Source organism: Perna viridis, chromosome 10 (assembly GCF_037379345.1).
Source record: "Perna viridis isolate PV_CMFRI_1.1 ecotype Kerala chromosome 10, ASM3737934v1, whole genome shotgun sequence".
In the NCBI taxonomy this organism is placed as follows: domain Eukaryota; kingdom Metazoa; phylum Mollusca; class Bivalvia; order Mytilida; family Mytilidae; genus Perna; species Perna viridis.
In genome coordinates, this window is record NC_142454.1 from 39269053 (window position 1) to 39401489 (window position 132437).

Sequence of the window (132437 nt, forward strand, 5' to 3'; positions counted from 1 at the left end):
GTACATAAACATCAGCATGAGAGTTAGTCCATAAATTATTATTGCATCAAAATTATTCGATTTGGCATGGCTTCAATACTTCGCTGCGACAATCGTTGGAATTGTTTAGACGCTTTTGAAGATAATTCTGATTTTATTTATTTATTGTATTTGAGGTATTTGTCTGATGTCTAAAGTGTCTTTTCGAATCTGAAAACACTTTAATTCATGACTTAACTAGATTTACCTATTATATAAAAAAACGCGAAGCAAAATTTATATTCAGGAATGCGGTAAGGAAAATATATAAATGGCGCATTTGTCTTTATGCCTGACCTGTTGTTTAGGTTTTGTTACAAAAAAAGTCAGTTATTCCTTTGATTTTGGTTTGCCAACAGTATCGTCTGTGTATCTTTTAACAAAGTATGATTTCACTTAAAGTGCATCCAATGTGTTTTATCTCAAACTTACATATTTCGTAATGCATATTTATAGTCCAGCATACGATAACAATTGATAATAATTGATTGAATTTCCGACAAACCAGTTATAGAAAAAATAATAGGTTCTAAATTGGTTAAAAATGAAATCTGGGTAATCTTCAAAGAGTTTTTGAAATGCACGTTTTTCGTCAGTAGGGTTAGAAAGATTTCCAGTTTTCGTCTTTTAAATGAGTTACACATGTACAAAAATGAAAAAGTACAACAATTGTTTTGTTCTATCGACTTTAATCCATTTCACCAGTGATTGTTAGTTAAAGCTTCCGTCTTTGCATTACAAACAGGCAATAATGAAAAAAATATATATATATTATTCGCGAACACATGTACATAGTATTCCATCTTTTCTCTATCTTTAGACGGAATGTTACGAGTGGAATACACATAGAGGGGCAAATATCCTTAAGTAGCACTCCAGCTACGGATCATGCAAAATTTGATTCATTGGTAAAAAGGGTATTTTTCTTTTGATATTTTGTTTGACATGTCTTAGTAAACAGAAATTAACATGTGATTTTCCATATAACCCATGCTCTTAGGAGATAAACATTATATAGAATGCACTGTAGATTTCAAAATTAAGGGAGATAACTGACGCTCACATACAATATAATCTACTGGATTTTCAATGTTTATTATCCCTAAGAGCAGACAGATTTGAATGAATAATTAAACATTTCATAGTATAGACTCATAAAACAACTTAATTACAAAAATAAAAATATGTAGCCTTTTTTTGGGATGTATCACATTTTTCAGATTTTGCATGATTCTTAAAAAGACAAATATCCTTAATACCTGAATCAATACGTAATAACAATAAGAAGCCTGTAGGGTAATGAATGTCATGTTGTTTGTTTGTAGTTTTACTTTTCATTTGTCCTTCGATTGACGTTTTATGGAATATTAGTACACAGGCAAATATTTTTCACATGAAATTAACATGATTTTCATGTGAAATTCACTAAACACGAATTTCATGCGAACATTTCGTGTGAATTTCACATGAAGGCTCCATTCGCCCGAATTTCACGTGAATTCTGTCACTTAGTTTATTTTCTCAATTCTGGTGAAAACCATGTGAAATTTGTGTGAAAATAATTTTTCCTGTGTACCCATTTATCGTGGTTTGCATGACAGTGAAGGAGCGTTAGCGACGTTCTATATATTTGAATTCTCTGACACATGAATATTATCATAATTCCTATCGGAAGTGATGTAAAACGGAAATGACGCATGACATTAGGAGGGGATTTTTTACGCTAATGTTCAGTGTCATATTCCAGTTGGTCAAGGTATCACCATAACAAGCACAATAAGCTTCGTGCCTGATGGACAAAGCTTAAAATCACATTAAGTAAATTCTACGAAAAATTAGCTAAGAATTTCGTTGATTTCCGATTCTTCAGAGTTACATTACTCAGATCAACGCAAAAAGGGTAATGGGCGTTTTGAATGCTTAAAAGCAAGTGTGTACTACATTTGCTAATTCAATATCTTCTGTGTATTTCTTTTATGCAAAGATAAGTATTTCAACTCACCCTTACGTAAACATGATACTACAGAAGTAATTAAAAATGTAGTAAAATTTCAACTATTGTACGAAAACAATATGTTCGTTCTTACAATCAAAAGAGGTAGACTTTGAAACAATTGGCAAACAGTACAATGACGGTTTTGATCTATGCAATGTTTAAGATATCATTCTTTAGCCTCAGCAATATTAAATATCAAATCTTCCTCTCTCTGCCTGAACACAATACTATAAGAGCGACATGAAGAATTCTTAGTGTATCAAATTTTGTTCATCCGACATTTAATGTAAAAACAGATCCGTTGTGAACAGTAAATGCATATAGAAACAAATTAAAGTTTGACAATATTCGAATTCATTTATTATCAGAAATATTGTATAACTTTTTCTGTTGTAGTTGGTGAGTTCAGATTTGGTTGATGTCGTTTCGTGGTACAGTTGCGCAATTAAAGAGATTAAAAGTGAAAGAAGCTGTTCTTGAATAGGGATGCATTTGTTTATTTTGTACGATCGAACGATTTGATTCATTCATGGAAGAGATATATCAAAGTACACGTAAAAGAAGGAAAGAGAATATTAAAGGCTCTGGGATTACTTTAAGTAAAAGGTACGTTCTTTGTTTAATTTACTGGTTTTATTTTATACAATGTGTAGAATTTTCAGGGCTAAATGTCTTTTTTTTTTTCAAATTTATTTGCGATACTTGAATCGATGATTTCAAGGTTTGTTGAAGATTTATGAGAAAGGCTCTACAAATAATCAAAACATTCCTTATCATTTAATTTCTAACGGACTCAAAACTGACTCGTATTGGTAACGCTATTTTGATTTTCTGAATTGTGGAATACAGACCAATCGATTTTAAAATTGCCACGGTAACAAGCTAGGTGATCCAAAAAAAGTATGGTTCGCTCAGAAGGAACCACCCGACCAGGAGCTTGTTGCATACCAAATTAAAACATTTACTTAGAGAGTTAAAATAAATTACTACAAAGAGGATTAACACACTTGTACAATGCAAGACTACCATAAACTTTTTTTTATTAAATTTGGTAATGTTATAAAAATTGTTATTATTATTGTGTTACTGGGACAAGCTTCGCCATTTCAGAGAGTTGGTAAACATTGATCCAATACATGAGTTCGTTAATTTGGACAATACTGTGAAAAAAAACTTTTGTTCGTGGGGTACCAACTTTCGTGGTTTTCGTGGGTGTGCCAAACCCACGAAATTTGGTTCCCAACGAAAAAGTTTTTCATAGACGTGTATAGTGAAAACCTCAAAACCACGAATTCAGGAATCTACGAACTTGTGTTTCTTCCCTAATCCACGAGAATTAAAGTACTTTCACAGTATGACGCATAGGTTGTGAACTGCGACTGTTAGACTATTGCAAGTTAGATATATTGCTAATATTTGCTGAAAATCAGAAATAAAAAATGTTATACATTTTAAAAAGACTTACTTTTTTTGCATTAAGACTCTTAAAAATGGCGCCATATGGATTTTGTAAAGTTTCTAATTATACAATTGACGATAAATCTTAGAAGCATTTTTTTTTTAAATTATTGTTATAGATGTGTCGTAAAAGTTCTTGTCGAATAATAATACCACTTTGAAAGACTCCATAACGAAAGCACTCTTTTGTATGTAATAGTACATGGCATTTAGTTTTTTTTTTTGCCCTCAGTTAAAATGGTGATTAGGTTATTTGTATTGACCAACAAATTGCCAAAACGAGGCACATTTATTGTTTAATATTGTTTTATTGTGATAAACTGCTATACATTAAAAAGTGTTGGTTTTTTTTTTTTTTGTTCCTGTGTATTTCCATTTTTAACTATTGCCAACAAAGAAAGTATACGCTTAATTCGTATATATTTACAACGTGTCCGAAATAAGCATTGACATTACATACTTAAAGCAATGACAATTTAATACCTTTTAACAACTGAGAGAATTCCTACCTTTGTGACTATATTCAAGTGGGTTAAAAAGTGGTTTAATATACGTATCAAAGTGCCGATGTATTCTGTATTTGGTCTACATTCTTTAAATAGAATAAATTTTCTTTTCTATGATTAAATAAGGATTGGGATCGGGGAATTTTGATAGATAAGGGTTCCAAATATAGACGAAGGCTTCTGTCGAGAAATGAAATTGGTAAATGTTAAAATGGGTATGGATCTGTTACATGGGAAATTGGAAGGAAGGTGTGTGGAAAATGATAACGAAGACAACGAAGGGTAAATTTTAAAATGGATTATAAGTATAAGTACAGACAAGTGTTTCTCTTCCTTCTTTTTACATAATGAATATAAAATAATTAACATCACATACCTCCTCATTTTTATAATTGTATTCCTTGTTTGTAATTCAGTGTCCTGATTACGGATGGCTGAAAACATGCAAGCCTTAGTAATGTGTAAATAGATCATACAAAGTAAAAGCAAATTAATAGAAATTGGTATTCTTTAATCAAAAATGATTTTGTGCTTGGTTACTGCTCTTTGTTGGAAAAGGATTTTGATGAGATACGGAAATAGTGTCGTTTACATATCTCCGATTCTAGGTTGTTAATCAATATCATAAATATGTATGTGGAATTCTTGTAATTTGAATTTCGGTAGTCCATTTAAATTTGTGTAATATTTAGTCTAACAATTGTCATTCCCATTTAAAATATAGGAATCGGTGATAAGCATTTTTTCATTCAAAATTATTTCGTGATTTCAACGTTCATTCTTACTGTCGATAGTTCTGTTTTATCGGACATGTATCATTTAACAATCTTGTAAATTGTCACATGACGAGTGCTAACGTATTTAAAACTTGTCACGTGATGGATGCTTATTTGTTTGCATCTTGTCACGTGACGGATGATTTTTAGTTTCAACGCATTAATTATCTACAATTCTAGTTATTATTGTAACTACAAATATTTCTCTAGGAATTATTTTAATGCTGTAGTTAGTGTCTACTGATAACGCTTTATGATACAACATCTTTATGTACCCCAAATCTCTCCAACAGCAACATGGAAACTTTCAGTGAAAACAAAAGGGCATTATAGCACACCTAAGTAATAACAGATTATATACGTTTTTTTTATACTTGATATATATACATCATGGCGTAAGTATATCGTTATTTTTGCAAGTGCCAAATTTCGCACTATGGTCTATGGATTTTCAGCTATATTCAGGCGATAAAAGTCAGAGGATAAAGGTCAAGTAAATGTCGCTGTTTGTCATTGATGTGATTTACCCTCACAGAACATGTCATCACTGCACGGTGTTTCAATGCTACTAGTTTTTCCTCAAAGAATCAAGGTTCAGTTAACTCTGTCCACACGATGCAATCAATAAACGTTACAGCGTTTTATCTACAGCTAAACAACCTTCAACATAGGAGACATTTTAGAAACAAAACACAATCACTTGTGAAATTTTTTTATGAAGTGATAGCAATAAATTAAAGTATTATAACGTAGTTTACTTTACCTAACATGGCTTATACACCGTATGAACTGATAAGTATCTCTGCATGCATAGTTGTATGGTTGCAATATTTACTTTTTCAATTAAATGTCACATTTATAATATCACTTGTGTAATAAATGCAGTTTGGTACACTTCAACGTTAGTTTTATCATAGTCACATTAAAGCTGTAGTTTATCTTTGATATCAATATGCTTTTTTATATTAATATGAATGTTGGCACATTCTTTGGCCGGTCAGTCGTTAAAATTTGAACAGCTGTCTACTATAAGATTTTTAGCGTTCATAAACAGGAAAAACAAATGCTATTACGAAAGATTGTCTCACGAATTTGAAACAAGTCGGGTGATATTGAACATATCTAAATTGGGATCATTCTTAACTGAAGAAATCGTAAACCTGTCCAAACGAATCGCAAGTCCGTGATTGTTTTGTATTGCCATTTCGGAGTTGTGTAAGCATTACATCTCATAAGTGCTCTGGATGCTACTATGTGAATCTTACAGTTATTTTGTTGCATAGTAATAAACATTGCATATATCTTTTATTTCTTAAAATGTTCTGTCAATAAAAAGTCGTAAGTCTGTATATTCAAGGTAGAAATTCGATTACTTGACATCTACAAACTGATTTAAGGACAATTATCAAGTTCGTCAAATCCTCAAACTCTAGTTTGGTTGATTCTTTCTTTCAACCCACTAAAGCAGGCGGATGTAATTCATTTCTTTTTTTTTTTCTTATTCCGTAAACCTTATACTATCATTTGCATGGTAATAGTAAAACGCTCATTCACTTGTGGTTATATAATTTATCTTTTTTAATTTGTTAAACTTTCTTTGCTCAAATGTTTGGGAGAAATGTTTCCTTTTTTACAGCTGAACGTGCCTGAGGTTTTATTACGAGTGATTCAATTCAAAATGACGAAGAAATTACGAATTATTGATAATGTTTGTGGTTGTTCCACAATCAGTTCAGTGACTTGCATTTTTATTACTTCTTCCTTGTCTGAGGACGTATAAACGAAACCATAATTAGACTGAAATGTGTACAGGGATGTGTTGTTAAAGCTGATGAAGGATATGTCGTGAAGGCTGATGAAGGATGTTTTGTTAAGGCTGATGAAGGATATTTCGTGAAGGCTGATGAAGAATGTTTTGTTAAGGCTGATGCAGGATATTTCGTGAAGGCAGATGAAGGATGTTTGGTGAAGCCTGTTGTTGTTTGTTTGTTTGATTACAGGTATTGTGCTTTATTGGGTTAGAACTGATGTGGGTTTGTGGTGGTTCAGTTTAGTCTGGTGCTGTTCATTCAGTAATGGCAGTTGCGTTCTCTTCGGTTAGGCGTTAGGTGTGTTTAGTGAAGACTGGTGTTTTTTTAATCAGTAATTGCAGTTGCGGTCTCTTCGGTTTAGCGTTCGGTGTGTTTAGTGAAGATGGGTGTTTTTTAATCAGTAATGGCAGTTGCGTTCTCTTCGGTTAGGGGTTCGGTGTGTTCGGCGAAGACTGGTGTTTTTTAATCAGTAATGGCAGTTGCGGTCTCTTCGGTTAGGGATTCGATGTGATCGGTGATGACTGGTGTTTTTTAATCAGTAATGGCAGTTGCGGTCTCTCCGGTTAGGCGTTCAGTGAGACTAGTAGAGACAAGTGTTATTTATTCTGTAATGGCAGTTGCGCTCTATTCGGTTAGGCGTTCGGTGTGTTCAGTGAAGACTGATGTTGTTTATTTAGTATTGGCATGTGTGCTGTCGTCGACTTTGACTGGTGTGTAAAGACTATTATGCTATGTTTACCAAAGAATGATGTGTTTAATTGCAATTAATCTATATGTTGACAAAAGCTTTTGTGGTGTTATCAATCAATTAAAAGTTATTATTTTGTGTTGAATGGAGTTTAAATTTCGACATTCTTTTTAAATTTGTGTAATATTCAGTCCAACGGTTGTAATTGACATTTACAATATAGAATCAAGGACTGAAGTCTTCAAAGTTGCTAATCATCAAATACTCTCGGTGACTGATTTTGGCTTTCTTTCAGCATCCGAAATGGCACAAATACAATATGCTTTAAAATCGGGTGACTTCCGCTAAAATTTCTTTCGTAACCGTGATGACCCGAATGTTTGTAATTACCCGGAACCAGATTAAACAACTGGCAATGGCTATAAAGAGATATCGGGGTTCTGATAATATATATATGAACTATATATAGTCAATTGTAACGAGAACCTGTGTTTAAATCGGAAACTGGGCAATATCACATAAATAAATTCAATGCTAACCGATCATTTCATCTTTTAATGCTAACTTCCCGTTTTCATACAAGCATAAGAACACACATAGACATGTGTATGATATTTTAAGAGAGGTACATTGTAGCGATCGTTGGGTCACTTATTGTATTGACTAGGGAGACAGATTAGGAACCAGATTAAACAACTGGCAATGAATATTCATAGATATCGGGGGTCTTCTAATGAATATATATATATGACCTATATAGTCTTGTAACGAGCCTCTGTGCCTGAATCGGAAACTGGGTGATGTTCAATGTTAACCGATCATTTCATGTAAACTTTCCGTTCTCATACAAGCAAAAAACACACGCAGAACACACGTGTTCGATATTTAAGAGGTACATTTTTATCTTGTATGAAACTAGTACTGAAATTATGAGTGCAAGAAGTCGGTAACAATATTAGCGTCTTGAAAAGGTGATAAGCATTTTTCATTCAAAATGATTGCGTGATTTCAACGTTAATTTTTACGATTTACTGTTCTGTTTTATCGGGCGTGAACCATTGAACAACCGTAGAAATTGCTACATGACGGGCGCTTGGTTGTTTGAATCTTGTTACATGATGGGTGCTTGCTTGTTTGCATTCTGTCACGTTACGGGTGATTTTCAGTTTCAACGCGGTAATTATCTACAACTCACGTTGTTATTATATCTACAAATACTTCTCTGGTAATTACTTTAATGCTTTTGTTAGTGTCTACCGATAAAGCTTTATGGTTAAACATCTCTATGTTTCCCACATCTCTACAGCAGTAACATGGGAACTTTCAATGAAACAAAAGGGCATTATTGCACACCTTAGCAATAACAGATTATATTTTTTTGAGAAACATACCGTAATGCATGACGTAAGTATACCGTATAAGGTATAGCAGGTGATTTTAGTAAGTGCAAATTTAACGATATATTTTTAGCGGTTTCTCTGCTTGGCCTTTGTTTTCTGACTTTTTAACTATTTTTTAAAGTAAAAGGTCAGTGGACAAACGCCAAGCTAATGTCGCTGTTTGTTATTGATTTGATTTACCTTCAAAGAGCATGTCATCAAGATAAAGACGTTCGTCAAAGACTTGCGTATGGTATTTAAATTTGATGTGGCGTGATTCGTGTTTTTGCCTGTTGCTTACAGTAAAGGTTCTATATAAAGCGAGGCAAATTGGTACTCGGTAAATGGGTCTGTCCAGTACGTATGGGTTGTTTTGACGTGTTTGGTTTACTCAGTACGACTGATTGGTTCTCAGTTAAGCCTTGGATATTCAGTAAGGCGGCTGATTAATGGTTGTTTCAGGTTTGTATGCATTTGGCAACCGCTGGATGACAGTTGAAACTAATTGATATATTGTTTCCGTTAAATAGTTACAAAGAAAACCGTCTGCTGCACGTAATATATATACCGGCCAATTTCTGCTATTTACGAAAGGAAAGGAATGACACATATGCTTTATTCAATTTAATGTGATATTCAATTAATTACAGTTATTTCGTTTCTGGTATAGGGAATGTAAGTCTTGTTCTAGTTTCATTTTCTTTACCGGAATTTATGACGTAGGACGTATTGAAAACCGAACACCGATCTACATTTTATTGTTTACTTACGGGTACTCGAAACGCTGTATAGCAACGTAAAATCGTCTATTTTATGTGTTTTCTTAATATCTTTATCATGTAGAAAAAGGTATCCGTCATTTATTATCAGCATTTTTTAAACAAAAAGATGTTTTGCCCTCAACACTCAACTAAGTGCTCTTCAAATGACAAATCTCCATGCTTTTGAATGGTAGACAAAGACCCATTCTCGAGAAATCACGTGGTCACATGACGAGACTTACATACCATATACAAAAATCTACAAATAGAAGTCATTAAGTTGAAGATTTGATTTACAAAAAAATGAAACATTATAACGGCTGAAATACATATCAAATTCAATGCAGCTGCAGTTGTTACAAAGACTGAAGACTGTAAAATGCGCTTCAGCTATCATAGTCATGAACACTACAACGATGTCAAACATCTTTTTATTGAGGCAATTACGAAAAAAATAGACACGAATATTTTGTAGCTTTTCTTGTTAAGCAAAATAGCTGAACAACATTCCTTTTACTAATGTTTTCTGTGTACAAATTACTAAATATTTGACCGATTTAGAAGGCAATGTTCGCTTCGTTCAAAACACCACATTTCATCGTGTTATTTATGGATGTTTTGTTAAATATCATTTAATCCTCTAGATGGTCTTTTCAGCATGACCATACAGGTGTATTATCTTTACCATATTGTGGTTACTAACTACTTTGTTATCTCATCATCTCACATCGAATGTATAAAATGTACTTTTAAGGATCCAAGCTGTGAATTACGGAGGCTTACGGGGACATGTAAAATAATAATGATGAGAAGAAACGGTGCACAAACAATGAGTCCCCGAACTTCGTATGGGCGACATAAGAATTGTTAGCTTAGCATGACGAATTGTTAGTTAATTAATTTAGATTTGTGATACTATTATGACAAGCGACAATTATGATCAATTTCATTGTTTTTACGCATTGGTATTTAAGAATAGGTGGAAGAACCATGCTTTTTATCTTGAGATGTTCACATCAGTGCAATTAAAACATCGATAATAGATGATCACATCAGTGTAATTAAAATATCGATAGTAGATGTTCACATAAGTGTAATTAAAACATCGGTAATAGATGTTCACATCAGTGTAATTAAAATATCGATAGTAGATGTTCACATAAGTGTAATTAAAACATCGGTAATAGATGTTCACATCAGTGTAATTAAAATATCGATAGTAGATGTTCACATAAGTGTAATTAAAACATCGGTAATAGATGTTCACATCAGTGTAATTAAAAAGCAAGAGAAGTTGCATTATAATTTTGAGACTACAAATATAGATAAGTGTATTAAGTCTATTGATCAAGGAAACATAATGAGAATGAATATGGTGATTATGTCAAACAAACAACATCAGCGGGATTAAAACGTCATCTTGCTTTTAACAACTATCCTAATTAGATAATAACAAATGAATTATCATAAAATTGTATTTTATAAATATAAAAAAATCAAGTTTAATACTGTAACATTTATGATATAGTAATTTTGATAAACGTTTAAAAGGGTTTCCTCTGCGATGATTCATTTTTTCTTTATTTGGGAAGCAAAATTATAAAAAAAAACAGGCGAATTATTTTCGCCAAAATTTTAATGTTATTTCTCCTTATGAGTACATATGATATATTCAGTGATAAGTAAATTAGTAGTAATTAAAACAAGAAAATAAAATCACTTTTTTTACAACAAAAATGCAAAATAAACACTAAACGAAACTCTTACCCAATACCTATTTTTGTATACCTTATCCTTTCCTATTGAAACTTCATAACAGTCAAGGTCTCTTTAAATTGTATTAGTTTGTGTCAATGCTCTCCTGTGAGCGTCTGAGCATTGTCATGTTCCTGATGTCGCACAAGCGACAATTAACTGTACATTATATTGGTTTTTTGTCATTTGATTTCATTTTAATACATTGTAATGGAACAATTATGCAACAATGGCAAATTGTTGAACTTTTAAAAAACCTTTTTAACAAAAAAGAAAGATTCTCATGGTATTGTGTTCGAATGAAATTTCACCGATGTCATTCAACGATATCAAATGTAACGAAGTCGTTTTTTTTTTTGTCTTTTTTTTTTTTTTTTTTTGTATCTGGAAATTATAAAGGTATATGACTATAACATTGAAATATTGTATCATAATGTATGCTTCATTTACAAATTGTGATTGTTTGCCAAATAAATGTAATAACCCAACTTATTTGTCTCAAAACATATTTTAAACATAAGTGCGTTGTGTCACATGTATAAAAGTCACATCGGAAATGCTAACACACTGAAATGGTTAATGTGCGATAATATGCTACAGAGTGGGGAATTATTGATATGTTCCCAAATGATATATTTAAAGTGCAAAAATGAAAATTAATATTTTGCTACATATGAGCATATACAAATTTCATAAAATTGCTAGGGGAATAGTTGTATCAGTTTCAATTAAAAAAAACATTCCTGATGTAACAAATCGCAAAATGTGTCTTCCGCGAAAATATACAAACTTTTCTCATGGATCGGATCGCAAAATTGGACGTCTTCGAAAATTGCCTTCTGTATGGTAATGCATCGTCTTGAGCTTTATCTTTATGTTTTGACAAAGGGCACGAAATTATTACTTTTTTCATATTCCGCTGTATTTCATTACTGGTTTTCCATGGTTTTTTTTATCTTGAACGACAGCTTCTAGTTTGAGATGGTTTTGCAATGATCTCTTCTTGTTAAATATCGATACAACTATACTTGTCACGACCTTTAACCAATGAAATTAAACGTTGCATCATATGTTGTCAGCTATAAAGTATCTAGAACACATTTGGTGTTTACAGAAAGAGCGGGCTTTTAACTCGTTCGTAATCAAATAATTTAAAATTTTAAACTCACTTTAGTATCATCTATACGTCGATTTGTTAACGTCATGCGAAAAGGTATTTCTTGTTCCTTAACTGATTTTAGATAATATTTATCAATGACATGTCTATGGAGGATGGGTCAAATCGTCTTCCTGTTCACAAACTAATTCTACACTTATTTAAGAAAAAAAAATTCTACAGCGCATTAACGCCTTGATTTAAAAAAAAAAAGATTTTAGAGCAATAATTTATTGTAAAGTAACAGCACTTCCGTTCAGTTAAAACAAACCGCTAATTTATTGTTTATCAGAATGTATATACATATTATACAAACAACTCGAAGTGGTTAGGAACTCCCAATATTTTGCTTTTTTTTTTTTTGGACGGGCGTTTTCAATTCAATAAAGAGAAGTTACGCTAAGAGTACAAGGAGGTTATGTATAAAAAAAACAGCATTCATAAAAATCAAACGAAGGATAGTCGGCATTACGACTAGCAAAACATTATTAACTAGTATATAATATGCGCAAAGTGTGCAAATGTCATTTGGTATCTTCAAACATATCTACAGAAACATGGTATTTGAATTTGTTCAGTTTTTGTGATATATAACTTTAACAATGGAGTGTCTATACTCGAACATATGTTAATGTGAAATACCACATGTTTGCAATTTAGCAATTGTTTAAATATTTTTTTTTTTTTTTTTTTTACTTTAATTTATATCTATTTTACTAACTTTTACTTGTGGTTTAGGAGTGTACCTGTTAATAAGGAAGACTCAAAGAAGAATGGGGAAATCAAGTTTTGAGACTAGTTTTGAAAATTACGATTGTGCACGTCATATTGTTATCTAGTGAAAACTGACGTTACAAATTCCCGTACATAATCTAACATATCAACGAAATTGAAAATGTAAAGTACCAAAAACAATTAAGTAGCACTCAAGCTAAGAATCATGCAAAATGTGATTCATGGGTAAAAAGCCTACATATTTTTATTTTTGATATTTTATTTGAAATACCATAGTAAACAGAAATAAATATGTGTTTTTTTCTTATAACCCGTGCTCACAGAAGATAAAAATTCTATAGAATGCACTGTAGAATTCAAAATTAAGGGAGATAACTCTGTAAATGACACTCAAGTACAATAGAATCTACTGGATTTTCAATGTTGATTATCTCCTAAGAGCAGACAGATTTGAATGAATAAGTACACATTTCATAGAATAGACCCATAAAACAATTTAATTACAAAAATAAAAATATGTATCCTTTTTTGGGGTGTTTCACATTTTTCAGATTTTGCATGATTCTTACAAAGACAGCTACTTAAGTCCACATAACATTCAGACACTGTCAATGGTAAAGTGATTCGTGGTGTAGGAAAGCCCACAAAAAAAATGATGTTTTTATTTTTTAGTCAATATATATGCTATATTTTCACATAGCGATAAATATTTCTGCATTCAGATCTGCACTTTTGAGAAAATCATACATTTATTTCTCAATAAAATAACCAAATTCAAACAAAATCAAGAACAATAACTCTTGCAAAATGCCAATTTCATGTACAATCTATATGATTTTTGTCTCAAGATTGCAACAGCCATATGAAAATCTAAGGCCTGTTATGTGATCAGTAACTGTTTCTGAATAAGAAATAAAACTGAATTCGGTAGGTTTTTTGACATGCACGAATCACCTCCTGTCTGATTTTCATAAAGACTATTACTCAACAGATAAAGATTTTTTCCTAAGAATAAAAAAAAGTGTATCTGTCTCTTAAATTAGATTAGGAAAGATATTGTTTTTTATCTTAAATAAATGTAACATTCAGTATTCTTCCCGTAACATTCAGTTAGATTTTCTTTATAGTGATATATCTTTTTTTGTTTGGTTTCATGAAGTACGTATGGCACATACACACTATAATTCGACTCCACATGCAAAATGGAGCGTACATAGTGAAAGGGGTGTTTGTCCATACTTCCGTTATAAAGAGGGGTACCATCCACATACCCGGAACCTGCTCCTGCATCAGTCACAAACTTTAACATAGTCTTTATAACATATTGGAAATGTGCACTTTTATTTTAATATTGATCTGAGAGTTTTTGAGACCGCGGCCTGTGAATGTAGTAAAGGAAATGACGCTTACTACCGGTGAACCTGGTCCATGCGCCCAGTTAGGAGTGGAGTCCAGGTTGCCCATTTAATCTTGATAGTTAGTACGAATTATTTTGGTTATTTTAGGTTTTTTTTTTTTTGGTTTTGTTTTCTTTTTTGTGTGTGTCTGTTTTCCATGTCTATTCTTTATCGGATTCCCTGAAATATATTCCTTTGATTTTCGCTCGAAATCCTAGTTCGTGTAGGGCTTACTTGGTTTCAATTAGTGAAATGGTGTATGGATTAAGGAGGTAGACCTAGAGTAAGGGACATAACTCTTGAAATCAGTGATATGTTTGTATCATATTTAATTATACCAAAGCCTCTCAAGCTTTCATTTGAAGCAGAATAAAATCAATCCAAGTTGATTTGATGTTTACATAAGATTGATGTAAAATGCTGAATACAAACGTTCCAATGATTTTAAGATTTTTTGTGTCCCTTACCTTAGGTCTACCTCCTTAAATCACTAATTTAATAGTCTTTCAAATTTACGGAATACAATGCATTTTAGCAAGTTTCTTTAGCAAAGAAAACGTCAACGCAAGACAACCTGGTCTCATCGGGGAAAGGAGGAATAGTATTTTTTTTTATTTTAACTTAAACTATTTTCATGTCTGTAAGCACCTAAATGGTTTGAATAAGTTATTACAAAGTATTCAAGTACTTAAAAAAGTCCCAATAAATCAAACATTTGAATTTGAAGTCTACTGCTGTCCATTCCTCAAATCGGACAGTAAACCAGTCAGTCTGTCGGTTGGTTAGTTACAGTGTACATCTCTTTGCTTAAAATTGAAAAAAAAACGAGGTCAAAGTCGAGAATGTGACAAAGGACCATAAAAGTTCATCTTTGTGGTTGTCTTTTATGCGACAGAATAAAAGTAAGTGCACATTTACAATTCCAATATGTGTTTTCTAGGGTTCAATGACTTATGTTTAGGTAAAGCTGGCGATTTTATCTAGTATAATCCCCCACTTGCTAAGTGATATGGGTGTCCTTCCTTCCTTCGTACTTCATTCCGCTACACAGGAGGGTACCAGTTTCTTATATGTTACTCTATCTACCCCACTGAATGGACTTTGGTGAGATATACACAGAATCTTTATAACATATTCCAGTTGTGCACTTCTTATTTTGGATTTTGGTCTAAATCAATTAGGACGTCAAAGGTGAATGTTATCAAATGGGTGGTATGGGTATCAAGTTGGTGAGTATCGTTGACATTTTTCCCATTTTTTTCTTTATATCATTTGTTAGTAAATATTCTAACCACAAGTTTAAAGAAATGGATAGTTTAGCTTGCGTAAACATACAAACGATAACCGGAAGTCGGTCTCTTTGAAGGGAATAGGAATGGAAAACATTTAAGTTAACGATCGTGACTAAGGGAGCGACCATTTGATTTTTATTAAGAATGCGGCTAGGACTTAATTTGAAATAGTAAAAAAAACAGGACGATGATGTATTATTAAACCAAACAAGAATGAACAATTGGGTAAATAAAAAGGCAGGATGAAAGTTGCAGAAAAAATAAGGATCAGGTTCCCCCCAACAGAAATCAAATAGTTGCGCCTTAACTCTTACTTCCAACAAATGAATGTTGATCAGGAAGAATTCAAAACAAAACATTTTTCTTCTTATCTTTTTTCGTAAAAAATGTATACATGTACTAAAATGTTACATGGAAAAAGCATGAGTTAACCAATTGAAACTTTGGTTACTGTGGAGAGCCAACGATGATTTGTACGTTTATCATTGTAAATTGATTGGGTGATTTTTATATTACGTCACACTACGGTAATTTCATTAGCTAACATAAAGTACTATGCCTTAGGGTACACGAAGTTCATTTTTGTACCTCGTAAACTTTTCAGTTATAAACAGAACACACTACATGCACTAAAGCTAAAATGGTATCTTTCCTTTGTTGGACTTTGGAATGAATGTGTGGGATCGTCCATAGTACGTGCCGAAAGAAACGTTCCAAACATCAAATTCGTCATTCCGAGACTGAACAACTTGAAAACCAATTATACATTATGTAAATGCAAATTAAAGTCGTTCTCTGTTTTTGTGTAAAGGCTGAAAAATTACGTGTAAGGGCGTCTTTTGAATAATATTTGACCATCAATATTGTGTAGCAAAAGACTGCAGTACATGTCAATTACATTCTGCTAGTTTCTGTAGGTAAAATGCACTTAAAATGGATTCATATAACAATAAAAGTAGTCAATGACTTTTTAAAATTATTCAGCAGAAAGAGTTAGCAATGATCTGCTAAGATTATCTGATTTAACCTGAAAGCTGCATTTGACAATGAATTGTATAAAAGCAAAGTTAGAAGTATAAAAGTAAAGTTAGAACTGATAACTGCATTTTAAAGCCTTAACGTCTCAGGATAAAGTATTCAATGGCTATATTTATTCATGAAGTATGTTCCCACTCCAAGAGGCACATCAAAGTTAAAAGGTAAAGATACGTATTTAACATATATTAGTGGAAAAGAGGATTTGTGTCATTATGCCGTTAACTTGTGCATATGGGCTTTGTGCACGGCAAACACATTGTCATTTTATTGTACAGTTATATAGTGTCTGTTTACAACGAATTGTATTGGTAAATGTTATAGCCTTTGATGAATGCTAATATACAGTACTTGTATGACGTAAAATTCCCATTCTATGGGGATGGGGGTGTGGTGGTGGGAATGGTATATGGTTATATCATTCAAGAACTGTATGGACAAGAAAATGAATACTTTACATTTTAAGTCCTAGAATATAGGAGTGTTTTATTTTAGGATTAAAAAAAACCATTAACAGACAGAAAAGTCTTATTTATTGAATATATATCTGATTAAATCATTTTGCCTCATGTCACGATTTATGTTTTTATATGCAGCGAAACCTGCCTAATCCGAACCTCTGTAAGACTGTAGATTAATTTATTTTCTTTACACATGTGGTCGATTTACCCAGGTTCAGCATACATATAAATTGATACAAAGGGACTTCGAGTGTCTGGTTTAGACAAGTTTTCGATTTATTGAGTGTTTGGTTTAGACAGGTTTCACATTTTCTCTTAATTTGTAAAACCAAATCGTATATATCACTATTTAAAGCGTATGTCACTATTCAAACGTATATGTCACTATTTAAAGCGTATGTCACTATTCAAAGCGTATATGTCACTATTTAAATCGTATGTGTCACCATTCACTTTGGAAGTAATATACTTCCTAAATATATAGTTAAATGATCATCTTTTGGGAAATTTAAGATGTATGAAGAGATATAAATGGTGCCTACTCGTGACTGTGTTAACTTTTACAACTTTCGACTATGCAAACACTTGTAGACATGCATATACATCTTAATATACAGTACTTAAACATGACATGTTTGACGTGAAGAAAGGCTTGTCCTTCAAAAACAAATCCAGTAACTGAGCACTCGAAATCCTAGCCGATTATTCCGCCAGAGTGGTTGTCTATTACTTTAAAAGTAGTGCCTTATATTAATAGTATCAAATGACTCAATAAATGAAATGCATTGTTTTGGCATTAAATTATTCTCTTTGTCTTGATTGAATAAGTTGTCAGAAAACGATGAACAGTTCAATTAAACAATATTTTGATAATATTTCAAACATATTTAAAATAACACTGATCATTTGTTTCAGAAATTGCTGATTATATTTTTAAATTTCAAATATAATTCAACGATTTAATGTTTCTTTTTCTTTTTTTTTTTGTATTTTTATTACTTTTTTTTTATCAAAATCAAAATTATTTTATTTTATTCTCAAATTACATCGGTTATCATAATAAAATACCGTACCTATTTGATTGGTGAACTCGTACCTTTGTGTGGTTAAACTTTATCTTCTTGGCATTTCTCATTTTCGGTTTTTTATAATTGTAAATACTCTTTAAAAGTCGTTTTCGTGGTTTGGTTTCCATCAATCCATGTTTAAAAATAACAACCTTTGGTCTTAGACACAATGAATTGTTATACGCGTACTTCAATGATAAGAAATCATAATTTTATGATTGAGAACAAAAGTTATGGTATCTTTATATCATAAATATTTAAAGTTTATCAGACCCTTTGATATGTGTAATTCTCTACTGCATATAAGACTTTGTTTTGATAAGTACAATAAGCAATTCACAGCTTGTGTTTACCCTAAATCATTAGTTTTTATCTTGTAACATGAGTTGAGAATTGCTGCTTAATTTTCATTGTAGTCACAAGTACAAGTTAAGTAAAATGGAAAATTTAGACATTTTTACAATGAAAGAGAACGTTTCATCAACATGTACATGTAGCTTGGATAATGAATACGTATACTCGGAATGCAGTGAATATGAAATAAAAATAACTTTTTTATCTGAATTTAATACATAATTGATCAGCGAAATTTGGCCTTATGTTCTATGTTGCCGTTGCATTTCAACATCCACGCCCACATTGTGCTTCAAGAAAGGATTGGAAATTTGTTTTTAACTGAGTATCAGAGTATGAGAAGGAAAAGAAACTCCTTTCAATAACTCTTTGTAGAAAGTTTTCAATGTAGATCAATTTTCGAATATCTGCTAGGATAGTGACTGGGTTCACTCATTGTCTCTTTAAGTGAACAAGTTTTTTTTTATTATAATATTGACGTGTGAAAATAAATTTTTTGGTACAAATTTTCATTTTTTCAATTCATAAATAAACACCATGATAATTGGCACAATAAGTAACTTTAAGTACCATTCTGTCACGACAAGAAACGGTTAGCAATAAAGGATGTTCTATATGCTCTGTCAAATAATAACAAAAATTTCAAACAGTTGTGAAAGCTTGAGTAGAATGACTGGTCGGTGTGAATTTTAGATACAAGCATTGAATGTTTGCAGTATTTGACTTCGTATTATCCATGAGTATTGGTTTCTGTGTATTTTCAATTATGTTGTTGTATTCTGAATTATTATCTGTCTGGATGGCTTTATAATATTTAGTGCCGTAAGTTTTAATGTACATCATGATCAATTATCATCGGTTTGGCAAAATGGACTCGTGTATCAATCATAAACTTTTGAAGTAATTCATAACACAACTCGGTTCAGCTGCAAGACAAAATAATCAATGTAACAATTTGTCTAACTTGATATTTGAGTATAACATGACATCGTATAAATTCCCCGTTGATGAAACAAGATGGATGACTCAATTTACGGTTCATTTACAAGACAAACTAATAATAATTTATACACTGTAGAAACTATCTTATCTGAACACTGAGGTTCATTTTAGTTTATTGTATGAGTTTCACTTTTACAACTAGTTGCACAAAGGGTTTGTACATATGCAAGTCTCGTTCTGGTTTCAGTTTCTCTTCCGGAATTTCCGATGTAGAACGTATCGAAGACCGATCTTCATTTTATTGTTTACCTCCGGGAAGTCGAAACGCTGCATCACAATGCACAATCTTCTATTTTATGCTTTTCTTCACATTTTTTATCCTGTAGAACTAGATATTTGTCATTTATTATCTGTATTTTTACCCCAAAAAATATTTTGCATTAACATTGAACTCAGAACTATGCTAATAATGAATCTCCATGCAGTTGAACGGAACATGAGAACCCATTCTCATGAAACCACACCGTCACGTGACGAAACTTACATATGCTATAACACAGTCTCATTTCAATTGGAATAAATGACAGAGCATGATCCGTGTGAGGCACCGAGCATTTAATTAGCGAGGGTGATTGTTTGAAAAAAAAAATGTTCCACATTTTGGAGAAATAAATATTTTTACACCCCCTCCTCCCTTCGGATAAAAATTGTCTTGGCCTACCTTGATACGAAGATTAAATTATAAGGAATGACCGGACTGTTCTATTTTTTCGGTCTATGGGGAAATAACCTTAATCACATGGTGCACACTAAATAACCTGCATAGCAGTTATTTTCAAGTGTGCAAAACGGCATTTAGGTTATTTGAAATAGACCGAAAAAATCCAACAATCTTTCCTATCAATTTAATCTTAGTATTAAAATTGTAGGAATAAATGCGCAAAAAGGGATGATGACGTCACAGTCGCATTACAATATTTGGTCTATAAGATGATGGACAAACATTTTTATCCAATCAGAAAGTGTGTTACATCTGATATTAAATTTCGATAGACTTCTATAGTGAAGTGCATATTTTTAGGATTTTTAGGATTTTAACAAAAATATGTAAATTGATTCAATAAAATTTTCACTTATGTAGCATTTCTAAGGACATGTGAACAAATAATTTCCCGCAAAGAAAATAGGGTGAGTCCACGAAGATCGGACAGAAAAATGTGGAACATTTTTATGTTATTATGTTAGATTTTCTTTTAAAAAAATGTGTCATCTTATAGTGCGATGTTTGCTCTATTTTATAAGTCATTGTTCATATCTTTTGACATAACATTTGTTTGTATAGAGGCAAAAAGAAAATGCACTATATTTTTATAGCATCTATGTTTTGACGTACACCCGCTCAGGGATATGCAATGCAATACTAGTTCCTATTATCATTTTTACACTCCGTCGCACGAATGTGTGATACACTTCGAAAGGTCGCCTGACTTTCTGTTCGTCTGCTCCCCTATGGTTTCCAGATGAAAACTTGATAAAAGGGGTATAGCAATGAAACTTTTTGCCTGTGGCGGTATACATTTGTAGATGTTTTACCAATCTTACCTGTATTCCGATGCTCGATCTGAATTTTTAAAAATTATCATATTTAACAATCCATTTTGAAAGCCTATAATAATTAAATACTTGTAATAACATGAAGTATAATCCACGGTACATTTACGATAAAGGGGGCTGGTGGTATTTTATTCAGAGGGGAATAAACTAATGCAGTGGCGGATTAAGGGGAGGGTTCTGGGGATGCAGTGGTGGATTCAGGGTATGCAGGGGGTTGGAACCCTTCCTTATTTGAAATTTTTCATGTGTACAATTTAATTACAAAAATGGTAAATAATGTCCTGGCACCTCCTTTTCAAAGTGTCTGAATCCGCCCCGGGTTATGACCTCGGCCTCCTACCCCACCCCACCCCCTTTTGTGGTGTAAGATTTTGTTATTAAAAATTCATGCACAAGTTTTGGCAAATATTAGCAAATGGTAGCCTTGAACCCCGCTTTTCAAAATCTCTGTCCCCTGCTCTGAATTGGAAGCAAATTTGCGTTAAAACATTACATCGTATTGTGTGTTGCACTAAAATAATGCATAGACACGCTCTATGAACTTGAAACGAATGTTGGACAAATATGTTACTTTTCATTTGTTACTGTAACAACTGAATCATAGACGCGACACTTTAATATCGTTTCACGTATTGAATTTTATGTGATCACAAATTGCAAAAAAAATAAATTGATTGCCGAAAGGGTTACGGGAAGTTACATGACCCGTTAATCTTCGGAATAAAAGGGTAAAAATAAATGCCGTGTATCTATGATTAAATGGAATTTGGTGAGCAGATGCTAATGTTGGACAAACATTAAGTTTAATAATTTAAAATCCTTTATTTTGGTGTCAGGCATAAGTGTTAAAGATGCATAATTTTATAGATTTATTACAGTTATTTAAACATTAGTTTGTCTAAGTACTCTGAAAATACCACCCTCCAAAGTTCTAACGTCGGTTGAAAGGTCGTGAAATTTGAACCGCAAAAATAAATTTGTGGTTGCACTTGAATTTTAAAATAAATTAAATCTTTAATGCACCTACAGGATGTTGAAGTATAACGGATTTGTTTAATGTGCCGGCAATGTTAGATATATTGAACCATTTGGTTCCTTTTATCGCTGAGGTTATTTCTAATTTTGATGCGATATATTTTATAAGCCGACACTTGAGTTTCTGGATCCCCCTTTGTTAACTGACATAATTGTGGACGACAATTGTACATACATGTACATGTAACTACAAATATTCCTATCATCCAAATTTCAAGGAAGTATATATAGGGGTAAGTGCCCATTTTAAATGAAAACCACCCTTATGCCTTATAGATCGCTACATGGGCCCTCAGCAAGAGACTAACAAAAGGCACTTGAAATTCACAAAAAGTCTCCCACAGAGGTTAATATGGAAACATTTGCATGCACTATTACCAGGTCAACAAACAACTTTTGATTTTTACAAGGTTTCTCGGATGCCTGCCAATGCAAGATATTAAATTATAATAAGTTCCTAGCTACATCGCAAGCCCGTTCACAATATTTTCCAAAGGAGTGCAAAATTAGTAGTGACACCTGAATCAAAACGACGATTTAATAGTACTAGTTAGTTTATAAAGGAGGTGGGATTAATTTGACTATTTGCACCATCAGGATCAAGGAAAAAAGGGAAGATTGTCCGTATCGTTAAATTGAGTTATAATTTCATTGAATGCATTGAAAAATAACATTCTAACTCTGTCAAAAACCTATCTTTTAACATTCTATTGAAAAATTTCTGAGCAAATCCAATGACGCAGAGATCAACTAATGGTCTTCCCAAATAGAGAAAGCATCGTTGAGTGAAATTATATTGCCAGATCGGTGGGATTTTGACATGAATGTCTCTTTTTTTTTCATTTAGCCCAGTTCTTACCAAAACTTACACTTAACTCTTTTATTATTGAACTGATAAATTGAAAGACTTAAAAACGCAAACGAGGTTTTTTTTTCTATTTAGACAAACATTTCTCCAAATATAATTAAAATCCCTTAAGGGGGTAGACCTAGGGCAAGGGACATAACTCTTGAAATCAGTGATATGTTTGTATCATATTCAATTTCACCATAGCATATCAAGCTTTTGTTTGAAACAGAATGAAATCTGTCCAAGTTACTTTGATGCTTATATGAGATTGATGTAAAATGCTGAATACATAAACGTTCCAATGATTTGTAAGAGTTGTGTCCCTTACCCCAGGTCTACATCCTTAAACGACGTTTTGGGCATTTGGACGGACGAATACAGATAAATGCAATACCTCAACATAATCGTCAGAAAGGTGGAAGTTGTACAATAGCTAGCATATTTCAAACAGGAAGAAAAATATCACGTTTTAACTTTCACTAAAAAATGAAGAAAAAATATCATCATTGAAGTGATATGTATAATAGAATATGCTGTTGTAATACTGGTAATGAATTTTAAATACCATTCGATCCTTTAACGCATATATGCTACTATCTCGGCCTTGAAATAAATTGAATTTTACTAACCCTACACCAGACGGATTGGTAGTATTTGAATTTAAAGGTCTTCAAAAGCTACCACTTTTCTTTTTATACTGCTGATTTTTAACTTTCAAGTTTTCATTACTTGCTCGATTTCATGTTAATAATTATCTAAATGATTTTTTTTACCAAGGAGGATGATTTTCATTTACCGTCCTAAACTCCACAAGAATCCATACAAACAACGTTTCATAGCTGGATCTGCAAAATGTACCACTAAATATATTTTAAAACTTTTAACTTCTATACTCACAACTGTCAAAGAAGGTCTGCAGTCCTACCACACCACTTGTTACTCCCGTAGTGGTATTGATTCAATGTGGATCCTGAAAAATTCGAAAGATCTTTTGGAGACAATCAGTTCAAGACTAGTATCTGAATATAATAGCATTAAAACCTATGATTTTTCAACACTGTATACCTCTATTCCCCATACTCGGTTAAAATCCCGACTTAAAAACATTATACGTCGTTGTTTTTCCAAAAAAGATGGTACATCTAGATACAAATGTATAGTTCTTGGTAGAGATTCCTCATACTTTGTAAGAAATAATTCAAAATCATCTTCCAAATATACAGAGGAAGATGTTTACAAAATGCTGGAATTTGTTATCGACAACATATTTGTCCAGTGTGGTGGACGTGTTTTTCAACAAATGGTCGGCATTCCAATGGGAACAAATTGTGCTCCTTTACTTGCTGACCTATTCCTTCACTCTTATGAGGCTGACTCTTTAGCTGATCTGATCCAAAAGAAAGAATATCGTTTGGCTAGATCCTTTAATCTCAGTTTCCGCTATAAAGATGACGTATTATCTTTAAACAATCCTAATTTCAGGGATTTGATACATCGCATCTACCCCAAAGAACTTGAGATGAAGGATACTACAGACACTGTGAAGTCAGCCTCATATCTTAACCTATTCTTAGAAACCGATGGTAAAGGAAAACTATTGACCAAACTTAATGACAAACGTGATGACTTTTCATTCAGGATTTTGTATCGCGCTAGAACTCTAACAAATAGGCTTCTGGAACAGGGTTATGTTGCTACAAGATTGACGTAATCACTACAGAAGTTTCATGGTCGTCATCATGAACTCGTGGATCGTTATGGTGTATCCATCTGCACCATGAAAACATTTATTCAACGGGTCATAGCTTTCCTTTCCTCGTTTGTCTACCTCGGACTTGACTTTTTATGAGCAACTCGGCGGGTGTTTCTAGAAAAGCAGAGGACGCTTACCCTACCGGTGCACCTGGTCCATGCTCCTATTTTTTAGTGGAATCCGAGTTGCTCGTTTGCTTTTGTTACTTTGTATGTATGATTTTAGTTACTTTATGTTCTTGGTTGTGTATGTCTGTTTTCCATGCCTTGTCTTTGTCCCTGGATTACATTCTTATGATTACCGCTATAACCTTGGTTCCCTTGATTACTCTTTCATGGTTATATTGAAGCATATTCGGAAAATAAAATCAAGACTGGATAACGGGAAGAAAACTGTTGTGCCACAAATTTATGCGTGTGTTTTTTTTTTTTCAAGTAAGAAACATTTTTACTGACAGGATATATAAATAAATGGGCAGATTCATCTTGACTGACACCCCCTTCCTCCCCTCCATTCTTTTGTTCTAGAAAATAAATACAGTCATGTACTGAACAAGACGTCGACAAACCATTGCAAATAATTCCGTTTGGTTGAGTATTTGCACTGAAACGGGGAAAATATTTGTTAGTTCTGGAATAAAAATGAAGATGAAATTTAAACTGTGGACTAATAAAAAAAAATATTTTAAACATTTTTTCTGCTCCTGTCCCTGTAGTCAAGATACAGGTGAAAAGGGGGGTCCAATGGGTTCCATATAAACGGGGGCTATTATTTTGTCTTTTTTGTGGAACTTTTGCACGAAATTAACCAATTTTCCAAATGAAGGAGGTGTGGTTTCGGGGTCGAGCTACATTCTTTCCCCTGATCTACCACTGGTGTGTTACATCATTGTATGAAACAAATGAGAACTAAAGAGCCACTCATTTAAGTACCAGTCCATATAAATTTCAGGCATGGTGAAGAAAAACCCATTGAACAAACAATACTTTTTCAATCAACATGTGCTATATTTTTACGAAACAGTTGGTTTTTTTTCATATTTAGATCAATACTTCTTAGAAAAATCATACATTTATCTCTCATTAAAATCAACCAAATCGAACAAAATCAAGAACGATAACTCTTAAGTGCTAATTTCATGTACAATTTATTTAAATTTTATCTTAAAAGCTCAACACCCAAATGATTGATTGATTTTATTGATTGTTGGGGTTTAACGCTCGCGCTCTAGCACACACATGAAAACTATGACTGATTATGTAGTCTGTAACTGATTCTGAATAAGAAATAAAAGTGAACTTGATGGGTTTTTGATATGCATGAATCGCCTCCTGTTACAAATTGTTACTTAAACTACGTTTACATTTATCGAAATATCAGTAGTATGCCATTTTTTAACAGCGTTTGAATAACATCGGTACATTATTATTGACTCGTTGAACAATTTGAATTATTTGTTAAATACCAAATTTAACGTCACATGGCCTTTCAAATCTTACAAAGATGCAGTTTTGATTTCACTGCGAAGATTACATTTACGTACGGAATTCTCTATAGCATGTACATTGGTTATTCTGCGAAAACAACCACGCATTCGTCGTTAATGCTCATCAAATCAACTTTTAGTAAAGCATGTATAAAATGTAAAAAATGGTTTATTTATCATCGCAACATATATTATCACAACTAATTATTATGAATACCAACTGTCAAAATGTGCATTCTTCAGGATTAATTAGTTCTCATTAGCATGTCTTCTCTTTCATCATGCTCATTTAAGAACATAAGCATGTTAATTTCAAACCAGTTTGAACCTTATGGAAATATGTTAACCGTTACACTACTTTGTAAATTAACTTCTGAAAGTTACCAGTAGGTATAGCCTTTGAGGAAAAGGTGAGGCAAATTACATTGAACTTTGAACTTTTATATTCAATCAAATGTGATATCATGGAATACTGAGCATATTCAATATACCGAAAGCCACAGTGGTTTTTGTGTACATGTATTTTTTTCTTGTACCAGTCTAAGCTCCTAATAGCATCTTAACGCTGCAGACTGCCGTTTAGTAACTTGCAAAGTTCTGAAACAGCTTCTTACCTTCGAAATCCACTCTAGACGCTGCAGCCAGCACTTTCCAAGTGGAGAAAAAGTGAACAATGCATGGTTTGAATAATGTTCGGGGATTTCATAAGGCTTGTCTGCAACGATGAGTACATGTATGAGAGGAGAAGTCGAAGGACAGCGGCTGTATTGAGCTTGATTTATATTTATATTTACTTGAAAGAGTTTTGCATTGTCGGATAAAAAGTGAATGGTTTAATGCAACGTTATCCGATTGCTAAACAAGTTTTGTTTACGGTTAACTTACCGAACTGATTGGCAAACTGTAGGCAAGTTTAGAGGATAGTCTATATGACAAATGGCAATATCATGTCAAAAGCAGAAAGTTGGAAACAACAAGGATATGAGTACTGTCCGAGAATTTCGAACAACCAGTCGCTGTATGGAGCTTGGTTTCAGCGGCCTCTCCAGAAATGCTGATCGTTGTAAAAAGCAATATCAGTACGTACCATTCCAAATGTTACCATTGCTTGGTACGTGTACAATGTGCGGAACCTTTAAAATTATGGAACCGAGGTAAACGATTGTTGCCTAAAAATATAATAATTGTTCTTTTGCATTGCCTTTGTTGTGTGATGTACACATAGAGACTTTCGTAAGAATTCTCCTTACTCGTTATTGTTTCTACTCCGTTGATATCTCCAATATTAGTTCGTATTTAGATCATATCAATAGCTACTTTTGAATGCAATTTATAACACTACAGGTTACTAAAATTACACTTATAAGATTATAAATATTTATAAACTGAATGCCCTTTCAAAAGACTAACATTCAAACATTGTGATTATTTGTAGATATTATCCATATGCTTGCTCAGTACGTCGTAATGTGTTTGTTGTAAAATACCTCCCATATGCTTTGGCTTAATTTACCTGCAGGATTTAGATAAAAACCTGTTTCTTTTAATACATTTTGGCATGGTTGTTGACAAAGAAAAGGGGCACTTGTTTGTATTCATCCTCATACCTCAGACGAGTTAGGTACCAGACTGAATTAATATCAGGTATATAAGTACATTTAACTATATTCCACAATGGGAAATCTGAATTTTATTCCGGTATTATATAGCCTACAGGACAAAAAAACTGGTTCAAAATAAACATACTCTTATAACAAAACGTTTGTTGGTCTTCCTAGAAGATCAAAATCGACGCAAATTTTCTATTTGTAGAATGTAAGAGCATTGTTTTGCTTACGGAATCGATTACCTACTTAGACAATCAACGATTTCCCGCGTGAATTTCTTCCTTGCTCTTCATTTAGTGACCTGCCATTTTACCCCAAATAATCTTTATCGGAAGTGGGATGAATTACAGATTCATGAATTATTTTCCAATTTTGAATATTTCTATATACCACCCAAACTTCTTTACATCGTACTTATTTTTCATTTGAAGAGGAACATGTGGTGGATACAGGAGGGTGCTTTGACTGACCAAGATGGGACGCACACCGTTACGTTTCACTGATTTTCAACCATTTTTTTACAAAAAAAAAAAAAACGGTATGGCGCACGCTGGTCATGTCAGGTGTACTGGGCCTGGATCTGCCTTTGAAAACTAAGTTCAATTCCAGATTAGAATTGTATTCGTTAGGACTATGGAATGGTCTTCTATACTTTAAGGTATGAAATGTTAAAATGTAGAACGTTTAATCACACATTTCTTTTTTATGTTTGAGTAAAATGAAATGAGACATTACAATAACTTGTTTCAGCACTTACTGCCTATTTCGTCCATAAATGAATTAGTTACGTATGTATCTGCTCTTTTCAACACTGTCAAACGGTCGAAGTGAAATAAAAAATCTGGTATATATTGTAATCTTCTATACTAAAATCGGGGGGGGGCATCTACTAGTTTATGCAGCTTTGTGATACTCTTTTGCGTATCAATTGAACTTAATGTGGGCGCGTGAATGGGCATTTATCTTCAAAATTAAAACTTATAACCCAAACGTTTCATTTTGATTTTATATTTAAACTTTCTACAATATTTTTCATTGCATGACTTTTATGCAGGCTGCTGCTTTAGACTTAACCGCATATGTTACTTATTCACACCAGGTGAATTTGTTCTAAAATTAGAACATTGTTATATAATTACCAAAGCTAAACAGGTATCATGCATATTTTAATACAAAGTTGCTTAATAGAGGCCATATGCTCAATGTGTCGGTTTCAAAGGAATTTCATTACAGAGCGTAAAATAGCTGCTTACAATGATAATTGAACAACTTTTATTGCAAGCAACTTGAAATCAGAGCTACTCTGAGGTTGCTCCAACTAAGCTAAGTGAGTGGATCTTTAAATGCGTAAGGTGTCACCTGACAACTATATGTGATGTCATGTTTTGTTTTGATTTTACTTGATTTTGTTTTGGTTTTTTTTTGTTTTGTTTGTTTTGTTTTTTGTTTTGTTTTGTTTTTTCATTTCTTTTTTTTTCTTTTTTTCTTTTTCTTTTATTTTGTTTAATATATTCAGGAATTGAACTAACAGTCACCACATTGATATTTGTAAAGCCGAAAAAATACTCAGCTAAAAAAGATAGTTAAATAGGTTAATACGTTACATGTAACTCTTGCAGTTTTATTGTATAACCTTTTCGGAAGAAATGGACTTACTTTATAGCGATATTTGTTAAATTTGTTTCTCATTCGACATCGTTTGACTCTGTACATGAGTACTTTGGTTACTGTGAAATCCTGTCACTTCGCAATTTAACTGTAACGATGACATGCAGATTTATTGTGTATCAGTTACAATATCCATTTCAACTTTAATACATTAACAAAAATAAACAAGTACCTGTACACATTTTTAAGAAAAGCAGATGTAACTCAAGAAGTCAGTATCGCCCACCACAGGATACAGTAATTTCAAAATGCCGGTTCTAAGCTATGGTTTGTCATTTCCTGTCCAAAAAGTTCACGAAATTAACAAACTTTTCAAACAAAAGGGACAAGAATCCACTCTTGCGGAAATAGACACACTATTTGAGTTTATGATAGCGTTCATCGCACTTCTGAACAGATCAATTAAAAAATGTATCAAGTAAATAGCTGGTTTGTTTTAAATTATATACGTATATCAAATTTGACATTTCTACAAATGGCTTTAATTTTGGACACGACAAGTCAGGTTCCGATTGCAGAGGATTAAACAACGCCGGTGTTTGTTGTTTAAATTGAACAACAATCTTACATCCCAATTAACACGTGAAATGTGTAACTCTCCGAGATCACGTGATCCGCTACAAATATTAACAGAAAATCAGAAAAGCTCTGATAATGGTAATTTCCCAAGGATACGAGTTACATATAACTAGGTTGACATAGGTCAGATCTTTTATTCAGTTTACAAGAAATTGGTTTGTACAACTATGAAACTCCAGTTAGGCTAGAGCCAGGTCTTTTGTGTGAAAGTAATTCACATGTTTTATGTCCACCGCTGTAACAGATTTTCATGAACAAGTTTAACTGGTGTCTTAATTGTTGTCAAGCTTGTACAGCAACCTTAATGTTTCAACTTTTCCGTAATAACTCTAATGACAACCTTGTATACATTGTCAAATCGAACAATTTAGAGGATATCCTATTAAGTCCAAACGTGATGATAGAAGGGCGGACAAGGTGACGTTCATATTCATGGAGTCCTAGAACGTTCGTTCACACATAAGAGAAATTGTGGTCGCTTTTCGTTGCTATGAATGTATTTATACATACATGCAAACTAACTGTTTCAGACAAATAGACCCTTTTGCGCCAAAGTTGAGGGAGTCGATGAGCATGCGTAGAGCATGCTCAATATACACTTTCGCGAGGAAAATTCTTTTGTTTGAAATTCATGTGAAGTAAAATCTATGTGAATCATAACCGTTTTTTTTTTTTAATTTTTGATGCTTGATTTGATCTTAACGCGTGCGGTGCCAATCTTGTCTCGCTACGCAGTTTGTTTTATATGTTTTGATCTTTTTCGTCGTCTCTTGACAAGTTTTTATCTTATAATTGTCAACATTTAAAAATTACATGTTTATAGGGGTTTAAAGGTGCAGTTAATGAAAGGAAAATTGACCATAAGGAATTGAAAGATATTGTATGTATTGTTTGTTTGATTGATTGTTGCCATCGTTTCTTGTTGTTATGATGTATAAATGATGTTGATAAAGATGTTCGTGGTTTTGATTTTGTATTGGTGTTAAGCTTTCGTCTGTTTTTTTTTTTTTTTTTTTGGTTTTGTTTTGTTTTGTTTTGTTTTTGTTTTTTTTTTTGTTGTTTTTTTGGATTGAGAAATTTTATATTCTTTAAGATTCAGAGGTGTAGATAGAGGTCAATAATGATTGGAAGAACTCCAGACATTTAACAAATTTAATCGACTAGAATTGGATGGAAAACAAAGATATATGTGACATATTTATCTTTACAGGTAACCCATCTTAATTAGTTTGATTAAAAAGAAATTATTTGTGAACTGTAAATCATCCGAACTAAATTGATACCTGTAAGTTTTAATGGAAAAATTAATCATTGCAAAAACAATTAAACGAAGCATTCGTTTAACACTTTTCATTTCTGACTACCTCTAAATATAAGTAACACTATTGTCCAAAGTTGTTTGGATATATGTAGTGAAACCAGCCTAAACCAAACCCTGAATAATCAGAAAACCTGTCTAAACCAAACCCTGAATATTTGTATCAGTTAAAATGTATTTAAACCTTAGTGAACGATACACCTATCTAAACTGACCAAATGCAAAAGTCTTAAGACAGGTTTAAATGTATGAGAATTTAAGTACATATTCAAATAAGAATCAGGTTGTGTTTGACTTTTTTATTGCTGGCATTTGAAAACATTTAAGGAGGTAGACCTAGGGTAAGACACATTACTCTTGAAATCAGTGATATGTTTGTATCATTTTCGATTTCAATAAAGCCTTTTCAAGCTTTCCTTTGAATCAGCATGAAATCCGTCCATGTTACTTTGATGCTTATATGAGATTGATGTAAAAAGGTGAATACAAACGTTCCAATGATTTGTAAGAGTCACTTACTCTAGGTCTACCTCCTTAAGGTATTGCTTGAAAAAGCGAACTGCAGAACGATAATTTTGGACTGTTTCAATGGAAAATAACAATAACAATGAAAATTTCGCATTCCGTTTCCTTATGTTAAGAAAAAATTTGTTGTGAATTTTCCTTGTGTGACGAAGAAAAAATACAGCGTTTTATCGTGCATTTTAGATGTACAGATGCTATTTTCATGTAAAATTGTCCTTTCTGCATCCAGATCTGTATGTGAAATAACCATATATTCATCTCTCACTATAATCAACTTGCTCAAACAAAATCAAGAACAATAACTCTTGCAAAGTGCCATTTTACATTTTTTTCATCTCGAAGGTGCAACTGTTTTTTTGCAACCAAATGACTAACTAAGGCTGATTATGATAAGGCTGATAAAATGTGTAGCCTTTTTGTTTGGGGTGTATCACATATCACAGAATTAACAGATTCTTACAAAGACTACTACTTAAAATCTGAAAAAAAACAGCGACTTTCCATTTAGTATGAAATGTCAAATTAGACGAACGTAATCACAGGTCTTAAAAAGTAGCATGATCAAAATCACCAAAAACTAAGCTGCTTCTCGGCAGTCATTAGTGATCATATGCCTTCTTAATATTACACATTGTGTCAGGCTATAATTGTATAGAATAACAATTTAAAAACTTATAAAACATGATAAATATGAGCCATGTCCTAAAAAGTGCAAGAGCAACGGACATAAATGTCTAATTTCTGAATACTCAAGCTATAGTTCAACCATAATATAATATGATGATATGTCTAAGGGAGATGATGTTTATAACTGATAAGAACAATCATTGCAAAGTTCAGGCATTTTGATAAAATACACTTTCACTTTTTGTTGTTGCTGTCTCTATTGTAGAATAATGGGGTGGAGTGGGGGGTGGGGGGGCTACCGAAGCGTCAATATTGGGACAAATCAATTGTATCAGTTTTTGAACGTGAGGACAGGGAACAAAGTCATGTCAATCTACATACTCAATGTGGCGAACAAAATAAAATACATTTACATATAAAATCTGAAAAGAAAGAAAACATGTCAAGACATTACACAAAAAAAAACTAAATCACTAGAGATATAAGCTCTCACAAACAACCGCGAATAGCATCAGGTGCTCGGAAAAGGTAAGAAAACGACGGAAATTTAGGTTTAAACTACATGTAGGTTTTATTGCGCCGAACCTCCCGCTTCCATTACGGTTATTTTATTTCCGGTATATTACAATACAAACAAGCAGCATAAAATATCCACCGACCAAAACCGACAAAATTAGTAGTCAAAACCGTACGGGATAATACATGAATAATAAATACATACATGTAAGTAAAAATAATAGAAACTTAATAAAGTCAAAATACAAGTTCCACAAAGAAGACACCAAGTTCAAAGTTAGTCTTGAACTTAGTGGAGAAGACACGTCAAGTTCAAGATGAAAATTTCATTATCACCTTAAATTTATATTTTTCAGTTTTTTCAACGTTTAAATAATTTAAGAACTTCGCTGTCTAAGAATCAGGGAAAATGTGTATAATGTGTGGCACATGAAGGAAGAAAACGCAGAGATTTATTGCATTAAGCAAGTATTTATTATCGATAACCCAAGAAATAATCATTTAAGTGTTTGTAAAATTTGCCTTTTTAAGATATTGATAGTTCAAATTTAGTTGAAATGCACTATGGAAAAATGGCGGGAAAATTTTCCCGCGCTTTTTACTTATATATGCAGTTAAAAAATCTATGTCACAGACGCTTCAAGATAAATTTAAACAACTTTTCAGTTGTTTTCTAGATGTATTAAATATACTTGAGGAAAAAAACAAATTGAGAAATATGCTGTGTCACCCATTGCCTGATTCTTACACAGAGTGGTACTTAAACATTTAGATCAATATATTGTTTATATAAATAACCATTTATGAATTGATTTCCCAGTTCGCATCATTCAATATCCCAATCCCCCATCCCCATTCCCTGTCAACCATACCCCCTCGTTGAACTATACAAGCATATGTACATGGCCTGCCTGACATTTTAACGGATCTGTTCTTAACAATGATGTTATCTTACGGTTCATGTTTTATATGATGGTTGATTATTATGATATAATTGGGAATATAATTGATAAGGGTTTTGATTGTGAAATGAATGTCTGATATTAAACTGAAGATTGTTAATTTATCTTTGCACCCTATAAAACCATCTTTTATACCGATATAAGTGGCTGATACAGAAACCTTTATGGTAGAATTATCTATACCAGCCGGTGCATAATCTTATAGGTCTGGTTTGTAAAACTATTGGTGTTATTAGTATGACACTGATGGCGATAAACGCATAATTTATTCTTTTATAATACGATTTTTATCATTTATAAAGCATCGCTATACATCGAAGGTAACTTTACATGCATTTTCTGGCGTAGAGAGACAAGGCGCCGACCAATTTTATTCTGAAATTGAGGGAGGGGGCTGGAATTTAATGTCAGATAAGAAAAATTTTCTATGAGAAGAACCGAAAACATTTTTTTTATTTGAAAATCATGCGCTTTCTTAAGTAATGGGAAAATATAGAATCATCATTTCTGTTGTATTTCCGTGGATGAGTTGTTTTTTTTAATTTTGGACATTTATTTTTTTTTTTAAAAGAACTCAGAAAGTTACCCTCGCCATTAAAATGGTGCCTAATAGGGCGATCTTCTGGTAATGACAATCTCGATAGGGAAACATATCCTACAAGCACTCTTGCTTCAAAGGGTTAATTTTCCAGATAAAAAACGATATCGAGGCGATCGGTGCATTCAGCCTCAAGAACAAATGATTTCTTTTTTTTCTACAAGAAATACATGTACTTACATCTAATATATATTATTTCGAATTTAGAAAACTATCCACACACACACACATATGGGGGTAAGGATATTTTTCTGAAACAATATTTCTTTTTCCTTCGTCTGTTGTGAAATTAAACAATAAATATATTTTCAATATAAGTCAAATACGATACGGCAGTATTCGTCATTTTTGCCCATCGACTGCTCCGCATTAAATAGATAGGCTTTGTAGAGGATTCTTTAATCGTCGTTCGGTCGTTTTCTCATTGATTAATTACAGTATTTTGCGTTAATATGAAATACAATTACAAAATATTGTTTGTTGTTACGACACACAGTTTATGGTTAGAATAAATAAAGACTCTTCCAAACAACATTTGGTAGAAAATTTTAATAACATCTTCAGATTTGGCTCTTAACAACGACGACTTTAATATTTATACTAAATATAATATATATCCTGCTGAACTTTCTTTGAATAAAGCAAATATTGATGATAAAGAATGCCCGTTTCTTGATCTTAGTATTCATACCAATAATTGTAAACTCCCTGTCGTTAACTTTCCGTTTTTAAATTTTGCCATCATAGTATGATGTTTGTGTATCACAGTTGGTTCGATTTGTTCGTATTTGTAACGATGTTTCGGATTTTAACGAAAGGAATCTATACTACCGAGAAGTTACTACATTAAGGTTTTCGATATCGGAAGCTCGAAAAACATTCACAAAATTTCTCAACTGATACAACGAACTCAAATCAAGACGTACTTGTAAATGATTAATACGTTTGTGTATCTCTCGCCGTATGTTTTACGGTAACATTCTTCACAAAACACGGAAAGCATAATTCTCACTCACTAAAATATCAGGATTTGCTAGCGCGGAACTGTCTTTATTTTATTTCTAATGCTGTAATTCCTGGTATGCGGGTAGGTTGTCTTGAACATAAAAAGAAAGCGACTTTCCACGCCCGACCACTTGATTTGACAATATTTCTTATAATTTCTCAACGACAAAAGAAAAAAAACACTTATTAGATTTAATATGTAGTATGTTGGCATTATTTTGCCAACGTTTTTGTGTAGAAAAAGTTGTTTTTTTTCTCGCATATCAGTAGGAACTGATAATAGTCAGACCTTTTAACGGAGGAACCAAAAGTATGGCATTTACTAGGGGGAATTTGCGACTTTCAAACCTTCTACAGAAGAACCGGAAGTAAGGCGTATATATGGAGGAACTGATAACACTCAGACATTTTGCGGAAAAACCGAAAGTAAGGCATATACTAGAAGAAACTAGCGATATTCCGACCTACTACGGAAGAATTGGAAATAGAAATGATCAGATATTTCATGTAACTAACTATTAAGGCATTGAGAGGCATGTATTGAAAAGTACATATGATTTGCTTTTTAATATAAATGTATATGGAAAGAGCCAGCAAACAAGTAGAAAAATATTGACAAAGATTAGCAGTTCAATAAGTCAAAGTTTAGCTGTTTAAATAATCTGGACAAACAAAATATCTAATTGAATTATTCATGAAGAACAAGATCTTGCAGTTAAATTATTTAGGACGAGCAAAATATGCAATCAAATCATTCAGGAAAAACAAAGTGCTGTAGTTAATATTATTCAGGAAAAACGAAATACAACAGTAACATTGATCTGAGAGAACAAAGTTCAGCAGTTAATGTTTTCAGGAAGAACTAAGTTTAACTGTTGAATTATCCAGGAAAAACAAAATTGAACATTTAGATTGCACAATGTAGAAGGACTACCATTGAGAGTGAAAGACTTATTAAGAAGAAAAAAAGGCACTGAAACATTTCAGTTAAAATACGTAGGTATACAGGCTAGAAACCACTAATTCCACTTCCCATAGGCTTCTATGCTAATTTCACAATATTCAATGGCTTCTCTGGACTTTACCTTAACTTAACAGAGGACTATATATCAGCATGGTTCTACATATGTCAGCTCACAATCCTCAGAATGGCATGTGGGGTTAGCAGACTTGCAGTGCAGTACTGGTCACCGGAAGTGAAGTGTCTATAAATAGCATGGGAAATCCCAGTGTTTTCACAAGATAGGGGTATATTTAGAAATCATTATTGAGATTAGGCTTCACATCACAAGAAGCAAAATGCACCTATAAAATGTACAGAAATGTTTTTCCTTTCAGAAACTGTTTAATTTTTTTAGATGAGATGAGAACTTTTTTCACAGCACTATGAGGAGCAGGGGTAGTTTCTGCGTAGGACTATTTTTGCGTACATTCCAAATGCTCATTGGTTGAATTGATGGTCTGTAACCTATACGAATGGTACTGAGTGATTTATCCACTAAACACAAAGTGAGAACCTTAAACTGCCTTTGTGTTATTAATTATTAAATCATAATTGTCGGTCTTCATTGCAACAATGATTCGGAAAAAAATGTTCTAATCTGTATTTTGTTTTGTTTTTTTTTTGTATTATATTTGTATTTGTAAAAACATTAAAGCTTGTATAAGTATTTATTCCAAATATCAACACTTGTTTTGTATTTTGATATGTGTTTGTCTTTAAACGTCAAATATTGTTTTACATATGTTTTAAAACATCTTTGATGACATTTGCAAATGATCTAAACAAAATAGCTTTTCAGTATATTAGCTCCTTTTTTCTACGGTAAATGTTTAAAACACCAAAATTAAAAATGTATCTGTATGAGTTCTAAAATCATAGCTGGAGTTGTTTAAAACGTCTAGGATGGCATTTGTAAATGTTTAAACTTCTTAGCTGGCTTTTATATTATATAAAGCATCATAATTGTTACAGCATGCATTTGTATTTCTTTTAAACATGAATATTTTTTATGTTTATTGAAAATATCATTTCCTACATTTGGATTTTTGAAAACATCTGAGCTAGTATTTGATGTTTGTTTAAACACATTTTAGCTGGCATTTTTATATGTTGAAAACAGACAACGTGGGTGGTTTTTTATATCAGTTTAAAATTTATTAGTTTTCTGTCTTTATGATGTTGTAAACATTTGATCGGATTCGTTGAAAAAAGGGTTCTGCGGTTGAGAGTTTTAATGACATTTTGTTGTAGTTTAAACATGAAACCGTATTTTGTAGCTGGAATAGTATGCTGCGCCCTTAGTAGTTTTGTTTAAGACGGAGAAATTAAGAAAAAAAAATTTTTAAGCTAGTTATTTTTCTGAGTGTAAGTGATGCATTGTTTTTGTGATTTATATCTACAGCTTGTTGCATTCTAGATACTTTGCTTCACGATTATCAACGTCATGTTTTAAGTAATCTCGTTGGAGGTATATTGTTGTTCAGTTTTATTCAGACCTTTATAGTTTGCCTGCAATTGCTAAATAGGACGTTTATACCTAAGAAAAAAGTTTTAGATATTCTTACGTCAAACAAATCATGCTTGATAGCATTTATTTTCTGTCAGTGCTTAAAAGCTGTACGAATTTATTTGCATATAGAGTACAGTTTCCCCTCAGTCGAATGTCATTCATATTCAACGTCACTGTTGTACCATTTCGCTGTTGACGTTCCCGGCATGCTCTTATTGTTCTCCATTGTCATCTGCTTTATGGTAACGTTCATAAGAATAAGACAACACTGTGTCCTTATTGGAAAAATGGCTAATACGAGTTCTGAAAAGTCCAGGTTTAAGGCACGGTCTGAAGTTTCTAAGAAAAATATGAGAACCTTAATCATTATCATAATGTTTAACAATTGTATGATTTTTCCCTAGAGAAGTATGTCTTCTTATACTAAAATTTACTGACAGAAGCAAAACTCAACGCTTGATAAATATTCTAATTTTTTTTTAATCTTTGCGCTATTATCAAACCGGTCTGTGACCTTCTTGTATTCGTGTTCCGAATGGAAATCATGCGAAAAAAACTACAAAAGATTCTTTGCCCTTGGTTCACAAAATTATCACGACAAAACTCGCTTGAAGTGAGTTAAGTACGTTGTCAGTGTTATAGTTTGTATGCCTTGATTGTTTTTTTATTGTTGTGACCTGGACCTGTTGGGTCTGCCTTGGTTTTAGTTGTAATTTCCTGCCATGGATTATTTGTGTATGTAATGGTATTATGTACTTGTTTTGTACAATAGTATTTTCCTTAATGTTGTCATTTTACACTTATAGAATTTTATGGAATCTACCGCTGATATAATTAGAATATTTGACTTGACTTGATTTTTATGAGCAACTCGGCGGGTGTTCCTAGAAAAGCAGAGGACGCTTACCCTACCGGTGTACCTGGTACACGCTCCCAGGTTTTAGTGGAGTCCGAGTTGCTCATTTGCTTTTGTTATTTTGTATGTATAATTTTAGTAAATTTATGTACTTTGTTGTGTATGTCTGTTTTCCATGTCTGGTCTTTATCCCTGGATTACATTCTTTTGACTACCGCTATAACCTTGGTTCCCTTGATTATTCTTCAAAAACATAAAAGTCTAACTGATCAGTCAGAACAAAAACTCTCTTTGTTCTGTTTTCTTATCAGGGTTCGGAATGTTAATTCTATCTCAGAGTTTTGGTTAATTGAATGAATGCTTGTCTAATTCCTGATTATTTTGCATTCAACTCTATTCTGGCGCATAACATACCTTGAATGCAGCGCATTTAGCTTTACATGTTCAGAAAGCTTTTGGTTGATTTATTGATTGATTTATTGATTTGGAAGATTCATACTATTTAAATTTCGTTGAAAAAAGATAAAATCTTAATTCGCTCAGTTTTTATATAATTGTCATTGATATTCATGTGTTTCTTCAGTTGTGTACGCATTAGTTGTAGTTGTGTTGTTATGGTTTGTTTTAGGTGCGTTTGCCTTGGCTGTAGTTGTATCATCGTCACATGGATCAGTTGCGTATGTCTTGGCTGTAGTATTATCGTCACTTGGATCAGTTGCGTATGCTTTGGCTGTAGTATTATCGTCACATGGATCAGTTGCGTATGCCTTGGCTGTAGTTGTATTATCGTCACTTGGATCAATCGCGTATGCCTTGACTATAGTTGTATTATCGTCACTTGGATCAGTTGCGTATGCCTTGGCTGTAGTTGTATTATCGTCACTTAGGCCAGTTGTGTATGCCTTAGCTGTAGTTGTATTATCGTCACTGGGATCAATCGCGTATGCCTTGGCTGTAGTATTATCGTCACTTGGATCAGTTGCGTATGCTTTGGCTGTAGTATTATCGTCACTTGGATCAGTTGCGTATGCCTTAGTTGTAGTTGTATTATCGTCACTTGGATCAATCGCGTATGCCTTGGCCGTAGTATTATCGTCACTTGGATCAGTTGCGTATGCCTTGCCTGTAGTTGTATTATCGTCACTTGGATCAGTTGCGTATGCCTTAGCTGTAGTTGTATTATCGTCACATGGATCAGTTGCGTATGCCTTGGCTGTAGTATTATCGTCACTTGGATCAGTTGCGTATGCCTTGGCTGTAGTTGTATTATCGTCACTTGGATCAGTTGCGTATGCCTTGGCTATAGTTGTATTATCGTCACTTGGATCAGTTGCGTATGCCTTGGCTGTAGTTGTATTATCGTCACTTAGACCAGTTGTGTATGCCTTAGCTGTAGTTGTATTATCGTCACATGGATCAGTTGCGTATGCCTTGGCTGTAGTATTATCGTCACTTGGATCAGTTGCGTAAGCCTTGGCTGTAGTTGTATTATCGTCACTTGGATCGGTTGCGTAAGCCTTGGCTGTAGTTGTATTATCGTCACTGGGATCAGTTGTGTATGCCTGTGTTGTAGTTTTGCTGTTGAATGCCATGATTGCATTGTCTTGTTGTATCAACTGTGTAAGCTGTAGTTGTATCGTTTTGACTATGACCAATTTTTTCATGCCTTAGTTGTAGTTGTACTTGTTATATTACAAAACCATTTTCCTTAATATTGTCATATAATTAAAATATTTAGATGTATAAAATGTCGAAGTCTAACTGATCAGATAGTATATTCACTCTCGTGACTCCCCTCTCTTTGCTGCTCAGTCCTTTATATCTTCTTATCCCCAGTTAAACATTTTTTGACAGAGCTAGAAAATAAATAGACAATGTTATTTGCCCCCTTAAACGTTAACATTTTGCAGCATTTCAATCCAATCAAGTTTTACAAAATATGTCCAAAATATCGGCAAAAAATACCAAAGCGTCAACAGTAGGATGATTCAAAGACGTCAAAATCCAAAAACATGGCCTTAATTTACACACATGAAACAGAGGTGATCTATATACACAATGTAGCGAATAAAAAGATTACGCAAAAAAGATGAAGAAACAAGACGTCACACAAAAACTAAAGCACTAGAAATATGAACTTCCAACGATCTGATGATGATGATGCAAAGAGTGAATTTTCAGTTGTTTATGCCTTGGTTGTAGCTGTATTTCAGTTATTTATGCCTCGATGCCTTGGTTGTAGCTGTATTTCAGTTGTTTATGCCTTGGTTGTAGCTGTATTTCGGTTTTTTATGCCTTGGTTGTAGTTGTATTTCAGTTGTTTATACCTTGATGCCTTGGTTGAAGCTGTATTTCAGTTCTTTATGCCTTGATGCCTTGGTTAAAGCTGTATTTCAGTTTTTATGCCTTGGTTGTAGCTGTATTTCAGTTGTTTATGCCTTGATGCCTTGGTTGAAGCTGTATTTCAGTTGTTTATGCCTGGATGCCTTGGTTGAAGCTGTATTTCAGTTGTTTATACCTTAATGCCTTGGTTGAAGCTGTATTTAAGTTTTTATGCCTTGGTTGTAGCTGTATTTCAGTTGTTTATGCCTTGAAGCCTTGGTTGTAGCTGTATTTCAGTTGTTTATGCCTTGGTTGTAGCTGTATTTCAGTTGTTTATGCCTTGATGCCTTGGTTGAATCTGTATTGTCGTGACTTGAACCAGTTCTCTATACCTTATTTGTTATTGTGTTGTAATGACTTGGATAAGTTATGTATGCCTTGATTTAATTGAGTAGTTGTGCTGTTATGACCAGTTAAATTTGCCTTGGCTGTAGTTGTATTTTCCTGACTTGGACCAGATGTGTATGCCGTGGATGTAGTTATATAATTGTGACTTGGATCAGTTTTATTGTTTTGACTTAGAGCATTTGTGTACTACATGTATGTGGTTGTCCATGTTGTTGTTTGTCGTGGTTTTGATCAGTTGTGTACGCCTAGGCTGTAGTTGTATTTATCTGACCTGGACCGGTTGTAAATGCCTCGGTTGTAGTTGCATTTACCTGACCTGGACCGGTTGTGAATGCTTTGGCTGTAGTTATATTTACCTAAATTGCAATGGCTGTGTATGCCGTGGTTGGATTTGTGTTGTTGTGACTTGGATCAGTTGCGTATGCCATGGTTGGATTTGTGTTGTTGTGACTTGGATCAGTTGCGTATACCTTTGTTGTGTTGTTTACCTGTATGTCTGGAATCTTTTTGTATTAATTTAAGGAAGTAGACCTAGGATAAGGGACACAACTCTTACAAATCATTGAAACGTTTATATTCACCTATTTACATCAATCGCATGTAAGCATCAAAGTAACATGGACTGATTTCATGCTGATTCAAGGGAAAACTTGGAAGGCTTTATTGAAATTGAACATGATACAAACATATCACTGATTTCAAGAGTAATGTCCCTTACCCTAGGTCTGCCTCCTTAAGGTTCATAAGGCTGCTTGGTTTTCCACTTTATAACCAGAGTTACATTCTTGAAATGATACAGTACGTATTAGAGGTTTCAATTCTCACTAAAGTACGATTTTTATTGGTATTTTAATCTTAGGGCGTTAGTATTGCATTTTATGAAAACGACAGTCGGAAAGTATATGTTTGTATTGTAAAATGATCTAAAGAATAAATAGTGTATGTGTGTGAATATTATGTGTACACGTAGTTGTTTGTGTTAAAATAGTCGTCCATCTAGGAATTATGCGTGTTGATTTATTAGAGTAAAGATCACATATTTTATTTTTTCAAACTGTTCTTATACTACAGAAGTTCACCAAAATACCATAATTATTTTAATCTTCCGTCTTGCATCGACGACAAAGTAACTCTATGGAATACATCAAGACTTTCTATTTTGGGGATTTGTATTTGCATATATCTTAGATTTCGATTCAATTTGTTTTTGCTAGAAAGCTACACATAAATATCAATTCTCTATCCCATCATTAAAATGACTGATGGAGAACTTGAATAAAAAATGATTATGTAATTTTTTTTCCTTAAGTGAATTTCAATTTTGCATGATCCTTAGATGGACAGATACTTTACACGATAAAAATAAAGAAAAGATATAGATTTGTGCGTTTGGTTCTCTATCTTAACACGAATTGATACGTACAATAAGAATTTTGCCTACGACTTGCCAGTAATATATTTTAATGCGAATAGGGTATGTCAGTCTCGTTCTAGTTTCATTTTCTTTATCGAAATTTAGGACGTAGAACGTACTGAAAACCGAGGACTGAACTGCATTTTATTGTTTACTTCCGGGTACTCGAAACGCAGTATAACAATGCAAACTCTTCTATTTTATGTTGTTTCTTAATACCTGTATCATGTAGAAATAGATATTTGTTATTTATCGGTATTTTTACACAAAAAGATGTTTTGCCCTCAACACTGAACTCAACGCGTTCTAAATGACAAGTCCTATGCTTTTGAATGATAGGCTAGGACCAAATCTCGTGAATTCACGGGGTCACATGACGAGACTTACATACCTTATGGACATTAAATTAAAATCTAGTATGTTAAATTCACGAATGACTGATGAAGAACTTGAATAAAAAGTGACAATGTAATCTTTTTCCCCTTAAGTGAATTTTAATTTTGCACGATCCTTAGATGGACAAATAATTTAAATTTGAAATCACACAAAAATAAGCTGTTATAAAACAAAGTGTGCTTAAAAATACATGCATCCCAAAATTTATGGCCTCACGAGCTGCTTCGAACTTTTTCACTAAAACTTAAATTCAGTTTAAAGTTTTATACTGTAAACATTAAAACGTGCAACAAATATGGACAAAGGATACTTTTTATGATTAGAAATGTGCCACCTGAGTAAAACGGACTTCTTTTGGACTATTTTCTTAAATCATTTGAGGATGTCCTCGTCAAGTTATGCTTGTTAATTAACACGAAGAGAAATTCAGAAAATTCGGGATACTCAATATTCAGTTTAGAGAGATAGTGGAGAGCCCTCTATGGCAACGTGCATGTGCATGTCAGCTATGTAGAACAAAAATTCACCGTTAGAAAGTGGTATGTCGCAGAGAGAATAAAAATAACAATAAGTATCCCAATAATTAAATTAAAAATAAAAATGATTTCTTGAACATTCAAAAAATTTAACATAAATACCACAATAAGAATGGAAGTACAATGTTTACATAATGAGAACGTTACATTGCAATTAATGTCGTCCCTTTTAATTTCGTCCCAATACGGAATATAGCCGTCCAAAACGGGATTTAGCCGTCCATTACGTCATATTGAACAGGATAACATCTATGTTGGCCTAGCGTATTGGATTGGTTAGTCTACAAAGGTATAATTATGTAAGGTTTTTCATATTGGCTACGTTATTGGTCCTTGGCTAGATATATTGGACTTCGGCTACGCCTCAATCCAATATGGCTATTCTCTAATCAATAACTAAGCCAATATGGAAACCTGACGCAATTATACTATAATAATGTATGTTTTAATGACAATGTACTCTCAAATAAATAGTTGAATAGGCAACGTTCTCTAGCTGCTGGCTGAGTAACCAGTGGCGGACCACGGGGTGCAGGGGTTTGGCACCGCTCCTTTTTATTAGAACTCTTGTCCTTTTCATGTGTAAAATTGACAAAAAAAATGCAAATATGGATCAGCCCCTTGTAACTGCTAATGAATACATGTGCCTACAACTATTTGCAATTTACAGTGAAACTAAATACTGGTAAAAACGAATCGCTGTGCTCGCTTACAGGCAATGCCTATCCTATAGTAAGTATGCAGTTGTATTTTAAACGCAGGGGTCCACATAGATAGTGTTGAGTAATAGCATGTAGCTACATGTACCGCATTCCACATGGAATACTGTTGGTTCATGAGTATTTAAATCCATTGGTGATTATTTTTTGTCAACATTGAAATTCTTACATGTGTGTAGTGCATGTCAGACATGCACGTCATCTCTTATTTGATGAATTGAACATTTGATTGGTCATTTTTTTGCAACGTCATAAGAATTTTGACCAATTACAACTGAATAAGTACAGGTCAAAATACGAATCATGCATGCTCGATATATATACAAATTTCTCAGAATGTGACGACTCTATTCACTACACTGCTCCATCGGATCAAATTGATACAGGGAAGATATGTAAACGTATAGAAAGGTCTGAAAAATTCCCAACGATGTTAGAACTGTCCAATTTGCGATGCAAATTTTTGGTCGTTCCCTCCGCGGAACTCGAAATCGTACCTTCTTTCTTCTTTCTTTTATTCTCTAAACACCATTACAGTACAGAGAAGACAATACAGTTAATACATAAATATTCAGCGCATGACAATTATGGAAACTATAATAAGATAACAGAAAAAAAAGATTAAGTAAATAACATTTTAACACATTTTGACAAATTTCAGATAGTGGCATTGTAGAGGACTAACCTTGAGAAACATTTTTAAAATCAATTTCGATGAGTTTAACAAATGTACATAGGTTTCGTAATTCATGCTTGTTTTTTGTCTGAAACAGATCTTTAAATTTCAGAACATTCACTCGCTCTAAATATCTTTTGTTTAAAAATTGCTTCCTCGTGTCCGAAAAATGGAGACATTGGAAAATGACATGGAACTCATCTCCATGTTCTCCATTATTACATAAGGTACATAAACTTGAGTTATCAAAGTTTTGCCAAGTTGCTGTTTCGCTTGGTAGTCTATGGTTGCCTACTCTGAATCTACAAAGAGTAATAGCATCCTTTTCGTGTAAAATATCTAAATAGTTTTCGAATTCAAATTTTTCTTTAATCAATTTATAACAAAAGCATTTATGCGAGTTTTCTACGTCGGATCTCCATGTTTGTTGAAACTGGTCTTTTAATCGCAGACTAATAGATTTTGTAAACCACTCTGAATGAAAACCTCCCGCAAACTGAATGTGCCAAATGTTCCCAAACCCACAATTATCTAGAGTGTTTTTGATCATGTTAACCCATGGAGATTCAAATATGTTTTGAATATATAGTTCATACATATATCTATAAAGTACATTTGAAAGTTTACTGGATTTGCCATTTACGAGTCTAGACCAATATCCCATCATACGAGACTTAATTTGAACAGCTAAAGGGTAAGCACCGAGCTCACCATATATCATAACATTTGGCGTGCTCCTCTTTAAGTTAAGCAATAGCTTACAGAATTTCAAATGAACCCTCTCAATAATGTCTAAGTTAGTATGGCCCCATATCTCGCAACCATATAAAAGAATAGGTTTTACTATCTTGTCAAATAAGTCATATTGGTCTCGTATTGACAGGTTATGTAGTCTACCCTTCTTAAGAACATCATACATAGCTATGGTAGCCTTTTTAACATTCATCTTTTTCGCTGGTGTTAAACTGCCTGATCTTGAAAATAATTGACCGAGGTATGAAAATTCTTTAACAATTTCAATCGCATTACCGTTATATGAAAAATGTGTATTTCTAGGTATGCGACCTGAAGAAAAAATGACTACTTTTGTTTTATTAGTATTAACATACAGTTTCCATTGAGTGCAATATTCATAAAATTTATCAATTTGAAACTGTAAATCTTCTTTTGTCTCTGCTAATAACACTGTGTCATCAGCATATAAAAGTAAAAATAGTTTGATAAATATGTTGAGTTGATCACCTATCTCATCAGATAGGCTGTTCAACCCCCTAACATCAGTCTCTACGAAGAATTGTTCTAAATCATTTAAAAATAAGGCAAATAAGAAAGGAGATAAATTTTCTCCCTGTCTAACACCAATATTACATTCAAAGTATTCAGACATACTACCATTGTATAAAATTCTCGACTTAATACTACTATACATGTTGAAAATAATATTATACATTTTACCATTTATATTGTTTAGTAACATTTTATTCCAGAGACCAAGACGCCAAACTTTATCGAAAGCTTTTTCAAAATCAATAAACAAACAAAATAATTTCTTCCTCTTATATTGTCTTATCAGATCAATAAGGGAATTCAGAACAAATAAATTATCTATCGTTGAGTATCCTGGTCGAAACCCTCCCTGATTTTCGCATATCAGGTTCACTTCTTCTGAAAATTTGTTCAATCTATAGTTTAAGACAAAGGTAAACAATTTTCCAAAACAGCTTATAATAGTAATAGGCCTAAAATTCTTTGGATCGAATTGGTCTCCTTTGTTCTTATAGATTGGTCTAATATTACCAAGAAGCCACTCATCGGGAACAATGCCACTATCAAAAATGATATTAAATAATCTAACATATACATTAGGCATGATAGAGAATGAATATTTCAAATATTCATTTACAATATTATCGTCACCTGACGATTTGTCATTTTTCAAGCGTTTTATAGCTTGTTCTATTTCTTCATAAGAAATAGTATGATTAATTTGTTCATTTACAACATCTACCTCGGGTAGATCAAAATCATCATTGTGTGGATTCATGTTAAGGGTTTTAAAAAAAATCAAATAAACTTTCTATTTGAATATCTGGTGACTTTTTCTTTTTATAACCATTTATAATTTTCCAATACTCCTTTAGGTTTTTAGTTTTCAAATTATTTAATTTCCTTTTTAACTGCTGCCTGTGTAATTTTATATTAACATCCAAAGTGGATTTGTATTCTTTTTCTAGTCGCTTTGTTTGATTCTTCAAAGCCTCTGTTTTCATACTTCTAAATTGACGTTTTGAACGTTTATAACGCCTTCGAGCTAATTTACAATCAGCATTGAACCACGGTTTATCATTTTTCTTCTTTTTATTTTGCTTATTAGAAGGAATATATGTTCCAAAGGTATTTTCGGCAGCATCTGTCAGAATTTCACCAACTTTCTGAACGAGCCCATTTATAATATTTTTGTCAATATTGTTCATGTTGACATTTTCTATTTCTTGCAAAATAATATCAATATTTTGAGTATTTAAATAATTTTGAAAGTCGCCAGCTTTTTCATTATCCCATCTCTTAGTTTTCTTGATCAGTGATACGTTTTCTTGCTCCATTTCATTTGGTTTACTAATACATTTCAAAACAAGATGGATAGGATTATGTACATCAGACAATAACTTACTAAAATCTAAAATTGAAAACTCATTTATAATGCTAAAAAATACTGGAGAGCAAACAACAAAATCTACAACACTAGTTCCTTTACAAGTAAAATTTCCAACATTTTTATCATCTCCAGCTCTACCGTTAACTATAAATAATGAGTTGTTTCTACAGAACTCTAGTAGGGAGTTACCAAAATTATTCCTTATTTTGTCACAATTAGTTCTATCTAATGGTACATTCAATTCGTTCAGAATTTCTGAACCATTAGTTTGACTTTCTAACATGCCCGAGAACTCGTCATAAACAATTTCATTATAGTCGTTAGCTTCTGCAACCCTTGAGTTGAAGTCGCCCATAAGGCAAATATATTCGTAATTGTTGCTGAAACGTAAATATTCATTTTCAACTTCATTGTATGGACTACCAACACAGTATGCCGAGTTTTCAGGCGGTATGTATATAATTCCACATAAAACTGCATCGTTTAGTTTCAAAATGCCCTTCTTAATTTTAAACCACAATACATATTTACTATCAGATTCAATATATTCAATGTATTTTTCAATTGTTTTCTTGAAAGCCAAAATAATACCACCAGAACGTACCCTTCTGAAAATAAATCTATTTTTCATAATAACATTAAAATTTTCTAAATCAATAACAGTTTTATCGTCTGTTTTAGTTTCAACAAGACACAAAATATCATATTTATCAATCAGTTCAGTAAATTCTGGGTACTGACTTCTTCTTATTAATCCGCAAACATTCAATGTTAAGATATTCAAACTATTGTCATTTGTAAAACCGTTACGATCAGATGATTTATCGGTCAGGTTTATATGTCTCTCAAGGTCGTCTTCCTATGTTTCTCTATCGGGAGTAGAACTCACTCGTGTTCGTTTTCTTTCTTGTCTATTGTAGCGGGGCTCTACACGATTACCGGTAGGACAGTCTGCTGGGACAACAAGTTCGTTGTTAACATATAGTTTGTCTCGTTTTAAAACGACTTTAGACTTTTTCTTTTTCTCCTCCTTCATGATTGGATACAGTTTTTTCCTACGGTCTTCTATCTCGGTTGGAAATTGTTCATTAACGCCGAAATGTTTCCCTTTCAAAAACTTTCCTGCCTTTTTTACCGCTTCAAGATCTCGCCAATATATGAATCTTGCTACAATAGGGCGTGGTGGGCTATTGTAGGTATCCGACTTCTTGCCAAAGCGATGGACATTCCCTAATTCAACATGCTGTGTTATGTTCATTTCCTGTGCTAAGAATTGTCGGAGTTCAGCCTCACAGTCTTCTTCGGGTTGTTCAAGTAGTCCTGTGAAAATCAGGTTATATTTCATTTGCCTACATTGAAGATCCGTAAGTTTTTCTTTCAGGGCGTTGTTGTCTGTCGAGAGTAAATCAAGTTTTTCTTCGACCGTCTGATATTCATCTTCTTGATCAATTTTATCGGCTCTTAAATCTCTGACAGCTTTGTTGAGGTCCTCGGTTTTTGTTTTCATTTCATCAAATAAGTTCCCAGTCCCTTCTGTGTTAGCTTCTAATTCTGAAACTCTATCTTTTACATCTTTGATGTCATGTTCGGCAGTGATCACTCTCGAAGTCAGAGACGTCAGTTTATCACTCATATCTTTTAAAGTTGAAGTGTTCTGATTCGTGTTTTTTTCAATGGTTGACAATTTTGTGTCCATACGGCCAAGCACTGCAAGTAAGTTACCGAGGACTGCTTCAATACCACCGCTTTCATTCACTTGATTATCTCCATATAAAACATTCCTAGTCTGGTTTAGAATTTGTGAAGTTGCCTTCTGTTCAGTCTTTTTCCGATTTGCCATTTTAGTCAAGGTACTCCTCGAGACCCTCAAAATTTTGTCCAATTCAAAGTTTAAAATGTCAAAATCTAGGACGTATGGATAGGGCCATCAGGTGTTGCAATTACGTGAAATCAGCTGGACTCCCATAAATTGAAGTAGGGCGAAGGACGAAACGCATCAAACAGGTCCCATACACCCGAAAATAAAAGTACATACGCATAAAGAACAATATTAAATTCCATATTTTATGTTGCTATGATAAACAGTGTCGTCCATCTTGTCATGCGCAATCAAGGTCGCTGTGACATCTATGGCAACACCGCCAGCACAAAGTCCAGCGCCATAGGCCACTCGGCCAGCTAGGCTATATAAAAATATAGCTTTCGCTGGCCGGATCATTCCTCCTCGTAGGTTTAATCTAGGGCTGTAACTTAGTACACGATGTATGGTAGTACGGGACAGTTCATGTAGATGTTGTTATGTAGGTTAGAGGATCAAATTAATGATGCTTGTCACAACAAATAGCCCTAGATTAATCCTACGAGGAGGAATGACCCGGCCAGCGAAAGCTTTATTTTATATAGCCTAGCTGGCCGAGTGGTCTAGCCTGAGGTATGAAAATACCAAAAAATACTTTGACAATACAATTTTATTGATTTCTATTTCTGCCATTGCATCCAACACAAACAGTTACATGTAATTTTTCACCATCTAGGCTTCGTGTGAAAATATCAACAAATGCCTTCCGTTTACTTATATTATTACATACATATACATGTACATGTAAGAATAGAATTTTAGATTTTTTTTTGTTAATAAATTACTTAATCTAATGTGCATGGTTCTTACAAAGATAGATAATTTAATTCATTCAAATCACGTAACATCAAGGAACATGACCTGGTTCCTGACATTTAAGTCACCGCATTCCATTTGTGAAACAAGAATGGTACCAGCCTAGTAGGATACTAGCTGGTATTTTAATTCGGTAAATGATTAAAGGACAGGTCAATATCAAAGAACATATAGACCAAGTTATGTAAATGTTACATGTTCTACATGCACGTACTTCAAATGCTAAAGTATAATTCCTTTTCAGAATTAGGCAACGTTCGGTTTTCTAAAAAAAGTTTGTTATAACTATTGAATAATATTTATTATACAAATGTTAACGAACTTAATGTCGGGTTCAATTTTCATGGTTTTTACAGTTTGGTTAAAACCATTAATTTAAAGTCCCCCGACTAAATGCATTAGTTTCGTTAAAAATTTAGATATATGTATTGTAATGAAACTTGCATATTCAAAATTTATCGCACAGATGTTTTACAAACGATGAAAATTTTTATACGCACGAATAAAAAATGCGGCACACAAATACAAATACTATTCTATATTACTAAGATATATCTACACGTATTTTCAGAAAGGGGACGGGTAGAGTCACCAGATTCACATATAAACCGTACACAATCGAAACAAAATAGAGTTATGTAATACTTTATTTAAGCACGAACGAGTTCGTAATAGACCCTTTTGTGCTAACGTTGGGGTAGTCGATGAGCATGCTCTACGCATGTTCAATATACACTTCCGCGAGGAAAATTCGCGGAAGTGTATATTGAGCATGATCACCAACTTACCACAAAAGGGTCTATAGATATATCTTGGTGACATGATATTAGTCATGTTTAGTTTAAACAACGTACAATCCACTCTAGTGAGCTTTGATCAGATATACGTTGTAAGTTGACTTTTGATTTGAGAAACCAAAGAAAATATTGAACGCAGCTTGCATTTGTTTTATGTTGAACATTGCTAGGGAATGAGCACTGTCAATGAGGAAGGGGGAGCCAAGTCAATTACAATCAATATGTCACTATTCTTTATGACCAGTTGGAAAACAAGGGCATACTCCTGGATAAATTATATGTACTTACAAACTGACTGAATCTTTTTCCTTTTACATGTATAATTTTCTCGTACTTGATTGTTTTTAGTTTATACTGAAAATGCACGAACTTTGATAAAATGTAATATTACTGGAAACCTATCCGACAATTGAATGGGAATACGTTGGCAAATAAAAAGTTACAACGCTATTAAATTGATTGTGCGTTTTTATACGGAAAGACATATAATTATTGAATTTGAAGGTTCAATCACTCCTATGTTTTCTCTGTCTCGATTTCTACATTTGCATAAAGGACTAATCAGACCTTGATCATTCAAATATTTCTGTTTTAATTTTGTACAACATTGATTATCTGAAACCGATATCTAGGGACTTAAAAACCTCCAGATGAATATGGTGCATGTCGTCAATGCACGTATTCTGCATTTGGTATTGCATTTAAAAAGTATCAAAATAACGTGGAAAGAGCTTTGAAGGAAATTCAGAAAAAACATCGTTTAAAAATGTTGTTAATTATGAACAAATAGTTGCCATTATATAGCCTGAAAGCCCCCTTTTTGGAATCCTTCTGAAATAACCCTTGTGCATCCAATAAGGTTTCATTGAATAGAACAAAACGCTAAGTGATGAAGAACAGTGTAGTATTTTCCCCATCACATTGTCAAGCAGTTTCTGATTTGTCTACGATTTGTTACCTGAAGAAACATTTAGAGAGATGATAAAAGACCAAGATTTTCCTGCGCTTTTTCTGTGTTTCTTGGACTTTATCCCTTCTCGGTATTGAATTTGCGTCTTCAGAAATTGTCATTTTTTCCCTATTTCTTCAATGTGTGAAGCTCCACGGTCAACTGAAACGCCGCCACAAATTTGAAGTATGGATCAAGTGCACATATTTGCAAAACTTGCCAAAGAGGAAGGGTGCAGCTGGAAATTCAGTTACACGTTATCTCTTTAACTTTTTAAGACAACTTAAATATCTCTACGCAATTTAATGCAAGGGTATTTAAAATTGATCAAATACTTTCGTTTTTTTTACATTTCCTCACGTTTTATGACCTAGGGGGTCCGTTACAAAGGTTTAAGCGTAGATCAATGTTGGTGACAGGTTTTGAACTCCTCTAAGGAGATGATATGTCTGTGTCACTTTTGAACATGAAAGTCTTAGGTCGATCGTTTAATTGTTTTTTTTTTTTTGTTTTTTTTTTTTGTTTTTGTTTTTGTTTTTGTTTTTGTTTTTTTTTAATTTGATGGATCATGGTTCAAATTCTATATTTGGCATTTACTAACATATAGAAAACTTTATATAGAAAGTGATTAGAAAATTTAATAAAAGTCTGTTTTACTCCGTAAATGCATCAAACATTGGCAGCCTGATATAGACAATTGCTTGTGAAACCAACTCACTTATTTTAACTGGGTGTTAGGAAATCCTGTTACTCTTACAAGTGACTTAAAATTACACCTTTTAATAAATAGATAACGACAAATGATATTTTTGCCTGCTTGTATACGATGTGTAACTAGCCAGTGGATATGCCTGAAAGACGATGTAAAAAAATTAGGGGTCATTTTTTTAATGGTCAAACATCACAAGTTGACGACGATTGAAACGTGACAGAGGATATGATGTTAATTTCTGACGAAATAAAAGAATAAGCTCATTGACGCTAATTATGATAGACAAATCATATACTTTTGCACAGGCAAGTAAATTTCATGTCACTTTCGTTTCCGGTTAAACTGATCATTGTGTCTATTTTACTGAGTTATACCGCGCTAGTAGTTCGTCTAGCACCTATAAAAACGTGAACTATTCTCATACTCGCACACATATTATATATGGTACTATTTGATATGGAATACAATGATTGAAGTATAATAATAGTATTTAACTTATCCAACAAATTACCCTACAGTTGCACCTGATCCATGCTCCCAGTTTTTTATTTGAGTCCATGCAGGTTGTTCATTTACTTTTGTTCTTATGTACGTGTTATTTTGATTATTTCATGTTCACTGTTGTGTTTTGACTATTTCATGTTCACTGTTGTGTTTTGACTATTTCATGTTCACTGTTGTGTGTTTCTACTTTCATTGTCAAGTCCCTTGATTGTGTTCTTTCTGAAGAATGTTCGAATCATGATTCCCTTGATCACCCATTCACCATACAAATTAAGAAAGCAGTGGCGGATCTAGAATGGGTTCAGGGGGGTGACACCCCTCCTTTTTATTGAAAAAAACTTGTCAATTTCATAATTAAAATTGACACAAATGGTAAATAATGTCCTAGCACCCTCCTCCGATTCTGAGGAACCCCAGATGGCACCCCTACTTTTCAAAGTGTCTGGATCCGCTCGTGGGAAGAGTACCATCATTAGATTTTGTCATTGTAATCACATGATAATTCAATTAACCAATCATATTAGTTCACAAGTACCTGTGGTCTTGTTTGCACGGAAGTAATGACGTTAGCCCAGAGTACATTTCCGCATTGCATAATAACGAGAACGTAGATTTTGAGAAATGCTGAATCATCCCTGAACATCAAATAAACTGATAAAAACACACACTGTGTCAGTCACCAAAAGTTGAAAGTAACTACTTGCAGACCGCATCGATTTATCAAATAAAAAAGGGTTCTTAAAACGGCCTACTATCAAAGTTGGTTGATTGTCTTTTTTATACGTGCGTGTATTAGACGCACGTATTTTAAAATCAATCTGTGAACAAATAAAGTTATCAAAGAAAGGTCAAAACGATAATGAAAAAGGGGGATGATGCAACTTACGAGTTTGAATTTAATTACTGTATTTTGTAAGACATGTAAACTCAATGTACGGTGAATGATTTTTCAGTTATCAAAATGTAAATTAAAAAGTTCAGGTAGTTATTCGTTGTTCTGTTAACGGAAACTCACGCCGTAAACAAACTGTTATTATATTTCGACTTTCGAGTGTGACTTCCGGTTTATGAAAAGTTCTGTTAATATAGATTCCTTCTGTTTAAGCGAGTTCTATTTATTTATTCAAACCAATTGAATGTTTAAAGTCGACACCCATCGTTTTGTAAGAAGTCTATTATAACTCAACTTTCTTTTCTTCAAACGAATATTATACTCCCATTTTACTGCATGTGTATAAATGTTATAAATACTTGTATGTTGTGGTTATAATCATTTACCTAAGATAATTCATTTATATTGAATAAGGAGGAGGCGAATGATTCTTTTTCCAGGGGCACACTTTTTGTTTCGTAACAAGTCGAAAACATTATTTTTTCTTCGAATACAGTTAAAATTACTAAAAGCTGAGAATGAAACACACCTTTTTTCACATGGATAGCGAAAAATTATGTTTCTTTCGAAAAATCGGAAACGAACTTTTTTCATGAAAATCCACAGCCTCCCCTCACCCCTCTTTCCCTCCACCGAAAATCAAATAGTTGCTGCCTAAACTTTCCATAAAGGATAATTAACGTAATCCTTTAAAGTATTTTGCGAGATAATTTTATCGTACATTGTAACTGCACTGTTTTGCCTACTGGTTTGCCAATTTTTGCCCGAATCAAATATGTGCTGCCTGTTGGTATTACAAATCGAATCGGAATGGTAGCAGAAGGTTTGGCGCGAGTTAAAACCTGACTTAGCCCATTATGTTCATATGAAATGCCTGTACAGTCAGGACAATTGTTTCCAGCTTTTTGGTTTTTGCCTTCATATAGCTATTCGTTTTATGATATTAGATATGCCCCTAAAACGCTTCCGTAATTTTCAAATCGAGTTTTGCCTTTTTTCCGACGCAGTCGGTATACATAGTTTCGCTTTTTACCCTTTGACTTTAAGGACGCTCTTCTATGGATACGCAAGTCACATGATCGCAAATCTGATTACCGAATGGTCAATTACTGATACATGTAACATAGTGGCGTTCGAAAAAAAATGTATTGAAACTTGGTAATTGCATGCCATGTGTTATTTTCTTGAAAGAAATGTAGAAACTAAGAAACAAAAAGAAGAAAATTTTACTGCGTCGGCTATCTTTTTTTAAAGATAGTACTTGTTTTCTGTATTGTATAGTCTGTTTCTTTGTTTCATGATTCATTACATTTGGATTTCGATTTATCTATAAATACTTTTGTATACTTTTGCTATTGTTAAAGATGATTAAACATTAAAAATATTTCCATGTGTTGGAATTCAAAGAATTGTGGACTTTTACGAATTACTGTATATGCAAAGTACTTTATTCTGGATTTTTGAAAATGAAATTCTGATTAAAACAAGCTTATTTCATCATATATATACATAGATATACATGTCAATGATATTTTTTCAGTGTTTTAGTTGAAATTTGCTAGAACCTACATGTATATTAATAAAACATTGAAGATGTTACCAAGATGTACTTCAATGAAGGGCGTTTAAGTACATTTAATAAGTGTTGTTTCGATCAAAAGAGACTCATATTTGAATTGAGTTCTAACTTCTTGTGTACATTTCGTAACTTTACAGATTAGGTAGGATTTTATACTTCTTTTTATTGCAGAAATGAATTCAACACTCAGTGATGATTCTAACGGGGGAGACCCCTTAATCTTCTATACGTGGAACTATTGGGACAAAAATTAGTAAATAATCCCATGGCAACCAACACCTTTCACCTTATTCTCACAAAGATCTACATTCTCTGGGTTTGCCCCTGTGACTCTTAAAAAACACTCATTTACAAAAAAAATATAAATTAAATGATGAATTTGTAATCTTTTTTCCTGGCTTGGGTTCCCACTTTCAAGTATGGGGATTGTTCCAAGGTGACAGTGTATTGAATGTATTTCAACAATGAGAAATATTAAAAATATGTTCATTTGAAACAATGTGACTAAGTAGCACCGAACAGAAGAATCATGCAAAATGTGATTCATGCAGAGTTGGAATGCCTACATATTTTTATTTTTTATATTTTGCTTAAAATGTCATAGTAAACAGAAAGAAAAGTCCAGGTTTTTACATAACCCTGTTCTTAGGAGATAAAATTAATATATGGAATGTATACTGCAGAATTCAAATTTAAGGGAGATAACTCTATAAAAGACACTAAATTGCAATAGAAACTATTGGATGTTCCGCGTGGATTATCTCCTTAGAGCAGACATATGGGAATGAAATAATTATACATTTCATCATATAGACCTATAAAGTAACTTAATAACAAAAATAAATATATGTAGTCTTGTTTTAGGTGTGTCACATTTTACAGAATTTGTTTGATTCTTACAAAGACTGCTACTTAATATAGCTTCGAACATGTCTCTTTAGTTCAGGATCTGTGAGAACTGACTTAGTTCTATAATACGTTTCCGGCCAAGTCCTCTATGGTATTCCTAATTCGGGGATTTTTATATTAATGAAATAAGTAGATTAGAATACTTTTCTTTGTTCCGGGAACGGCGTGCTACATGTAGATATCTGTTACACAGTAATACTTTAACAACTACAAAATGGGTCATTTAAAATGGCGATTCGTTTTGAACATGCACGCAGTAAATAATTTACCTCTGGCATAAAATTTAAATAAAAGATATGCAATATAATATTCTTGTGCCTATATATACAATCAGTAAAGAGGTACGAAGTGAGCTTATTGTGAAATAGATATTTTAATACAAATTTTAAAGTCGACATAGGTTTTCATGTAAATTAATTACTAAACTGACAAAAATCCTTTTCAATGGTAACTCCGTTGAAACAGGATTATAGTACTACGTTAATAAGAAGACAAATAACATGTAATTTGGGTCTTGTGACAAATGGTCCCAAACTCCTTCGGTGGTCCTTTAACGACGTTGCATGCTTAAAATCATTTCTTCTTTGTTCTGCATCTTTTATTAAGCAACTCTGCAATGTCTTTTTTTCTGTTGTAAATGACACGAAATAAATAAAAATAATATAAACATCTGTTGGTGCATCGGTAACAAAGGCAAACGGTGCCAGTCGATAGTTTTTCATACCTCAGTTTAGTCCAATAACCACATTCAAAAATAAAGAATTTCACAACGTCCCTGCACGTAGAGGTCGTTTAAATGTGCTTCAGCTTTATCGAATGATAGTAGTATAAGAAATGAAATCGATTGTCTATTTTGTTATATAATAAATTGGAATTACAAAACTTTTTTTTACAATAAGAACTTTATTGATGTGTCCTCGAAACTGTGTCATGATTCATATAAAAGTGTACCACGGGTTGAATTGTTCCTTGTATCCAAAGACAGCATAAGATGCATGTCTAACTTGCACGTACTTCGCGCTAATTTGGTAATCACATTTTATCATGCATGGTTGAAAGAGATTGGACAAATAGGGGAGTGTAGTAGCTCGTATTTAGATACTTTTAATGCAATTCGTTAGTACAATGCAAGGAGCGATATAAATTGATTCATCAACAGTTTGAATATTTACTTTGCATTGAAATTTACTACATAAAAGTCTTAATTTAGAGATTTAAAGGTTATATAACAGTTCCTAACAACTCATGTTCACGACAAACATACACACATTTAAATCCATTCATGTATTGGTGAAAAGGGATGATAAGACAGGGAAGCGTAACGTCATCCACTTATTTAAATAATTTATATTCGTGTATGAAGTGCGGTGCTACATGTACATGTATGCAGTGTAGTGTCTTTCCTCTATGACGTGTAATCTATTCATGGTCTTGTAAAATTAATTGAGAAGACATTGTGCATTGTATATGTCATAATACAGGTGCAAAAAGTTCAATCTATTTTTAATACAAGTATATTGTGCATGCAGTTTTAGTCAGTTGGTTAATTTGTTTAAAAGTAAAACCAACATACAATCATAGGTCACGTCTCCTTTACATTAATAGTAAAATTGTTATTTTTATGCCCTATCCCTTTTGGGGCATCGACGACCAAAATGTAACGTGTAACTGTTTCAGTAGCTACAGTTACTGCTTTAACACAGTTAGGCATTCACTGGTACAATGTACATGTACCCCCAAGATGAAATGCCCCTCTCCCGATCCTATCTCAGTCAGGCTATTGACCAGAAAGATCGATGTCCTCTATCGCAACAGGTGCGATGAAATTCTTGATAAATTAAATTGAAACTTGGAAGAGATGCTACTGCATAACTTAAAAGCCGACTTTAAGGTTCAGCTAAAGTCAATATCTAGGACATTCCATAATGAAAAGTTCTCATTCATAGTTTTATTAATACATTAAATTTAGCATTGAAACATTGCTAAATGCACCTTTATAAGTATATGACACACAAGCACAAGTCAAACTTAGGAACACATGTTTTATAACTTCTATGTAACATTAACAACAAAAATGTAGACATCATATTTTAGAATACATCTACAGCTATCAAAAATAAGATTTGACGTCTGAAATTCGTATAGTTCTGTTCCTAAATGAATAATGCAGTGCAAGCTAGCAATAATTTGTGACAAATTGCTAGATCTGAATGAAAACTTTAATATTTTATATTTATTGGCGTTAGTATTTAGCTGTATCATGGTATAAAATATCTCAATTCATCTAAATTTTAAAAAGTGGCAATTTTATCAAGAAAATTAATGCTAGCTTGCACTGCATTATACATTTAGGAACAGAACTATACGAATTTCAGACGTCAAATCTTATTTTTGATAGCTGTAGATGTATTCTAAAATATGATGTCTACATTTTTGTTGTTAATGTTACATAGAAGTTATAAAACATGTGTTCCTAAGTTTGATTTGTGCTTGTGTGTTATATACATATAAAGATGCATTTAACAATGTTTCAGTGCTTAATTTAATGTATTATTAAATCTATGAATGAAAACATTTCATTAAGGAATGTCCTAGATATTGACTTTAGCAGAACCTTAACTCTAGCCTATCATGTAAGGATATAAATTTAACAATTCCAATTCCGAACACATTGATATAGAAGCGGATGGAACAGCTATTTGTGATCAGTTCGTACTGTCCATGGTATGACTTATCATTTATATTAGCGGACGGTAACAGAAATTCAAGGACTAAACTAGCATGAGTTATACCAAGGCCGTCAATAGAATATGGACAAATTAAAACATTCATCGACACAGTCGAACTTATTAGGTTACGATGACCTTCTCTGGTTAACCATGGTCCAGTGTAAACAACTACAAGTGAATTATATTCTTGACCAATCAAAACGCATAGATTAAATACTTATCATTTATACACTACTCTATTGTATCTTCGTTATTTCCAATTCTAACAATACAACATGTACCCATGTCAAATATTAATAAATATAAATTGATATTTATTTTTTGTTTGGTGCCCGAATTTCCAATTACACAACCAGATATAAATATCGTTTGCAATAAATTAATTACAACTTGTCCTTTACTGTCATTATTATCGGTCCAAAATGTCCTTTTAAGTTAAAGCTTTAAATTTTTGCATTTGACACACATTCTTCACGCTGCCAGGTGTCTTTTTTAATGATCCATTAATAGGCCTTTTGTGATGGTCCAAGTTATCTTTTTTTATGGTCCGAGTTTTCTTTACTGACCGTCCGAGTATTTTTTTTGTCAAAATGTACGATCCGAGTGGTCATTGTCCGAGTTGTCCGAGGATCGAGTTGTCTTGCACCCATTGTAATTACTAAAACAAACTGCTTTGCAGTATCTGATGGTAGAATCCGAAGAACATTTACTTTACCGAACAATACAATGCATCGATCAAACAAAAATAATATGTAGATGTGTTCCACGACCTCTGTTTTTATGAGAAAAAAATGTTAAGTGATCAAATGACGATGGTCGCACCAGTACATTCCCCATTTTTCTCCGTGTTGGAATACTGTGAAAGTACTTTAATTCGTGGATACCAATTTTCGTGGATTAAGGAAGAAATACAAATTCGTGGATTCTTAAATTCATGGTTTTGAGATTTTCATTATACACATGAATGTAAATTTCCTTTTCGTTGGGAACAAAATTTCGTGGTTTAACCTACCCACGAAAACCACGAAAATTGGTACCCCACGAACAATAGGACTTTCACAGTACTACCTATTTTACCACAGAAGACTGATTTTAATTTTACTGTCACTATTTAGCTAACTTGTAAGATAGTACTGTACTTTAAAAGTACTTTTGCTAGTCTTTCGCATATTGTTTATAGAAAGCGTAATCAAGGGAACCAAGGTTATAGTGGTAATCAAAAGAATGTAATCCAGGGACAAAGACCAGACATGGAAAACAGACACAACAAAGAACATAAAGTAACTAAAATCATACATGCAAAGTAACAAAAGCAAATGAGCAACTCGGATTCCACTAAAAACTGGGAGCATGGCCCAGGTGCATCGGTAGGGTAGGCGTCCTCTGCTTTTCTAGAAACACACCTATAGACTATTACTCCTACTATTTATAGACTGTAGACCATTACATGATGTGCATACATGCATACATGTATCCACGATGGTCCTTGGTTTACACGTAATTCAAATATTATACATTGATTAAACTGTGTATTTTTTGTGCATGAGTGAAAGGGAGAGCCATTTTGGGATAGTAACCTTCTCACGTTCGTTTACGTTTGTGTACTATTTCGTCCTAAATTTCTACAGAGTGCATTTATATTAAAAAGCATGTAGTGAGATAGTAACTATTGCCTTTAGAATTAATTTCTGCTTTTCTTATCTTTTACAATACAATACCCCCACAATATTATTTTTATCCCTAACAACGAAACTTTATGGTATATTGGTACTTTGATAATTCAACAAGGTGCACCTAAAGTCATCAGAAATAAATCACGGAAACTACATTTTATCATTGTTTTACCACGGGCTGGTCATTTATGTCGCATTGTTTTACCCCCCCCCCCCACCCCCAGAGATAGCGAGGGGTTAAATAACGACATAAATGGCCAGCCCGTTGTAAAAGAATGATAAAATGGGTTTCTGTTATTTCTTTAGATTCTAATGGGACTAGTTTCTACAAGCAGCCTATGAGTTGCACGAAATGTTGGTCATGCGTTAATCACTTTTTTTAATCATGGCTGTCATGTGGTCTCAAGAGCTTTGAATTACGTCATATTAGAATTACACCTGTATATACACAATCATAATTATTTGACTGGACAATTTCACCATGATATGTTTTAGTCCATGGAAACAAAAACGAAAAGGACGAAGTCGGTAAGGACCCCTTTTGGCCTGATAATTTGGGCATTTTTGAAAATTTAATGAAATCTGATTTATAGGTAGTAAATGGTCGCAAACACTGAATATAAGATGTTTTTTGACGTTATTTATGACGTTATTCCAGAAATAACAGTATGCATTTATGTAACTTTTACAAAAAAATCTTTAACTTTTAACATTTCTGCAACTTTTAAGATGTTTTTTTTTTTTTTGCGTAGAACGGAAATGGCCACACATCTGTTGACACAAGATACTTTTACCCGAGTTTTAACCGACAATTATACACAAAATGTATGAAGCACAAGAGTCAACGCACATGTGGCCATTGTTAAAATGTGGTGTTTTCCAGCCTTTTTAACAGATTTACCCAGTCTCACCCAAGTTTGAAGGGCATATACGACCATATTTGTTCAAATTATGACCATAAAACAATCAAGTCAACTACTAAACACATTAAAGAGCTGGAGAAACAACATAAAATTTTCTTCATGTAGACTTTGTTTTTGAGGCCAAATTTTGCCCTTACCGAACCAACTTCTTTTTAAAGTGTCGTTTTTGCAATTAGGTACATCTTCAACATTACGCGCAGTTAATTGGTTTTATCACATATGCATAATCGTTTCGGAACTTAAGTGATATTTGAATGCGTACTAAGTGATACGTGGTACCCTTTTTAATGCAAACGCGATTAAAATTTCAATAAGAGTAGAAAATGACTTTGTTTTTCTCCAACACCATTAATGATAAAAACCGTAAAAGTGCATGTTCCTTTCGGGTTAAGCCTTATAATCATTTACATGTAGTTTATTCATTCAACATCTATCTAGGATAATTTTTTTTTCTTAAAACTTTTTTAAGGCTTTTTAAAGTTTTATAAGGAAAATAACGATACATGTACGTTCAGTTCAATATACTCTATATATAAAAGTGGATGATCGTACGTGAAGAAAAAGTATGTCTGAAATAGTGTTCACAATAAATATACATTACCGATCGACGTATATACGTATCATATACGGAAGCTGTTACTGGTCAGCGGGTGAGATTGGCAAAATCTTTGAAATAGCGATCATTATACCAAGCGGAAGATCAAAAGACATCGCTCTAGTTTAGTTGAGGCGGAAAAGTGAATCCTGTTGTTTATTACCGTTGCTAATGACCTTAAAATTTACTTTAAGACAAAAAAGTTATTATTTTCAATTTATATTAGGAATATGTTTAGTAAACATTAAATTATCAACAAAAACTGTATCAAATAATGGTAAGATAAATCCGCGATCTTTAATTGAAATTATTTTGAATGGGGATACGTTTAAGAAAATGGATCAGGCTTAAATTTGTGTTGGATCACCAAAAAAAAAATCAGGAAAAAATACACAAGTCCGTCAAATGTGTATCTAACAACATGCCAAATTTTGGGTTTTTTTTCTTGCTTTAAAATCATAGAAACAAAATTTAAGTGAGTCGGGACATCGAAGGCTTGCCGATGTACACATGACATACTTTTACTGAAGTTCATCTTTTATAATCACGTAAATAAGCTTGTCAACCATTAAGTTCAAGGTTACATGTACTAAAATATCGGCAAAGTGGTTACAGTCTGAAAGTGATTTACTACAAATGTACAACTATCAGCCATATTTACTCAAATATTATTTTAGGATACTTTTCACTCTATTTACTAGGAGTAATATTTCCTGCTTTTGAGGTGTCCGTGGTAGTGTTGAACATGGCTTCTATTTGAAACGTTTTGGTTCGCAAATTTTTTTTCTCTCCGTCAAAATATGCTAACTACTAAAAATAAATTTTCGTGATTCTGTTGAAATTTGTTGATTTGTCAGTTAAACGGCACCTAGTCTGTGAGTTTATGATTAGGTTTTGTATCCACGTCGTTTGTTTTTGTTTTTTGTTTTAGTTATTCCATTCGTTTTGTCTTGTGATTTCAGTTTTACGTTTTACTTTTGATTCCTTTCTCACGCTTTCAGTCCCGAATTTTTTAAGTTTGTGTTACAATCACACTGTCTATTTTTGTGGTTTACGAAATTTTATCAACCCGAGACTCTTATATCACCCCAAGGGCCACCGGCCCCGTGGGTGATATAGGTCGACGGTTGACACAGCATGTGATAGAGATTTTAACATGTCATGTTCATTAAATATATAATATTTGTTTAAGCAATTGAGTATGGTGTGTGAAGGGATGCTATATTAGGTATGCGATATAGGTCTAGAGGTGTGATATAGGGTATGCGGTATAGGTCTAGTGGTGTGATATAGGGTATGCGGTATAGGTCTAGTGGTGTGATATAGGGTATGTGGTATAGGTCTAGAGATGTGATATAGGGTATGCGGTATAGGTCTAGTGTTGTGATATAGGGTATGCGATATAGGTCTAGAGGTGTGATATAGGGTATGTGGTATAGGTCTAGTGGTGTGATATAGGGTATGTGGTATAGGTCTAGAGGTGTGATATAGGGTATGCGGTATAGGTCTAGTGGTGTGATATAGGGTATGCGGTATAGGTCTAGTGGTGTGATATAGGGTATGCGGTATAGGTCTAGAGGTGTGATATAAGGTATGCGGTATAGGTCTAAAGGTGTGATATAGGGTATGCGGTATAGGTCTAGAGGTGTGATATTGGGTATGCGGTGTAGGTCTAGAGGTGTGATATAGGGTATGCGGTATAGGTCTAGAGGTGTGATATAGGGTATGTGGTATAGATCTAGTGGTGTGATATAGGGTATGCGGTATAGGTCTAGTGGTGTGATATAGGGTATGCGGTATAGGTCTAGAGGTGTGATATTGGGTATGTGGTGTAGGTCTAGAGGTGTGATATAGGGTATGCGGTATAGGTCTAGAGGTGTGATATAGGGTATGTGGTATAGATCTAGTGGTGTGATATAGGGTATGTGGTATAGATCTAGTGGTGTGATATAGGGTATGTGATATAGGTCTAGAGGTGTGATATAGGGTATGTGGTGTAGATCTAGTGGTGTGATATAGGGTATGTGATATAGGTCTAGAGGTGTGATATAGGGTATGTGGTGTAGATCTAGTGGTGTGATATAGGGTATGCGGTATAGGTCTAGAGATGTTATATAGGGTATGTGGTGTAGGTCTAGGGGTGTTATATAGGGTATGCGGTATAGGTCTAGAGGTGTTATATAGGGTATGTGGTGTAGGTCTAGGGGTGTTATATAGGGTATGCGGTGTAGGTCTAGGGGTGTGATATAGGGTATGCGGTATAGGTCTAGTGGTGTGATATAGGGTGTGCGGTATAGGTCTAGTGGTGTGATATAGGGTATGCGGTATAGGTCTAGAAGTGTGATATAGGGTATGTGGTATAGGTCTAGTGGTGTGATATAGGGTATGTGGTATAGGTCTAGAGGTGTGATATAGAGTATGCGGTATAGGTCTAGTGTTGTGATATAGGGTATGTGGTATAGGTCTAGTGGTGTGATATAGGGTATTTGGTATAGGTCTAGTGGTGTGATATAGGGTATGTGGTATAGGTCTAGAGGTGTGATATAGGGTATGCGGTATAGGTCTAGTGGTGTGATATAGGGTATGTGGTATAGGTCTAGAGATGTGATATAGGGTATGCCATATAGGTCTAGAGGTGTGATATTGGGTATGTGATATAGGGCATGCGATATAGGGTAGACGAGATAGGGTAGACGATACCGGGTTTAATCAAACACTTATTATAAATAAGCAAAACAGTTATATTTTAATATGAAGGTATGAATTATAGTAATACTGACTGTATTAATGACGATAGTATGCACGTGTATTGTATATTTAATTAAAATAGTTAACAGTCACTAAAAGTATATATGTGTATATGTCATGAATACGTACATGTACAAGTATATCTTCATGTAAATGCTACCAAGATGATAGGTATGAAATATTCGATTATGGAAGACAAAGAAAATGTTAATAAATATAACATTTGGAAATTGAGAGAAATTGTCTTCTTGTAAGTCCGAAAATAATACTGTCTTGTCAGTTCTTGCAGTGTACATGTAGTTATGTCTTATATTTTAGAAGTACTAGGAAACTGGATATAATCATTTTCAATTGCCAATCATATTTGTTTATTAATAATTCAATTATAGGTACTTGTTTTTCTATCGCTATTCACACGTACATGTACCCTGGGAAAAATATCTTCAATGGGTATGTGTGGATATCAAAGCCAAATCATAGACAGAAACAAGTGCCTGTGCTATATGGGGGCACTTTAAGAAAAAAAATGCTAGTTCAAAATTAAACTGCTAAATAATATTCTTAGTTTACTAATAAAGCCACCAACCATTTTTATCCTGCGGGTAGGGAGTTGGATTTGATGTTAAATTATATTTTTTTATCCAATGAATGGATGAGTTTAGTCACAGATTCCGAATCGGAACTTTTTTTTGAAGAAGATCCTACGACCTGGCCCCTCCTCACTTTTAAAGTGGTGCCAAACAAAACCTTGTGACGAATTTAAACTAGCTTTCTGGGTGTCATATGCTCTGAACATATATTGTCTTAGCATAACTTTGCATATTGTGAGAATTCTTCATTGGTTATTGTCATATTCTACTCTAATCTTGAATGATTTTAAGATACGATTGCCATACGACGATTGAAATCATATAGGATAGTACATGTACGTTCTACATTACCACCTTTGACCCTTTTTGTTAACATTGTTTACACATGAGCTGTTTCTTTAAGTAAAATTGTAAGTTTAAATATGCGACATCGGAGGAAAATAATTTTTAGTTTCTAGGGGACTAGAAAACATTTACCTTAAAATTAGTATGCATGATCCAAGTTTAAACCACAGTTTACCACCAGATTAAGACTAAGAATTTTTCAAAACTTATCAACAGTTTCTTAGGAAGGTCTCAGTGGAGTTTTATTCTGACCCAGCAATTTTGAAAGGGGTTTCAGAAAAAAGGAGGGTCTCAGGTTATTTTTGTTCATTTTGAAACATAAAATGGTTTAACCGCTGGGCCCCTGAATCTGTATCTGCATAGTCGTTGCCCGATTGACATTTCCCCCTAATCTTCGTGGAGCCTTTTTAGGGTAGGCGGATCCAGACGAAGCCCGTCTCCCCCCAAAAAAATTGGAAACTGATTTTTTTCATATAAAATATAATAGTTTATTATGTTAAAACATAAAAATATACATAGAAAGCAATACAGTTCCATAATATATATGTAATGCATATTTTTTCACAAAATTTGACACCTCAGGTTGTCCCTCCCCGTCCCTTTTTGTAAATCTCTAGTTCTGTCACTGTTTATTTAAGATTAAACGTCTAGTCAGACATTGTGTAGTTGTCCCATCGCATGCTTTTCTCTATTTTCAGAACGAGTGATTTTTTTTTCTTAAAAAGGCTCTTCGCACGTGAATAAAGAAGGGCCTGATTGTTTTTCATACATGAATGGTAATTCAAAATCAGTTAACATATAAAATTGGGTCAAATAAACTTTTCATGAAACGAAGAAACATTTCCTATAAGACGTATTGTGATTGATACATGTATAACTACATGTCCAATGGAACTCGGTATAACAGCCCTTGAGCATAGCAAAAAAACTGGAATTATTCTGATAAAAAGCTTATGACTGAAGTACCTGCTTGTTATTACATAAGCTCTAGGATACAGGATAGCAAAAAATGATAACTAAAACATATACATGTTCGTGTTAAGCTACACGTTAATTTCGTATTCATAATTATGTAAATGCATGTTTAGTAATGATCCTGACATCACAGAATAGTATGCTGAACATTAGGTTTAATCAATTCAGGCTCCGGGAATACAAACGTCTTTATTGGATATTCCAGACGCTCATATACATGCAGTTAAACACGTATTGATTCGGAAAAGAAATGGATGTGAATCTAAGTGTTCCCGCGCAAGCGAGAATTTAACACAGTGAGAATAACCATAGACAGTTATGCCACTTCAACCCTACCCTCCTTGATAGTTTTTTTTTTCAGCAGCAGCAGGAGTTTAAAATATAATATTTGAGCATGATGTTCAATGTTAAGGAATGGGATAAATATTGAATCTTAATTTTTCAGTCCATCGCTGAGTAATTCCACCTGTTTTAGGGGAGTGTGGATAGAATTTTGTTTTTTTAGTATATCTGCACTCTCCCTTCGGCTGACAAAATGGTTGGTGCCTTACCATAATTAATATTGTGACTCCGTAAATGACACTGTCGGTCAATCGACGTTTGCAAGATTGAATCAATTTATGTACATGTACTATTTGCACGTTCCAAATTTGAATGCATATAGTGCCTAATGAAAGATGATTTTGTTTCATCTGTGAATGATAAAGTAATGGGAAATTGTCAACAATAATCTCTAAACCTCTAACAGTTTGATCACAATGAGCATTACAAACTGCGAGTGCAGAAGCACGTTAAGGAGGTTGACTAAGGTAAGGGACACAACTCATTAAAATCATTGGAACGTTTGTATTCAGACTCTTTATATCAATCTCATGTAAGCATCAAAGGAGCTTGGATTGATATCATTCTGTTTCAAATGAAAGCTTGAAAGGCTTAGGTGAAATTGAATATGATACAAACATAACACTGATTTCAAGAGTTATGCCCCTTACCCTAGGTCTACCTCCTTAAATTCATGATACACTATACAAATACATGTAACAGACTGAAATACGTCATTGATATTTGAAACTATAAATAATACTAACTCAGTAGATCAACATGTACTTTTCCACATACAGTAGTGGATCCAGCGGAGGATTCGTCAAGAATCCCTCCTTTTGTTGGAAGATTAAAGAAGAGAACTAAGATTCTAGCAGAAATCAAAAGAATGTCATTCAGGTACAAAGACCAGACATGGAAAACAGACATACACAGCAAAGAAAATGAAGTAACTAAAAAATACATACAAAAGTAAATGAGCAACTCGGACTCCAATAAAAACTGGGAGCATGGACCGGTAGGGTAAGCGTCTTCTGCTTTTCTAGAAACAACCGCAGAATTGGAAAAGTTTATTAATTTGTGCAAAATTTGGGAATTAATGTGCGATTAGTAATCGCCCTCCCGCTGTCAAGTCGTTAATATCGTGCAAATGGTACAACCCCTAGATCTACACGCACCTTTTTTAGATTTTTGAATCCACTCCAGTACATACATGGTACATGTACATTTAGTAATTCATCCTTTTTTTAACATGAGAAAGCATTTTATATGTATCATAAAACGTGACTTTAGCTACCGTTGTAAAAAAGAGCTTTTTTATGTATATATTGTATGGAATGACCAAATTTGACAGTTCTAACATTGTTGGAAAATTTTCAGACGCTTCCATGGTATAGTCTTGTTTAACATGAAAAATAACTCTGTTGATTATGATATCGACGACAGACGTAATTCATTAATCATGTTTAATAACCGGAAACAGAGATGTCTGCTGTTCCAACTGCTTCATTGCGCAGATGCATGTTGGGTGTGCACGTAAAAGAAATGAACTTATTAATTTTTACGTTTACATTATTTGTATCAATTCATCTAAAAGGGAATTTAATTTTTCTATCAAGATATCAGGATGACATAAAAATGAGATAGAAACTGTATTGAAAATTAAAATCGTATCTTGTTACAACCTTTCCCTATTAAACATTGATTTCCAGATTATCTTATATTCAAATCGCTGAATGGGCATGTTATAACTTTCATAAGTCTCGTCATCATTTCTAGATAATTTATTTGAAGTTTTTGAATGGATTTCTTGTACAAATTCCCTTTGATGTTACCTTCAATTACATGTTAAAGAAATCATAACTATTTATCTTTATGTTTTCAAAAGTGAAAGTAATGTCTGCACGTTTATTCACGTTTCACGCTTCTTGGCTTCATGGTTTTTATGTACCGACTAGCGACTGTCCTCGTCCAAAAGGTTCATATACATGTTCAGTTTTAAGCAAATTGTCTGCGGAGTAATCGATGAGCATGCTCAATATACACTTCTGCGAGGAAAATCTTTTGTTCTACCCCCAAGCAATATCTCTCGGAAAAATATCTGACGCATGTTCGTCGACGGTCCCACGGTTAAGACAATGAGGTCTATTCTACAAGAAATTTCTTCGCTTTTTACAAAACAAGCATTTAAAAAATATCATGGTAATGGGTCAGCCTGATAAGGACTGAACACCCGACAGTGAAAGTATTTTATTTCGTTAAAAAATACAGTGTAGTTCATGGCAAATGTTTGCGATTAAATCGAACTGCTTTGTGACACAAGTGATCTTCCGATGTTAGACACGCTGGAGATTACTTTGTGACACATCTGATCTCCCAATACTGCTTTGTGATACACGTAATATCCTGAAATCAGGTATGCTGGAACCTGCTTGGTGACGCAAGTGATGACACTTTCAAAACTGTTTTGTGACACGTGATCTTCTGATATTAGGAATGCTGGAAACTGCTTTATGACACACGTGATCTATGGATATTAGGCAAGCTTTAGACTGGTTTGTGATTCACATGTTATCCTGATATTATTTATGATAGGGACTGCTTATGACACTTGTAATCTTCTGATATTAGGTATGCTGGAGACTGCTTTGTGACAAACGTGATCTCTAACCAATTATTAAGCATGCTGGAAAATTACGTATTAGAAATGCGTCTATTATTTTACATCTCTTTTACGAGTAATTTTTACGTTTATGAATGGGGGTAAGGTGTACTTTATGGTTTTACGTTTTGTACTTAAACGTGGCAAAGTAAGAGGCGGTGTGTTTATTGAAATAAAAATTTTAATGATGTCTGAGTAAACGAAAATATTCAAATCGTAGTCCGTAAATTGTATTGCGACATCATAGCGCAGTTGCCCTTAAAAGTGGGAAATTATCTTTTATTTTCGTCAAATACATTTTACGAATTTGACGTAAATGTTGAACATATCAGGACACCACCCCGATTTGTTTTAGGATGGGTGTAATTATTTGTTAAAACCACTGCCATGTCGATTGAATATAGTGTTGTATTTTTATTTACCATATTTACTGTTAAATCTTATTAGAATAAAGCGCAGTTCTATTCATATTTTGTGGCGCCATACATGACCACACTAATGGGACGACCGTTTGATTTTGATGGGATGGGAGGCTAACAGTATTTCGTTGGACTTTGGACCAAGTTAATGTTGTTTTTGTTTGTTTTTTTTTCGAATTAAATTTTATCTATGTCAAGGATAATGTTTGATTTGATCAGATTCAATGTCAAAACATTTTAAAATTCTTCCTACCCCCCTCCTAAATCAAATGGTTATCTTCTTTCTTCTTACATTCCTACCTACCTCATTGCTTCACACTGAATGAAAATAGGTTTGATATACAAGAGTTACGATTATTCATTTCTTGGAATTCCGGCGGTAAATTCAATTCCAAGAAGACATGGTTTTACCGAAGAGATTTTTTTAAATTTTTAATTAAATATGTGTAAAGCATTGTTTTTTGGTTTTTTTTTTGTTTTTTTGTCGTTTATCATCCCATCCTGTTTAATGTTTGTTTGTACAGTTTCCGGAAATTGTCGATTACCGGCGGAAAATCATGTTAATATTTAAATTTACTTTTTAAATAGCATGACCGTATTGATCACGTTTTATGTATTAAGTTTTGAAATTGGTATTTTCCTTTCTGCTCATGGTTTTTTTCTTGGAAGCTGTATTCGAGTAGTTTCTTTTCTCGATTTTGGTCTGATTACACACGTGCCATATCATTTGTTTTAATTTTTGTTGTTTGCTGTGTTTTTCAGCCGTTTTCAACTCATGTTTCTCATGGTATTGGTTAAAAAAAACTTCCATTGCGAGTTTTACTGTTTACTCATCCGTTCTATTTATAGTGGGTTCGTTACTCTAGAAACCAATTATGGTTAAACATTGTTTTATTTTGAACCCAACCAGTTATGGAAAAGCGCATATGGTACTTGTTGTTTATTTGTAAAAAAAAGAAAAAAAAACTTAAGTACTATTCTGTGTAAGAATCAGGCAATGGGTTGGACATCATTTTTCTGAATTTGGTATTTTTTTGCCTCAAATATATTCAATACATCTCGAAAACAACCAAACAGCTACTTTAAGTTATCTCAAGGAGGTAGGCCTAAGGCAAGGGACACAACTCTTACAAATCATCGAACGTTTGTAGTCTGCATTTTACATCAATCTCATGTAAGCTTCAAAGCAACATTGACTGATTTCATTCTGTTTCAAATGAAAGCTTTAAAGACTTTAACGAAATTGAAAGTGATACAAACATATCATTGATTTCATGAGTTATGTCCCTTACCCTAGGTCTACCTCCTTAAAGCATCTGTGACGTAGTAATATTTTGCTGATTTCATGTTTATAGTAATTTTCCATAGTGCACTAAATTTGACCTATCAACATCTTAAAAAGGCAAACTTATTATTTCTAGAGGTAATAGGGTAAAATGAATACTTGGATAATGCACTAAAACGTCTGTGTTTTATTTCCTCGTCTGCTACACCTTATCTGCACATTTTGCCTGACTCTTTGACAGAGAAGTACTTGATATAGTTAATTCAAGGTACTCCTTATTTTGACTCCAACCTAAATGTGGGTTCTAGTAGAGATAGGTTTTATCAATTGGTGTTTGGTTGGTTAGATGGTAGGTACATGTACATGGTGGTAGATGATTTGTTGGTTGGTTGGTTGGTTGGTTGGTTGAGTGGGTGATAAATTGGCTGGCTGCAATTTGTATACTACTGGCATATATTTCATGCTTTTTTAGATTTAATTGAATGGAGCATGTTATGAACTAGACTTAGAAAAATTAATATAAACCCTATATGTTAACTCGTGAAAAAGTAGACCGCACAAAATACACTAGAACGAAATGTGACGACTCTGTCAGTCAAGCCATCGATATGGTTCTCTCTAAATTGATAAGGAGGTTAAAATTGCCACTTTCATGAGTCGGGGCGAGCTCGCGATATCATAATTGCACAAAAAAAAAAAACTGGAAAGTTATTCTGTAGCATGGTACATTTAATAAACCACAGTGTAATATTCTGTGGTTTTAATGTGACACCGAAGTAGCTTTTAACATCTGTTTACGATTCGAATGAATGACGCGTAGATATGACTCGTGAATAACAAAGAGTTGTTACGAAACTTTTGAGAAATATTCTCTCCTAATGTCAATTGTCCCTTGAAAGAATTGCGTTACAATGGAAGCCCTGAAATAGTTGAAGTAATTGTTATCTCTGTGTACTAAAGAATTGCAAAACATGGGCTAAGATGTAGTTTTTATTACAACTTTTATTATGTATGACTAAATGATTAAACTAATATATATAAAGCTGTGGTTTAATATGATATTTAAGTATCTTTTAACAAAGGGCTATAGTTTAGTTGAATGTCATCGCGCGCCTAATGGATTTCAAGTAGTTGGTACGGCCACGTGATGTGCCTTAAAAGTTTGTACTGTCCTATAACATCTTTTGTTGTTTATAATTATGGGGAACTAATTTGAATTAATCAAACATTACCATATACCGCGGAAGCTCTTTAAAGTGACATTCCTTATGCTGAATGAATCAATTTTCAAACTAATATTTTATGTTTCCGCAAAGCGTGAAGAAGTCGCCTCACGTACGTACAGAATGTTATCTTTTGGCACGACCGGAAGTCTTTATCACGTCCCTATCAGGTCTTCTTATTAGATGATGGTTTTGTCGTACCTTCAGTGTCACGACCATTTTGAAAAAAGGCGGCCTTTGAAAAAAATTTCATTCCAGATGCTCATCTAAATATGTTGTGCTTAATCCCTGTCAACTTTCATTCCGATCGACCCTGCCCTCTTGGAAATATATCACCTACCAACACTCAACTACACGTGGAAGAAACCGTTAAAGGAACTTGGTACGCCATGTTTCGAAATTGATCCAATTTTTCACAATTCTATTAATAATAAGAAACATATCACATACCAACACTCAACTTCATATACATGTAGAAGAAACCGTTGAGGGAACAAGGTATGTTGTGTGTCGAAATTCGCCCTATTCTATAATTTTATTAAAATTCGAACATACGATAATAGGTGAATGTTTGTAAAATGAATGTATAATAATTATTGAAAAATACTTGAATTCCTTACCGCCCCAGTTGAAAGACATATCGTAAATAAACAAAAAATGATATTTTATAAACAACCCGAAAACTTGAACCTTGGCTAAACAAGAATTGGATTTGTTTTACATGTACAATTGTCAACCTAAGTGATAAGAAAATGTGTTAGAAGTGATTATATAAGTCTATAAGGTCGATCTTTCAAAAGCCTCTCTTTGAGGTTGTCATATCAAAATCATCTATAAAGAATATATATTTCAAAATTATGTTTAAAGTTGACTTATATACTTAATGTTTAAAGTAAGTGAAGAATATTTGAGACAAGATGAAAAGACATACTTGAGACTCAATTGCAAAGACGCTAGAATAACCGGAATGTGCATAAGGGGAATAATTATATATTTTTGAAGCTGCTAAGTTGCGTGATACCTGCGTGCCGATTAGGCTCAATGCTGAAGGAAATGTGAACTAACACAGCCTCAGTTTCTCAGGTGCTTCTAAATGACCAAATGTTCCAAGTCTTGAGTTTGAATATCAATTATAATGACTACTGTAATTCATCATAAAGGGTATATATAGGCAGTGGCGGATCCAGAGGGGTACAGGGAGTTGGCACACCCCCTTTTTATTGGAAAAATTGTCATTGTCATGTGTAAAATTAACAATAATTGGCAAATAATGTCTTAGCATCCCCTTATTTCTGAGGAACCTCGGTTGACACTCCTCCATCGATCCGGCCCTGGTAGGATCTATCTAACATCAAACTTCGTGATAAGAATACATTCAAAACATTGTACATAGTACGCCCAAAAGTTAAAATTCAAAAGACGAGTTGAATCTTGAGCGACACATTGACAGGTAAAAAAAATGAAAAAAGTAAATATGCATGTATCAGCTGAAGTAAACGACTGGGAAATTACAAATTGAAAAGGAACAATACAATGGTAGGTTTAGTTTATCCGTCTCTGATGGTGACTATCGCCTTGCTATTCAATCCATCCATCCCAAATACATGTACAAGCACATATGCAAGCACAGCATCTAACAGCAATTCAGAAATTCAAAAATAAACTCCTGTAAACGAAAATCAAGCGATCTTGTTTATTGAGTTTTCTGTTCAGCTGGTTACGAATCATAGCCCAACAACTCAAGTTTTGAAGTATAATACAAGGCTATAAATAAGGTTTTGTAATACTTTACATGTATTAGAACTGCACACCGGAGGGTAACTTCTTTGCGAATTCGTTTACTTTGATCATGCGCAGAACTGGTGAAAACTTTCTTATCTAGGAGATGTTTTAGAATAGTAAGAGGTTCGCGAATGAAGTTGACTAGTAGTTTCTGCCTTTGAAATCTACCTTATGGGATCAAATTGTTTATTCTTTATCCAACTTTCAAAAGATTTGGTTAATCGATCATGTAAATTATCTACCGAAAAACCGGGTCAAGGTTCAAACGAAATAAAGGTTCATCGCGCACAGAGCTCGATTATTTTACGACCTTTGAACCCAAAACGTATTCGAGATCCATTTATTTGTCTTCAAATTGAAACTGGGTCACTAAAAAGACAAATCACATCATTCAAAAGATAAATATCTTGTCAGTATTTGTGTTCAAATCGTACTTGTTTTGACAGAATGTTCCGTGCATAAACAAATTTGTTATACCCTTATGTCAACAGCTGAACGGTTTAGACAATTTAACATCATTAACCCCTGTATCGAGCCATTATCTAAACCATTGTCTCTTAAATTTTGAATGTGACTATAGGAGATTATATGAGTATTATGCACATCTGATAAGATAATTTAGCTAAATTTGTGCAGTGTATATGTCATCGTACTATCTCAGAAGGTAAGAACTACTATATAGCTATAATCGAAAATTGTTCTGTTAAATATATAAATCCGATTATTGTTAAACTTGGTAGAAAGTTACATTTTCTGAAAGTGGGATTTCACAAATCTTGATTTATCAAGTAAGTCTATTTATAACCCCTTGGAGATATTCTTGGTGCGGCCTACTTTTGAAATTACTCAAATAATATTATCTGGAAATTCTAAGGCACTTGTACTTTGAACGCCCTGTGAGGAACCTCTCCTTAGTTATACTAGCCGTCACATTTTAAACTGCGTTTCTCAAATCTGTCTTTATTTTGTGCGTTTTAAATTATTTTTCTGTTTCTATTATATCGGGAAGGATGTGTCTGCATCGACACTATTTAATGATGACACTGTTTTACGTACCGAAAATGATATAAAATACAAAATGTTTATGTGCATGATTGGTAAGTTCTGACATTTTTTATATCCAAAACCAATAAACTAGTCAAGTAAGTTTCTGTTTTGTTATTGTCTGAGTGTCTGTTCGTCAAACCTACTGTATGTTTGCATTGAGGCTTTCCGTTTTATGGATTTTGATGAGTTTGATTTGTCTTGACTTTATACGTTTTCCGATTCTATGAAACTTGCATTGAATATTCAGTTGAATTAATAACACGTGCCAGGGCTTGACACTGACTTCATTTGTTTGGTTGTCAACAGGACTACTTCAGAGGTAAAACAGGTAATCCGCAGACAGTCATGACGGTTATGTTCTTAGATCTTTTAAAAAATAAGGCAAAATTTAGATAGCCCATAGGACTACCATGAACATTTTTTAAGTTATACTCTAAAAAATTAGGGCGGCAAGGGACTACCGGACTACTGTTAGTGTCAATCTCTGCGTGCCAACAAATTCATGTAGATAATTCATCGATTCATTAAGAGTTTCACCAAGGTAGCACTCATTTCACCTCATAAAAACAATGTGCGAGATTTTTTACTATATTTACAATTGCCTTATCGGTGGCCCTACAAATTCCATCTAGTTATTTCAATTAGGTGTTAAATAAAATATAAAGAATTTAAAGATTTTTGTATACAATGGTGTACAATTAGGTCTAAAAATTAACGATAGAAATTGAAAATCTAATCTACCCAGATCTTATGACTGACATGCATTTCGTTGATTTGGTCCTTGCGTTTCTATCTGTGACACGTTATCAGTTAAAAGGTTATCCAAAAATATTTCAAAATGGCCCACTGACACATAGCCGGTGCAATTTTACAAGCTTATAAATTAAGTTGGATTTTTTCTATAAGTAAATATAATACATTTAAGTTAAAATCAAACATGACATCACGATCAATTAACAACTTACGGTGACATATCGAGACTTTTCTAAATCAATACGTATTTTGCAGTTATGCAATCCTATGCTTTACGTATGCATACGTGATTGGGGACATATATTCTCATGCATTCTACAAAAGGGACGACCTCTATTTGGGCCCTATTAACTGCATGTGAAAATGTTACAGTAACGTGCATAAATACAAGTTGCACCGTATCGTCCCATTTTTCTCACATCGTGAAAATCCACGGGATTGTTAAAGCAGTAAACATGTGTCATGTTTGTGGGGAAAGACCTGCTAGACTTTGGGTATATAAGTAAGTGGAATCAATTTTATCTATTTTGTTTTTAAGACAAACTTATCCATCACAGAACAAAGACATTAATCTGGTAAGATATTTTACATGTATTTGAATTTATGTGCACGTACATTTATAGAAAATCTTCCTTTTAAGGGAAATTGTTTTTTAGTTTGGATTAGAAAATACAATTTTATGGATTTTCTTCTTCTTTTTTTTTTTTTTTTATTGTTGTTATATTTTACTTTTCAATTTTCATAATAAAAAAATTATCACGAAACATTTTTGTCGAATTTCTTCGTGTCCATATGGAGAAATAAATCTCAGGTATGTACCAATCAATGTGTTCATAAAATTATAAACAAAAGTCAGAAACAGGAAAAAGAAATTAAAATTATGTTGAAACGTTGAATAAAGGGGAAGTTTATTAATAGTGAAACCTTACGCCGAGTTTGCATCATCGATTGAAACCCAAAATAAGAAAGACATTCGATAGAAAACTCACAACATTCATACTTTAACGGAAAAGCTAAAAATAGTTGGGTAACACGTGTAGCTTACATCACTATTATATTTTAGATTGATTATTTCCTTAAGAAGTCTTTACTTCCTAAAATATAACATTTTGTCTAGCAAAAAATGAAATTTGTAATATATCAACGTTAAGTTAACAAACTTGAAATGCAGATAAGTGTCTTTTTAGCGATAATTATAAAACTATCTTGTTTTTCATGCGAATCAAATATACCGGATACTTCCGCCAAAATAATTACATATGTACTGTGTATAACGATTTCTTTTGAAAAAGTAGATTCTTGTATTTTCAGTTATTACGACAATTATTCAAAGTAACGTTTTTTTCCTTTTCTGCGTTTGTGTGTCTTGTTTATATATATATATATATATATATATATATATATATATATATATATATATATATTTCTGAACAAATCCAGTAAATCTTTAATTTTTGTTTGTTTGTTTTCGTTGTTTTTTTTTTCATGTCAAAATAAACACTTCCGACAAAGAAATTATACATACAAGTAGTAGCCATTATGTGCATTTTGTAAACAGGACCTCTTATGTGATTAAGCACAATGTAAGTTTATGGCTCATTGTTACTTTTATCTACCATTGAAATATTTTGGACTTGACTGTTCTAATTTCACTTTTTCTCATATCGCTTCTGTGTAAGTTAAAACTTTAAGTTATAACACACGCTTTGATGAATATAGTAAATGTTACTAAGATATTCTATCTCGTCTCAGTTCTCTTTTCCTTATTTTAACTACAATCCACCAGTCTATAAAAAATAAATTGAGTCGTTCTTGAACCATGTATCTCAATTATGAAATTGAAATAATATCACATCTTATAAATGAATGATTTAATCATTCTTATGTCATAAAATTCGATATGTTTGCTTTTACTTAAAATATTGACTGTAATCGCCTGCACTTGCGTCGCAGCAACTGAAAAATGTTTGCACAGAAATATTTGCACTCTTAGGTCGCCAACATAACCTATGGCATTTTGATATATTTGAACATCAATCTTCTATACAGAATTTTCAAACTGGTCTGTTCTATTTTCCCCATTTATATCTTTTGTGAAACTAGTACTTTTTTTTTTGGGGGGGGGGTTGCACATTATAATGTACATTGTACTACAAGGTTGAAAGAATCTCACGGGCTACACCTTTTATCTAAATTTGTCATTGCCATAAATTTTAGAATTTATGAATATAATATTCTAATCGGTAAAATGGATCAATCACTTGTCACAGTGATGTTTACAGAAATTACGGAAAAAGGGCTGGGGTGCTCCAAGAATTCCATTTAATTAAACTTTGGGAACAAATATGGGGCACCCCCCCCCCCGGATATGCATATGATCAGCTACTAAATTGTTAAGTTAAAATTTTCTTTTATTTGATTGTTGAATTAAGTATCTTTGTAAGACAATAATAATATAAATAAAATGCTTTTTTCATTTAATTCGAAAATCAGTTATCTCAAATTTAATGTCCTTCACATGGCTTCCGGAATAATCAGCCGGTGAAGTACATCGTACACTCATATTTTGACTTTCAAATGACATAATTCATATCTGTGTGTTTAATGTAGATAAAAACATATGTGGAACAAAAATATTACTATATTTAGAAAATACAATTCGTTCCGTACATTTATCAACGACTCTTTTCTAATGTTATATTGTTCAATTTATTTTTGTCTATGCAGTTCGTTAAAATTTTGAATTATGCAGAATATATTAAGATATTAAGTAAACAATCAGTAATTACATTTTCAAACAAGTTTAAATCTGTTGATTTTTGGTTTTGATATGAGGGGGGGGGGGTCGCAGACGCCTGAATCCGTAATTTGAAAAAAAAACCAAAATTTTATGCAAATTTGATAGGTCTCCCAATTTGAGATGCAGATGGGCGAGCCACCGTCTGTAACTTCACCTGAATCGGATATATTGTTTTCACTGCCACTCGGAGCTGGTATTCTGGAATGGCAAATAAAAAAAAAAAATAGTTCCGGCATGGAAGAGACCAATGCTCCGGAGTTAACGTAACTTCTTTTGTCCGTCCTACGTTTCGATTTCCGGGTGATCTATTAAAATCCACTCTATATCAAATCTTTTCAGCATTTTACTTAATTTCGTATTGGTCAAGTTAGACTATAGTGAATTATAGATTTACCGTACAAGATTTTTTTGGCTATTTCTCATTTCAAAAGTCATCTATACAGAAGTATCTGTGATCTTCTCTTTGAATATCTTGGTGTAGAAATAGATTTTATGTACTTATTAACGCGTTGCTAAATACATCTAACCAGATTTAAAAATTTAAATCAAATAGTGAATTGCGAAATATTATGTGCCACCCATTGCCTGATTCATACCCAGAATGATACTTAAAATGCCTTGACAACTCGCCGTTGCTAGGTACAATGCCCATTGTTTTTTTTTATATTGAGATGATAATGACAAGTTGACATTCCCCCCTTATAAAATTGCAAATTTAAACAGAAATTGAGAGAGAAAACCAAGATATTCATTCAACATTTAATGAACTGGATATTTGACCTCTAAATTCTGTGTTATCAAATGGAATGTGGCATTTAACTACAGCAGAATTTTCAGTGATTTCCACGATTTGTAGTTGATTTGATGATTTTTTGTTTGTTTCTTGTCGTTTCACACGTACGAATAGTAATTTCACAGAAGTTAGTGACGGAACTTTAACAGAACTGCGCCCCGTGACTTAGTTGTGCATATAGATTTCGGAATTTCAAAATGGCCGTCATTTCATAATGGTTATTAAGTAATTAAGAAAAAATCACCGTTGTCGAAATGGAAATACAATTATATTTATTGCAGACGCTTTGATGTGTGCGGTTGAATTGTTTGATTTACGTTAAACAGAATGTAACAACGTATTTGCTGTTCGATTTAATATTTGTTTTCTCCGGAAATGTGATACATATACTGTTTATATACATGGTTAAGTATGAACACGGAGTGTCAAACCCTTTCATTTAAGGTGCAATACATCAATTTTAACTTATATATCTGCCTTTGTTCGGAATCAAAACTTAGTCCCGTCGCAATGTTTTTGGTGCCTTTATTCTCCTAAAACGCGTGATATGCCTGTGATGCCTTGTCTTTCTAGTCATTAAGTACTGAAGTCGAATGTTACATAAATTGGTCCAAAATAAAGAAATTTTCTCTTTGATTTAAACATTTTAGTGTCATAATATTTAAGTCTAAAAATTCCCAAAAATTGAAATTTACGAAAAGGCGTAGCTTGAAGGCTTCATGCCAAAAAGATTTCATGGCTAATTTTACGCTTGCGTCGTTTAGTGAAGGAAATTTATGTTTCTGTTGCCTTGAATTACTGTCATAAAAATGCAAAAGGAACTGCAATTAATAGAATATTCTCATTCAATTAAATACAGTTTTGAAAGCATGTTAATAGCACACCTCTTTTAATTGAAGTCTAGTGCCCACGCTGTATAGCTACATACCTTAATTTTTTAACCAACTTCTTCCGTTTCTTCTCCGAAACAATCATCTTCTTACCATGCCATTTAATTTAAGTTTATGTCTTTACGACTAAGATAGTGCGATATTTCAGGATTTACTCACAATGAGTTCTGCTCTGTGTTTTGTTTAAACATAAATCATAACCGAGACTATCATCCCAAACATTTAAAAACAGAAGGACGCAGGTGTTTCGCAAAGAACATGAAAGAAATTTTCACAATTAAAGCCTTTCCATTACCCTTTCATCTTTATAACTTTATGGCTCCATGTCATAATACAATTATATATCTCGTTGATATATTGTTTTATTGAAATCAAATGCAGTTTTATCATAATAATAAATTTATTTTATCAACAATTTCTAATTGTTTGCTGTAAAGTAAAACTGTACAACGTTAAATTCGATTTTCATTTTTATTTTTGTATATATTTTCATATAATACTGCTTGTGAAGATTTTTAAAATTGATTTTGTTAAATATTTGATTAAAATTTTGTCTTAAATCGAGCAAATTTTAAACGGATGTTTTTCTTAAACGTCATACAATATTGGTGATCAAATGTTTCCATTAGTTTCTAATTTTTTACTGAAAAGTGCAAACATTTTGAGATCATCGAAATTCATCTCTGTGACTCTTTATAAAACTGTCTGAATTATTCTCAGTGATTTCAGTGTACAAAGAAGTCAGGCACGTAGCTGAGGCCAAATTGAAGTGTAGGGAAAATTACGGCAGGGGGTCTGGGGGCCGCTTAAGGTCCCCAGCAGGTCCAGGGGGCGAAGTCCCCCCCTCCCCCCCCCGAAGCTCCGCGGAGATTGCGTTTTAGAGCATCATTTATGCCTCTCCTGGATGTATTTTATCTTAAAAAAAATGGCAAAATTAAGTGCAGGCAAAAGCTTTTTTTCTAACGGCAGCTACGCGCCTGGAAATATTTTCTCGCCCCTGGCTTCTTTTATTTTCAGAGTAGTCGCCCCAACACACGCGGTTACACTATTATCCTGTTATGCATAAAGTCGTAATTGTGATATTGATCGTAAATTATGACGTCACAATGCTATTTTAAGTTTTGACGTCATTACTTACGATCAACTTAACACTTATATACGACTTACATACGACGAAATCAATGCCTGTTTTTCTTCATAAATATAACGAAATTGTCTGTGGACATTAGTTTTCTTTTAGAGTTAACTTTTACCCAATATATCATTTGTTTTTATTTTAAAACGGTCAGTCTTGCGCATGACTGTAATGGCGACTTTTCAAGTTGCATATAGGTACGAGGACACAATTAATTTCGTAGTGCATTTCAACAGACCCATCTTGACATATAAAAAAATTCCACCGCTTCAAACTCATTCAAACTTCACCAATATGGAAACATGTCTAAAAGCAGATTTCTATAAGAGTGCCAGAAAAATTTACCATCATTTTTTTTATTTTTAGCAACTTTGCTTCGGAGACCACGTAGACATGAAAAGTGACCACTGCCAAATGTCCTAAATTTTGACCTTCTTTCATAGGACCAAATCACAACTTCCACATAAAATAACAGAATAAAAAAAAAACCTTCTAAATTTGATCCTTGCCCTACATTTCTGCAGTTAATTCTAAGCAATAAAGTTTATGACAGGCATAGAAAAAAAATCAGGAAGAAACACACTGAAAAAAAAGGAACTATATTCGTAATTAATTGTGATCTCGTACCTGCAGTCTTTCTATAATCAGACTGAGGTGATTCATGCATTTCAAAAAGCCACCAAAGTGTTTAGAAACAATAACTGATCACACAACCTGTCTTAGTTTTTCATTTTGTATTTTGCAAGAGTTATTGTTCTTGGTTTAGTTTCATTTGGTTGATTTTAGTGGGAGATTATTGTATGATTTTCTAAAATGTGCAGCCCCGTGTAGGTCCGGGAGTCAAAAGAATAGGCATGCAGCAGCGCTAAACTTGTCGTAAAAGACGACCAAATATTGCTCAGAATCCTAGCCGGGGGCTAGGCGCTCTGCCAACAGAGCAACTGGGATGTGTGCCCCAGGTGGTGGAATGGGGGTACCCCTGGCGTGTTACACGCTGGGGTTGTTAAGCTATAATACGGAAAACCTGACCACAAACCTTAGTGGCGCACCGTGTTGGCAAAGATGCCACGTTCCTCGCACGTTAAACTCGCACAACCCTGCTGTAGTATTCAATAGGAGTAGGAACCTTTGCGTTCCGCCACAGGAGGCTAAATTGCCCGACCCTACCCATAACTCCTTTTTTCTAGTGGCAATCAAAATTTGTAGACCCTATTATCCTTGTGTCCCATCCCTCTTTTCATTTCATCATCATCATCATCATTTCATGTAAATTTTATCACCCATTTCATGTTCATCGCCTGAATATAGCTGAAATATTGCTGCTCGGGCGTTAAACCGCAATAATCAATCAATCAATCGAAAAGTGCAGATCTGCATGCCGAAATGGTTATCCTAATGTGATTGTATACCATATTTAGACTGAAAAAGCATCGTTTGTTTGGTGAATTTTTCTTCACCATGAATCACTTTACCATCGATAGCGTCTCAATCCTATGTGGACTAGTGACTGGTACTTAAAATTGCACCTTATAGCCAAAGAACAGTAACTTAGAACAAAATATGTTTACAGTATGGTTATTAAACAATATTCCCTGCTATATTAATACATTACTATATTAAACCTTGTCTCTGTTCTTAATTTAAATTCTTGTTAAACATACTCTTGTTTTAAGATCTTTCTGACTTTTTCTTATTAACATTTCCGCATTACCACTTCCTGTTCACGTGGCAATATCTCAATCCGCCCTACCGCATTACATAATCCTTAAATAAACTACTGAATGATAACAACCACTGACTCCAACGTATCAATCTAAGGACACTGTGTTTATATTTATATAGAGGAAGGACCAAAAAGTTGGCAATGGTGCAATTTTTGGATATAGAAAACGGAAGAGTACATTTTGGTACTATTATACGAAATGCTCAGGCGAATATGATGCAACGAATACGCGCATTATCAAATATGGCGTATGCATTAATATATGTACGCTCGTAAGGCCCTCAGATCATTATCGAAAGGAATGATGATATGATAGGAAATTAGAACTAATATTTCACACAACTAGGGCTACTGGTCATATTTTTTTCTAGTAGTTTTATAAAAGATTAACACTAATTCTTCAAAGCATCAGATACAATGCATTATAGACTGTAAAGGCAAATTGATGTATTTTGTGTTCTCTTTGACATTTTAGTTATTATGGATGGTTGCCAAGGGAACGGATCATGCTGAAAATCTTCCGTATAGTGGATTATTTTAGGGGGAAAGCTGAAAACCTAACGAAACGACTAAATCATTTAAACCGGTACTTTTGTTTTTTTGTTTTTGTTTTTTTTTTTGTTTTTTTCAAGTAAGTAGAACTATAATATATCAATTGAGTATTTATCGTTCAATTTGGCCGACATTTTGAATAGAGGCTAACCATTGAATATGTTATCTTACTACGTAAACATGTTTTAAAGTTTACTGTTATATGGTGTCTGGTCAAATCTTAATTTTATCGAATGGTCAATAAAATGCTAAACCCCGGTCAGTATATAGAAACACCGCACTGAACCGTAAGTTCTAAAAATTTTAGTTTATCTATTTTTTGTAATTTCAAACGACGAAGAAGTAGCAACAACGAACTTTTATTTTTCGAAACAAATTTTCGAAATCAAACATACATTTTCTTACACGCTCAAATTATAAAGTGGAAAAGAGAGAACAGACGAAAGTATCGGACACGATTACACCTTAATCAAATAAGAAATTGTTTTCCCTTTCAAACATGATTGTGGTCGGCTTTCAAATATGATTGTGGTCGGATATTTTAATAGGCGACTTTCACGTTCGCCGTTTTCGTCGAATCTGGTGGAAACTGGTTTATTGTTTTTTACTAGATAAAGAAAGGGTATCACTTATGAAATTAACAAAAACACTTATTATAACGCTTCTTGTATCTTGTACTTGTAGCTTTTAGCTACCCGTAAGCAAAACGCAGTCGCGTAAACTTAAGATCTGAAAAAAAATAGTAAAAAGTTGGAAAATAAATATATATAAATATAACATTATTGATTTCCCATGATTAAAAAAAAGTTAGTTACATCCCGAATTGTGGTTATATGGAAATACGTCTCCGAACATAAAGGTATCTAAACTCTTTCTATAAAATTTGTATCATCTAAAAAATCTTTGTTTTTATCGTTTAAAGTTTTTGTTCTCTTGGCCCCCCATTGCAAAGTCTCTGATCTCCAAGTTAACCTCGATATAAGTAAAGATTTTTCCGGAACGGAAGTGAATTTGAAAGACGTATATTTTTTCATAACACTTATTTGACGAGGAACTACAATCTATACCAATGTTTTAAACTCTTATGAATAAAGAAATAAAATCACAAACAATATGAAAACTAAATCATTTTATCTTAAAAGTGCAATATGGTGCATCTCTCAAACATTTTATCATTTTAAAAAAACCTTGGCACATATCTGATGTAACAACCCGGAATGATTTCCCGTAATTGTATCTTTTATTTAGATTCCTCATTGAGATAACTTGGTTTTGAAAACGCTTTCAAGACCTTGAAACGTTAACTAGTTTCTCTTACAACTGATACCTTGCGAATTATCTTAAACGCGTAAGGTGGTCAAAGGTGGTCGGCAATGACGTCATTTAATCAATAAGTCAGATCACGTATATGCCATTCGTTGACTTTAACGTGCACCGAATCCTAAACGTTGATAACAGAAATGTTTATGTTGCAGAGGTGCAGAAGGCAAAACGTTTAAGATACTTAACGCGTGTGATTTGCTTAATAATTATCAAATAATCTGTAATCTTATCTTGATAAGCGGATAAGATTGGTGTAAGTTTCGTATCCGTGTGAACTACATAAGTTATGCCCCTTCTTAAATTCAAACAAACAGTATTTCTACACCAAACATTTCTTTCTGACAAATACGAAACAGTAGGTAGTAAGTCTGGATGGGTATACAAGATATCTTCACAGTTGTAAATTTTCAGTTAATATGTTGATGTTGCGAAAAATTCGTGAACCGAGTAGTATAATAAGTTCACCTATTTCAATGTAACATTATAGGATTCAACTCGCGTGAATGAAATATCGATGCAACAAGAAATGCCGATATCTAACAAGGAGGTCCATTTGAACCGGAAATACAAAGGCTTTACCTACAAGTTCTCTTGTTTACTGTTTCACGGTGTCGTTTCTTTTACTAAGTGATTAATTTCTCATTCGATTTAACTTGTTTTACCCTAAACTGAAACGTCAGGATCTGTTAGAGATGTCTGCGGTTCAAACTTTTTAGTCATCTGATGTATTTTCTTCTTGTCTGTTAATAATTTTTGTTTTGTTCCAGTTGTTGTATTTTTTTTTGTTCTGGTTTTGTTTTTAATGTCGTTTTTCAAACTTAAATTACTTTTTGGCAACCTTCACCGGACACTTTAATCTTGATTAGAGATCAATATATAGAACTATGAAAAAATGAATATTATGTAATTAAAGATCTATTTCTGTGAATATCAAAGGTCAGCCTGTAACCTTTTTCCTAAAATACTTCAGAGTTCAAAAACTTATTTTAGATAGCTGTATTTCAAGTAAGGAAGTAAGAGGGCACTTAGTAGACCAATATCAAAGTTGTGATGGAATATTTCAAACGTCGTTTGAACACTTAGCAGAAAAAAATATTTTAATAAATTCGTTCCGTTAATTAAGTTTTTAACTTTTTGATTTTCCATAATTAGCAAAATGTATTGTGGAAATATTTCGTAGAAAACTAAGTACATATAAAAGAATCGAAATGCACGACATGAACATAAATGATTAAAGAACGTTTTCATATGTTTCGCATAGTTTATGGTCTTTAGACCTAGTTAACGACCTACTGCACATCATTTCGACATTATAATTAATTCAAACTTTATATAGTAAAATACAACTCCCGATATGAGGTAGGCAGAAGGTGTAGAAATAAAGAAAGGTAATACCTTGTAATTAAGAAATATTACATAATTATTGCCCAACTCCGTTTAAGAACTTAATAGGAATGAGCTAAACCACTCGTACAACAACGACCAAAAATACCCAAAAAATATTCAAAAGTCTACAAGTCAACTCCAGTTTGCGAAAAAAGTACTGTTTTAGCTGAATTAGCTATACCTGAATTTTACAAGGATCAGTACTAGAACGTATCTCCCCTATGTATCAAGTATCACCGTGGAGTATAGTGTGTTGATTGGTACAGTTCTACATCTATGATAAAAATTGGCAAATCAGAATTAATTTTAACTAAAATTAATATCTTTTTCATATGCATGTTTTCATTAACATTAAAACAGATGTAGTTTATATCGGGGGAAATAAATTATTACAATACCTGAAAGCTAATTGTGTGGATTACGATGGAAAATCACAGGTATGAATTTAGAAATTTATATTTCATATGTAAAATTTATAAATTTTGAAAAAAATATATTTGCAGCTTATTTGCATACTTATCTTTGATTCTTTGCAACGTTAAATTTGAGTAATTTCGATTTTTTTCTTTTTGTGAAAAATAAAAAAGTTTTCAAATACTGTTCTAGTCTTATCATGTGCGTTAAGAATTATGTATATCTGAGAATTACATGCTCTTGCCGTCATATGCACTGGTCGTCGGAAGAAATGTCATTAAATACAATTAATTATCGCAACAGTTACAAACGTTACTATTTTTCTATTGTCGCAATAACATTTATTTAAATGTACTAATTCAAAAGCTGTTGTTACATGTAATAAAGAAATATCACGACTCCAGATATTTTTTGTATGTGTTATTTGGGCATGATTACCAAGCTCCACGCACCGGCAGTCGTTCGTTTCCTCTTTTACTAACCGCTGCAGACAAACCATTCGAAATTCTCGGACATTATGCAAATTAAACGTCGTTTGACAATGGGATATCCCCCTTTTTATCATATTTTTTTGGACTGGAACCCTGTTTTCAAAGGTCTGTGTCCGCCCGTGATGTGCATCATTTATTCGTCGGTCGAAAAAGAAATCTTTAAGTTTTTATCACATTCCTATATCAAACATCCCATATTCTGAAAAAAGTAAACGTAAAATATTTTAATAGTTTACAATATTAACACGTCAGTCAAAAACTTTATAAGATATCGTAGCAAATCTCGTGATACTGAATAAACGCTTGCTTTTGATTAACTCGTTTTACCATTCAATGGGAAATCAAAATTGTTGACGCTCATTTCATTCCGATGCATTTTGTATGATACTAAATTCTTAAAAGTGTCCCTTTAACGCATAATCTAGTATAACGCCAGGTAATATTTTGGGGTGTTCACCTTTGTGGTATCTTCATTCTCGAACAGAAATCTGCGTTCTGAATATATACAGAAACCAATTCAAATTCAGTTAACGTACATCGCGTACTAGTATATTTTCAAGCAGCCCCGTTTTACATACAAATGGTGTAACTATTAAAAAATGTTCAATTTAAAAAAAATCAAGGTCTCCCTTTTTTCATAACGTATTCAGTCCAGGATTGGCCCGCCGTGCTATTCTATAGCAGATATAGCGTGCGTACCTTTTGATGATATTGTCGTTAGGTGTTTGAGCTTAAATAAAATTAGTCACTCGAATAGTTGCTTTGAATTAGCATTCGGGTGCATCTAATTAAATTACGTAAAATATTGATGGAAACTTTAGAAGCAATCTAGGTAGTCCTCATTCGCTGTGATTATTTGTATTAGTCAGGTGCAATTGACTTCTCTATTTATGTTTAGTGCCGTAAGTACTATTAAAGCGTTTGGATGAATTAGAGCTACATTTGTTTAAATGATTTTACATCACAAATTCTTAACGTATCGTAAACACCTGCTTTTAAATATTACATAATTGATTATATTTTTTATGAATGAATGTGAATGAAAAAAAATCGAGAGATTTTTATGAATGAAATTGTGCAATATGTGTGTAAAAGTTCGATTTACTTGTAAACATAATTACCATAAGGCGATCGTGGGTGTGTTCAATGGCTATGTTGTAATGAGATTTATCCGAATTGCGTCATTATACAAAAAAAGCTGAATATTTGTTTTTCATATGTTTTAAATAAGAATAAGTGCAAATTAAGTAAACGTAGAAAGGACGTTCACAATCTATGATTTGTTTGTATCAGACCCCTTAAGACCTCTCTTCTGATCAATCGAACTATAGAAAGGTGACAGTATCGTCAGATAGAACTGCAGTCTAAAAATAGCGATTCTGTGACAACCCCTTTTCAAACTCAATACAAATCAGGTCCCAGACGACATAAACAAACATGCTGTATATGGAAGCATAATTTATCAGTAAGTCGGTTTTTATCTCCTTTCTACATTAATTTTCGCTAAACTCTAGACGTCTGCGCAACTTACTTGCCGAAGTGTTACAAGACAATATTTTATTAAACATGTTTCTAGACCGATTCTTTAAAATGATGCAATGCACGATGTAACAGTTGTCTATACATTACCTTGAGAAATTAAATGGTGTACATTGAAAATACTAGGTTGTATTGAATTAACATAAAACCGTTGTAAAACGCAAAATGATGCAATATTTGTAAAATGTCGATTCATGTAAATTATTATCATTGTTGAATTATATAATCCTTTTTCCCGTTACTGAGTTACAGGTTCAAAGAACCTTTTTCCTGCAAAGGGAGATACCTCGCACGCCAGTTATCAATAATTTTTAAAATGAATGTATAAATGTTAAGATAAAACATATTTAATATAATATAAACTGAAAGTAAACATACCAATGTTATACCAACTTACGTTGTCACATCTTTTATATGTTATTTCCTAATCAATTTGACCAATTCAGGAAAAGGGAGCTTTTTGGCTATGGTTTAAAAAAAAGTAAAGTCAAAATGAGGATATTGTAAAAAAGTGCAATTTTTTTCCTTGAACTAAAATTCTGAAATCAGACCCGGATTTATTATAATTTTAAGCTGTTTAAAATGCTCAAGCACTTCAACTAACTGTAAGAGTTTTGTTGACTTTTCCATTAGTGTCACCGTGACCTTGTCACCTTAAGTATTGGCTATCATTTTGTTGTCGTTTTACTAATGTACGTAAATCTATGTAGCTTCGTTGTCATTTGATGGAATCATGATTAAGCAGCCTTTTATTATGTCTCAAACTAAATTCATGTAGAGTGTAAATGTCAGTCCCATGAAAGTTTTATTTAAAATGGAAGTGCCCATTCAAAATTTATGAATGCTATTCCGATGTAGAGATAAATAGTCGGCAACAAAATTCTCAAGTTGCCAACTCCTACGAAACAGGGGTGAAATATAAAGCCTTAATATAAACAGTTCGGAACATACGTCATCTTGTCTGTTCTTGAGTATTGGGAGTGGTGAATGTTACTACATTAATAGCATTGCAGGGGCGGATTAAGAGATTTTGAAAAGGGTATTATTTGCTCTTGCGTGCCTAAACAGCAATAGGATGATCCCAGCATATAGGAATCAGTTTTAGATTGAGCACCTGAATGGTGGCGAGAGGGGCAGTGCGGCAGTATAATTTATGGACCATGATATTTGTATATTATATTTTTGCCTATATTGATTGAAGTAAACGATTTAGAAAATGATTTATTGAAGTTCAAGAAATACGAGCAATTTGTTTTTATTGTGACAGTTCATGAAAGACCTGTTTTTATAACGCACGTGCATGTGAGCAAAATGATCATAATCTTGTGCATATGAAACACTGTCTCGTGCTAGTACAATACTGCACGTAGTCTACTTCTATAATTAGGGAAGTATAAAACAACTTTGCGTAAGAAATACTTTTGGTCATCACCTAAAATTCATTTTATTCACTTCATTCATATACGCTGGATATTTTAGTAGTCATTGTGTTATTATATAATTTAAGGCTCTTTGTAATGCGAAGTACGTGCAATAGTGCGGGACATCACAGAAAAAAACACGTCATAAAATACTACATAAAACTGGTATGATTCAGGATTATTACGTCATTAGTGCGGTTTCCGCATCACTGCTAATGATGTGAAATGTTTTAACTATTATGGCATTACCCAAGAGACATCTTTATGAACATCTTTTAAGGCTACGAAAAACTACAATGTTGACTTGCTTTCATCACTTAGCTTCGAAAGCGTAATGCACGTAACTGAACTTACTATGACTTGAGTACTCGTACTCCGAACGTTACTACAACAACCGTAAGCCCTTTATGTACAAAGTAATGAAACATATGTGCATCTTTGAAATGAAACGCGAGTATGCTCCTTGAAACTTCTTGTAATTTAGATACAAATTTCATTTAAAAAGACTCATTTGAAACTGCGACATGTACCGGTGTACATATGTTATCTACTCAATTTGAACAAGTGCTATCTTTCAATAAAGAACGCATTTTCTCGCTTTGTCAGTCTTAAATCTGATTTAGATTTTAATTGTTTAAAAAACGTCGGATTGTACACTTCATGATGAAATCGTATTCACATTTTGAAGAACTTTTCGTTGAGTTTCCGTCGATGAATAGAAGACGAATCAGGCTATAGTACTCACTCGCAACAACTGGTAGGACATATTATACAAAGGCAAAATGTTGCTAAAGCCTTTTAAAACTATTGACAAAAAAAAGAAAGAAGCTAGTGAAAATTAATGGTAGAATATTAATCTTTAAAAAAATCAAGCGTATTTTATATATTAAATTTAAAGTACTAGTTAACTTAAAGATTTTAATTATATTTCCTTTTAGTAAATTATAATGTTTGACCTTCAGACTAGAAAATGACCTCTACAATGTCGCGCGCTTTCGTCATAGCCATACTTGTTATATAATTGGTTATTGTGATTGCATCATCATAGCATGGGAACCCCCTTCTTCATAGGTAAGCCATAAGAATATTTCACTTAACACAAATTGAAATGGATAATTCGATGCATGTTTTTCGAAAGGAATTCAACAGTTTGTATGTAAATATACATTTGATATTTATGACAGTGACAGATATGTAATTTAGTAAATACCGTTCATTCATTCACTTCACACGATTGTTAATGGAAAATTATGCTTTGATCAATATTGTCTACTTCACATATGTTTCTACTTTTTTCATTTTGTCGACAAATTTTCGAGTGTGTAACGTTTGAATTTTAAATCACAGCTTTAGTATTGTCTGGTTCGAAGCGCAAAGGTGACGAATTCCTCGAGGAGATGAATTAAATAGCTTCTTTCCTTTTTTTATTAACAACTAAATAACAAAGCATATATTTGGATTTAGACAATGGTGTATTGTGCATGACAACGGAAGTCAGTCGTAGGATGGACTTTTCAACTCTGTTATTTACGATTATTCTCCCATTTAGCTATATCTCAATGAAAGTCGTAATTAATTTTAATAACGTTTTTGCTATTACGTAAGATAGTCGCATCTTATCTAATTCAATCATTCAGTTTCATTCCATTCTAGACAAAATACGATTATTGCACTTGTGCATTGCATTCTCCGTGTGCACAAATGTTTTGACGATCAAAAAATTATTAATTCGAGATAAAACACCAAGGTCGAAGCTGTTTTATGTATATGTTATTAAATTGTATCAGTGCAGAACCTACATCAGTTTCCCACAAAAATAATCGAAGTGATGGATTGTTGTAGATTTCACAGCTGTTATTGCATGGTGACATTTGTCGGTGATGACCACGTGATTACCCCTATGTAGACTCGTCACTTATAACATTGAAATCGTCACGTGATGCTTAGGACAATTAATAATGCTTGCATTGGGGGGAGGGGGTTGTTTTTGATTTGTTATTATGCTCAATCGCGTATTCATAAGTACAGTTATCTAAATATCCTTTTAGTTAGTTATGGAATATGAATGACTTTTCTCCTTATAGAAAAACTTGCTTCTTTTAGCACGTGCCCAGATAAATGAAAAACATTCTAGATTAGTCCAAAGGGCTCAATGCAGACATCGGATTAAAACTCCTCTCCCAAGGGGGTTGTTAACGGTATTCTTACGTAATGTTCCAATGTCTACGTGCACTGCATCACAAAAATTCGCCGTTTTCACACATTTCAATGAACTTTTTTTAACATTTTCAACCTGTTGCGAAGTGACAATTATGTCTCGAAGTACGTTGACATTTTGTTAGGTATGAGAAAATACCACCGACGTGCATAGATACGCACATCGCCGTTTGCTATGATTGTTTCGCATGCAAGTATAGGTGTCCAATGACACTTCAAGAACGTGTACAATGGTACATTAATGACACCATTACTTAGCATTGTATGTATACATTTCATTCATATTAAAAGTACATTTACTGGATAAGATCAAAGCACTGAGCTCCAGAAAGATGGTATTTGAAATAGTGAGAATTATGTAAGTCGTTTTGAAGATCATAGATTTCCAGTGATGAAAACGATTTTTACAAAATTAGCCTATGTTTAATCGATTTGAAATGTAATCTTTTCTTTTACGCATATTGATCTTATATAGGTTAAATTCCTAATATTTTTTAACGTTTTATTATTTTACTTTAAGTATCATCGTTGTTGCTGTAAACTACTATTTATGGCAATATGTACAAGTCATTTGTATATTGTAATGCTATGTAACTGAGCGATTATTTTGACATCGGATAAACCTAAAATAAGTATACAAGTACTTAGTCTATATACAGTATAAGTAAACATATGCTAAATCATTGATTTTTTTCATCTTGTTTGTCATGTTTGGAACTGCAGATTCCAATTTTGTCTTAATTAATGATTATTGTGTGGGGTTAGTTGCATATATTAATGTATGATAAACTTGGAATATGAATATAACAGATTTTAAATTAAGGTGAAAAGAGTGCAAACGTGCATATACAATTCCGTTGAATTGTCGTAGATTTGAAACAGAGCTGTTAGGGTGGGATGTAGCATCGACGTTATGTAGGAGAACAATTACAAACAATTTGTCTTAATAAATTCCTGTATTCATCTTCAAAGCATTCAAAATTATATATTTAATGGAAGAGGGGTCAATCGCTAAAAAATATGGAATATAGACACATTCGTTGAATCAAAGATGAGATATAGCAGCGATAGTTCTGATTGTTATTTCTCGGTGTGATTTAGAAACTTCATGTACTAATGTATAAATTGGCATTGTCCAGCTTCCCAACTCTGCCAATTTTTTTAATGCACAAATGATAAGGCTTGATGAACTTCATTTATCAGAGGTTCTTATCTGACAAAGAACAATTTTGCCCTGGAAAACCCGATTTTTCTGTCTTCGAAGATATGCATTTAGGATGAGTTTGGTTTCATGAAAACTTATATTTGCTCGTGGTCTCTTTAAAGTTTTATTTTATTGTTGACTGCAAATTAAATGCAAAAAGATAGCCTTGTAAGAATGGAATTTAAGAACTTCCAGTCGATTGTAAATAAAAGTTATCAAGTATTACCTTCGGGACTTTTTCTCATAAAATGACGTCAGCAAATACAAATTTTTGACTTTCTTTTCTAATTACAGGAACGGTGACGGTTCAACTCCGAAGTATTCCCAAGACGATTTAGTAATTTCTTATGGAGCATATAATTCTCTGAGTAACTTGTGCACAAAGTGTAGTAATCGTGACTGTCAGAGGGACTTTGTTGAGAAAAATATAACTCACAGTCTTCAATTGCAACGAACGAACTTAGATAACAGCACGTGTTTGGATTTAGTAAATTTAAAACTTTTCCGGACAAACCCTAAAATGTTACGGTTTGTAGGACGTGGGTGTTTACTTATATTATTTGTGTTTTTTTCTTGTCTTGGATTATTATATGGGGCATCAACGAAAAAAACAAAAGACATTATTGACAATCAGGTAGAATTGGGAGGACCAACTAGCTTTCATGCGGTAAGTTTTTTTAAGTTTTCTTTTCCATCTTATTTTTATGTTTTTAGCATGGTTGAATTCCACCTATTTTCATGTAAATATCTATAACCATCAATTGTAATTCCAAAACATATTTTTTGTTTGTATCAGTACACGTGCATACACGACATTTTAGTTCATGGCCATGCAATGATGACACTCATTAAGATTTTTTTCATTTTTTTTTACTTTGACATATATAAAATTAATTGAATATGACATAACCGTATCTTCTCCTCACCAGCTTGCTTTTTGAATGTTTCACGTGTCTCCTATGGTCACACTGCACAGGTGGTATCTGTTAATTATTCAATCAATCGTATACCAAGGTAGCTCATTATAACCAGTAGCATTAGAGATTTACTTATTTTCAGACATTATTCAGATGTTTTCGTTGTTTTCGTTGTTGTTTTTGTTGTTGTTTTTTGTTTTTTGTTTTGTTTTGTTTTTTTTTTTTTTTGTTTGTTTGTTTGTTTTTTTTTTTTTGGGGGGGGGGGGGTCAAATAAATGTTACCATTTTACGCAAAAAAAACAAACCCAAATCATCGATTTTTAAACTCTATAATTAGACATTTTGCTATTTCTATGTTCAATATCTTAAAAAAAGTCTGGGTATTAGCACCAGCAAATGTGGGGGGAAAATGGGAAAAAAAATGAATTATTTTCGTACAAGCTGGTGTTTACTTGGCTTTGTTTCATTGTTTTTTTTCTTATTCCTTAAAAATCCTCAAAACGTTTCAGCATTTGAAAGAGTAATTACTTCGTGTAGCTATGCAACTCTAGCAAGAATTTGCTAATTGGTGGTTTGGTAATTTGTATACAATAGTAACTTATATTTCTAATTTGGCCTTGTTGTTCTTTTGGGGTTGGGGGATTCAGGGGGTTAACGCCACAAAAAATGTTTCCATGGCTGCTGAAACAAATATTTGACATTATTTCATTAATGTGTTAAAAAGGAAAAACTTGATTAAAAAGTGAGAATATATATCATAATGTCAGTTACAAGCAAAAAAACATGCACGTGATGAACTATTTTCTCTGTTTTTCAATGGTGAACTCTTGACTCTTTCATTCATTTCTTTAAGGTTTGTTTGCAGAATTCGGCTTTTTCTCCGCACCCCTGTAACATTGATACATTTTTAGGGGATGAGTACTATTATTTCAATGGTTTTGCTAAGTAGTGCATAATCCTTTCTACATTGGTCGTATCACAGCTTTGTGGTTTATGAATTAATGAAGATCTAACTACAAACATCTAGTTGGCTAAACTTATATATGCTATTAAGATATTACTTAAACTCCATGTATAATCTTAAACGAAAGATTTAAATCATGATTACTTAATGAAACACTTCATCTGAAATGTCGATTTCGTTATAAGAAGATTAACTTCTCGGTTAGAAAAGGGCCATTAGATCTGAGGCCGAATTTGTGAAAAACGTAAGAAATGCACCACCCTATGCACGTGCATCTTGCTTTTATAGGTTAATAGCAAAACAAGTTCATTCGTAAACCCTATGCAAGAATATAGCAGGTGATGACACTCCTAAATGCATAAGAGTTGTGGATATTTTTATTTCTAAAATGCATTCAACACATCTAGGAAAAACAGATAAATGTGCCTGCAATGTGCTATGAGTAATATAAGGATTGTGTCATGGTGTTCATTTATTTTGATTTTCAACAATCGTATAAAGCGGAGGCTACGCAATTTAAGCGCCACTGTACTAAAGAATCTGCTTGACTCTTGCATGTATGTGTACCTATGACTTTGAATAGTATATCAGATCCTAGATACACAGTTTCAAGATAGAGTTTTTATTCTATGTGATATATTTTGTTGAATTTCAGTCTCGAAAATTACTAGATGAAAGTTGGAGTTTCTAAGTAGATACGACTTATTTGTCTTATAATTGATCCAGAAAAAACAATGGTTTTTTTGTATACATTGAAACTAATATTCCGATTTAGAATATATAATTTTATTTCAATGCTTTTGGTGGTCCAATTGGCAATTCCTATTAAAACTTTTCTCAAACAATGTGCTTCTTGTATCATGTTAATGTAACGCCGAATTAATGAGACAAAATGCATTGTGTAAAAAGTACATTTTGTACCGTAAGGTTGTAATTAGTGAGACGTCGTACAGAGACAAACATGAAACATTGAATTATATTTCGGATTATTTACTGGTAGCCTGATCTCCCCTGATAGTCTGGGTCGTAAATATTCAGTTTTTAGCTGCCAATACAATCTATTTATTCATTTGTTTCAGGTTTTTTTTATCTATGAGATATCAATCGTCAGATTTCACCATTCGAGAAGAAATTGGCAGATTAAAGTCTTTGATAAATGCGCCAAAGTTTTTCGTCTTTTTGAATAAACGCACATTGATAACTGTAACACCGCCTCTTCGGCTCACCTAAGAAATAAATACAATTTTTAATCTGTGGACTATTAAACGTTTAACCTAAAGCCAATGCGCATTCAACAGAATAAGTCGGTGGTCTAGTGGTAACATGCTCGCTTCAAAGGCGGATGGTTTCGGAACGTTCTCAGACCGTGGTCGTTGCTTTTCCTTTTAGGATTTAGATTGATGACTGGTTTGAGGTCAAAATAATGTATTCGAGTGTGATAGCATGCCTACCGTTGCTTCTGTGAGCTAGCACATTAAAATAATCTGGCTCGACTTGTCGACTAGCACAGAGCAGGGTCTGCTCGATTGATCAAACGTTCTCGTAATGAAATGCATGTCATACCTATCTACCAGAGAACGTTCAACTACACATACAATCATTGAGCATTTATCAATCAATCTTCTAAAATGTGTTTGCGATCTGTTTTACATATTATGTATGGATGTATTTCCCATGAATGGTCCTAAAAGACTATTTTTAACGTTTAAATTACATAATTTATTGCGTTCTTATTTGTTTATCATAAATTTTATCGAGCATGCATTAGAATGATTTTTTAGTTATTTTCTTTTCGTAAATTTTCCAATCCCAACCACCATGTAAGTGAATTGTAAAATATAATTATTAAAAGCGTAAATATGCAAGAATCTTCATCAATTCATCAAGCCCGCTAGTAATTTTGCGGCATTATAGAAAGATAATAATAGATTCTTATTTTCTAAGTACGGCTTGCTTGTTAATTTGTATTTTCTTTGCCTAGTGCACATAGTATTTTAATCGCTAACATGATGTTTTTGATAAAGAGAGGATCGCTCACAATAGCACACCAAATGGATACCTGCCCTTTTTTTATCTTGTATACGTCTATTAACACAGCATGGATTAGATGAATAGTGTTTATGCATTAATTGCTACGAACATTACTCTTTGTTTAAAGAGTCATAAACATTTTATATCAATAATTAGTTAAGTGCTCCACTCTCTTTCTGTCAAATATCGCAGCTTGTTTACTTGGAAGATGCCAAGCTTGCAACAAAAATAACAGACCTTCAGTTATCTTGTAAGGGCAGTAGTTCGTCAGCATATTCGTTCTTCTATTGGTTTGAAATGATCGATGATTCTGATACTTACCCTACCGGTGCATCTGGTCCATGCTCCCAGTTTTAGTGGAGTCCGAGTTGCTCATCTACTTTTGTTATTTTGTTTTTTGTTTTTTTTTGTTTGTGTCTGTTTTCCATGTCTGGTCTTTGTCTCTGTATTATAATCTTTTGATTTCCGCTAGAATCTTAGTTCCCTTGATTACTCTTCAATAGTTTGCTTTTTACCCTGAGTTTGAACCAAAATGAATGTTGAGTCCATTGACTCATTTAGAGCCTACTATCTCAAAGGACACACTCACACACATAATGAATCAAATTTGCAAATGTCTATACAGGATTAGAATTCAGTTTGACGTATAGATTATCCTCAAGATAGGAGTGGTATATATCAATGGTTAACTTCAATACGAGCTGTAGAGAGTATGTTAAAATCTCAATCTAACAAAAGAGAATGGAAAAGTAATTGAAATCAGGAATTCTTTGAAACTGAAAGAAGATACAGGACAAATAAATCTTATACCACCGACCGTTTTTTTAAAAAGTCGCGTGCGTATCAATTCACTGGCTTAGAATAGAAGACTAAAAGAAAATAATGTACAATCATAATCCAATCTGTGATTCTATGTACTTTTAACAAATATTTCTGTGTATCCCTTGCATGTTAGAAGTCTTTAATCCCTTGTTATTGCAAGCAGTATCTGTGCATATTAAGCGCAGTGCACCAGAACCCATTTGTTATGGAAGGTATTTCAATTAAACTAGCAAGAGATGTGTTGTTGCACGAAATGATTTTAATAAAGATGTCTACAGGCTATTTAATTTTACAATTTTATCGTTCTTTCATCAATATGATAATGATGTTGCAAAACTACTGAACATGGTTTTTCATTCATGATTCACAGCAGATTAGATGCAGTGATTGAATTTCATATTATATACAACATCTTAATGCTCCATGCTCAACCGTTTGTAGCAGTATGTATTTAAACGTCTAATATTTCGCTTCTTTTCAGTTGTAACAAATCATTTTTGGTAATTTAAATGTTTCACACAATGTTCGTTTTCACAATTTATCCTCTTGTTGAATTTTCTCATTTAAACAATTAAAATATTTGAACATTTTTTTTTCTTACTGTGTTGACATTGAAGCAGTTTTCTACTAAATATTAAGCTCTTATTTTAATCGCAATTTTGGACGATTTCGGTTAAAAGGAATCGTAACGCAATTCTATATAAATGCGGATATACAGGTTTTGAAATGCATGTATAGTAAGCATGTATCTAACTTCATTAAGTATTTAAAGATGAAAATGATCATTCTCTAATAAAAAAAAAAACTTATTTGAAGATCGACAAGTGCAAATAAATCGTTCTTTCATCCAATCATTTAAAAATATCCCTCTTGTCATAAGGACTGTAATTTATCATTCAGCGATTACTCCGACGCATGGTGCACCACTTGCGGTTTTTATCAAGGTCGGTTTAACCTTGCAAAGGAATGTCCTTAAGAACTAGCGAAGACATGTTTATAATTCCGGAAGGGACAGCGAATGATTATGTATTCTTTGTAAATGATTGTTTGTTTTATACATGTGTATTTATAATATCCGAAAACTAGGTTGCGGCAAAAGTAATTCTAAAAATACTGGAACGAATGCATTTCCTGTTTCAAGGTTTTAGCTGAACTATTTTTTCGGTTAAATGATGTTTGTACATGTGGTTCCCACTTGTTGTAAAATGAGGATTAAGAAAGTGGTGAAAATGAAAATGTTTAGATAATGATTTGAATCTACCGGGTTTTTTTTCATTGGGTCATTTTTTGTTGTTGTTTTTACTTCTCGTTAATTTCTTTCTTGTTTTCTCTTTTTTGTCTTAGGAACAATACTAAGAACATTATATTGCTCAACCACAATTGTTATTATTTTCGACCTATTTATTTTGTTTTCATCACGATGATAATTTCAATTGTCCCTCCCACTTCTTTTTCTTGAAATTTTATAGGTAACTGACCCTTTCTAATTTAGTGATATCCTTGTACGTGATATTTCAACAAAGGAAGTTATTTTAAATTTCAAAGTTCAAGTTATATGTACCGCTGGTTTAACCGTTTTCGGTTCCCTCGTTCAATGGGTGAACTCTGCGGTTTCAACTCGGCTTTATCTCTATACAATTGAATTGAACAATTTGTTAGCTATTATATAATGCATGTCGAGAGGGCCTACTTCAGCTTGAAAGCACTGATTCTGTAGTAGTGTATAAATCATAGTTATGCATGCGTATATACATGCATTCAGGAAGAGCAGAACCCCACCCAACAATTGCTGAGCTCAGGTGTAAATTTTAATTACCTCTCTTTTCTATTTATACCAGAAATTCTTACCCCACCCCTCCTCCCCAGGCAACATGAAATGAAGCAAACAACAAACAAACAAACAAAAATTTATCCTCTGACACCGAGCTACTGGTTGTACTGAGGTTTGCTAAAAAAAATTCTGAAAATAAACGAAATCTTTTTTTTTTTGGCTTGTGTACTACATGTATGTTTACAATTTCTTTTCCTGACATTACTTCTATTAAAAGAAACAAAGTCGACGTATTTTTTTCTTAAATTGCAGGGCAAAATGCGCTGTAAACAGCTAGTGCAAATAATTCGTTCCAAATCGAGATCGCCCAACACGAATTAAAAGTTGAAAAAAAACACATCTATTTGTCACTGAATCTATAGATAAAAATAGCTAAATCTGTGTTAGAATTACATCTTAACAATACATTGTATCTTCTGTCATGCCGACACAGTAACGCATTTCATATGAAACAGTTTAAACTAAGCATACGGAACACTATACGGACGAGTTCAGTGTAAATTGCCATCCATTTTTCATATCTTTTTTCTTTTAATTTGTCGAACTATTTCCTTTAACTTATAACAGGGATATAAGTTTCTAACATTAGACCGAGTAAATTAACGCTATAAATCACATTATATGCAGGTTGTTGTATCATATGTATCCGTGTACCAAGGTCATTGACTTGTGGTTAGTGGTTATTACTATATATGCTATAAACCATGCTTTATTACTTACTACGTAAATTACGATTTTTACAGATAAGGTCAAAATGGAGGGGGGGTGTAAACGTGGTGCCCGGGCGCGAATGGCTGTGCCAAATACTTACATGTAAGGGTCGACAACTTTGAATTTGACCTTCTATGCACATATTTCTTCTGACTTTAGTATTTGTAAGTTAAGGAGGTAGACCTAAAAAAGGGACATAACTCGTGAAATCAGTGATATGTTTGTATCATATGCAATTTCACCAAAGCCTATCAAAGTTTTATTTGAAACTGAATGAAAGCAATCCAAGTTACTTTGATGTTAACATGACATAAATGTAAAATGCAGAATACAAACGTTCCATTGATTTGTAAGAGATGTGTCCCTTACCCTAAGTCTACCCCCTTAAGTTGTATGACAGCGACAAATGGAGTAATATAAGTACTTAAGATTTGTTAATTTAGCTATCCAAACACATTAGTGCCAAATTTCGCGGGTCACCAAAATTTACCTACGATTTATTGCGGCCGACCAGCCTCAGTAATCAGCCTTCAAGTTTTGCATTCTGGATAAACTACATTGAAGCATGTCTAGACCGAATCCCTTTCGGATTTTATAATTGGTTTTTCGTTTAAACAGGTGTTCTGTTTACCAAGGCTCAAAATACATTCAAACTAAAATAATGGATGTTTAAAAGTGTCTGCCCTCTAATACGTTTTCGGATATATCAGGGTTCGGTTTAGGCAGGTTTAACTGTACTTGGAACTGCTACAGTAAAAATACCCTCCTACAATGCTAGTACTTTTATTTTACTCCCACTATATACAATGTTTATTCCCTAAGACCCCTTTACTGTTGTAATAAATAGCATTGCATAAATGCATTCATCTGCCTTGGATTACTATGTCTGGCAGATCTTCTTCAACTTGGAGGTATGAAAGTTATGCAAGATGTCTGTAAACAATTACGTAACAGGAATGCTTAGTAAATCTGATGTTCATTCACTCGCTTGGCGCAAATTATTTAAATATTTACACAGAGTTATTTCCCCATTGATCTCTTGTAGGAATGTCAATCTACCTCTTTCATATCTGCGATTTTTCATCTTGATTATCATTTTCAATTCAATTGGGGATGGTTGCATATTTTATATCGTAAAAAAATAAAAAGCACGAAATATTCCGAGAATGCTCGTATGTCTGTTCACGCTGTTGTTAAATGTATCGAAGCATTAATAATCAAATCTCAAAATTTGGACAGTTGCTGTGGTTTACGTGCTGTAGTTTGAAAGCAGAAATATTGAAACAATGTGATTTCATTTTGCTTCAAAGCTTCTTTCTTTATTTGTTTTGTTATAAAAGAAAACGATTTGAATTGTTGGCCGTTCTTTGTTATTTACAGATAAATTACCACAAAACGTTGTATATAACATACCAGGTGAAGATTATATCCATGCGGTTGTAAACGGAGGTTAATAAATAGGTTATCGAAATATCTAACACAATGAGGATATCCGGGTAAAATTCAGATTGTAAGAGATATATTCTTTACTTCGCAGTCATTTTGTGTGTCTTGACGTCTGCAACCTTGACCAATAATGATGTTTTTATTAATCTTAGAGATTTGTTTGTGGGGGGATGGCTAAAATCAAATTTGTAATAAAAAGGCGGGACGATGCTGTATGGTTTAAAATAAAATCCAGCATGAACAATTTGGGTAATTCTAAGACTGGCTGGAGTAAAAGATAAAGATTTACTGTAAAAAAAATTATTGATTCTAATTAATTACTTTGACGAACATCTTCATCATCCAAAATGTTAAACCTGTAACGAGCTTGCCTTGGTATGATATTGAACATTGACTAATAACATCTAAACGCCTTTCTGAGTATCTTTCTCTTTTCAGATTTTGTTTTGTATTAATATAAATTTTATTTCATTTGCAGGGAAGTCACATGACCCATAGGGTGTCACTAGATGAATTCAGAGCATTATCCAGAAAAGCCAAAAATTACCGCGATATTTATAGAATTTTCTTCAAAAATAAACAGGCGACTGATGAGGAAGTGGACAAATTTTTGACAATGAAATCTTTTGAAGGTGGATTAAAAAAACAAGAAAGAGATTATTATGATGATACTAATGATATAGATGCCGATATAGAAAAAGGTATTACATGTACAGGTGGAAGTTTGGGGTAGCAATTGTCTGTGTACATGCGCAGACCTTTAACCGTTTCCAGTTTACTACATATCACTTGTCCAGTTTATAGGTGTTTATAAGCTTTGGGATATCGAGTATACCCTCTACGCAGGATATTCCACCAGCGAAACAAAACATTGGAATTACAAAATGAAAAACATCACAGTCATGTTTCCAATGGCTGTAAGCTAAATGAGATATCCCCTACCTAAATGTGAGGACTGAAATGCAAATGATCGTGCACTGGCACTATACTCTGAAACATTTAGAAGTTTGGCAAACAAACTAATCGGAATAAAAAAAAATTGAAAACAATCTCCGTAAGTTCATTTGCTGTCCTCTGTATTCAAATTTTTGTTCTAAAAAGGCGGATAAGAAAAACATATGTTTAATACCAATAAAAAAAGAACGACTTTTAAATTTCTCGGTTTTTGCGTCAATTCTTAATATCATCAATTCATATTTTTTTCTTTTAAGTTGCCGATGAAGCATATTTGCACTATTTATCCGTCAAAGAACACCCATTAGGAAGCTGTAGTAAGCCTACTCCAGAACTTCAACATATACCACCGGATGGAAATAAAATTTATTTCCCAGAATACACAATTCTTCATCGATGTCGGAATGTCAGTGGCTGTTGCTGGAATTCGGCTCAAGAATGTGCTGAAAAAGAGATAGAAATAGTTGCCCTATCATTTTTAGTAAGTATCTTTATTAATGAGGACTTTTTTTCTTCCTTGATTGTCAAAGTTGTCTTTTATCGTATTTTTTTTTTAATTTGACGGGCGTTCAATTTATAGAAGCAGAATATGCATACACTACCGATGAATATGGTCATTACTCCTAGGTTTGGCTGTGAGTTGCTCATTTGGTAGTTTCCTGTGTGGTTTTATTCTTTGTTTGTTGTGTCTTTGTTTTATTCTGACATGTGAATCTCTTTTTCGATGAACAAGTATAGGGTATCAATAAAGAAAACTTCTTGATTATGAAGAGTTTTCCCCCCTTATTACAACCGAAAGCATTGATTAATGCATGAAACAAAGACGGTGATAACAAATTAATGAGTATTGTGTTGTCTTTTCAGATAGCAGAAATAGATCATACTAGATATGGTAAAGAAGTTTACATACCTGAAGATAACAAAGTTGAGATCAAGTTCTTCAAAAATGTAACAAAATGTGAATGTAAAGATCTGAAAATGTTACCAAGGTACCCGTCTTCTTTAAACTTGTGTATGTGCTTCGAATCATGCAAATAAATATCGACGATCATTATTTTGTTTTACACAATAATTTCATGCCACTTAACAAGACTTGATTTCTTGTCAGCGATTTTTTCCCCACGTAGTCGGTATAATTTCGCGTTTTACACTCTGACCGTTAAGACGCTCTTCCATGGAAACGTAAGTCACCTAATCGCAATTCTTTTTCCCGATTGGCCGAATACTGATAACTTAGTGGCGTTCGAATAAACTGTATGGAAAATTAAAATTGCATGCCGTATGTGTTGTTTCCTGAATGAAATTAGAAAATTATCAGCAAACTTTACTGCCTCGGCTATCTTTATTTTTAAAGATAGTACTTGTTTTATTTTAAGGTGATAGTTGTGGCATATAGTGTTCTTTTTACTTTTTTGTTCTTAAACATTAAAAATAAATACATCTGCCAAAAATATATTTATAAACAAAACAGAACCAAAAAAAATGTCAAAAGGGTTTTTTTTGTAAACAGCTTAGATAATTCGCCATAGTCTATAGTTTGAAGTGTTTTTATTTTCTTGGTTTCGCTTTTTTTTTTTTTTTTGTTAAAAGCATGTGATAGTTTGTAAAATACAGCTGCAATCTTCTTCCATCTTTTGCAATCTCCATTTTCGTTCGTAATTTATGCTACCTTTTGCATTATCCATTTGTTTTCACTTTTCAGATGTGACAAAGAATGTCCGTTTCCGTTTGTAAAGAAACGCCACCACACGGAATGTGTATGTGATTGTCTGGATCATAATTCCTTGAAATGTTTAGAAATCAAATACGGGTTAGAACAGTTACCGGACAAAGATTTAAGGTACTATTTAAAACATCTTTTGGACATGAACATTTCCTTTTTCAGTTTCCTTAATGTACGTTTTTTTTATCTGTTGCAGTTTATTTCTTCAAGTCGTGTCTGTAACCTAGAATTCTGACAACATCAAGAAATATGTGTTGTTACCTATAGTGCGAAAGCATTTAGGTTCCCTTAATAAAAATTCATAAGCTTGGCATTTAGAACAAAATGTGTATATAGCGGAACCAGGATAAGAGTTCCAGGGGTAGCAAGTTCTAGCAACCCCAATCTTTTGTTAGAAATTTGTATTAGTTTTGCGAGTAAAATGGCAAACATGAGAAAATTTTCAAAAAAGTATATTCCTAATTAAAATACAAGATGGGACTTCTTCTTTATCTTTCTTGTTCTGCCCCTGTCTGTTTTTTTATTGTCAAATAATTAATTGTCTTTTCATTATTACAACAATCAATTAATTTGTTATGTTCGATTTTCAGATGCATAAAAGAGGGCAGATGCATGAAACCAAAGTGTGATACTGGAGAACTTGTAATGAAAAAGGGTTACTGTCCAGGAGCTCCTAACGCAAAATTACGTTTGTACCAGAGATCAAAACGAGATTTAAGAAAAAGGAGGTGGAGACAAATAATTTCACAGACTAATCAGATGCAAAGAAAGAATAGATAGTACTTTTCACCAGACTTTGAATGTTGTCTACCTCAGATACGTGCCATACATGTACATCTCCATTACCACCTCGTCACGTGATTGCTTTACACATCCGGGGCCTTAACCTTGCCACATGATTTCATTTGCCCAATTTCATGCACATCTTGTAGCTGTCAAGACGAGAATGAAGTCTTTTAAAGTGAATTTAATGAATTAAGATTCAAAAACTATCTTTTTTCTCAATTACAGTATATCAGAGTTTGATGTTGGCTAGTTTTAAGCTGTTAAAATGAAGGGAAATGCTTTTCGTATACCCTCCTGACATTACATTGATTGAAAAGTCGAATTTCGTGCTTTCATCCGAATACAAACCGTTCTTTTCATCATTTGGGACATTTTCCGTTGATATTTTGTCAGAATCTCTCCACAAATTTCATATATTTTCCATTCATTAGAACGATATATCAGGTGTATGTTGAATTGGCATTACATAAATCATATTTAAACATTCTTTATACATGAGAATCTCACAAGTCATGTCAATCATTTATGTACATGTATTTGATTCAAGAGGAATTTTTGTCTTTGAAAACAAGGAGTTCAGTGTATATTAAGTTTGAACAAAAAAAACGCTTTTCAAATTGTCAACTTTACGATTGCAAATGGTATGATTAATCAAGTGGACGAAATGTATGTACTTTATATTAAACTTACTCGTTATATTGAGTAGTTAATGCCAGTAGTATGAGTTCGCTCTCAGGAAAATATTTGGTACTGTATAAGATTGGATTACACAAGCATTTTTAAACATTTTGACCCTGGGGTCATTTAGTCTATATATGAGAGGTCATTGACTGACCAATGCGGTATCCGTTCTATTTTTATACAGTGAAACCTGTCCCAACAGAACAAATTTTGTACCAATTAAATATTGTCAGTCAACGCGATTTTTTAAAGCATGAGAAATGAAATAAAGTGACTTTCAAAGATGTCTGATTTATGCCAGATTTTTTGTTCATACTGAGTTCGGTTTACACAGGTTTTACTGTACACATAACTGAACAATTAATACTCTTTTTAGACTTTATAGTTTTAAGTACTAGTTTTGCCAAAGGTCGGGTAAAGATCAAAGTTTATTTAGCATTTAAACTTAAGTGTTGCGCAAAGAGCATTCCAGTTAATGTTTTGTTCTGATCAAACGTGATATTAGTTTTGTATTGGGAACAACAATAAGTTATGTATTGGAAGAAGACGTTGTGGACGCTTCCATTTTGCTTACTTGCAATTTTGAAATAATTCTATATTTACATCTTCCTTGCCAGACACTTAGTGTTGCAAACAAGATTGACCAGTAATTTAATTTTACTCAGGACTAGGTACAAATAAACAACATTCTTTTTGTGGTATTTTTTCAGTGTTTATAAAATTGCCCGATTCTTCTATGGACTAGTATTTAACATTGAAGTATGCTGTGCTTCCAAGTCTTAATTTTCTATTTATGATGTATAGTGATTATACTTGTCTTACTTTACGATTTTGAAGGGGAGCATTCATTGGTTTAAATTTTCCGATGACGTCGATTTTAAGGGGAGGTATCATTGATTTAAATTTTCTTGTGACGTCATGTGTCATGTGTATTACTTGATTTGTAAAATGTCCATTATTTATTACAATTTGTATTTTAGAAAAATCAACAACATAACATTTTGTTAGACTGTGAATTAATTATATTCACATATTGTTGAAATAATAAACATTATTTATTAAGTTTCGTTTGTACAATTTTTTGTAGAAGTCAATATGAGATTTTATGGACCTGAGAAAACTGAAATGGCTGAACGTCAAGGTTAATATTGAATCCTTTGGACAATATGTTGCACTAATCAACGCGCATCTGATTAAGACATCCTTTTTATTTGATATTAACACTGTCTCGTTTATTAGGGTCTACATATAAACTAACAGTCACTATATTCATAAGAAGTTTCTGACGTGACCTTATTGCATGACTTTTGATGTACCCTGGTTCTCAACCCGGCATGAGAAGAATTGGGATTGATATTACATACGGTGAGGGCATAACCTTTTGTAGGTTTAAACTGGTCTGGAGCTGGTATGTCATTCATTGTGTTCCATAAAATAGTGTAGTTTTAACAAAGGATTCAGACTTTTTTAACTGATTTTCAGGTGTGTTTAATTGTGTAATATTTTTCCACACTGACCAGTTATAAAAGGGGATGGTTGTTAACCCCCGCGCATTTTTTTGCGCCTGTCCCAAATCAGGAATTTCTGGCCTCTGTGTGTATTGTTTCGTTTTCACTTACAGTTTATCGTTATATTGCTGCAGTATATAAGTGCAAGAGTAATCAATAGAACCAAGATTCTAGCGGAAATCAAACGAATGTAATCCAGGAACAAAGACCAGGTATGAAAAACAGACAAACGCAACAAAAAACTTAAGTAACCAAATAATTAATACATACTAAGTAACAAAAGTAAATGATCATCTCGGACTCCTCTAAAAACAGGGAGCACGGACCAGGTGCATTTATTTCGCCTAACCTGTGTATAATTTTTTTTCTTCCTAACTTTGTGCGGGAGGGGGGGGCAGCTGCAGCCTGCCCTGAGGTATGCAGGTTTCCTCGTCGATCTTGATCGGACATTTTTCATCCCGGTAGATGTTGTTTCTTTGACATATTCACCATTTTCATTCTCGTTTTCTATTCACAAAAATATTACTGCTAACACAATGCCGGTTTGAATTAGTGTTGACAATATGACGTAGAAAAAGGAAATTTATATGGTGAAACGCAACAAATACACCATTTTATAACCACTATAAAATCAGTAAATACTTACACGGATTTAACCACATTTACACCTGGCCTCCTTTTTGAAAAAAAAACTCGCCTCCCACTTACTTCCCCTTCCTGGTCCACATTCCAGAGTCACCATCACGTCTTGTATACCGATTCAAACAAGTATAACAGTTCTGCTAAAATACAATTTACTCTGATGTATGCTTTGAATATTACTTGATCCAAACGCTTTTTAAAAGGGTCTAATGCAATTTACTAGGATTTACTTATTTGTCAGCATAGTAATTATGGTTTACAAGTGAAACGACTAACAAGCAAACCGGAAGTAGAATAAATGGAACAGCGTCAATTTTCATTTAGGGAAATACTAGAATTCACGATACAAAACAAAACTATGTAGTTATGGAGCCCGTAGAAAGTCAAATATAAAGATTGGGTTATAAGATAGCCATGATGAAAACTTAGGCATGCATTTCCTAAAATAACAGGGTCAGACATATGTACCAAAAATGGTGTAATGATACAAAAAAGACATAATTAAAAAAACACAATACAAAAGATAAAAAAAATGTAAAATCCTTTGTTTCTGATGGGGGATGGCAGTTTTGTAAAGAGTTATCAAGAAAACCAAGATTAGAGCGAAAATCAAGTAAGTATAATCCAAGGATAAAGACCAGACAAGGAAAACAGAAACTATCAACAAAAAAAAGAAGCAAAAGTAAATGAGCAACTCGGACTCCGGGGTAGACGAACGGGAAAGGAAAATCATGAAACAGAAAACAAATCGGATACTCTATAACGATCCACGAGTTCATGATGACGATCATAAAACTTCTGTAGTGATGTCTTCAGTTTTGTAGCAACATAGGTCTGTTCTACAAGCCTAGTTGTAAGAAGTCTTGCACGGTACAAAGTCCGCGTAGTTACGGCAATCTATGGCATAACGTATGAGTTGTAATAAGAAAACTCCATACGCAGGTCTTTAAGACATCCATTTTTTCTACCTTCACTTACATCCGCATGTACGTATAGCGCTAAACTTACCGATTAAGTTTCGTCAAAATGAGAATGAGAAGAAAGTGCGCTTACAAGTGAAGTGGATATGACAAATGGATGACATTCAGAATAAAACATATAATCCTGAACAAACAAATTGATAAGTTATACTCAAGTATGGAAATGTATTTTTGGTTAAATTGTACACGTATTGTAGATTCATTTATCTGTAGGAGATGGTCTTGTATAGAACCGAAGTAGAACAAAGAGGGTTAACTCAATATTAAAAGCCCGTAACTGTTCAATGGTTCTTCTCTCTTTTTGCAATTATTTTACACTTTAATAAATACAAGTGTGTTTAGAAAGGACACACTGAAATACTGCCATGCTACCATGTCAATTATATCAAACTACCATAAAATCAAGAAAAAATACTGGCACTGTTACTTTTCATAATGCTATCCATTTGTCTTTTTCTCTTCAGTGAATTACATTAATTTCTTTACTTGTTTTCTTTCCTGAACTCTGACCTTTGCCTCAAGTAAAATAAAGTGTAATTTTTTGTCAAACCAGTGCAATCATTCACATATTATATACATACATAATTTCTCGTCTTCCGTTTCCCTTAAAGACAGCTTCCACCTCTTCACATAGACTTTTTAATTTATATCTAGTCGAACATATTTTAAGTCACTTTCCGAGGGGATAAAATGCGACAGGCAGTCTTCTTTTTTTCATAGATAAAACTTGACAAAGTATAATCCACACACCTATTGGTATCGACTGGTTACATAGCACTATTAAATGGTGGTCACTTCTTAAGACAGTTTTAGCTATATCTCTTTCCTTTACCGAAAAATTCTACAAGAACGATTCATCAGAACAAACAAATTGTTTGGGAGCCTTATCTTATACTACTGAAGAAAAAGGCAAACGTCCAATATTTGATTGAGAACTACAAAATTTCAACTTTGTGTTGTTCCAACCAAGGTTCCACAGGGAGCACATTTACTATCATTTGATAACGTGACATAATGTGAACCATGATGGTCTCTCTTTATTAAGTTATTAACTGTTCTAAAAATATATGTTTTCAATAAAAAACAATCACCCGTTCAGTAGTTGTAATAAACGAAATTAAACGCTTCAAAATAAATACAGAAAAAAGTGTCGATTATTGTATATAATTCTAGCCACATACGCTGATTATTTAATAAGTACGAACAGCACGCGGAATGTCTGAATATTTCCCCGATTCCAACGAGAAAGAGTAATCAAGGGAACCAAGATTCTGGGGAAAATTTTAAAAAATGTAATTCAGGAATACAGACAAGGAAATCAGACACACAACAAAGAACATAAAATAACCAAAATAACACGTACAAAGAAATAAAAGTAAATGAGCAATTCAGACATCACTAAAAACTGGAAGCATAGACCAGGTGCACTGGTAGGGTACATCCGCCAAAAATGCCTTTATGTATATTATAATGTTAATCGCCTTTGTCTGGTATCTATTTCTACATATGAAGTAGGAAACCATACACGACGTTTAAAAAAGAGTTTGTTTGTTCATTATGTACATGAGTTGAATTCGATTTCTTTTGATTTATTATTTCGCGAAAACGGCGTTTTTGATATTAGTGTACTTTTGGATATAACTTTTTACCAGAATCATCTCCTTCTTCTGCATAATAGATGGTAAAGTAGTGGATAATTTGAAGATGTGACTCTCAGCTACGTAGAATCTTCAGATAAATAAAAACTTTTGTTTATTTTCTTCGGTTCCAATTCTTCAATACGGGGGGGACTACATTTTCATTTGGTTTTTGGTTGGGAATTCGGATATTACGCCAACACATTTTGAACTTGGATTTATTTTTCTACATTGTTTATAGTATTGTCTTTACATGTATACAGACTGTACATATCATAGCTATTTGATATCATTCTGTATCGTGAGATCTTTCTCACGGCAACATACTTAAGTACTTCTCCGTCTAAGAATCGGACAAAATGTATACATAAGGTGTGGCACATGAAGGAAAAAAACGCGGAAATTTTATTGCATTAACCAATTAATTATATCTGAAAACCACCAGGAATAACCATCGAAGTGTTTGTAAATTTTGCCTTTTTAAGATATTGATAGGTCAAATTTAGTTGAATGCACTATGAAAAAAATGGCGGGGAAATTTTCCCGCACTTTTTCCTTGTATAAGCAGTAAAACAATGTCTACGTCACAGAAACTTCAGGATAAATTTGAATTATAAATTAACTTTTCAGCCGTTTTCTAGATGCATTGAAGATATTTAAAAAAAAAAAGACTAAATTGAGAAATATGAATGGTCACCCATTGCCTGAATCTTACACAGAATGGTACTTAATAATATTATATTTGTGCGTTCCTTCGCATAAAACTTTTTCCGACTGCAATTGCAATTACGCCGCCTGTGCACTTTTGTGAGGTATTTCTCGTGTGTTCACTTCACGCGAGTTTCCATGAACTTGACCAACTCAGACTTCGCGATGTTGAAATAAAGGAACATCTTATTGAGTGAGACCTTTCTCATTAATCAATATTGATAATTTAGTATATTATTTATTTCATTTTTGACTTTCTCATTAATCAATATTGACAATTTACTTTGGTACTTTCATTTTTGACCATGTTATTCAGGCCCTGTTGTATTGTTACTCTATTTTTGTATTTTCTTTTTATAAATGAGCACGTAAAATTTCATTGTTTGACAGAAACGAATAGCTCAATTTCCTATTGAAATTTTAATATGAGACACACAACCTGATATAGTTTAATGATACTAAATGATGGTTGATAAAAGAACAAAAATGTTGATTTTATTGTTTCTCCTACATTTCTTAAAATATTAATGAAACATGATGATATCGAGGTCTGTTGGGTTATTTGTATGCACATTTTGTATTTTTCATTTCATTATGCTGAAATCTGAATTCAACACTTGAAAAATGGGTACTTTTTCTTTGTGTACATGAATTCAATTCAATTTCTTTTGATTTAGTTGTGGGGATCTGCTACACTGGTTCAAAAATTATCTTTCCGGGAGGGAACAAAGGGTGGTTCTTAGTGGTGGAAGTTCTGACTGGACATCCGTTAAAGCTGGTGTTCCGCAGGGCTCCATATCAGGTTCCTTGCTGTTTTGTTATTTATTAATGATATTGTAAAAGATATTAATGCCAGTGTTAAACTGTTTGCAGATGACACGAGCATTTATATAATAGTAGACAATCCAGCAATCACCGCCGACATTCTAAATAGAGATCTTGAGAAGATTCATAACTTGTCAAATAAGTGGTTAGTAAAATTTAACCCGCAAAAGACGGAATCAATGACCACATCCCATTAAACCGTTAAGCCAGTACATCCGCCTATTTCTATGAATGGCCATAACATTCAAGAGGTTGCTTCTCATAAACACCTGGGCATTTATTTTTCAAGTAATGGTTCTTGGCATGATCACATTGAATATATTGTTAAGAAAGCTTTTATGAAGGTAAATGTTTTGCGTAAGGTGTGTTTTGTCCTTGACAGATATGTATTGGAGAAAATGTACTTTTCTTATATCAGACCTATCCTTGAATATGGTGACGTCATTTGGCAAAACCACACCCAATATCTAGTTAACAAGTTAGAGGGTGTTCTGTTAGAAGCTATGCGCATCATCACGGGAGGTACAAAATTAACGTCTTTAGAAAAACTTTATCAAGATTCGGGTTGGGAGACACTTTCGTCTAGGAGAGACAAACACAGACTTATTTTGTTGTATAAGATTATAAACAAGGAATCCCCGAGTTATTTATGTGACCTTGTTCCTAGTTCAGTTGGTGATCGACAAGGTCACTTCACTCTTCAAGTTTATAACTTTGTTAATTTTCGTACACGCACAAACTTGTACTCTGAATACTTTCTGCCCTCTACTATCCGCCTGTGGAATAGTTTGCCATTGGAAACACGAATGTCTGGTTCATTAAGCATATTTAAGAGAACACTAGAGACAAATAAAAATACATATCTAAAATATTACTATACAGGGACAAGGCAAGGACAGATTCTACATGCAAGGCTTCGCATGAACAGCAGCTTCCTTAACGAACAGACTCTCCAAACTGTTCATGTGGTCATATCATTTTCTTTCTCAGTGTCATAAGTATGACCAGCCTCGTACTTTAACTTTAAATACACTGAATTATCCTATAGATATAAACTTGTTATTGTATGGGTCAGATATTCTAACATTTGATGAAAATATTTATGTATTTAAACTTGTTCAAAAATACATTGTTCAGAGTAAACGCTTCTGTTGAACTGCATTTCAATACTCCTTTCATTCTTCCCAACATGATTACATATATAATTATTATTTTTTTTTAATTTAAATTCTCTTCATTATCAATATATATAATACATTACATAGTAGTACATGTACATGATGTTTCTTGTTTCCTAAGCATGCTTGTTGTATGTTTAAATGTATAAATTGTCAGTATTGATAAGGAGACGGATTAATAAAAGCTTAGTGCTTGTTTCCGAATCCTATTTCTCAAACTTTGATTGATCTATTTTATACATGTGATTGATATTAATAAATAAGATATGTTTAAACTAAATCGTGCGATAAAAAACAAAAAATTACTTCAAGATTTCAAAAGAAATAAAACATGAACCTACTAATACAATACACAACGTATCCAAATATAGAAAAATGAGTTAATCGAAAATATTAATTAACACATATTATATATTTAGATTACAATATTAACATATATATTTAGATTAAAATATAACTTGTTTGTATATGCATTATAAGTGTTTATCTAAATCCTATATCATTTACCATATATTACACCTCTAGACATTTATCACACCCCTAGACCTACATCGCATACCCTTTATCACACCCCTTTACAGACTATACTTAAAGTATGGTTAAAATATATGATACAATGAACATGACATGTCAAAATCTGTACATGTATCACATGACGTATCAACCCTCGACCAATATCACCCCTCGGGCCGGTGGCCCTTGGGATGAGATAGGAGTCTTGGGTTGATACTGCATGCGACAGATTTTGACATGTAATTTTCAGTATATTTATTATACCCGGACCTGCGTATCAAATATAGGATATATTTTAAGAGCATTCAGGCGCGTAGCTGAGGCCAAATTGAAATTGAAAATACGGCAGGGGGTCTGGGCGGAGCCCTGGTAGGGGGCAAAATTAAGTGCAGGCAAAAGCAAGTTTGCCTAACGGCAGCTACGCGCCTGGCATTTCATTTAATTAAGTATAGACTACCACTCAAATAAAATGTGCTTTGAAAAAGTCAGGCCACGGCATAAGATACAAGAGCAAAGTGATTGATATATTAAGTGTGCTATGATAAGTTAAAAATTATTATCAGACACATCGCTTCCGGTAGAGGATAAAATCGATCTTACCTCTCCAGAAATGGGCATCTAAACTTTGATAAAAACTTTAATAATTTTAAACGCACTCTGATTAATAATTATAATGGAGAACCGTTGTGAATCCTGTGACTTAACAACTTCGACTATTGACAAAGGAGTTTCTTTATTATGTGTAATTTTTGTGTGTCGTCCTACACGTGCTTTGTATTTGACAATTAAAGTGTATAACTTTTTTTACCAGTTGTACCTCTCGTTTCCCTAACAAAAGATGATAAAATGGTAGAACAGAGTCATTTTTTGTACATTCATTAAAAATGTCAATACAAGTTGTATACAAAAGGGTTTTAAAATGATCAGAAATCAAAGAAACGAACATTTTTTGTTTTTAAACATATCATAAGCTTTAATTTAGTTTCAACTTACCAAAACCAAAGTAAAAAAAAAAAACGAAAAATGACATCATATTACATTTCAGCGTAAGTTTCTATACAAAGAAAGGATTATGATCGTCTGTGAAACAATTCAAAATGGAAGCTGGGCATTCAAATCTAACATATGAAACGCTACGAAATGGAGGGATTTAAACTTTAAATTTAGACATTATTATATTGTGAAACCTGTCTACACTGAACCCCCTTGGGACTAAAGACTTTGTTTGGTTTTGGTAGGTGTTTGGTTTGTTCAGGTTCAAAATGTTATTATATAAATGGACCCCACGTGCACAAGGTACTGGTTTGGACTGGTTTCCACTTTATTCGGGGTTCGGTTTAGACTTGTTTCATTGTAAATATTTCCTTTCAAAAACTAAATTTCAGCAGCCATTTTCCCTCCGTAAGGCAAAAAACTGGGGGAAGTAACTCTTAAAATACAAATGCCTAAGCTGTATTGTATCAGATCACTTTAAACGGGTTAAACTCAATACATCTCAATTGTTTGCGAAAAAATCCCTTTATTAGCTTTATGATTCTTTTTGTAACACTTATTTTGTGATTTTATGTTAATTAATGACATTTTATATAAAATCAAGTGTGCCAAAAAAACGCAAAATGCTTACGGGTCCCTACTTCAACAGCAAATACCTTTTTCTGTGCTCTTTTGCCAAGGACCAATTTTTAATATATTTTAGTCCCAAGATTTACTTAAATGGGTAAATTATAACGTATGACAATTGTTCCTCAACAGAGATATAAGTATATAAACTTGGGACAAATTCACAAATTTCGAAAATGGACACAATGACCTACTTTGAAATGCCACAGCATTTTTCAAGAAATATTATGTACTACTTTTTTTTCGGTCAATATTTTCCTCAAAATATAGTCAAATATTGGGATATTTTCATTTCATTATTCTTTGATTCTAAACATCTATAATTTATCATCGATATATGCATGTTTTGGAACTATTTAAGCACTTCTTCCCCTCGAATTTGGCTTAAACATAAAAGTCTATTTTTCTCCAAAAAAAAAAAAGACAAAGTCGTCCGAATTGATATTTTTTATCAATCATTACAGTAGGCAGAACAAGGCCTTATGGACCCTCATCCTTTCTTAAAACAGTGATCACAGTCCATTTTAAAGATTGAATGATTATTCCATGTCTTCTTCGCAATAAATTAATTTGAGATAAATACTGCAATCTGATTGGTTAAAATAAGTTTGTTATATCTCAATGGATAAAAAATATTGACACGCCCTTATTCAGTTAAATTCAGAGCTACTTTTTTCATGTTTAAAGATAAAAATATGTTTTAAAATTAATTTATAAGAATTGGCTATGATAAAAATTTTGTCTATTGAAAAATATTCTTAATTAACGAGTATACAATATTAAACCTATACTGAAATATTATAGTTCAATGGCGTTTCCTAAAAGTCATCATAAATTTCCAACATTATGAATTTGAGGACCAACTAAGAACAGTCTTAGGTTCAAGGTTTGATTTGGACAAGTTTTAGTGTATACCCATGAGGCTTTCATAGGTTTAGGGCCAACACGAAATACATAACACAGGTAAAAAATGTCTTCAGACACAAATCTAATGGAAAAATCTAGTAAAATATGTTTTTTTAATGAAAAGCATAGTTACGTATTTTAAAGGTGACTTTTGAGGCAGAAAAAAATATGGTATAAAACACATGCATACCACTTTAAAGATATGTTCCTTTGTGTTTTCGAACTTATGAAAACGCTTATTGTGTGCATGCAGGTGAGACGATCTTTAGACATTGCTGGTGTATCTGAAGACCAATAAAGTATTTCCGAGGCACATAACGTGTAAATCACATGTTCACCCTAGACAAACATATAATAAATCAAAATTTTTGTCCTCTACATTTCCAGACAGTCACTATAAATGATAAAAATACCAATAAGAGTCCTTTGTAAAGTTGGGAAGGTGATGAAATTCTTTAAATGTTTCAATGTTTGTCGAAACTATTAAAACCGTCAATACTTTCTTCACTTTCCAAAACTCCTTTATTACTCCTTTATAACGAGTATACAATATTAAACCTATACTGAAATATTATAGTTCAATGGCGTCTAGATAGTAAGTGAGGACACAAAGGACTACCACTGCGTGGAGCTTGCGAAATAGCATCGTCATGGTCCCTTGAATGGAAGGAGTAGGACTCTAATCTGTGACTAGCCGGAAGATGCGCTATAGGTGTACATTAAAAAGTTACCTAAGCGAAAAACAAATAAATTAGTGGTGCAAATATGTTGCTACTTCTGATACAGGGATTTTAATCACACCACATGATCCTTTCTTTCTTTTTTTCAGACAGTTTCAGCGACAAATTGACAATGCAACACGGAATTTGAAGAAGAACCATCATTTTACGTCTCTGAACGATTTTATTAGAAGTCATGTATTACATTTACAATATTTATGATCATGAAATTTAAGAAAAATCGTTAAGCTCGTAAAGAATACAAATTTATGAACTCTTGAATTGGTGGTGACAAATGCCACATTTTATTGGATCGTACATATTTTTTTTATTTTCGAAGGTTGGACCCCATTTGTCTAAAAAGGTAGTTAATTTTGCTTAAAATTTGGGGAAAAATTGAGCATTATTTTACGTCTTGATCGGAACCCTCCTCGCTTTGTATAAATTTCTGCATCTGTACCTACTTTAAGCTCCGTCGAACCTATCCATTTTGCCAGTTGTTTAATCTGCACCAGTATCTTGCTATTAGAAGTGACTCTCGACGCCTTGTGATATAAGTAATTAATTGTCGTTTTGTTATTTCATTTTTCACGTGATACATTTGTACGTCATGAGAACAAATGCATATTTATTTCGTAAATTAGAGAGATTTGAACTGCGCGGAGGCTCTTTTCATAAATACCAAATGTATGAAATTGATGAGTTTAACTTTATTCAGATCTTCAGTATAAAGATAAATTTCTGCGCTGATGATAACAAATCAAAGTGAAAAGGTTGTCTCTATTCATTAGTATTTTATAACATATGCCTTTTTATACCTGCCTTCGATGTTTATCCCATGCAACTAAAAGCGTTTCATCATTAAATCTGTGTACAAAGAAATATTTCCTTAATTGGTCAAATGGTACCATATTTGCGCTAATACGATCGTCGTGCACCAGATTAACTCCTAACATATTTATTACAACCCCTATATAAGCATCATCTATTGGAAGCCGTGTGACGTATGGAATGGCAAGGGAAATATCCCTAATGACGTCGTAAGTAGCTATTATAGCGCCACCATACGGATAATCCGGGTAACATGAGGGAGGATAATCCTTATGTGATACATATCCTTTACTGTCTCTTTCGTCTCGAACTGGATGCCAAAATCTAGTTACAGCGCCAAATATTTCACCGCCACTACTTTTTATTTCCGGCGAATCTACAAAGCTTCAAATGTAATTAATATTCACAAACTGGTGATCATCAACAAGAAGCACGAATGGGGAACCAGAACAATGCATATGGATCCATCTATACGTCATGCACGTTTTATACGTCAAATTACGATACACGTCAGTGAAAGAACCTTGTAGTATATCACCATGCTCAACAGCCTCGTTTCTGATTTGTTCATCCAGAGGCTGATTGTATCCGAGCATAAAATAAGTATTGATTTCAAATACTGTTGTGTTGCCCCATGTCTTCCGTATGATTTTCCTCCCAGCTATATTTAAAACGGCAGATTTCACTACTACGAGTAATTATGTGTGTTCATGGCAAGGATGTTCGGGTGTCGGAAGAAAAGAAAATTTATAAAATATATCGTTTATCTCAGGAGTTGAAATTCGGTTGTGTTTCTTAAGCTCCTCGACAATCCTGCTAACATTGGAGTACCGGTAAATCTCCAAGGCAACTCTTACTATCACACGTTACAGAAGTAAACAACCAAGAAAATCAAAGTCACACTCAGAAATAATATGCAACGTGGTTGAGTTTTCATTACATGCATTAGTTTAGCGATTGTGTACATAATTAAATCCTTCCGAGATTCTGAAAACTATTTTTTTTTTAATTCTCTGACTATTTTTGTTTACATTATAATCTGGTTCTGAAACAAACAATTGGTGTCCATTGATCACATGGGCCAAAATGTTAGTTCTTCTTTAGATACAATCAATTAAAGCGTTAACTGTTCACATCACTAATCAATGTTACCAATACGTCCTTGCTTGTTGTGTTGTTTTCCTCAAACCCTACAAATGTATCACAAAAACTACATAAAGTTTCAATTTTACGAAAAAAGAACTTGTTCCCCGAGGTATTTTAAAAGCCATTCTCTGTATGAATCAAAATTATGGGGAAACCTCAAAGTTAACTTTAAAATTGTCTTTAAAGTTACTAAAGTAAGTCAACATGATATAGTAACATTTTGCATGTCAACCCAATTAGACACATTATTTTAATTACGAGCAAACCAATGGTCACCCACTTTCCCGCATCCCGGTTGCTTGTCGAAGCAGTAAGTAAGTCTAACAAGTATGGGATCGAACCTACCATCTCCCAGACTCTCGAGGCGATAGCGCAAACACAAGACCACTGAAGCGACTCATTTTGGGCCTACAGAGGATTGTGTGACAAATATTCACATCACTACAATTTATGTGTATTTCTAGATCGAAAGTAACATTTGCATGAATCGTCACCAATAAAACAATATACAGATAGTATAAAAACGGTTGGTAATTGAGACGGAGACTCGATTTGTTTTTAATAATTCCTCTGTGTTTTTGTAAAAGACACTTGGCATGGATTATCGTTAAACGATCCTAGTTTCGGTGATTTTATACACCGCATGTATCCCAAATAACTTGAGATAAAGGATACTACAGGCACTGTGAAGTCAGCCTCCTATCTTGACATACAGTTAGATATCAATGGTAAAGGAAAACTATTGCCAAAACTATACGACAAATGCGATGACTTTTCATTCCGTATTATCATCTTTCCTTTCATCTGTGGCAACATCCCTTCAGCCCTTGCGACTGGAGTGTTCATATCACAACTCATACGTTATACCAGAGCTTGTCGTAATAACGCAGATTTTTTGTATCGGGCTAGAATTCTTACAATAAGGCGTTTGGAACAGGGTTCTGTAGCTACAAGATTCAAGTCATTACTAAAGGATTTTCATGGTCGTCACCATGTACCAAGATCGTTACGGTGTATCCATCTGCAACATAAAAACTGATTTGCTCAACGTGTCGTAGTTTTTCTTTTCTCTTTCGTTTACCCTTGATTTGACTTTTTATGAGCAACTCTGCGAGTTTTTCTAGAAAAGCAGAGGTCGCTTACCCTACCGATGTTCCAGGTCCATGCTCCCACTTTTTAGTGCAGTCCGAGTTGCTCACTTTCTTTTGTTAATTTGTATGTATTATTTTGGTTATTTTATGTTCTTTGTTGTGTGTGTCTGTTTTCCATGTCTGGTCTTTGTCTCTGGATTACATTCTCTTGATTTCCGTTAGAATTTTGTTTCCTTGATTACTCTTTCATATAAAGGAAACTCAGCTGAAGAACTTCCGTGAATCCATATGTATTTCTAAAATTTTAAGTTACTAAAATTATCATTGGCTGAATAATGAGTCAAAGAAGGATTTAAAGCAAATCTCATTTTATATTTTAGTTGAATAATGAATCCAGAATTAATTTTTTTCTAAAAGATATAAAGTAAGCAATTCGTATAAAGTCAGAAACTGCCATTAGTATTGAAAAATGATCAACCGAACATACGAAGTTTTGTCAGCCAGCAGAGAATACTAAATAACAATAAGTGTCTCCGCGTTAAACGGTATCTTGGACATTTAAATTGTAACTTAAAGCACAAAAAAAGCTTTGAAAGTACGCACACTGTAAGAACAAATGCATTTACGGTTCAAAACGTACGTGTATATTTTATTTATTTTAATGGTATATTTTTTTTTATCTTTTATTTTTTATTATTAATCTGCATGTATGTGCCATTTCTAGTGAAACATAATAATCGTCAAAAAGAATTTTTGTCGTCGCCTTTAGGAAATGTCTACTTCGTATTATTCATTTCTGTATACAGATCTGTTTTTTTCTTTTTTTTTATTTTTTGACAAAATCGAACAATCAATCCACACTCAAGTCAACCAAATCAAGACAGATACATGTAAATGTAATTCTTGCAGTGTATCAATTTCATACACAATCTATATACTTTTTCTTTCAAAAGTGCAATAATCGAATGACAAACTAATTGGTTATGTGGTAATTGTTTTGGAACCAAAATTTTTTTATATACATCTGAAGAATTAATTATTATGTATTTATATTATAGGAAGAATTGGAGAAACAATTACATTATAAATGTAGAAATCAAATAAGTATACGAGATAGAAAACTGTATTGTACACAGGCAAATGTGCCACACATGAGAATCATATGGTTTGCTACATTTGATTATCATATGAATCAAGCACCATATGATAATCATATGTTTCAGTTAACATATGATAATCGCATGGTTATCATATGATAATCACATGTTTTTTTCACAAACATATGTTTTCAAGCCCATATTATCATATGAGAATCTATACCTCATAAAAACAGAAGTTTTTGTAAAGTTTGCTTCATTGGTATATATTGATAGGTCAAACTTAGTTAAAATACACTATAGAAAATTAACGGAAAAGTTTTCCAGATCTCTTCCTTATGTAATCAGTAAAAAATATCTACTTCATTGAAGATACTTCGGGATAAATAGCTTTTCGGTTGTATTGTATAAATTAGAGGAAAAAAGTCCAATTCGCATGATTCTTACGCAGAATGGTACATAAACTTTTCTCTCTTATCACGTTTATTTTGTTGTCACTGATGATGTGGATTCCAATTTACCGATTCCAAAAATGAAATTCATTGTAAATGGACTGCTTTATCTAGAGAATGAATAAATAATATGATAATCAGTTGTTTCCGTGAATATTCAAAATATGATTACTTGTGCAGAGAGCGGCGATTGCATGTTAAACTTGTACACCGTGAAATTTCGCGCAACCTTTTATTTTTTGCCTTTTTCGGCAGTCGTCATCATAAATTGGTCAGTTTCCCACAATGAATGACAATGGAAATAGTTACTTGCAAAATACTTTGGAATTTTCAACTTTCAAAAACTTACATTGAAATTTCTTCTTCGGATTATTACAGCAAATCTGGATCTCAAATTCAGAAAATGAAATTCCAATAAATACTTCCAGTTTTTGAAGGATCACATATCTACTTCAAACTTTAAAAAAGGGTAATCAAGGGAACCAACGTTCTAGCGGTAATCAAAAGAATGTAATCAAGGGACAAAGACCAGAAAATAATACATAAAAAGTAACAAAATTAAATGAGAAACTCGGAATCCACTACAAACTGGGAGCATGGACCAGGTGCACCGGAAAGGTAAGCGTCCCCTGCTGTTCTATAAACACCCGCCGAGTTGCTCATAAAAGTCAAGTCCGGGAGGGAGGAGAGAGGAAAGGAAAACTATGACACGTTGAACAAATCAGTTTTCATGAAAGCTTCTAACTGGAAATTATTACATGTCATGACAAAAATATTACTGTTCCATTGAATTATAATCTCCAATAATAAGAAACATTTTATCCATTAACGAATAGAACTATCCAAATTTGAATTTAAAAAATGCCATTTTTTAAATGCTAAAAGTAGATGTTGTCATATTATTTTAATAAAAAATAGTTACTATATATAGAATTACAACAAATTGCAGCGGTGAGTATGCTTGTAAGTCGGTGTCAACACACTTTCAGTTGTCATATTTTACTGCACTTGTTCATGATCATGTAATAGTTAAGAAAACTAAACCGAATAGTGTTCGATTGGTCCAACCATAATTGTAAAAAAACTGCGTTTGGAGGAAATTACTGGTAAGAGAAATTCATCGTACAAAACAGACGAACAAAATAATGCAATGAAGAAAAGAAATTTCACAAAAATACACAGATTACAACAGAGTTGATTTGAAAATTTCAGATTATTGTAATTCGTACTTCGTTGCAATATTTAAGCAAATCACTAAAACATGTTTGTCTACAGGTAAACCGTTAATTTTTGTGTAGTAAGACCTTCCGTATTATTCATTATGTTCGCAATCTTTTGTATTTGATTCTAATGCTGCTATACAGCCAAAAGTGCCACATATGATAATCATATGGTGTTCGATTCATATGATAATCATATGATGTTCGATTCATATGATAATCATATGGTAATCATATGACAATCATATGATATTGAACATATGATAGTGATATGATTATCATATGATTCTCATATGATAATTTTGACTTAAAAACATATGACAATCATACGTTTGTGAAAAACATATGATTATCATATGATAATCATGCGATAACCATATGTATACCGAAACATATGATTATCATATGGTGCTCGATTTATATGATAATCATATGATGTAAACCATATGATTCTCATGTGTGACACATTTGCTTGTGTAATGAGAGGTCATTCCTTGGAACATGTGTACAGCATATCCAAATTTGTAGTTTCAATATTGTTGGTACTTCACGACAAACTAACAGAAGTAAAATTAAAAAAGTGAAACTGACTCATTTTTACAAACCTCTTCCAAAATGAGAATCGTTATGGCTAGAATAAAATATTACTTAAAAAAGTACCAATCCATATAAAATTCAGACCCTGTCTATGGTAGAAGTGATTAAGGGTATAGAAACTATAACAATTATGGACATGGTGAATATGTCAAAGAGACAACACCACCACCGGGATGAAAAATGTCAGCTCAAAAACCCACTGAATTAAACAATGCGGATTATATGTGCTACTTTTGTTTTCGTAACGATTGTCCTTTCTGTGTATAGATTTGTATTTGTAAGAAAACTATGAATTTATCTCCACTAAAATCAACCAAGATCGATTATTCCAGCAAAGTTCCAATTTCATACAATGAATATATTTTTTTATCTCAAAAGTGCAATAACCGAATGACAAGACAAAACTGACTAAGCGGTAACTATTTCTAAATGTGAAATAAAAGTCAATATGGTAGGTTTTTTACATGACATGCATGAATCAATTACTGCCTGATTTAAATAAATACTTCTTCATAAAGTTTCAAATTTGTCATATTACATGCTAAAACCCTAGAAAAAACAAATATTTTACCTTCTTCGCGTGCAAGTACCATCCATAGAAATTACAACTTCTGTTGTAAAGGACATGTACATCTAATAATTACATAATACAAAAATATACACCCGTGTCACTTTTACTTATTCAATAATTCATAGTCAGCATTTGAATGTATATTCGAAACTCCACAGCCTTTCATACAAGCAGGAGGTCTTGCCATAGATATAGCCTAGCTGGCCGAGTGGTCAAGGGCGTTGGACTTTGTGCAGGCGGTGTTGCCATAGATGTCACAGCAGTACGAGTTCGAGTCCCGCGGAGGGAACGACCAAAAATTTGCATCGCAAATTTGACAGTTCTAACATCGTTGGGAATTTTTCAGACCTTTCTATACGTTTATATATCTTCCCTGTATCAATTTGATCCGATGGAGCAGTGTAGCAAATAGAGTCGTCACATTATGAGACGTTGTATATACATATATTTATATATATATATTATATATATATTTGATTAAATATCATTACTATCAAATATTCATTCACTATCCAACTGCTGTACAGAAATATTCATTCACTATCCAACTGCTGTACAGAAATATTCATTCACTATCCAACTGCTGTACAGAAATATTCATTCATAATCCAACTGCTGTACAGAATTGTTCATTCACTATCCAACTGCTGTACAGAGATATGTCTGAACGTCATAAAAAAGTTTATAGTGTAACGGTATGACTTAGAAGTAAACAAACAAATGAATTATATATAAACTAAGCAATTAACCTTATCTAAAAATACAGGTTTAACTTTCTCCCAGCCAACATCATCTTTACTCATAATTAACTTGGATTTGTTATTAGAAAACATCGCGGAATATAAAGTTAAAACTGCTGTTTTTCTGTTGGTTGTAGCGTGTATAAAGATGTTCATATTGAGTGTTAAGAGAGAGAAGTGTTATTATTTTTTTTTGTAAGATTTGGCTTTTTTTATATTTAAAAAAAGATATTTTCTTAAGTTGAATTTTATATATATCTGAATTTTAAATGAATTTTGGTATATATAATTCTGTTTGCAATTTAAAATTGGTTTTATGATGATTTTTTTTAAATATGTGATTGTAACAGTGTCTAGTTAGTCATTGAGTTGACAGAATACCGATAGGTAAATTGTGTAATATTTGTTCGACCAATTATATTTGACACTACGAAAGTACCACCACCATCAAGTTATTTATTGATAGAATGTTTCTATAGAAACACGACATGTCGTGACCCCATTTTACACTGATGAAGATATCTATCTTATGCGATGAAGCTGAGATCTCTAGAATGACAAAGAAAACAACGTCATAACTCATTAAAAGCAATCTTATTGTAACAAAATACTGCACAAACATTTTTAATGAAGAATGGATGATTGAGGGTTTTGAACATTAAAAAATATATCACTTTTCGCTATTTTTTCTGTAGTTGAAGAACTTCAGAAAAATAATGAAGAAAAAACGCCATTCATGGATTTTGACATACCGTGAAAATACTATAACTCGTGTGGTACTAATTTTTTGTGGTTTTGCACGTCCAGTTCCACCAGCGACACCTGTCATATTACAAGTCAGTATAATCCGGTAATGATCTTTATTGGTTGGCATTGTATTATGTTACATCTAACACTTAACAAAAACATATATTATTTGTTCATTAAGTTATACCCGGATTTCTTTTCACTAATAAAATGTAAGCAGTAAACCACAAAATTTGGTTCCCCACCAAGAGGAGATTTCCATTGATGTGAATACTGAAACCTCAAAACAATTCAAGAATCCACGAACTTGGGTTTCTTCCCTAATCCTCAAAAATTGTTATCCACGAATTTAAGTACTTTCACAGTAGATAAACCCGTTTCCCGTTGTTGTTGTTCATGTATGTACTCTATTCTATTCTTTATTATACTAAATGCTATTCAGCATATATAGGTCAATTGACATGACAGAATTAATATAGCAAACAAGAAAATTTTAACGCATAAATGTAAATTAATCATGTACATATAAATGCAATAAAATAAACTACCCAATAGTGTAAATAACAGTAGTGTACAAATAACAAGTAAATTCTTTGTAACGATTTTAAAAGCTCTATAAATAAATTTTCGAAGATTGCACAATTGTCTCTCACTTTCTAAATTAAATAGCTGCAGTAATTTATAAACAGAAGTTTTTTTCTGAAAACAAGGTTTGATAAGCTCATTTCTTAAATCTTGATAAAAAGGGACATACAATTATAAAATGGAATTCGTCTTGAATATCATTAAAACAACATTCATAAATACGCAGATTTCTATTGATGTTAGTACCCTTTCAATTATGATACTATGAGAAGATAATCTCATCTTGGTTATGTACTTCTTATACCTACATGGTGTTGGTTTACATTGATGTGGTTGAAGAAAAAAGTAGATATCAAATATTTATACAATGAACACTTGTTAGTAATAATTAAGTTTACATTTAATTCTTTTAAACAAACATCGTATAATCTTTGCTTTATATTATATACTTAAATATTTATAGCTATTAGACACAATAAAATTATCCGAGTTTAACCACTTCAACCAGTAATTAAACCAGTAACTAAAAATACGCACTTTTCTACGCATGGATAATGGATATCTACGCACTTTTCTACGCATGGATAATGGATATCTACGCACTTTTCTACGCATGGATAATGGATATATATGCACTTTTCTATGCATGGATAATGGATATCTACGCACTTTTCTACGCATGGTTAATGGATATCTACGCAGTTCATAATAAACCATAACCTTAGATGTCGTTGACTTGACATTCAAAATTATTTTAGAAGTTTTTAAAATGGTTTCTTTTCGACATCCTATAGATTCATAGATACTTGCTTGCTCAGCGGCATGTCTTTTTTTTTTTTTTTTTTGGGGGGGGGGTAATATAAAGCATGAAATTAGCGCTTTGCAAGAGTTATCGTTCTTGATTTTTTTTATTTGGTTGATTTTAGTGGGAGATAAATGTAAAAGTACAGATCTGAATATGTAAAGGTCATCTGTTACGTAAAAATATAGCATATGTAGATTGAAAAAGCATTGTTTTTTCGATGGGTTTTTCTTCACCATGAATCACATTAATATTGACAGTGTCTGAATTTTATATGGACTGGTACTTAAGTATAAAACATAAATGAGTAAATTGATTAACTATTTCAACTTCCGCGCCGTCTGAGCATTGTTCGTGATCTTTGGTTTTACCATCATTTCTGTCTAAAAGTTACAATGTATAAGTGAAATGATTTAATGTTGTACTTATAAATCCATATTTACGAATAGAAAGTAGAAAAACACTGAAGCAGTCAAATAGTTTTGTCATTTAGTGACGTTAAACATCTGCACGTTTTCAGAAAAAAAACGTAAAATTGGGAAAGGAAAGTGAGAAATAGTGAAAGAATTATTAGATTAGTATTCCGATTACTTGTTTTAGGCCTGTTCAAAACAGAAAACCGTTCTAATATTAAATATCAGAAAAATATAAATCATTTTAATGGCTATGAAGTTGTGTGCCCTAGGAATTTGAATGGAGTAACCCTGGCATGTTACATGCTGGGTTCGTCAGGCCATAATACGGAAAACCTGACCGCAAACCGTAGTGGTGTAACAAGTTGTGAAAGATGCCACGTTCCTCGCACGTTAAAGGACCCTTTTGTGATATTCGAAAGGAATCTTAGCGCTCCGCTCTCTCAATTTCTGGTGACAATCAGAATTTGTCGACCCTAATGTCCTTGTGTCCAATCCATTTTTCAATTCATCATCATTTCATGCTCATTTGATCATCCATTTCATGTTCATCGCCTGGATATGGCTGAAATACTGCTGCTCGGACGTTTAAAAAATCAATCAATCAATCATGACTAAGAATCAATTAAAACAGGCTTTTGTATGTCTCATGCAATTTTCAGAACTTTACATTCCGTTCTAAGGAATAATTATGACAAATCATTACTTATATACGCGGAAAAATTAACGTTTCTATGGTACGGGTTACACATTTTAAACCATAATTCTTTATTTCCAAATGTTTTATATCCATATGTTGAGTATAACAAGTGGAAATTTGCGTTATTTTGCGGTAACCTTGAAATCGCAAACATGAAAATCATAAAACATAATTTCAGTTAAACTTTTATTAGGATTTTAATTGATCCTAAATAAATGAAAAATTACTCTAAATTATATCTGTAATTAATAAGTGATCATAGAACATTCTTTTTTCCCGATTGTAGGTCAGAATGGCACTGACTGTTTTATTTCCTTGATCTTTGAGGAAGAGTCAAACGGGTGTTTTGACAGCCCTACGTTGAATAGGTTATTACACAAATTACTCTAAATTTTGCGAGTGATATTATGTTGTAAAACATTCATTAAATACGGTATGAAGAAAACTACAGAAATTCGATTCAGCGAAAATTAAATTCACGATTTTAGACAGTAAACCACAAAATTTCGTACCTCAAAAATTTTCGGTTATATAGTACTAAGCCAGTTATTTAACATTTGTAGTTAGCAATATTAATTAAACGTACAAACACCTCATCGAAAGCAGATACCATTTTTAAAGTGCCACTTTTTATCATGCCAACTATATATACAAACGTCTAATAATGACGACTCTATTAGCTACACTGCTCCATCGGATCAAATTGATACAGGGAAGATAATGTAAACATATAGAAAGGTCTGAAAAAAATCCTAACGATGTTAGAACTGTCAAATTTGCGATGCAAATGTTTGGTCGTTCCCTCCGCGGACTCGTACCGCTGTGACATCTATGGCGACACCGCCTGCACAAAGTCCAGTGATACATAACATGCTACCTTCTAAAAAAGTTTGTGGTTTTTTTTTTGCACTTAGTAACCTGTCAAATGCAATTGTCGTGTTTCCATCATGATTTTTGTAATGTAAATTTGACGACCTTTCAAAAGATTTCATTAGACCTTTTCACAAGAACCCTACTTATTGTAAACTTGAGCATTTTTCACTTATGAAACCCAACTGGGTTCTTTTTCTGTATAACAAAATTGATATTTGTGATGTACACGTCATGTCTTTTAATTTGATATGCGACAAATATATAAAATATTTTAGTTTTGCACTCATTGACCTTATCCAACTCATGTTTGTCGGGACAAAACATCGATATCATTTAAGATGATTGAAGACCTTTCATTTGATATGTAACAACCTTACCCACCAAGAACTTTAATTTTTTGCACTTAATGACCCTACTCTTCGAATGTGTATCTTGTCGACTTATCGAGGTTGAAACTCTGATTTTTGAAATGTGCTCTTTTAGACCTTCAAAATGATATATTTCGACGAAATTGAAAAAAATGATGCAATATCAAATCTATAATTAGGAATTGATGAAATATACAAATGTTATGTCGTAAATTGTGTGGTCGGAACGGAGAGGTCGAGGGCATGGCATTACGAGATGTCGACTGTCTCCCCGTCCGACACGTTTTTATCTTTTCGAGTGACATATTTTGTTGTGTGTTGTTTGGGGAGAACTCGCTCGTGGTAGAGTCTTGGTGGAGTGGTGGTGTTTTCTTGCTATGTCTGGCATGCATGTAGTTTGGTTTTGTGTCCGTGGCCCATCAGACACTGCATGCTTTCGAGGCTGGCCTGGTAAATAGAGATATTAAGTTTTTACTCTTTATTGTCCTGAACGTACACAGTGATACCAGGGCTGGGTTGAGCTCCCTTAAAAACCCAGTATCACGTGCTGTAGGACCTGTCTTTATTTACCATTGAAATCTCTTAATTTTATTTAATGACCAAAGATGAATATTCATAACGCCTGAGTATATGATACATTTGGTTATGTAAGATTACGTTTACTCAAACTTACTTTATCTTTTATGTCTAATACTGTTTTAATTTATTTATCTTTAACAATTGAAACTATTACCTAGAGCAATTAAATACATTTTACCCATCTCCATAAAGCGTCAGTTGTTTACATAAATTATTTGCAAAACAATTAAGCAAGTACCAAAGAATTCAAACTTATTTAGTCTCCTGTCACAGATTACGTATTATTCAATATTACATATATTTCTTGTTTTGGCTAAATTTAC

At 33.1% G+C, this 132437-nt stretch overlaps 1 protein-coding gene and 1 pseudogene across 1 annotated transcript; one reads left to right on the top strand and one right to left on the bottom strand.

Moving 5' to 3' along the window:
- The first annotated feature begins 55564 nt into the window (after positions 1-55564).
- Positions 55565-109129, top strand: LOC148605708 (uncharacterized). The gene is made up of 9 exons (XM_088547610.1): positions 55565-55577; positions 76126-76176; positions 77851-77887; positions 95495-95867; positions 104401-104623; positions 105134-105357; positions 105741-105865; positions 106579-106716; positions 107190-109129. Exons 1-9 carry the CDS (start codon positions 55565-55567, stop codon positions 107377-107379), a joined length of 1374 nt encoding a protein of 457 aa, XP_088403736.1. The 3' UTR covers positions 107380-109129.
- A 10828-nt stretch (positions 109130-119957) lies between these two features.
- On the bottom strand, positions 119958-121569 carry LOC148605709 (beta-1,4-mannosylglycolipid beta-1,3-N-acetylglucosaminyltransferase brn-like; annotated as a pseudogene).
- Positions 121570-132437: the final 10868 nt, after the last annotated feature.

Excerpts from the sequence above, each read along its gene's own strand:
- LOC148605708 (XM_088547610.1), top strand. Across the intron at positions 77,888-95,494 it reads AGAACAAAGACATTAATCTG|GAACGGTGACGGTTCAACTC; the intron begins GTAAGATATTTT and ends TTCTAATTACAG. Across the intron at positions 106,717-107,189 it reads TTACCGGACAAAGATTTAAG|ATGCATAAAAGAGGGCAGAT; the intron begins GTACTATTTAAA and ends TTCGATTTTCAG.